The sequence below is a fragment of the Numenius arquata genome, chromosome 10, assembly GCF_964106895.1.
Source record: "Numenius arquata chromosome 10, bNumArq3.hap1.1, whole genome shotgun sequence".
In the NCBI taxonomy this organism is placed as follows: Eukaryota; Metazoa; Chordata; class Aves; order Charadriiformes; family Scolopacidae; genus Numenius; species Numenius arquata.
The window spans coordinates 28,095,453-28,239,631 of record NC_133585.1 but is presented as its reverse complement, the minus strand read 5'-3'; the positions used below and the strand labels follow the sequence as shown (position 1 = coordinate 28,239,631).

The 144,179-nt window shown below is 38.7% G+C and overlaps 1 protein-coding gene across 1 annotated transcript; it reads left to right on the top strand.

Annotated features, from left to right (window-relative positions):
* The first annotated feature begins 35,912 nt into the window (after window positions 1-35,912).
* Window positions 35,913-108,925, top strand: HHIP (hedgehog interacting protein). Its single transcript, XM_074154406.1, has 13 exons — window positions 35,913-36,179; window positions 43,247-43,442; window positions 54,621-54,777; window positions 55,594-55,795; window positions 89,353-89,504; window positions 89,943-90,116; window positions 91,475-91,618; window positions 92,537-92,658; window positions 94,712-94,835; window positions 95,523-95,653; window positions 96,251-96,332; window positions 106,290-106,438; window positions 108,732-108,925. Exons 1-13 carry the CDS (start codon window positions 35,913-35,915, stop codon window positions 108,923-108,925), a joined length of 2,094 nt encoding a protein of 697 aa, XP_074010507.1.
* The last annotated feature ends 35,254 nt before the right edge of the window (window positions 108,926-144,179 follow it).

Sequence of the window (144,179 nt, the reverse complement as noted above, 5' to 3'; positions counted from 1 at the left end):
GTTGTATTTCAATGTTCTAGAAAATAATGGTAAATTTTCAGGGACAGGACTAAAATAGAATTGCAGCATTTACTGATGTCAAAGACATGGTATTATTGGATTATGTCTTGCCACAGTTTGTAGACCAATAAACCCATTTGTTTATAATGTAGCCAAATAAACACTTATCTTAATTTTTGTCAATTGAAATAGTGCCTCCAACTATCTTAAATAATTTGGCTTATCATATAATACTCTCTCTGAAAGCAAATATTAAAGATTTTAACCTTCACACTAATATAGCGTTCTTAGTGAAATGAAAGAAACATAAATTGTAAGTCATTTTCTGTTACTTCAATTTACTTAAAAATCATAACATGAAGATTTAGAGCAAAAGATTAAAAACTCCTGGATGTTGTAATGCTATTGCTTTAGCAGTATTTTACTCAAAATAACCAAATCTGCTAGTCATGAATAGAGAAACAGGCTTACTCTTTGACATGACTATACATCAAGCTCCCGAACACTAGAGAAATGTCTCATCATCTACACCAGTAATTAGTAATTGCATGACATTACAAGCAGTAATTTCCATCAGTTCAATTTCAGCCAAAAGACACAAGAATTACTTTACCGGATAAAAATTAAAACAGTACCAGTGTGTCCTATGATATAAACAGAGAAGCTCCAGGCATATGCCAAAGAATTGAAGACATTACATTCATGCCTCGAAATGAATTCTGAACAAAATAAGCCCTTTACAGTTCTTAGTTCCCATCTCAGAGCCCACCCTAATAGGACTGAAGTTAATTTTGCTAGTCATCAGATTAACTGGGAGAAGTACCATGCCTAAAATATGACTTAAAATACTTTTCATGCCCTAGTTCCAAATAAACCATATGGGATGTTCAATTCTAGGATAAATACATCAGAGGCAGAAAAAACCCCAAACATACTACACATAACTGCAACGAAGGAGAGCAACATTCTTTTGGTACTTTCAGTGAACGTGCCAGAAACACTGGTCAAGCACATCAGCTTTTACTCTAAAGGTGTTTCTGTTCCAACGTTTAACAGGGATGAACCAGTCAGGAACGGCTGTAGTGAGCTTTCTTTTTACTTCAGTTCCTACCAGCATTGCTGCACTGTGTGTTATGAGATATTAGCGGCTGGCAGAGTTACAAGGTCATCTCATCCAGCCTTGTCCACTCAGAATTGTTCCTTCCCTTTCACTTATACTTGGCCATGAGCAGACTAAAGGAATAGGATTTCTTCTAATTCCTACAGAAATTTATTCTGTAGGCTCTGAGAAAGCATTTTGTCTTCTCCTTGTTTTTTTCATCTTTCATGCATTCCATTCTATCAGACGTCACGCTAACTTTCTCTTCATTCTTCTTAAGATTCTGCTTATCGTTACGGTGTTGTGTGTTAAGATTAACTTCTATGTTCACTTGTTAATTTTGCTGAAATCACTACCAAAGATTTTCTCTAAATATGTGTTCACGTTTTAAGACAGTCACTTTGCATGACATGCAAATTCTACTGAATGCATTAGGATTCTTGATGATCAAGGTGTTGGCTGTTAGGGAAGCAGGTAGGCATGACTCTCTATATACCTCTCACTACACTTCACTTGTAAAGCTTAGAAGAAGAATGTTGACCTTATGAACTCTACCAAGTATCTGCCTCATCAATATCCCAGTCCACACCAAATCAGTAAAACTGCTTGTTATACAGGAGAGGTAATGGGCTGTCCTGCGTCTTAGGTCACTTTCCATAAAATACCGTAATTGAAAAGTATCCTGCATTCTAATTGCACAGCTAAGATTTGAGGATTCAAGAAGATTTGAATCAATGGTTTGAACAGAATACTGATTTATGTACTTAAGACGGCTTTTCAAGATAAGACAGTAGGCCATTTCTTAACTGTCCTGTTTTCTCTACCCACAGTTTATTTCTCACTCTTCCAGTTCCAAGATGAATCACCACCAGACTCTGATTCCCGGACTGTTTCACTAGTCATCTCAGAAAGTCACGCTCCTCCACTACTTCTGAGCAGAGCCATGGACACTCTTTCATCTCCGTAGCCCTTCTTATTAATGCTTACAAGTATCTACAGGGTGGGTTGAAGGAGGATAGAGCTGGACTCTTTTCAGTGGTTCCCAGTGACAGGATGAGGGGCAACGGGCACAAGCTGGAACATGGGAAGTTCCATTCAAATATGAGAAGAAACTTCTTTAGGGTCAGGGTGACAGAGCCCTGGAACAGGCTGCCCAGGGAGGTCGTGGAGTCCCCTTCTCCGGAGATTTTCAAGACCTGCCTGGATGCAATCCTGAGTGATGTGCTCTGGGCAATCCTGCTTTAGCAGGGGAGTTGGACTGGATGATCTCTAGAAGTCCCTTCCAACTCTGACAATTCCATGATTCTTTACATCTGTAAAATGCACAGTTCTTACATACATCCTTGTTTAGCTCTGGTTTCTGCTCTTCATTCCCTGTAGTAGTTCCATATGAACTGGGGGATTAGGTAGGGAGCTCTGAGAGGAAAAAAACCAGACCTCTGGTGTACACGGAGACGCTCTCCTAAGAGGTTTCTTGAAATAAACTTCCTAATACACAAACTCCTAAGAACATCCTCCACAACCACCACTGGTAAGATGATCAAAATGAAGGTCTATATGGGAGTCTGTCCAATAAAAACAACAGCAAACTGAGATTAGTCACTTCATAGCCAAAGAAGCCACTTTGCTGGCTACTCCAGGTCACAAAAGCCATGTAGGAGAGCCAAATATTTAGGGCCAGCTGGTCCAGTTAATTGCACACTGTATGGAAATCATCCGAAAGGTCAAGGACTTCAAAAGGTGTCACAGGAACTTAAGCTACTTGGCCAGGTGCCATAGGACATAATACACTAGGAAAGAGTAAATAGCGTAGCCCGACTGGAATGAGGTAACTGCCTTTTGAATCAGAAATTGGCAGCGCTGTGTAAAGACCACTGTGATGACCACACTCCAGAGACAGGACTCTTCACACCACAGAACTGAAGAAGAAAAAGATAAGAAAGAGACTGAGGTTACAATCCGGGGGTTTCCCGTGGTTTATATGCCTTCTCTCTGAGGTAACACCACAAATACCTGCAAAACAACATGGGTGTAGGTAGCAATGTAGTTTGACCTGTTTTATGTAATCCAAAAGATTTAAGTTAACGAATAATGACAGCTTCCCCAGCATGACCATTGCCTCCTCCCATTCATTTCCAGGAAAGCAGGTGTCTAGCAGCTTATTGTGAAGAATAGTTCTGGTGGATGATACGTTCTGACTATGTCCAGAATAAGCCACAGAAGCTACTGTCTATTAAAATGTGCCTAAGAAATGTTACCGCTATGCATAGCATATTTTTGCTACCTGAGAGCAGATAAATAGGGTAGCAGAATAGTTGGAAACGTCTGCTGCTTGGAGAGCACTAACGAAGATGTCAGCTATTAGTGAACTGCCCTTGGCACAAGTGTATCTGAATGCTGGGAGGGACTCAGATTGTACACAGATCCCAGAAACTTAAATAAAGGTTGGTATCAGAGACGGTAATTATAGTCGTACTGTATGTCCGCTATCATTTGATGAAGGCACAGCTGGGATTAAAGGAGTTTTCTAATATTTATTCAGGTACTCCTACATGTCCATACCATCCTCAAAATGCTTCCTTTCCTGAAAATTCTTGTGTGGCCAGTTTTCAGGTTTCTAAATCCCCAAAGAACTTGATTTGTTCCTCCTATTGTTTACTAGCCTTTCAAATTCTCCAAGTATCCTACAGGCCATGGATTGGTCAATGGCCTGATAGGCTGTGCAGTTAAAGAAGCCAGTGGACCAAGGGCAATACTCATCAAAGACTTGGATGGAGGTGGCCAAAGGCATCACAGAACTGAGGGTGGGCCTGTTCCACAACTAAGCGCTGCATAGCCTCAGTCTGCTCAGTAATTCTTTTCAATTCAAGCCTCCCCCATGGGGCTGAGAAAGCTGGAGTAGGTGGCCTGCTGGTCGTCTGCCAAGCTTGTTTCCCCAGCTCCTCCAAATGTCCAGACATAACTAAGGAAAAACATACTGGCTAACTTACCAAGTCTGCTTTGCCCTGCACTGTTCACCCACTGACCCTCCCTGTCCCATATGCCTAAGCTCAGCTTAGCCGCTCTTGTATCCAGCCTTATAGTCAGTCTTGCCACCCCACTTGTCCCTTGCACAGTCCCACTCATGTCCCTGATAAATCTGTCGCTGTTTCCCAGTCTATCCCATCTCTCCTAACACATACCTTCTGTGCTTCTGCTCAAACTGTCTGCTAACCCAAAGGCCTGGATGAGCATGAGGGAATAATGGCTTTTATACTGGTGGGCAAGCCTTGTTCCCAGTTTGGGAGCCTTGGTTCTGATCTTCCTGGGTGGGCTAGTCATGACCCTGTCTTGACAAGAATTAAGGACTTTCCACATGGGTTGGGCAATATTTAGGCACGCGGCATGAGAGAAATGAATCAAAACAGGGATGGGTGGAGGACAGAAGGCTAAGTTGGCAGGAGAGAATCATATGAATGTGAGAAAAGCAACTTAGAAGGCCAGAGAACTTTATAAATCCAATTCTGGATGGCTATCTGACTTAGATGAGTAGTGTATCCTTGGGTTAATGAAAAGAGGAGAAGAGAAGGCAGGTGACACGGACAGCAAGACTTAGATACTGACCTTCACCTCATCAGCTAAATGAGAAAGAGAACCCTAATATTAATTTCAAGAATCTTTTCCAGGAAAAGAAATTACTCACCCAGCTACACCAAAAATACATAAGCTTATCTTTTAAAATATTTCTGTAGCCTAGTCTCTTTATGGCATTCTCAAAGGTTTCTGGAAATTTGGTGCTTAGAAGTAAGCTGCAGTTTTCTGGGATAAATAAATACTATAATCTCCCTACATCCATGAAAATACATTCAATGTAGAAATTAACTATTTGTGATACCATTCATAGTGCATTCATCTCAGCAAGTACTTCCATTATGACCAAGGAGCTAATTTTAAACTTAAGTATCAGTGAAAAGCAAAACATGCATTTGCATCAGAAATTGGAAATGAAGAGAATTACAGCATATATTTGACCAGGACATAGTAGTAATACTGTATAAGTTTTCTGACCATTAGTAGCCAAATAAAACAAACTTTTAAAATATTCTTCCTAAAAGCAAGCCATATTATACTCTATATTTATGAAATGTTTTGTTAATAGTTGCAGTTTCAAATAACTATATTTAAGATCATTTCACTGGTTTACGGATATTCAGTGAGATTTTTTTCCTTGGCAAACTTCTCAATACTATTTTTATTTTAGCCATTCAATTTGAATCTTGTTAGCATCAAACAGGAATTGATCCATCTTACACTGAAAACATGATAGTTTTTCTATGGACTCTTAAGAGAACTGGATTAGACCCACAAAGAAATATTCTCTCTTCACTCCATGATACAGTTTATAAACTTCAAAACTGAATTTTCTGTTTCCTACAAGCACTTCCACTGATCATGCAGTACCCATTTACAACTTGTTAGTTAATTTTTTATTTCTCCATCCTCTCTAGAGCATGCTGTTCATCACAATTCAGGCACAGTTTCACAACTAGTTTATTTCACAATCCACATCCACGTTGCCACCAAAAGGGAAAGTTCTCCCCATTTCCTTAAGCCCTTGGCCCCTCCTTTGTGCCAGGACTGGATTGCTGGGATCAGATGGATTGACCCTATTCAGCTGAAAACTACCAAAATTAATTAATTAGTTTTCAGGCAGATCAGCTCTCTGATCCAACCAATTACACAGCAACATGAGTATTGGTGCCAGCAGAAGAAAGGCTTTATAACCCATTGCCTGGAGCAGAAAAGTGGTGGGACAGTAGCAGAATAGATTTAAACTGGTTTACACCAATTGTGAAACCGCAGCCTTAAAATCACATGTAACTTAACTGAACATACTGATCACCATCTTCTTCAATAAGGGGGATAATAAATAAAGTGGGAGCGAGCACCAATCCAAACAAAAGAGCACTTTGAATACTACATAGGCGATTAAATAGTTTTTAACGTTGCAGGGCAAATCTGTGCAAACTAGACACTAACATATGACTTTATGAAGCACTATATCACTTGTTTATTAAAATGCATACCATTCTATATTCATCTTTACTTTAGGATCTTACTGAAAAAGGGACCTTTCAGATAAATTTTTGGTCCTTGGCTATTTTTTCTGCTTCACAAACATTAATATTTATATCTTCTCATTAATACTTAGCTAACAAAAATGCAAGGATTGGCCTTTCATCACACAATGAAAATGGTAAATAAATTTTATCCTCATCCCATGTCAAGTCAATTCCTTTAAAAATAATTGTGACTGTTACTATACACATATCGGCTGTATCTTTTTTAAAAAAATTGGATACATATTGTTTTGATCAGTCCAACAATAATTCACATATTCATGAACACGTTTCATCTACCTCCTCACTCTTCATATGGTTTGCCTTATATATTTTATTTATTCCATAATATTTAGCCCCATTGAAGATCCTAGCAGGTAAACATAAATGGATGCTGCATATGTGAAACAAGAAAGATGTATCAAGAAATGGAATTGACTAGGATACATGGCAGTAATTTTCCAGAAATGTACTATTCATATCTGTTAAAACTATTTTGCTACTAAAAGGAAAAAAAAAGTTTCAAGCTCTCTTTTTTATCCCTTTCATCTTAACTATATGGTGCTTGACATAGAGCGTTTGCTTGGATTCACTACTGGCTGTAGTTCATGGCCTTCAGCTCAGCTCTGGACCTGATGTGGATCAGTCTCAGCCAGTCAATAATTTTAAGTCAGCACTGCAAAATGTTATTGCAGAGCTCTGCTGAAACAATCAAAGTGAGTTTTCTCAAAGAATACTGAAGACTACTGTCAGCTATTATATACTACCTGGGAGAAGTCTGTCCCAATATACCGACGTGATTAAGAAATCGCTAGCTTCCTTCCATAAAATATCATATTCCTAGCTATTCCAGCAAGAACTTTGTCTCATTTATTTCTCCCATGGACCCTCTAGACCACACTACCTAAAACACTTAAAATCACAAAACTACTTTACTGTAACTGCTATCCTACTCTACCTAATTCTGCTCTACCCATAAAACTTGCACTGATATCAGCATATTGCAATCAGGAATTAAAAACAAACAAACAAAAAAAGCCCCCAAAAAAACAAACCAGAAAAGAGTCAGGTATTCTGGCTCTACTTTTTCCATTTCACCTTAAAATGCCAGAAGTCATTTGTCACACTTACTGAATTACCTCATATATGTTCAAAGTCCGCCAAGTCCTTTTCACTATTATTTCCATCAACCTTTTGATGTGATGACTAATCTGCTGCAGAACTACATGATGTAACACAATGGTTAAAAATAGTAAGGAGTATCTTGCTTCCTTTTTTATTACCAGTCATTTTTAGAGTTCTTCATGCCCTCACATAACTTTCTGTCCTTATAAAATAACATTTTAAGCAGCTTTATGTCCTTCAGTAACACTTATACATCAATTTTTTTGCTCACACTATACTATGTATATATGAATGCATGTGTATAATTATACACATGAAAAATTTAAAAGAATACTACCTTCAAGTTTAAGCACTGGAAAGTTAGGAAATACTGGAATTAGTGTTGTTCCTGCAACCCTACTTAAAATGTTGAAAGGGACAGAGGCTTTACAAAACTCTCTGAAAAAATGAATAATTCTGCTTTTGGACAAGGATTTGAAATGCCTGCAATAAGTATAGCTTGGGGCCATGCATGATAAGGGCAAAGCAATATATTTAATAGCTGCTCATTAAGTGCATCCTGCGTGAGGTAGGAATTCTGTGGAAAAATAGTGTAATCTCATAATTAAATGTAAACATATGAGGGACCAAGTTTACTCCATCAAAACCTCCCAGGCTTTTTCTCCTTCCTTCTCCCTATCTATTATTGCAGCTCTGTTATCCCCACTGTCCATCTCTCTCTTGTTCTTGTCCCAAATCATTCCTTTTATTTATATATATATGCTTTTTTCCCCCCTCTACATTCCACAAAGGCCACTCCTCCTCTAAGTTTCCATGGGGGTAACAAACAGCACTTGCAGAACATATTCCCTGGTCTGTTCCAGTGACTGGACCTAGATCCAATCCAGTTTAAACCAGTGCAGGAACGAGTGTGTGCAGAGCAAGACTTCAGCTCAAGGTTATTATATCTGAAGAAGAACATAACTAAAAACTTGCTTTTGTCATAGGTTGAAGTGAAGAACTTCATAGGTTCAACTGAGCAATGCAATACTATCAGCTTGCCTACAACAGCAAAAGTCATGCCTTAGGATGTGTTTGTCTGTTCTGAGCGCTGTCGTGAGGTCATGTAATTAAACATGGTGCATACATAAAAGCTCAAATCGAGCTGCCCAAGTCTTGCCAATATATTAAGTCATATTATTTGCCTGCTGAACTCGACAACACTAACAATGTTCTTTAACTACAGGTTGTGTGTCTATGTGCCTGTGTTTGTATGTGATTTATTTCACAATAAAATTGAATTTGATCTATGCCCTTGATATAGAGGAGGTTTGATTCTCTTCTCACACTGCTTTACGCTGCAAAACTACTTCGATTTCAGTGAAGTTATTTCTGATGCATATTAATCTGACAGTAAATTATTGCTTTCTTTTCACACAGATAAATGCCCACACAAATACATCAGGTTTTATACACGCAGTCATATATGTACATGTACCTGAATACTAAAACATTATAACAAAGAGAGTGTACAAATCAATTTATGTCTACCATATTTTGTGTATTGCCTTGTTTGACTACATTTGTTCTACTGTGTTTTCTGGAATATTATCCTACTAAGATCCTAGTCAAGCTTGCTGCCAGAAAATTTCAGTTTAGCACTAAACCAAAAGCTAAACTAAGGCAATAAACTAAACTTGCCCCTTACTCCCGGAGGGGGTCCAGCAAAAAAAGAACATAAAAGCTGCTTGTTCAGCTGTGGCACTCCTCTTTTAAAGCTATTGTATGACTGCCTTTATTTCAATGACACATGCTGCCTGTCAGAAGGTGATAGTCTCTGTCATATTTATTAAAAGCCATTTTGGTACTAAGCAGCCTTAAGTAGCTAACTAAAGACTGTGACATAAATCATGTATGACATTATAAGACATGAAAAATGGGTCTCAAAGCACTCACCAACCAGTGACCCTACCGTACGATATTTTTAGCAACACAAAATGAGGAGAAAAATATTGACTTACAGGGCAGGAACTTCAAAACTTTTGAATGTCAAAAGCCATCCTTCCCAGCAGTTGAATTTGATTTTGCCTGTCTGGTAACTGAAAAGGTATAGAATCTTGCAAGTTAGAAGCTTTCTGCTAGCTATGCCTTTTGAGGGACCCATGAGAATTGTTTTATCTAACAGTTTCTGCATCTGATTAACTCTGTTTTTTAAAGTGTTCCCAACTGCTGATCAAAACATGCAATAAATTATGCTTTGTTTCAGAAGTACGTATTTACTTTACCTTTTCTGGAGGTAATCTTCTAATGCATTATTTTTTACACAGCAATAAAGTAACATTTAAGACTGGTATGCCACTGCTAATTTACATCACAGAAAGGTCTATACAAAAGACTGGATGTCCAAGCTCACTTGAAGCCAGCTACAAGAAACCATCCTGCTGTATGGCCACGAAGGAACATAACGGCTTATTTCCTTCAGAAAACTTCAGTGTTTCCCCAGCAAGATTTCTACCAATGGTTCAACTTCCTTATTTATACAAGTATTTGGGTATGTCTACATTGTACTGAATGTGCAGGTTACATTTACACATCTCTAGCCCTGCCTGAATTTAACAAGACTTCTTGATTTGGCAGCACTTGCCATGTGCTGCTACTATAAACTTGGAAAGTGGATTCCTTTTTCCTTTGGAGATACCTAGTATGCAATCCTGATATCTGGATCACATACACAATTAAGGTTTATAAATGTACTAAGCATTCTTTTTCCCCTACTGTACCTAATACCGGTGTGTTACTGGATTATCACCATTAAAAATGGGACAAGTTTCTCATATCTCTTCCTTTGAATAGTAAAATGCAAGGCCATGTCTTTTATTTTGTAGTGTCTCAAAAGTATAATTTGGAATATTTTATGAGGCTAAATATTAAACATGATGGTGTTCATAAGAAAGCTGAACAATTGTAAAGAAAGGAAAAGTTGGTTTTTGCTGCACGAGAAAACAGGTGAAGAAGAGACTCCGTAGAAGTCCTCCTGACAAAATTTACCATAAAGCAAACTCGCAGCCATGTGGCTTGACTGTATGACAGAGGAGAAAGACCTGATCTCTGCTTCGCTAAGGGACGAGGATAAGAAGAAAGTCAAGGAAGGCTGACAGGGGTAGTGCAGAGGTTGAAGTGAAGTCCTAAAACAAGCTGTTGCAGAACTTGAAACAAACCTAAACCGCCAGAATCAAAGGGCTGTGAGACACACTGCTGCTTATTTCTCTCTGCAAGGAGGTAGACAGTAATGTTTGACACATATTGAACTATAGATACATTAGGTCTTCAAATTATGCAGAAAGAAAACAGATGGGTCTAAGGCAAAAAAGAGATGACATCTTCACATGCTGTCTGTACTACCTAACAGTTTTCATGTTAAATTCCATTTCTTATTCCTAAAGACTCCATTATCATTAGACTAAACAGCTCCATTTCTATAAAGTAATCAGAAGCACCCAATTAATAACCGGAGTATTTTGTGGGTAAGAACTTGGAATTTTAAACCTGGAAAAGAAATGACTTAGAATGATTGCTGCTGACAATTGTTTTGCTTCATGTTATTTCTTGACATTGTAGCTGGGTGGTAAATAGCTCCTTTCCTGTGAAACTTTGAAATCTCAAAAATATTTCTTCCCCACATTAGAATTAACCCCAGAAGTTTCAAAGTTTTTTCCACATAAAAGCAAGGATGAGAGACTCCAGAACAGCAAAAAGGCATCATTGTCAGTGCCTTTATTTAAATACAGAGCAGGGATTTGAAACTTAGCCTTCAGCAACTCAGTCACAGTGCCCCCTTCATTTTTTGTATTTTTCATTCATTTTTTCTTTCCTCTTCATTCCTAGCAAAAGTGTTCATGAATTAGCATTTCCAGCCAAAGCAAACAAAAAAATCATTTTATCACTTCCTACAGCTTTTATAGAAACAAAGAGGAAAATTAGCCAGGCATTTTCCTTGTTCTTCCTGCACCAAGCAAGAACAGGTATGTTAAGAAACATAATAATTTGCTTGATATAAATATATTTACTTTAATAAACTTGAGAATATTAATCTAATCAGTTCTACCGTGTGAGTATAAGGATGCAAACCATTCCATTGAATAAGATATTCAAATAGATCAACATACTATTAACAACTATTCCAAATATTCTAGATTAAATTGGAAGTGAAGAAATCAGGCTAACACTATTAGCCAAAGAATTTTCACCACTCATATGAATTTGAATTATTTAAGCCAGTTTCAACATTTGAAGAACTTTCCTACTCTCCAGGGAGATATTAAACGTATACGTCAGTAATTCACAGATTGCTGCTGCTGCTAGTCATCAAAATCTGGCTTTAATTCCATCCAGTTAAAATTTCTCCTCAAATCAAGAGTGTTTAATTCACTCAAAACATCTCAAAATCAAACAGAATAAATAATCTTATTAATGATAGACAATCTAAAATGATACCTTTCCTTTAGGACCGTAGAAAGGGAGGTACCTGATTATCCAAATTATCTGGAGAGCAAACTGTGAGCTAATTTACATGGTACTAATGAGCACATTGCTTTCATATGACTTCCTGAACCACTTGCACACTGAGCTGACTGAACCTGGAGTCCAGAGAGCAAAGAATATGACAGTATGGGGAAAAGGAAATAGTCTAAGCAAAAGGAGGTAATAATAAACATTTGGATGCAATTTACATGGGCGTGAGGAAAAAAACAGGGTCATGCTGTGGCAAAGAGTTCAGTAATCTTCATTTCCCACCCTTCATACATTTTAGGGCTACTGTAATGCTGTACCGTTTCCAGAAGAAACAGAAGATGAGATAGTGGTCTTTCCATTTCAGCCTGTGTTAGGCAGGGCTCTTGGTTGTTGTCTCTCCTTGAATGACAGTTTGGTTTCAGAATGTCCAGCAGAAGATGTCAGATTGTTAATTTGTCCTTTTCATTCTTCCCAGCTATTAATCAGATAGGCAGGGACTTTCCCTCTGAAATTCTTTTGTACCATTCTTCAATAAACCTAGCTATCAAAGATAGCTTTCAGAACAGTTGCCAACCACGGAAGGGCTTAACAAATCATGTAAGTGCTACACGGCTCTCTTGAGGAAAGCGGGGCTTTACACTCAAGATCTAATACATTCTCTGCAGATACTGAAGCTGACCACACTATGAACAGCCAAAGAGTTTTCAAGGAATGCAAAGTGGTCCCATTGCTATGTAAGAATCAACTTACAGTTGTATTTATTGAACAGCAGGGTAAGTCATTCCTTTTCAATGTCTTTCTTGAAATGAGACCAAGTGCCAGCTAGTATTTAGCAGAACTATGTTACTTTTACACCAGACGGAGAGCTGGCCTGAGAACCTTTATTTCATGTATAGAGTCAGACACACATGTTAAAAACTCCCACTGATTTTTTTTTCCCTGAAAAAAGTTTTTTTTTCTAGAAATTCCTGTTCTATGGATGAATCTGGATCTTTCTGTAATGTTAGGCAAATAATGCTGTCTCTAGGAGTCTTCTAAACCTGCATGTGATTACACACTTTTGATTATATGGATTTAACTCCATTTCTGTAAAAGAACCAATAATTAAGCTTAATTATACACTTCTGCTCGTGTTAAAAAATTCTTATAACTGTTTCACTGAGAGGGTCTTCAACCTTCCTTCTTTGAAGAAAGGACTTAGAATTTGGCAGGATGCTTTTCACTGTCCCTTAGCAGTCTCACCCTGTTTGGACAAACTATAAACTTCTAACAAAAATCAAGAGTTTGCACGTGCTCGATGAAAGCTTGTTAGAAGGTATCAGGCAACATTCTTCACGGAGTCTGTTTTCACATTTTGTCTTCCAGAACTGAACAGAGCTTTCCCTTGCAACAGCTCCTCATGGCTGCCAGAAACAATTATGGCACTGGGCACTGGAACAGAAAAGAGGCAAACAGTCTTCCTGTGTTCTCAATGTTCCTCTTGTTATACACGCTGCTCAGAGAAAGAATCACTCGGGTTGGAAGACGCGGTGCTCATTAAAAAAAGTGAGTGAAAAATGGATGGGAAGGCTTAACAGGAGAAAAAGGACTATCAGAAAATATTGCTGGCTGTGTGAGATATGCTAATGGAAAAAGAAGGGGCAAACTGGTGGGAAAACTGCAAAAATTTAATCAGTGCTACTAATTACAACTTAGTGCTACTAAGTACAACTACTTCCCACAAGAACCTGGAATAGGACACACACTTCTCAATTTTCAGCGTTCCTCTGCTGTAGGTATACGTTTGGGAAAGTCACTGCTAAACTGCATTCATCTTCTCTGTGCTGTGGCCAACCCACAAAGGAGATGATAGCTTATGACTGTGGCCAAATACTTCATTTGGAGCCATGCAAGAGTCCGTGCTACAGGTCTGTAAAATCTCTATTTAATATCAATGCAATAGTCCGTGTAGCTCCACCTGATGACAGTTTTGTCTTTCAAGAAGGTCTTACCTTGTTTACTGTACTCTACCTTGTAAGATAGAATGGTCCATTCAAATCTGTATACAGTATGATACCTGCTACAAAGTCTTATTCAAAATTTAGAACATATCAGTGTTAAATTCACCTGTGCAATCTTTTATTGCTTTCTGCATGTACAATGATTGTTTGGTTGTTTTGTTGGTTTTTTTTAACAAATATATTCTGTCCCGGATCCCTACTTCCTTCAACAGTCAGGAAGTACAGCGTTTAAGGAATGACTAAGGCTTAGGCTTTGAATAAAGATGTTGTCATTAGACTTCTGCCTCATTTGCTCCAGAAGGCAGATAGTGCCCAGGAAGGACCAAGCCAAATCAAAGACTGATGTTCTCTTCTGAATGTGAATTTAAAAGTCTGTGTTGAGATGAACAGGAGAACATCCAGAGGGAAGGATGAGCGCTATTCCCACTGAGGGAGCAGACTGTGTCAAGAGAAAGGTGAGGGAAGAGAAAATGAGGTCTCGCTAATGCAATGGAAGGCTGCTTTATTGTATCTGTGTTCTGCCTCTGAAGTCTGCCAAAAGACCTGAACTCTTACGACAGTAGCATAAGTCAAGAAAAGCTCTCTTTTTCACGCTTCAAGCTCTATAAGCAGCTCCAAACCATATGAGCAATCAGGCCAAAAGTCTCCTACATTCTGAGGATTAGACATTTTTGACAAAACAATATTTGCTCTCAGTGTTTCAAGTACGCGGATATTTCTGTGGGGACATAGAAAGTAGCTCATTTTACAAAATAAATTATTTCTTCCTTGCAGGGAATTCATTTAATATAGCAATAATTGTATAGAAAATCCCACATGGAAATTAGTTCCTCAAAGCAGGGTTTGGCTAGAGGTCACAAACAAAGCAAAAGGGGAAAACATTGATTATGCAACCACGAAGCTATGCTGTGTTGTCAACTCAATTGAGGTATATTTAACTGGAGCGACACAGTACCATATACGGATAGACAAGCTTGCTCGGAATGACAGACACTGCTCCCTCGGGGCCAAAACACCCTACTACTTAATAGGGCTATGAAGATAAAAGATTCCTGAATTAATTAAAATTAACTTATTGTCCAGAATTTATTGATACCCCTGTAAATAACAGGTGCATGCTAGGAACAAGGATGTAGGGCTACAGGAGCCCAAAAGGCCTAACGCATTCCCAGCTCCCATGTCTATTGCTGGGACTATCAGCTCAGAAGTAGCCAAGAGAATAGTGTCCTCAAATACTATTGCTTTTCTGCACATTTACTTGGGAAGCAGATGAACCCTTAACTCTTTGCTCTTCATTATAATCTGCTGCACCAGAACATAAAACCGCAACGTGTTTTACTTACACCTTGAACAACTTTGGGGGAACAGTATGGATTACAATTTTGTCTCTTTTGGAGAGCTGCAATTACGTGTCATTTCCTCACAGGAGTTACACCTGAAAAGCACAACCAGGAACTGATTTAGTAACTGACGTTACTCGGACAGGAGTAAATTCTGCTTATTGCAAAGAGTCCTGACTTCTCAGAATGTTAAACTTATGAAGGACTGTCTTCATGTCTGAGGATCAGACTCTTAAGGTCCAGTCTGCGTAGAAGTTGCTTACATTGCTCTTGGCTCAACTGAGGGACCACAAACATTGTATACTATGGAGCCACTCAACATAATCTGAAGAGAATATTTCCTTCAGTGCAGCTGCAAAATACCATAAATAGGCATTGCCTCTGCTTCCTTACAAAGAACAAAATCTCAGACTTGGCTCAGTAAAACATCTGCTTCACTTGGGGGAGAGAATCCCCTTAATTTCTTTCCTAGAACTATGGCTATGTAATAGAAGCAATACAAATGAAAAGGCAAATCTAAAGGATGAGTCTACATTTTGCTCATCTTCTCTGTCTTCAATTATATCTGAAAAAAAAGTTTACTATGCCATGCTGGAGTTATTTTCCCTCATAGAAAAGTTAATGCATCACAAGGAAGGGGACAGAATAGCACAGAAATCCACGAGCTGTTGTAACCATTCTCTGTCCTGCTTGCCCCAATCACTTTATGGTTTGGAAGCTATGGAAGGTTTTCTTTTCTGTCAAGTGGCTAGTGACTTGAACAGATTAACTTGTCATGAAAATTGTTCAACATATACATTATAGTAACAGGGGACATACATGCATAGTTCAATCAGATACTGAGACAATTCATGCCTACTGCAACTGTCAAAACTGGAGATTGAATGCCCATAACCATTCAAAGTACAGTACTGCCTGTTCTTATGCCTTTATTGTCTCTAAATGGCTATAAAAATTAATCATTCACATGTTAAAATAACACTACTGTAATGAACCTGTAATATGCAATCTTTTCCCAGATAACATTTTCCTTTGTTTTTTAATCAAGGAAACATTTTTATCTATTTTATTTTTCTCTTCCTTGAGACAATAGTTGAAAACAATTACCATATAAAACATGTCTTAATCTTCATTCTTTATTTGTAACCTCATGGACACAAAGAACACAGGCTACAGTCTTTTGTGCTGTCTTCCCTTCTATCTGTCTTTCTCTGCAAGTTGGGTTTTCATAGAATCATAGAATGGTTTGTGTTTGAAGGGATCTTTTAAAGAGCATATAGTCCAACCTCCCTGCCTTACGCAGGGACATCTTTTACTAGATCAAGTTGCTCAAAGTTCTCACCAACCTAACCTTGAACACTTCCAGGGATGGGGCATCCACAACTTCTCTGGGCAACCCGTCCCAGTGACTCACCACAGAAAAGAATTTCTTCCTTATGCCCAATCTAAATCTACCCTCTTTCAGCTTAAAACCATCACTCCTCATCCTATCACTACACTCCCTGATAAACAGTCCCTCCCCATCTTTCCTGTAGGCCCTCTTGTGCTGGGGACCCCAGAACTGGATGCAGTACTCCAGCTGGGGTCTTGTGAGAGTGGAGTAGAGGGAAAGGATCACCTTCCAGTGACAGGACGAGGGGCAACGGGCACAAGCTGGAACATAGGAAGCTCCACTCAAGTATGAGGAAGAACTTCTTTCCGGTGAGGGTGCCAGAGCCCTGGAACAGGCTGCCCAGGGAGGTCGTGGAGTCCCCTTCTCTGGAGATTTTCAAGACCTGCCTGGATGCAGTCCTGAGTAACGTGCTACAGGCAATCCTGCTTTAGGAGGGGAGTTGGACTAGATGATCTCTAGAAGGTCCCTTCCAACTCCAACAATTCCGTGATTCCGTGATTCTTGTATGCAGCCCAGGATACAATTGGCTTTCTGGGCTGCAAGCGCACATTGCTGGCTCATATCTAATTTTTCATCTACCAGTATCCCCAAGTCCTTCTCTGCAGGGCTGCTCTCAACCAGTTCATCATCCAGTTTGTACTCATACCGGGGACTGCCCCTACCTAAGTGCAGGACCCTGCACTTGGTTTTGTTGAACTTCATGAGGCTCATACGGGCCCAACCCTCAAGTACGACAAGGTCCCTCTGGAGAGCATCCTTTCCCTCCAAGCATATCAGCTGCATCACTCAGCTTGTTGTCATCCACAAACATGCTGAAGGCGCACTCAATCCCCCTATCTATGTCATTAATGAAGATGGTATTGGTCCCAGTGCAGACCCTTAAGGGACACCACTCGTTGCTGGTTTCCATCTGGATATTCAGCCTGTACATCTGTCTGTAACTTGCTGGATGCAGCCAACCAATTCCTTATCCATCTAATAGTCCATCCATAAAATCCTTCTCTCTCCAACTTAGAGGCAAGAATGTTGTGGGAGACCACATCAAAAGCCTTACAGAAGTCCAGACAGATGACACTGATAGCTCTTCCTTGATGCAGCTCTTCCCTAATGCAGCACATCCGCTGATGAAATTACTCCACCATTAAAGACTGTGAAATCAGTCATGCACAATTTGCCCTTGGTGAAGATCTGCCCTTGGTGAAGCCACGTTGGCCATCTCTAATTTCTGTAAAATGTTGCATACCTTGTTGATGTTTTAGTTAAGGATATGCTTCCTTCACCTTAGTTTAACACAACTCATGGTACTCAGGTGTATGATACCATTTCCTAGCATAAACTTCTAGGAAAAGTGACTTTCAAACTGAAAAATGTTCTGGCACAAAGGTTATGCTCTCCAATTATTCACTGTGCTGGGATTCATTGGTATTACTGTCAGGTTTTCAGCAAGCAAAATACTGTTATAATACACATCACCTAATCATGATCTTTGACAGCCAATGAGGGGTGAATAGCATTTTAGAAATGCTGACAAAGGTACTAAAATGATCTTTCCAAAATAGGAAATTGAGTCCTTGCACATATTGCAATTGAAAAGCTTGTGACATTTTTATAGGACTGTTACTCCAGTTAATGCCAGTGACTGGCTAGATTCTGCCTCTGGCTGTCATTTCACTAAATCAGAGTAGCAACTCTGAGAATAAACTTCTGCTAGAAAATATGAATAAAAGTAGTGAAATCTAGACAAAAACTTTGGACAATACCACCGACAATATGCAAAAATTTTGACAAACCCCTGTCCAATGGGAATCTATGATATAAATTCCTCTAGTTGAGCACTTTCTGTCATTCAAACAAGGAAGAATTTAATCAGTATGAACCATATCCTCTTTCAAACCCATTGGCTTCCTAGCACTTCATTGTCTTACCCAGAGAGTTTTGCATCCTGCTTGAAATTACTTTAATGAACAGTGTGTGTCTGGTACCCTCAGTAAGCTGGTTCTGCTGCCTTTTTCACTGCTCCTGTTTCTTTCCGTCCAGAATAATCACTGCTTCTTCTCAGTTCTGTGCTACTTTTTCAACCTGCTCCAAATACTTGATGCAGGTCTTTATTGCCCCTGATTCACCATCTTTTCATACTTCATGTAAGACTGCATAATTTCCTCACCTTATTCCTGTATATATTTCTTTCACTAGCCTCCCCTTACCCTCCAGTGTCATTTCTTTCTCCATGAACATTTCCAGAGACACGCACACTACAACTGTTTACTAACCATATTTAATAACTACTTAAGCTTTATCTATTTTTATGTATGCTGTTACATAGTCCTTCTACAACACTGTTGACTGTAATTTTCAGGTAAAATTCAGTTTCACTAATGAATAATTAGCCATAAATAATTGGGGGGGTTTTGTTGCTATTCCTGTTTGATGCTTCCATTCAATTATTTATTCCTGAACAAAAGTTTTCTCTGAGGATTAGCCTATGTCTTAATTCCTCCAGCTGTTGTCTTCTCTTCCTCTTTTCTGTCATCATCAGTCATCTCCCAGATGTAAGACAACATTAGAGAACGGAAAAGAAAACGAAGAGGGGTGAAGTTAGCGCAGTAAAGCGAACAGACAGAAAGAAAAGGGAAATGACAGACTGAAGGATATGGGGAGAAAACTGGGATGGGGAAAGAACACCAAAGGAAGACAGAGGCAAATCAGTTGAAAAACGGCTGAGCATGAAAGGGGAAAAAAAGGAACAGGAAAGAAAGACTTGGGGAAAACACCATAGCTATAGATACCAAAAGGAGTAGACAATAAGAAAGAACAGACAAAGAGGAGACAGAAAACAAAGGAGATTAATCAAGACCCAAAAAAAGCCTCGGGGAGATGATCTGTATCAGAAATAAGGGGTGTTTTTAACCAAAACTGGAGATGCACAGTATAATGGGGAATGCTACAGACCAGTATAGAGGGCCTAGGTCAATAAACAGAAGAAATATTTTAAAATAAATAAGCACAGAGTGAATAGAGCAGTTGTGCTGCTCTACACTCTAAACAGGACAGGGGTTATAAGTTATGAAAATTAATCTGGTATTTCTCTACAATTTAAAAGGTAAGCAAGATGCTAAATGGCGTTAGCATTACTACAATGTTGTATTATGGTGGGGGTTTCTTTCTACTATATCCTCTTTGATAACTCTACGTGCTACAGCATATTGAATAAGGATACTAAAACTAGCAGAGCTCTGCTGTCATCACACAATGATATATGGTAACAGTAAATGTACACTTGGGTATATTGCTCCTGATTGCTTATTTCAGCTTTTTGCCAAGCTGCAGTCTGCCCCATTCCTGCTAAACATTATAAATACTTTTAATGGAAGTGGAATACACATCAAAAGACGTGATATTATTGCTTTATGAGGCACTGGTTAGACCTCATGCTTAGTTGGGCTCATTTTGCTAGAGAAAGGCTATTATTGTACAACATAGTGGAGTACATGGGATCAATTCAGCTTTTGAGATAATTTCTTATGAAGAACTGCATGTTGGCAGATGCGCTGATTTCAAGTGAGGCACCCATGTGCATCTGAAGGTAGAATATTCTCCAACAAAAAGAAAAGTGCAAAGTAGCCAAATGAAATCCTTTGAAATTATATTGTTGATTTGACAAAATATACTTGGTTCTTATTGTGCTTTCAATGCATGGTGCTTGGTTATTATCATTATGCTCATCTTGCATAAAGGCTAAAAGATATAATCACTTGACAGAGGGCACTTATGGAAGTTAGATGCAAAGCCAGCAACGATACCATGAACTAATAACATCAGCTTTGTTGAAGTTGATGTTAAAATTCTAATTAGTTCCAACTGTCCTGGGGCTTAAGCAGTGTCCCTATCACTCTGTCTATTAATTTATCAGTCTAACCAGGAAAAACAACAGTGGCCTAGCTTTTTTAGGGACAGGTGCTACCTTCTTCCACTTGTAGCATCCACTTTGAAGATTGTTTTGAAAGGACAACTAGCCCCTTTAGACACCTGGCTGTGCTCAGGAAAAGCGATGTCTAGTGCCAATCTCTTTTTCTGGGTGGACATGGCACAACAGTTCAGCTTTAAGCATGGTTATATATCTGAGCAATAGGTAACATTTGCTTGCGAGGGCCCTGCATGCCCTTACAGGCATTTCCTAGCTCCTCCTTGGCAAATGCAGCAGGCCAGATGGAACTGTTCCTTGGGCTGCCAGTTGGACCACCCTGGTTTGTACCAAACAGGATTTTAAAAAACCCAAGGGGATGGAAAAAGTCTGAAAATTAGCAACTAAAAATAAACAGGAAATGAAGGCAAAACTGTTTCACATGAAATGCCATAAGTACATGAAATAGAATTGTCCAGTTAAAATTATCAAAATGATGAATTTAAGTAAAACCACTGTCAATAGTGAAAATAATGCCAGGGCAGAAGGGAAAGGAAGACTTAAACAAAAAAGCCCTAAACAACCTCAGCTACAACAACACTATCACTAGAACCACACATGGATATCTTCAATGTGAGGTAAAGGAATGTGTCCAGAAGAATGGGATTTTGAAGGTCTGAAACCTGTGAAGTTTAACAAGGTTCCTGTAACCTCCTTTGGAATTCCTTATTTGTCACAGCAGCTACGGTCTGCAGCTTGAAATATTTTTTTCCTTTAAGTAATAGCTTTGAGATATTAAGACTCAGTCCAAGTACACGATGGAAGTTCGTATTCTATCATTTGTACTGCATAAACATGAGCAATTAGATAGGAGAAAGTTACTGCACAATAATAACTACAAGAACACCATCACTTTACTAGTTATCCGGGATCAGTTCTTCAGATGTAATGCAGATTTGTTTTCCAGATGCTGTCAGTCTGTGAGATGCTGTGAGTCTGTGTCAATATACATTATTTAATGGAAACATAACGCCAAAGAGAAATAGCACCACCTACAATTTGATAGTACTGTTTAAAGCTGGAAAAGTCAGAAGAATCTCTCAAAACTTACAGAGCACAATCCCTTATTGCCCAGATAAAACCAATCTACACGCGACCTCTTCCTTCTGCAGGTTCTGTTACTGCAAAGAGCTACGGAACTGCTTTCTCACCATTCCATTTAACACTCACGCCAACAAAACGTAATCTAGAAAATAAAGTATAAACACACATTATTTACACAAAGTATCATGTATGCTAATGTTGGGATATGGAGTAAAATACTGCAACATGCAATTCCTTTCGGTGTTTCACTCATCTGAGACCCTGAGACACTAAAGGCTGTGTTTTCTAATTTTGGAGTTTTACACAAATGCGGGCACTGGAGCACTTTCGTTATCTAAACAGTTCCCCCAAAAATTTAAACACAGTGAAGCACAATCAAGCCTTATTAGATAGATTATTAAGTAGGACTTGCTAGGATACTTGAACTGCTAACCAAAACAATATACGCAGCACATGTTTGTGCAGCAGACTGGGAGCCCTAAAAAGTCTTCCTGTTCTGCAAGGTGAATTCCACTGAATAACACTTGGTTCGGGGGGGGGGGGGGGCGGGCAGGAGAGGGAAACACCACCACCATAAAAACAACAAAAAGATATTCCTTGCCTGCAGGACATGTGGAATGTGAAGCATCCAGGACAGCAAACTGCAGAAGCACCACTTCAGAGATCTTTGGATTTGGTGAACTCTCCCTACAGTTAAGGCCCGCAACACAGTCAAAATCTTAGGTATTTCCATAGCGTCTCTAAGTCAGCAATTTTTGAGGCAGCTGCCTCTGAAGTGGCACCATAGAAACGATCTCTCAGAGGTCATGCTTATGTACCAAAGCTCTTAAGTTTGCAGGTGAAACAGCACTGTTTCTTTTTTTTTTTTTTTTTTTTTAATTCCCAGTGCTACAAGTATAATCTGAAAATGATACTATATTTTTCTGTTTCACTCTGCCTTACTAGTAGTAACAATATTTCTATATTTGGGATTTAAAGTAATGAGAAGAAGACACTAATTCAATACCAGAGAAGCTGGTTAACAAAGAGGGCATCATAAGACCATCGAAGGTGGTGGGTAGAAGCTGCATCCTGCTCTAGTTGGCAGGCCACCTTCCTTTCTTTTGCTACTAAAGTGACACTACCCTTTAATATTCTAAAGCAATAACGCATAACCACAAGCCATTTTGTTGTTGTTTCATGGGTATGGTTTTTTGCCTTTCAAACAGAAGGGTCTTTGCAGAAAGACCTTGGAGCACATTCTGAGGTAGTAGAAATTATCATAACTGAAATCAAGAGAGACATGACAGTTTCAAACAGCTGATGAGCTGCCTCTTTTACAAGTGGGTCTTGAATGTGGCCAGAAAAGGATTACAGAAAGTCCCATTACAGAATTTCCAAGCCTCAGACATCAAGGACAAAAATCTGCCTCTGCTACAGGTTTTAGCAAATGTACTACTGGTTTTAATGAAGCTCAGCTATTTTTTCCTTCTTTAATTGTTAGAGCACAGACACTTCAAAAGCTTAGAATTTTTAAATTTTTCCATAACTTAGAAACTTTCAATCTCTTAGAGAAGTAATGGGCTATGTTTCCGTTTCCCAGATTTAAAATTTACATTAAGACCTAGACAACGAATAAATGAATCAACCTATTAATTTAACATTTCCTTCTTTTTTTTTTCATAACATGCAATCCTTACTCATTTACTTAGAATTATTCATAGGACAAAACGAGAAAATCACCATTCTGACTATTCTCTATAGCTCAGACTTCACACTAGAGTTCAACAAGTCCCAATTGCTACTGACAGATATGTCATGTAATAATAGAAAGAAGCATGCATTTTCTCCATATACAACACTACTCCAATAAACGTTCCTTCTACAATCTCTATACTTCCGTAGTTTCTTTATAATTTACTCTAATATTACTCTATAGACTACTGTAATATAAATTAGATGACAAAATCAAATGTAGATTGCCTCTGTGCAGGACGACGTATAAATACAGATAAAATACACATGGAAAATTTACTTCCAAGGGGCTTAAAACAAAAGGCTAGAGATATATTAAACTAACTTAGATAGATAATAAAGGTTCTTCAAAGAATTGTATTCACCCTTCTATTTCATTATGTGTCTCGTTCCAGCATCATCACAGTAGTCAGTGAATTTCCAAAAGCTAGGTGATTCAGACACTATTTTACCCGTGCCACCACGTGAATATAAAATTAATTTTGATGCACATTGTACCAGAAATTCAATATAGGTCCTGCAAATAGTGTTCTGTATCAATACCCATATTTTTTAGTGTCAACTAAAGTTTTTTAGCAAAAACTAATTACCCATTCTCAGTATGAAACATAGATGGAGTTGGCGGTGGAATCATACTTGGGTTGCAGCACTCCTCACCATCTCAGCCAAAATTCACGCGGCCAAGGGTGTTGGCTACCTGTAAAACAGTGATATCATCATTTCCAATTGTCTCCTTTCTAAAGCTATGTAAACAAAATCATAGTATCAACCAGCTCTTTGCAAAGCTGTATTTCCACAAGCAAAGCAAATTCAAGAAATTGCAACTCCAGAGTATTTTACATGTTTTTAAAATGTAAAACTATAGCTATGAAAAAGAAAGAATTTTTATCATTCACTTGAACAGGGACACTGGAGTGTTCATGCACTTCTGACACATATTGATCCACCAGAACCTCAGTTCTTTTCCATCAAGTCCATAATAAATATTCCACAATGTTTATGAATATGAAGACACACAAAGCATTAAATCTATACGACATAGCATAAGATCTCTCAATTTTTGTTGCTTTATGTTAAACCAGTTATTCAGAGCACTTGATACCAATGAAAAAAGCACAATTATGACATAAAATAATTTAATAGTATAAACTGCAGTGCTGCAGTTCTTTTCTAGTTTGTGGACTGCCATACACAATGACTGTATCTTATGTGCCAAATGAAGCACTGAAACATTATTCTCACCAAAACACTACAGAAAGCTCCAGCACAGCCTGGTTAAATAATTTACTGAGAAGATCTTATGTAGTTTGGGAATGCAAGAAATATTTCCTGTTATAAACAGTACTTAGCATTAGGAAGTGCTTTGCATTTTCACAATACTCCTCAAACAAGCACATAAGTATTGTGTGCATTGTACAAGTAAGGTCACTGAAACGGACTTCTTACTCTAGGAAAGATTTAACAATAAGTGTTTTCTCAAATAAGAATCAGAATACATTCAATGGTTTCTGTTTCAGAGCTATCCAGAAATCACGACTTCCCTGATTGTTCAAAAGTTAAGTGGTACATGAACCAATTTTATTGTCCTATCAACGCATGACTGAAAAGAATCCTTATTACTGTAATATTAATAACATAAGTATAAAAATAAATGTAAATATGTAAGTAAACAGAAATTGTACATGTGGCTAGCTAACAACTTTGAACTCGTAAGAAATAAAGTATCAAGGTGGTGTAATACCGAAGTTTTGGCCCAGGCTAGAAGGATATGCATAATAAGGGGACAATCAAGAGAGAACTGATAAACTTAGGGGAACCTGTTCAATGGGATCTAGATCAAGCCACAACAGAGAGAATATCTGAAAGAACCTTGATTTCATTATTCACTTTTCCTCCTCTATCATTAATTGTTATCCCTTTTTTTTTCTATTTTTCAGTGCTAGACTAATTTTCCTTTAATTCATAAATTTTTATTTCCTTCAAATACAAGGATCTTTACTTGGCTCTACCCATCAAGGGGGTGAAATGCTGCCTACTTTGAGAAAGGATGTAAAAAACCAAAATTAACTCATTTAAATGTTACATCTTTTCAGAACTCCATCTCATCCTACCGGCTGTAGGCAGGTGGATCTCAAGATACAGTGTGGAATCCTATTTGAGAAATCTCTAAATTAAAGATCAGTAAGAAAGAAGAGAAGCACAGGACTGTTTCCCCATCAAGTTCTTTTTCTAGAAGTGTCCTATTTGTGTCCTATATGACTTCCTCCTTGTAGGAAACCAGAAAGATTAATAACTCGTAATTACTGTTATCTGCTTGAAACTACATTTTTAACACCACATTAAAAATTATTACTAAAACTTTTAAAAACTCTGTCTCCTGGCCAAAACTACTGGAAACTTTAGAGTTATTACCTGTCCCCTCAGCTCTGTCAAAACCATTTAATTATGCAGACTTCCAGACTAGTTCATTGATTTCTTGGTACAACAGCACTCTCAGGGAACATACAGCTGTCACTTAGAAGTGCGTTTCCCGAAGTTTTATCTGTACAGATTACCTACTCCTGAGACATACAAGTGCCCTTGATGTTAAAGTTCAAACCCTTTGGAAAGCCACGCTTGGTGGAGCGATACACAAGCCTCCCAGAAGAATGGAACATTCGGTGTGAGGTTATATGAAAACCCCATTGGTCCAGAGAGAACAGCCCACGCAGTCCCTCTGCTCCTTCAAGCTGCCAGAGGAACAAGATTCTAATGTCTTCAGGGCTTTCCTCCATTACATATATTCAGATAAGTTTATCATGAACGCTTCCACTGAAAGTACAGTGCTAACATTTCAGACTTTATATTAGAAAAAAAAAAGACTGCTGGAACAAAGTATTCCCTCGTGAACAACCAACTGATCCTTCAGTTTCCAAAAATGTTGAATGGCAGAAGAAACTCATTTGACTCCCACCCATACTTGACTGATTTGCTAGTAAAATTCAACGACCAGTCCATGATACACACATTGTCCTGCAAACAATGTATTTCCATATTAAAAATCATTAAATATCATTATTCCAGTGGATGGGTCTGAAAAAATTAATCCTGATTATCGCCCTTTATGGAAGTCAACACTTAATACGTTGGTTGCTATATCATATCCGAGTGGTGACATATACCTACTGATCTTGTCCCAGACATAAAAAGTAGTGTGTAACTTTGTATCACCCCTGGAATGCTATGGTTTCTGTTTTAAATAACCATTTAGGCCCAACTCTAAAAAATTACTGGGGGAGTAGGAAAGGTTAAAATGCTGGAATCATGACCGCTTTAAATCATGTTTTTGCCAGAATCAGAACCGAACCTCTGCAGTAAGAGTTAAGTGCAGTCTGTTTACCTCATTCAAACAACATCTAGTCTGCAGTGACCATTCCTTGGGAAATTAGGGATTCCCTCACATCTGTAACAAATTACGTGGAGCAGTACAGCTCATCCTTAAAGTTCATTTGATAGTGATTGTAATACATGCCTTAAGGTTAGGATGGAGTGCTTAACTCAATCACTTGATTATAGACAGAATTTCAAATAGTGTAGAAACCAGGCTGCATATAAAAGTTCTGGGATTGAGGACAACTCACCTGGAGATCAGCGTGGTTATTTGAACAATAACGTAATTTGAACAATGTATCTCACCAGAGGCAGACCACATTCATACAGAGAACACTACTACCTAACGGGGAAACACACAATAGACTAGAAGAAGTTTTCTATTAGAGCTGTCCAGAAACAGATGGTTCCAGCATCCGCTATTGTGTCTCCTTATCCTGGGTTATTTATTTATTTTTTTAAATGTGGTTCGGCCTTAAGTTCAGTCAAAGTTCATCTGGCATCCACATCAGTTTACATCTTTATCCAAGGATCTTCTTTGTTCATACATCTTACAGTCAAATGAAAGACATGGTTCACACATTGCCACCTGCATGTGAACCTACCACCTACTTCGATTTATTTCTCACCAAAGTTAATGGACTCTTCACCTCAAGGTTTAGAAGAACATACATGGTCCAATCTGTCTTTGAAAACCACATTCCTGGCAAAACAGTATCAGCCTGCAGAACCAGGGAGTCCCGAAACTTGACAGTTCGATAGTGCTCCATGTGGATAAAGAAGCTTTATGACCACATCCTAAGCTCCTAGCCAAACCGGTGTCTACATTCCATTTTAATTATAGTGAAATTGAGCACTGCTTTTTAGTTAAATGTCGACTATTGTAAATAACCTAAGATACACATGCTTGAAATTTGCTGTGCATCACGGGAGTGTGAGGGAGGGCGAGCAGGCCAAACTCAGTCACTTCAATGATGGGTTCCCAAAAAACAGCCTCAGTAAGAACTAGCTGTTTACAAAATCACCTGCTGCTTCCAGCTTTTTCTTTGCATGACTGAGACTCAGACTATAGCTTTAATCCTCTCCAGACTGATCTCATTCGGTCAGGATTTAGGCTGCTAACGCAACGCTCCCTATGCCCCTTCAGGGGAGCAAGAGAGAAAAAATTACTAAGGGCAGAATTTTGTAGCTGCAGGTCAGTGCAGGCTAAACGGGCACATCAAAAAGATGCGCCATGTAGGCATTACGCTGGCAGAGAGAAGACAGATTGTTAGGTACACTGGTACTTCCCTCCATATGCCAGGGCACTTGGTAGTTCTGAGAATGATGTGTCGAGCAGTGCGTATATTTGAGATGAACCCCCGGCTTTCTGAAAGTTAAATTCTGGCACTGAATTAGATACAGCTTTCTGAAAGCTACATTGCAGACATGAATCAGACACGTGCTGTTCTAGGAAAATACATAACAATGGTTGCTGACTCCATCGTTATTTTCCACCTGTGGGAGAAAAGTTTTTCTACTGTTTCGAAAATAGCCTCGAATAGCACAGTTAATATGGCATATATAGAATCATAGAATCTTCTAGGATGGAAGGGACCTTCAAGATCATCTAGTCCAATCATCAACCTAACTCTGACAAAAAAAAAAACCTCACATCACTAAACCATGTCCCCCAGCACCATGTCAACCTGTCTTTTGAATACCTCCAGGGATGGTGCCTCAACCACTTCCCTGGGCAGCCTGTTCCAATGCTTAATAACCCTTTCAGTTGAAAAATTCTTCCTAATATCCAATCTGAACCTCCCCCGGTGCGACTTGAGGCCATTTCCTCTTGTCCTATCACCTGTGACTTGGGAGAAGAGACCAATTCCCCCCCCGGCTACACCCTCCTTTCAGGGAGTTGTAGGGAGCAAGAAGGTCTCCCCTCAGCCTCCTTTTCTCCAGGCTGAACAACCCCAGCTCCCTCAGCCTCTCCTCATAAGACTTACTCTCCAGACCCCTCACCAGCTTCGTTGCCCTCCTCTGGACCCGCTCCAGCACCTCAATGTATTTTTTGTGGTAAGGGGCCCAAAACTGGACACAGCACTCGAGGTGGGGCCTCACCAGTGCCCAGGACAGGGGGACCATCACCTCTTGAATCCTACTCACCACGCTGTTCCTGGTACAGGCCAAGATACTGTTGGCCTTCTTGGCCACCTGGGCACACTGCTGGCTCATGTTCAGCCCACAGTCCACCAACACCCCCAGGTCCTTTTCTGCCAGGCGGCTCCAGCCACTCTGCCCCAAGCCTGTAGCGCTGCAGGGGGTTGGTGTGACCCAAGTGCAGGACCCGGCACTTGGCCTTGTTGAACCTCATCCCCTTGGCCTCGGCCCATTGATCCAGTCTGTCCAGATCCCTCTGCAAAGCCTTTCTACCCTCCAGCAGGTCAACACTCCCACCCAACCTGGTGTCGTCTGCGAACTGACTGAGGGTGCACTCAATCCCCTCATCCAGATCATTGATAAAGATGTTAAAGAGAACCGGCCCCAGTACTCATATATACTCTATATGCAGCAATGCCGTACGTGGTGCCTTAGCAAGTATTGTAGGAAAGCTACTATGAAGAATTTCCCGAAGCCCCCATATGAAATATGAATCGCCTCACACTGATTTATGTAACGGAGTGAAACGCACAGGGACTGCATCAACACAGAGAAAATCTGTGGAATCCTATCTGACATCCCAGTCATTGAGTGGCTCAGAGCAGAGCTTCAGGATTGCTTAGTTTTAACACTGTCAGGCCACGATTTCCACCCCTACACTTAGCAGGCCACAAAGAACACTAGGCACAAACATTTAGCCCCATTATTTAGTTCTGGAATGCACAATATCACTTATTGTGAAAGACCTTTATTCCTTTGATAACTATTACAAGCATTTCAGAGTTTCCTCGATGGCACCTTTTCCAAATTGTTCAGACAGCAAGGTAAGGACCCTTCAAGCACTGGAGCAAGGGGCAGCGTACACGCGGCTGGTAAACTGCAGCAGGCAGTGGGATTACTACAGTCCCTGGTAAGAAAGAGAGATTTTCCCACAGCAGCTTCCTTTGTCTCTTTGTAACGCACATAAATAGAGGCACGCTGTTGAGGTGAATTACAGCAGGTAGTGAAAGTATGCAGCCCATAGGCAACAGGGCCTCTTGAGTCTTCATTCCCCCACAAAATGGTCTGCTTTATCTGCCTTCTAGTTAAGCCCAGCCTGTGTTGCAAAACTGAACACACGTAATTGAAGGTTTGTGTTAGCAGCTGACGTGATGTGCTAAAATAATCTGTAGTTCATATTCCCTGATGGGCCAATCAAGTGGAGTTAACATCAGCCCAATACTGCTTTTGTACCCAGACGGGACTCGGGGTTTTTTTGAAGTCATGTTTAGAGAGTAGACGCATTAGTTTACAGTCCCAAATGGTCCAGGTGGCTTCAGCTGGTTTAGAGGATTTCTAAGAGCCATGGGGAACTCTGTGGTAAAGACATACCCTAAAAACCTGTCTGTGACTGTCTGGGCACCTATTTTCCCATAAAAAATATCCTAACAAGTCCTGTTCATTCATGTTATACCAGCTTTCACACCTCGTATTTGTGGTATGCAAAGACAAGCAACATGTTATTCTCAACCCCATGAAATGATGTGGGCTATAGTATATGGTGGATAGAACCAACCAGAAATGTTCTGACCAAACTGAAAAAATCTGTTACATCACAAACAGAAATATAAGCAAAAATATAATGGTTTTATAAAATTCTCACTAACCACAAGATGCTTTAACTCCTTTCCAGTACTTTTCATTTTTCATTACCAGAGGAGCTGCTATGGCAAATGGAGTTGCGGAGTTCACAGCTGTGGGGAACTCCTGCCATGAAGACTGTCCCGGAGTCAGGGTTTCCTGATATTCCAGTTCTCTGCCTTGAAGCCACAGGAACCCTCACCCCAGTGATGCAGCAGAGAGCCAGAAAAAACTCTCAACTTCACTTCTAATAGGACTCTCAGGACAGTTGGGCTTTCACCCAATAAAAGCCAGAAGCACAGGAGCTCAGACTGCCAAACCTTGAGATTCCTGCCCAAGTCCTCATTCCAAATTTCCAGATTCCTGGGTCTCTGTCCATCTAGCTGACAGAAAACAGGGAGATGGGACCCTTTAAGTTACAGGAGCAACAGCTGAGGCAGAAGCCTCAAAGCTTGGACTCTCAAGCTCAGTTTTGTTTCAAAGTAATTTAAATAAACTACCTGACTACTTTAGAAAGATTTTTCTACTTTCCTTTCTAAATGAAACAAACAACATTCAAAATTAAAGGCTTGCTGTCAGAATTGAATCTGGAAATGGAACTCTAATTTTAAGCATCTACAGCAGAGAATCCATGACTGAGTATTTCTTGCTGGTCTACAACATAAAGTGATCCCAAAAAGAACACAGAATCATAGAATATCTCAAGTTGGAAGGGACCCGTAAGGATCACCGAGTCAAACTTCCTGTTCCTCACAGGACTACCTAAAACTAAGAAATAAAGTAGAATCCTTGGCTTCACAACACATCCCACAGTTTTGGGAGAGTGCTTGAAATAACAAGTATAATGCTACAATGGACTCAGTGAAAAGTGCAATGGAGATATGGAGAGATTCAATCCTCACTTCATCTGATAATGAAGTGGCTCTGAAAAAAAAGCTTTTTTCTCTTAATAAATTGCAAGACAAAAGTGTGTTTGAGAAGTTCCACTTAAATGCCAGCTAAGACAAAAGCAGAGCCACTCTACGACAGCTGAAGTCTACCTGCTTCACCTAGTGAAGTGTCCCTGATACAGAGTGGTGATCTTGCTGTACTAGTATCTTAAATACAGTAATTTCTCAGATGCAGACCAAGGCAAGCATTGATCTGTCTCCCAGCCTGCTGCAACACTGCAACATTCCTCCTCATGGCATGCTGCATATTTGCCACCTCTGTTGGAAGGAAGGAATTTAGCTCTGATATCACTGCTGGGAAGACACATCTCATACTGCACAGGCTTAGCTGCAAAAGAGAGGTGACCGCATGTGAAGTTCTTCTGTGAATCACAAGAATATGTAAAGTTGTTCCATCAGACATCATCTGTTGGGAGTTCAGGAATAACTCCATGCCTTTGTCTGCTTCCATCAAACCTGATGTCATGAGATCACTTTGCCCAGCTTCTGCTCCTATCTTCAGGCTCGTGATAACTGTATTTCCCAAAACTGACACTAGCTGCTACACGTAACTACACATTTCCTCTTCTGTTCAAACTACTGAGGAATTCAGTAACTTTAAACCCTAAAGCTGCTTCTTGATGCAATTAAATTCCCTTGCAAAATACGTATGACTGTCTGAGAACAAACACAAAATAAGCTGAGAAATAGTAAGTTCAAGCGCATGCCACAACCAGCCTTACACTCTTAGGAGGGTATTCTGACACACTTAATTCACACAATACAGGTACCGTGATATATCATGATATAGATAATGAAGGTAATGGCATTAATAAGCACAGTCTGCTTATCTCCTAGGCAAAACTAGAAGAAAAATCTATCTATGCTCAAACACTGTAGCAGCAATAGCTTCCTTTTTTGAAACTTTCTAACCCTTTCACACATAATTGCATTGTAACCCAAAGATTTCCATCTACATCCTACATACTCTGAACAAATTACAGAATTTATTCAGCTCACTTATGGCATTACCATATTTAATAATTTCTAGTGATGAGCTTCATATGACAGAATCCAGGTTGCCTTAAAAAAACTGATTTTTTTATTAACCGTATTTCCTACATACATGTTTTTACTTCATAAATATTCTCTTATCTCTGTTTATCAGAGGCTGGGAGTCACCTGAAGTTGACACCCAGAACTGGCACACACCAATACTGACCTTTGCTTTGCATTATTAAAAAGGTTTATCAATAAAATCCTGTATCGACCAGCTTGAAAAAAATACTTTATTAAAGAAGTTGTCATGTACTTTTAAAGTGTGGAAAGGAACATAAGATTAAATCAGCTCTTCTTGCTCAAGACCCTGAGAATCAGCAATTTCTATTCAGAGGTTTTAAAGAACATCCAACCTTCTTCAAGACTGGTTTATACATCTTTATATCACTCTATCACTACAGAGCTTGAAGTTTTCAGCACTTTATATTGTACAAGGTCAACAGTACATTCCACAGAATTTCTGGGAAATGTCTCCATTATAGATCTGGGTAAAATTTCTATGGAGAAACTGACCTTCACAAACTGTCAGCTCTCTCTCAGTTTGGCAACTTGATCTAAATCCCGTTTCGGGAAATCATTCTCTATTTAATTAATACACCTCAAACTCACCTCCTCTGAGAACTAGTACAGGTGTACATAGAAATGGATATTTATGCAGGCAGCACTTGAAGGGGGAAGAAAGGTTATTTACTAATAGCTGCATTACTTTGATCATATAGATTTATATTCCTCACTTCCTCTCTCCTTCAGTGAGACAGGAACTGCGAGGACCAGGCCACAACTGCTCAACAGAAATTTTCACTGAACGTCTGTTTTTTTAAGAGGGTATCTGCCCCACAGTCACTTCTTTCCACTGAGTTCCCGTTTCCCACTGCAGTTAAGGGAGATGCGGGGCAGAAGTATGCAATCTACTTGAAGAGTATGAGCACCTGCCTACACAGGGAATGAGACACACAGACCTCCAGCTGCATCCTTTTGCCACTACCATTCTGTCAGTGGTAACCCTCTGTAAGGAGTCTGCTTGGCCAGAGAAGGGACTTTATTCCGATACCGTTATTTTGCTTTATACCAGAATCACTTTTATTTCAGAATCATCTACGTAATAATCCAGAGTAATAAAAATGGCATAGTTGTGGTAGTACAACTGCATTGCTACGGTTCTGCCCATGGAATAAGTTCACGATTGCAAAGCGGTACCTTTTTTTTCCTAAAACTACAAAGCAAGAATGCTGCATCAACACCAGTCTGTTGACATCCTAAGGGTGCCATCCTTACTTCACTCATCAACATGAGTCCCGGGGCCCATGCTGTACCAGAGGCCCCCCGCATTCACACTGACGTAGCTCCAGCCTTGGTTGGGAACATTTTCAGCTCAATGAGAGTCAGTGGTAAGAAGGACAAGTGGTGGTCATGAGTTTAGGAACCGCTAGCCTTCAAGAAATGCACTTAAAGGGAAACAGTCTTCATGTACACTCAATGATTTATCTGATGTACTATTTGTCCATGCCAAATTCCTATTTAGTTCAGTGTGGACTGCTTAAGGATGAGTTCAAATGTAAATCCACGAGACTCTTCTTTTGTGGTCAAAAATACACGTGAGGAGAACAGCAACAGGCCCTAGCTGCTTTAGAAACAACGCTACTGTGCATCGGGAACTCCGTGCTACTACTTCTCCTTTCTCCCTCCTAAGGGGGGCTCCTTGGGTGCAAGCCATTTTTTCCCCTATTTCAGGGATTGGTGCAAATCCCTGGAAAACAGACCTCGGGGCTCTGTTTGTCCAGCTGCCCTTCAGCCCCAGGTCAGTGGCTGTGGCTGCACCCGTGCTACAGCTGCCTCTGAGGGCTTCCACACCTTCCTCTCCCTTCCACACAGGAGGAAGCCAGCACCCCCTCCTGGCTCTGCTCTAGCTCCCTCTTCCCACCTTCGGGGTTCTGTGCCACCTCCTCCCCGGGGAACCTCGGCCTCGCATCCCCTGGGGCTGGCATCCTTCTCCTTCCCAAATTCCCTTCGCCCTTCTTCACACTGGGTCGCCCTTTCCTTCTCTGGCCGGTTCCTGGTCTCCCGAGTGCCCGGACACTCGGTTGGTCCCACTCTTCCCACACACGGGTTCTCCCGCTCTCAGCGCACCAGGAGGACGCTCACCCCTCCACACCCCACTCCCTCCGACCGTTACCGACGGCAGCCGCCATGCTGTCTGCCGCCAGCTGACCAACCGGTCGTTCACGGTTGGCGCCGTCAGAGCGAAGGGGCCAGCGTGGCTTCGCCGACAGACACCACGGAGCCCATGAAGGCCACCGTGCTGGAGCTCGGCTAAAAAGCCACCGGGAGCTGGCGGCGCCTCCCGCCGCTCTCCCCTGCGCCCCTCGACGCCTGCCCCGCGCCTCTGGAACCTTCCCTGGCACCGGGCGATGAGCCCGGAGATGCCCGCGGCGGGCAGGGCCCAGCAGGCCCGGGAGCACCCGCTCCGCCGGGCCGGCCCGGTGTGTGTGTGTGTGTGCGGGGGGGGGTGGGGGTGCTCCGCCGCCGGGCCCGCGGGGCGGCCGCCTCAGCCCTCAGGGCGGCGGGACCCACCTACAGCGCTCGACCTTCCGCCGGGCACCGACGCGGCTCCACCGGTTCCCGCCGAGACAAGGGGGGGGCGGGCAGCCGGGAGTGGGAAGGCTCCTTTCCGCCGACGGGGTGGGGGGGCGACCCCCGGGGGGCGACCGCTACAGGGCGGGGGCGCCGCCGCCTGCCTCCCGCCCGAACGCGTGAGGGGAGCGGAGGGGGAGGGGGGAGTTGGGGAGGGGGGGGGGGCGAGGCCGGGCGCGTCGCCGACGCTTCCCGCCGGGCCGGCGCGCGCGGCCGGTGGCGGCGGGTGACGTGCAGGGCGCGCGGTGGCAGCACCTCCCCGCGCGCGGCTTAAAAAGAAGAAGAAAAGAGGGAGCGAAACATGAGAGCCCGAGCGAGACCCAGCCGCCGCCGCCGCCGGCAGCAGCGGAGGGGACACCGACCGGCCCGGCCGCCGCCGCCGCCGTCCCACCTCGGGGACACCCTTCCTATGGGACGACAAGTGAAGGGCTGCCGCCGCCGCCACCCGCTGCCCGGCCCGCCCCGAGCCCCGGCGCCTCGGCGCGGCAGCGGCAGCTGCTAAACCTGTGCGGCTTTTGCACAACTTCGCCGGCTTCCCGAGCATCCTCCCCCCGGGGCGCGGGGGGTTCGTTCCCCCGCTCCTGCCCTTCTCCCGTCCGCCTTTTCGGAAGCGGGAGGGGGGGGGTGGGGGTGTGTGTGGTGGCGGTGGCCGAAAGTGCTTTCCCTCCGCCGGCTTTTTTAATTGCTACCGTTATTATTATCCTCCAGACTTTCCCCTTCTGGGGGAGGGAGGTGGTTTCCTGATCCGAAGTGCAAAGAAAAGTCAGTGGGATTCCCCTCCTTCTCCACCCCCACCCCCCCACCGCCCCCAACCTCCCCCCCCTTTTTTTTTTTTTTTTTTTTTTTTTTTGGGTGCATTCACACGCTCCCTCAGGCATGATGCTCAAGATGCTGCCCTTTAAGCTGCTGCTGGTGGCCGTGGTTCTGTGCTTCTTCGAGGGGGATGCCAAGTTTGGGGAGAGCGGCGCCCGGAGGAGAAGGTGCCTCAACGGGACCCCGCCGAGGCGGCTGAAGAAGCGGGACCGGCGGGTGCTGTCCCCGGAGGCCCCGGGCGGCGGGGAGGCGATGTGCCGCGGCCTCTACCCCCGCCTGTCCTGCTGCTCCCGCACTGACGTGCAGGGGCTGCTGCACGCCGAGGCCAAGGTAAGGCACCCCCTTAAAGGCTGCTTTGGGGGGAGCGCTTTTTTAATATTCTTTTTTTTTTTTTTTTGGCTTATTTATTTATTTCTTTCTTGCGCGGAGCCCGCGCACCAGCCGCTAACCTGCCGCTTTGCCGGGCGGGGAAGGTGGGGGGGCTACGGAGGGGTGGATGCATCGGCGGGGGAGGGGGGGCTACGGTTTCTGCCCGGGAGGTGAGGGCGAAGCAGAAACACGACGCCGGTGCTGATTTATTTCCTCGGGAGCCGCTGTCCTGGAGGGGACGGGCGCTCGGCGGGGAGAGCGCTTTGCGAGCCGACGGGCGGGCGCGGAAGTTACTTTTTTATTTTATTTTATTTTATTTTTTGTCGCCAGAGTTGGTGGCGGTGGCTCCGGGCTCGTCTCCGCCACCGAGGTGGGCCGGCCGGGCCGCCCCCTCAGGTACCGCCGCCCCGGGGAGAGGTGGAGAAGCCGGAGGGGCTTCGGCCGCCGCCCGGTGGGGCTGGTACCTTCGCTTGGCGGTGCTTTTCCAGTTGTTTTTCTTATATTTGCCTGTGGGGTGAAAAGGCTTGTCCAATTCGCTCCGCGTGCCTAGTCAGGAAGGTTTTTTGGATAGTAGACGGTGCCGGTGTACCGAAACTTTATGATGTCCAGCCTCCTCGGGGCCCGCGTGTCTCTCGGGATTAGGTGTATCGGCTGCAAAAGACCCCCGAAGTTTCCGCTTTAGGACCCTGCTCTAACAGTTCTCGCTCACCACCGGGTTTCTCACACGAGGTGCCGTGAGATAAGTCTTCCTTTTCGCATCACCTGGCAGCCTCTCTGCCCAGCTTCAAGCTGCGGTCATGTGAAGGGAAGCGCCTCCTCCGCTCACCCAATTTCTTAAAATTATCACTCGTCCGCATCCTTTAGCGAGTTAAATTCTCTTTATCAGCCTGTTGCTCGGCTTTGCGTTGGTACCTAACCCTACAGGACCCTGTCTGATCCGCTCTGCTGTGATGACCAGTGTTGCGTCCGGGGGTACGCACAAGGGAGGGAACTTGCTGAATAATGTCATTAAGAATCGCTGCACGTGAAATAAACAATCAGGTGTCTTTTTTTTTTTTTCTTTCCTTTTCTTCCCCCCCCCCCCCCCATCCTGGTTTAGGTTTAATTAAGAATTCCTCTGTTACAACTCTGTAGTTGTCAAGGTCTGAGAGTCTCTTGGAAAACTTGTGTTTCAGTCTTGCTGGCCCAAGCATAATAAAAAAAAAATACCCAGCCTGAATCGAATTTTTATGCTCAGTTCACGGTAGATTTCACTCCATTCTCATGTAAACAGCTTCTACGAATCAACATATGTGTCTGGGTGGTATCTCTCACTTTGTTTTGTAACAAAAAGCCATATTGCATCATTTAATTTGCTCAAGTCATGCAAATAGGAAAAAATCAATAGGACAAAAAGGGGTCGACTTATCCTCCTCCCCACTAAACTGCTGCCCACACACAGAGTCCTGTTGCTTATGGCAAAAGAATAACAACAACACCATTGTGTTTGTTAGTTGGTTCACTAATGGGTGAAACTGGAGAACATCATTCTCCTTCAGTCCCCAGCTCTGTCCAAATGTTCATGCCTTTTGAGGGAGCATTTGTCCTACCCCCCTCTATTCCCAGATGAGTGAGAACTGTCTTACTGCAGGTTTTCAGCTGCAGATCTCTCTTTATTCATACCATATGCAGCAGCAGTTTGAGATTCAAGGCAGATAATATTTCTTCATGTTGTCTAGAGACAGTGTCATTAAGCTCCTGTGTGATAATTGAATTCAACTATAAAGTAACCACACACAGATAACCTGAAAGATCTAGCAGGGGCGGGGGGGGGGAGGAATAATAGAAAAAAGAATAAGGACTGGAAAATATGTCCTTAATTCACCCTGTTTGCAATGTCTCGGTGGCATATATGCTACCGAGGTTATTCAGTGCTTGGAGACTCTTGTAGTAATTGGCTGAATGCAGTAAACTGGAAGTTGAATTTTGGTTAGTTTGCAATCTCCAGGCAGTTGAAGGGTTTATTCTCTTCTTACTATTCCTTGAAAATATCTTTTAATTCCCTTTGTTTTGTTCTGTTGCTTGTTTTTTTTTTTTTTTTTTACTAACGGTGGTAAAAACCTGATATAAATGTGAGGAATTGACCATACCAACTACCACAGTAGCTATTTCTGAGCTGCTGAACCTGTTTTTTTTAGATACAAATTACACTTTCTAAGGAATATTATTTTACAGGGTTTTAAAATCAGGCTGGTTTTCACCAAAGATTTATGAAACTCACAAACCTGCTTTATCATATCAATATATGTTTAGAAAAAATGTCCAAATATGTGTCATGTATACTTGACAGAAGTAGGTGGTCATTCCATAAAAGACATGCCGCAAACTATTATGGAATACATTTGAAGGGAACTTTTCTAAAAGCACACTTTTTAAACTCTGTTCTACTACAGTTCCCAAACCAGCTTTTTAAAACTCCATCATATATCAACACGATGGAGTGGCTAGGACATTAACAGAAATCTGAACACTAGTTTCTTCAGAAAAAAAAAAAAAAAAAGAATTGAGCATGCTCATTTGACATTTTCATCAGAGCTTCTTGGTTAAGATGCCAGGTTTTTGAGAATTTTTGACCAAATTATTGATCTGTGTTTATAATGAAAACACTGCCATTGCCTGTGGTTTTGGAAACAGAAATGGAGCTACCATAATGAGCAGATACAGGGTTGCACTGGCTCAAGTAAGATTTTTGCATCTTGTTGTTGACATTTAACTCTTCGTCTTCTACTTTTCTGCAGTATCCCCTTGTTTATGAAGGGCTACTATGTCCCAATATCAGTTTTTCTAAAAGTTTGCTTACAGCCTGACAGGCAAAGAAGTCCTCTCTACCTTGGATGGTTTCACAGCCAAGGCTGTCAAGGAATGGGTGAAAAGTAATTGTTTTCAAGTGTGCCCTTTTACAATCATTTGTTTGCTCTGGCTCTTTCACGAACAAAGGCTATTGTTGAACACATCCAACTAAACAAATAACTCATCTTGGGGTCCCTTTAACAGCTGCCTTAGTACAATGATCTATTTACATATTACCCTAAAATTGAAACCGAACTCTTTAATGACATAATCCAGCACTATAATACAGAAGAAGCATATGTTCAACCCAACAGCTGAACGATCTCGTAAGCATATGATTTTTAGACATAAATGCTTGTATATCAAATACAGCTTAATGCAGTGACTTATTTCACTGGGGTTTTGTTTCTGTTAACATCAAAATTATACTGCCATTCTCAAACTAGATATGACAGAGCACACAAGACAGATGACAATATTCAACATAAAGAATTTCTGTCTATTGTATCGTCTTCTGTTTCTTCTTCTTTGCACCATCCTTTTTGTTGATAAACCAGTTTAGTATGCTATGCCTTCCCGTGCATTCCAGGATTTATCTTACCTTTAGTCTACCCGTTTTACTTTCATGTGGCTAGAGATTAAAGGATGATCTTACAGATGTTGTAAATTAGTCAGCAGCAGGCATAATCATTATTAGGCATGTTGCAATAAATGTTTGGAAGTTTTACATATTTTCCAGAGCACAGTTAGTTTAAACCACTGCAGTTTGATGGTTTCACATACGACTTTAAAAATTGAAGCAGGAAATTAGTTTACATTTCTTCAAAAGACCAAAGCCATTGTCAACTTTAAGGTCATTTTCAAAGTAAAGATCCAATAGAAGAAGCTTCATTCAAGTAAGTTTTTCAGCTTTTGCTTAAAACTGGCTTAATATACTCCAGGATAAATACATTATCGATTTACTGAAATTCAGAATAGAACGGTTGTCCTATCTCCCAGCCAGGACAGAGTTATACATCAGACCTCACACAGAGCAAATGTTACCACCCTGTTTTCCTTGAGCATTCTAAAAGTTAAATAACATCGTACTTGATTTTCAGATAATTGATTGACTCTCATTCCTTAATCTTCCGATTAGCTATTATATGACCAAGATTCATTCCAGAAATGACATGAGGGGGTGAATTCCTGTGGTTAATTCCTGGATAGCAGCTGCTCAGGGGGATTAGGATCCTTTTGTCTTAACTTTGAGGACTGAAATGTTGGCAAGCATTACTTCTCCTGTATCACCAGGCAACGTCAATTACGTTTTCCACAAGTAACCGTAAATTAGCTTTGCTATCCTGTAATTTTTTTATTTTTTTTCCCCTATTCACAATGCATTCTGGAGTCTTCCAGTAGAAGTACCGCTTTCTATCTGCATCACTGGAGTTAATTCAATAAACACTCTGAATATTTACCTAGAAATACCTCATGTTTACTTGTACTTCTAAACACACCGTGATACTGCTACCACAAGAAAGCCTGCTGCCTGAGATCAACTCCCTGATGAAAAAAATCCCAAATTTTTGCAAAGCAGGTGGTACGATTGAATGTAAGCAAGTACTCTGAAGAGTCTGTAGTCATGGTGCCCTTTCCTTCTTTCCTTTGGTGACAACACCAAAAATAGGTCATTTCATCCTTACTTTAGGAGAGTTCCCAGCTTCTTGGTGACATAGTGTTCTTAAAAAGTAGTATTTATGGCTAGTGCTTTCAATGATCCCCTATTGGCTTCAGACTTTCTTCTATTTGGCAGACAATGACTTGACTGAATTATACAGGCCACTTCCCATCAGAACCACAACAGCGCAAGGTACCAAGGTCAGGATGTCACCAGCCCTTAAGAAAGTCCAGCTAATGCAGAAGATTGCTTCGGCAGTGTGGATTACTGCACGCATATGAAGTCTGCTCTCTACTACCTGGATTGCAATCCTAGGTGGTATTATGTCAAGTTCAAAGTTTTAGTTATTATGTATTTTGGTTATAGTTTATTGTAGTTTTCATTATATTTTTAGTTCTTGTCTTCAAGGCATTTCCCCCTAGATCTACCATATCTAGAACAACATCTGAAACTCAAGAAAGAAGGCTAAGGTTAACAGTTCTACTGCTATGGCCCAAATGAGCAATCTAGCAAAAAAAACCCCCAACTTTTTCAGGAGGGAAGGGGCTGAGGCTGTGGAAACAATTCCCCAAAGAATTCTGGGCCAATGCAAGCCTTTTGCCATGCATGCAACATGCAATTAATAGACTACTGTCTTCAAGACAGTAAAAAGAAAAAGAAAAAAAAAAAAGACAAACCCTTTCTAAAAGAAGATGTGAGACAATTATATTCCCAAGAAGGGTTTGAAGAGAGATAATAAACCATACATGGCAGATGTTACTCACATTACCTAATTGCGGGTGCTGTGAAGCCAAGGGTAGTCTGAGAACAGATAGTTTAAAGAACAGAACATTTAATGCATTCAATGGTCCTGGCAAATCTGGAGGAATTCTTTTTGAAGCCAATGGCAGCTCTTCCAGAATAAGGTAGAAGCCAAATGATCTTCTTCTAATCAGTGGTCCAACTTCTGCCGCTAAACTTTAGTACACATTTCAGATGGTCTTTTGACAATACATGTTATGGTAAGACTAAATTTTCCAGGAAAGAGTTCGTTTTCTAAATTAAGGTTCCTTTAAGTAGGATTTTGTGTAACTGTACAGGCCATATATTATGTAATATTTTGAATATGTATCTGTTTAAAAACAATGGAGAATGCATTTGTCTCAACTGTTTGAGGTTTATGCAACTATGATCCATAAATGAAAAGCTGAGTTCAGAACTGTGTTATCAAAGTACTGCATCCTAGAAGACAGCCAAGCTAAGAGACAGCGTTCTGAAACACATAAAGAGTCTTCATGCACTGAAAAACTTATGTTATCAAAGTAATTTTGATAATTCCCTTCGATGTTGTGTTGCAAGGGAATGACATTGGAAAGTCCTTCTACAAATCAACTCAGAGATATGAACTGTAGCAAAACTGTGCCAATATTTTCAAATGTGCTATTTACAAATATTTACAAATTTTACAGAGTACAAATATTTACCGCATTAATATTTCTTAATATAAGTGTCTTACAGTCTTTGTTTATAACTGCATTAAACAAATAGCAGAAGAAACCTGAACTTTGTTTTTGCCTTGGATCAGATTCAGTCCCTCTCAACTGAGAACACATTTCCCACTACCCACTATTGGGATGAATGATCAAAAAACAATCCATGTGGTTAACAATAGATTAACAAAGTGCACTGCATTCAAAGACTAATAAAGACGACTATGCTGTTTTCCATTATTTTTCACGATTTGATGACATTGCGCTCCTTAGGCTCCTGTGTTTACTTAAACACATCATCAATCGTGGTTTCGTGCTTCTTCAAGTACTACGCATAATATATGCTCTTTTTTCAGGACAGAGTTACAGTTTCAATAATGAGACAAACAAGATGTTATGAACAAATTCTACCTGTTCACTTGTAAAAAGGCATGTCTGCAAATGTACAGCTTGTCCCACCTCCAAGTAGTTTGCATTAGAGAGAACAAAGAGCAGAGCAGCATTTAAAGCATGAAAAATCCAAGGCACCTGCTGAACTCCACAGCAGTGGTTTCAGTACCCGGACTGCGGTAGCATTCAAAATATTTAATAGATACCTAGATGTGATTTTACTGATGTGTTTTGATGGTAGAATGTTAAATTTTAGTCTTGAAACACTTGAATAGGTCACCTTACAAGTTAGTTTTTTAAGTATTTCTCGTAAGAGAAGTGGGTGGGCGGCCTGCTGGAGTAGCTCCTCTTCGTATAAATGATCTCTCTAGTTCAGAGATTCTACGTGATTAAGAGATAGCGGGCGTGAGTCCATAAAATAACTTGAGTACTATTATTCTTATCTGAGAAAGAGAAGCAAGTGCTTAAAAATTCACTGTACTAATGACATATTGCACATTACATAGTAATAATTTTTGCACTTCTGAAGCAGTGACATGAAACATGATGCGTTTATACTAACCGTGTTGGTTCCGCCAGCATTATTTATTACATAAGATCATGCAATCTTTTTTCTTTGTGTGTGTGTAAGATGGGGAAACAGGTCATATATTTATTTGTCTCTGGTTTGTGGCTTGCAGATACTTTCTGTTACCAACAACACAGAATGTGCGAAGCTACTGGAGGAAATCAAATGTGCACACTGCTCACCTCACGCTCAGAATCTATTCCACTCACCTGAGAAAGGGGAAACACCTGAAAGAGAACTAACTCTTCCCTACCTGTGCAAAGACTATTGTAAAGAATTCTATTACACTTGCAGAGGTCACATACCAGGTAAAAACTACAACAAAATACGGGGCTAAAGGATGTCCGGTTTGAAATGTTGATACTGCCTGAGTGGTCATAGCTCTTCACTAGGTAAAATCCCCATGGATATCCAGGGGATTTTGCCCAAGCTAAGACGGAATATCTCAGGGTCTTCCCAGCAGATCTTATGTAGTGAGGTAAATGCTTTGCGCGCTTTCTTGCCAGCCTCCTATTAGATTCTCCATGAAACACAGGATTGTTTATTGTCAAAGGCACCTGAAGCTATTACCTTCGCTGAATATCAGCATGTTCATTCAAATAATGTAAATAAGTAGTTTGCCATCCAAAAGGCTATTCTAAATCACAGATAGCTTTAAAATGCAAGTAATAAAGGATGCTGGCTATTTGTGGTAGACTCTAAAAGCTAATGAGTAAAGTGTTTTTTCTGGTTTTGTTACCCTAGAAACTGACGTTTTTTCCACAGGGTTTGAAGCCCATTGAACTCAAAGGGAGCTATTCCATAGACTTCTGTGATCTTTGAATCACTTCCAACATGCTGTTAACAACCAAATTCTTAACTAGCCTAACACTTCCTCAGCGTAGTCAGTAGAGTTAGCTGGACATCACCAAAACCAGAATTTGACCTGTGTTGTCTAAGACAGTCACCAAATGTGTGCTATCACTTGTAACTATATCAACAAAAATAACCACAGAAGATGGTTCTTTTAGAGATACTGTCTTAATACACTATTGTATTAAATAACATCTTTGGTATTCTCAGTAGTAAATTATTTATATGTTTAAGGCTGTCATTTTTAAACTATGCTTTTTTCCCTGTCCAAACACTACTTATAAATAATGCCACACAGAAGAAAATAATTAAACTGGTTAAGATTATTTTTTTTACTAGCAACACAGACTGGAAAAAAAGAGTTGATAACAATATGAAAAATGAATTTGTGAATAGTTATATTTGACATACGAACACAGCTTTGTAATATAATATAAACATATTTGACTAAAGGGGATAGTTTAAGTGGATGAGATTTGGAGGAGGGTTTTTAATTGCGTCTGTACAGTGTGTACTTGTTTTCTCTGAAATCCCAAGAGTGCGGGGATTTTTTTGCAGCGTTCTTTTATTGACTTGAGAAAACATTTTGAATTTACTTACTTTTTCCCTTTACTGTGGTTTAACATGTATCTCAACCCATTCAAATATGAAAATATTATTATTGTCTTTATAAACTAAGAGATGTTTCTAAGGCTTTCTTAAACCAGCTGTTTCTTGCTCTTTATCACATTCCCCAAAGCAAAGCCGAATAGATCACAGTTGCCAAGACTGCCTGCTGAACAGCGATAACAGATTAGATATTCTAAATGTTTGGCCCATATAAGAAGTCAGCACAAAGACTTTTTTTTGACATGAGTTTGTAGCTAGCGCAAACGATTAGCATTTTCCGCAGAGCAAGTCCCTCAGAGTTGTTTTATGAAATTCTGTGTTTCTGAGGAAACAATTTGTTTAATTGGAAAAAGTGAAAGAGGGAGAAAAGAGAAAGAAGGAGGAGGCAGAGGGAGGGAGAGAGAATGAGAAAGGGCTGAGCAGCACAGGAGCTATAGCCACAGGAACCTCACTCCTCAGATCAACATATGTGGTGACGAATGACAAATTTATTTTTCTACAAAGTTTGTGTATATGTAAAACTGCTGAAGTGCATCAAGATGTCAAGTGCTTTTTCTGACCACCCAGGTTGCCTTGAAAGATAACCAGATGAAAGCATAACTGTAGCACTGGACAGAGCACTGTGCTTTGCAGGAAAAGAGCTTACATACTTTAGCGTCAGTTAAAATAAGATTTTTCCTACATCAATCAGATGCTAATAATCTTTCTAAACACTTGTTCTGAAAGTGGGTTGTGCTAACAAAAAGTTGTCGCCTACTTACATCCAACAACAGGGTTAATTTGGTGACTTGACTGGTACGTACGGTTGTTGAAACCTATACTAGTATTGCCTGAAGGTATTATTTCAGTAAGATTCGGGTCCCTCTTTTTGAGGGATGGCTTACAGGATTTTAATATAGTTTAATAGTCTCGTACATTCTAAAATAGAAATAATTACAATAACAACTTATTTGGGTTTTCTGTTTTACTTGTGAGACCTGTCTATCCATAATAATATTTATTGCAAAAGAAAGGAAAAAATAGAAAATATGGAAGCTAAGTTTTCAGTTTAGCTTGGAGGATTAAACAAAGAGTTGGAAATTAACAGGCCTGCAAACCCAAGGTCGCTGGGAATGATTCACTGCACAAAGTCAAATAATTACTCTTCCTCCATTAGGGAGTGCTAATTGTTTCTGAACACCAATACAAAGGAGTTTAAGGAAATTGCTGACTACAAAAATAATTTTATCCCTTAAGTCCTGCACAAGTGAGAAATATGAATAGCAACTGAAGATAGCAAGCATCTTTTATGGAACTGAAATTTTAGCAGTACATATTAACCAAGATGACTGAGTAATTATACATCAGGTTTTTTGATGAGTTAGCTCCAGAAATTCATTTATTGTTCTGTCTCTTTTTACAAAGACGAAAACTCTAGCTGATCCTTGGTTAACTCTTTTGAAGACAGCAGTTTGCCCACCAGTTATGACTGTATCAGAACTTCCACTAATTTCTTCGGGTATATCCAAAGAAAAAGTGGACCCAATTCTTTATTCAAACAGAATAATGACAATAGCTGTTAGGATTGTATGGATATGTCACTGCAGGATGGTGTAATGTGTCACAAAGTCTATGAGAAGAACTTCCCTGCTTCATCCCAGGTGACCGTTCTCATTATTTCTCATCTATCTTTACTATGAGCCTCAGTTTAAATGATTACTGATGGGGACACTGGAGTTAAGTGACTTAATGAAGTATCTTCAAGCAGTATCAACTTTAAGGTTTCCCGAGGTCATAGAATCAGAATCATTTAGGTTGGAAAAGACCTTTAAATCATCGAGTCCAACCATAAACCTAACACTGCCAAGTCCACCACTAAACCAGGTCCCTAAACGCCACATCTACGCATCTTTTAAATACCACCAGGGATGGTGACTCAACCACTTCCCTTGGCAGCCTGTTCCAATGCTTGACAACTCTTTCAGTGAAGAAATTTTTCCTAATATCCAATCTAAACCTCCTCTGGCACAACTTGAGGCCATTTCCTCTTGTCCTGTCGCTTGTTCCTTGGGAGAAGAGACGAACCCCCCAACTCGCAACAACATCTTTTCAGGGAGTTGTAGAGAGCGATAAAGTCTCCCCTCAGCCTCTTTTTCTCTAAGCCAAACAACCCCAGTTCCCTCAGCCCCTCCTCATAAGACTTGTTCTCTAGACCTTCCCACCAGCTTCATTGCTCTTCTCTGGACACCCTCCAGCACGTCAACGTCTTTCTTGTAGTGAGGGGCCCAAAACTGGACACAGCACTCGAGGTGCAGTCTCACTAATGCCGAGTATAGGGGGACAATCACTTCCCTAGTCCTGCTGGCCACACTGTTCCTGATACATGCTGTTGGCCTTCTTGGCCACCTGGGCACACTGTTGACACGTATTCAGCCAGCTGTCGACCAAAATGCCCAGATCCTTTTCTGCCGGGCAGCTCTCCAGCCACTCTTCTCCAAGCTGGTAGCACTACTTGGAGTTGTTGTGACCCAGGTGCAGGACTTGGCACTTGGCCTTGTTGAACCTCATACCGTTGGCATTGGCCCATTGATCCAGCTTGTCGAGATCCCTCTGTAGAGCCTGCCTACCTTCAAGCAGATCCATGCTCCCGCCTAACTTGATGTCGTCTGCAAATTGACTGAGGGTGCACTCAATCCACTCGTCCAGATCATTGATAAAGATACTAAACAAAACTGGCCCCAATACTGAGTCCTGGGGAGCGAACACCACTTGTGACCGGCCACCAACTGGATTTAACTCCATTCACCACCACTCTCTGGGCCTGGCCCTCCAGCCATTTTTTCACCCAGCAAAGCATATGCCCATCCAAGCCATGAGCAGCCAGTTTCTCCAGGAGAATGCTGTGGGAAACAGTGTCAAAGGCTTTACTAAAGTCCAGGTAAACAACATCCACAGCCTTTCCCTCGTGCACCAAGCAGGTCACTTGTCATAGAAGGAGATCAAGTTAATCAAGCAGGACCTGCCTTTCATAAACACATGCTGACTGGGCCTGATCACCTGGTTGTCCTGTACATGCTGTGTGATGGCACTCAAGATGATCTGTTCCATAACCTTCCTTAGCACTGAGTTCAGACTGGCAGGCCTGTAGTCCTCCGGATCCTCCTTCTGGCCCTTCTTGTAGATGGGCATCGCATTTGCCATCTTTCAGTCAACTGGCACCTCCCCGGTTAGCCAGGACTGCTGACAGATGATGGAAAGTGGCTTGGTGAGCACTTCTGTCAGCTTCCTCAGTACTCTTGCCATCCAGCCACATAGACTTGTGTGTGTCTCAGTGGTGTAGCAACTCACTAACCATCTCCCCTTGGATTATGGGGGCTTTGTTCTGCTCCCCATCCCTGTCTTCTGGCTCAGGGGGCTGGGTACCCAGAGAACAACTGGTCTTATTATTAAAGACTGAGGCAAAGGCAGCATTAAGTACCTCAGCCTTTTCCTCATCCTTTGTCACTATGTTTCCCCTCGCATCCAATTAAAGGTGGAGATCATCCTTAGCCCTCCTTTTGTTGCTAATGTATTTATAGAAGCGTTTTTTAGGGTTTTTTTACGGCAGTAGACATATTAAGTTCTAGTTGGGCTTTGGCCCTTCTAATTTTCTCCCTGCATAACCTCACTACCCTCTTGTAGTCCTCCTGAGTTGCCTGCTCCTTCTTCCAAAAGTCATAAACAACTTTTTTTTTTTTCCTGAGTCCCAGACAAAGCTCTCTGTTCAGCCAGGCTGGTCTTCTTCCCCACTGGCTTGTCTTTCAGTACATGGGGATGGCTTGCTCCTGCACCTTTGAGATTTCCTTCTTGAAGAATGTCCAGCCCTCCTGGACTCCTTTGCCCTTCTGGACTGCCTCCCAAGGGACTCTGTCAACTAGGCTCTTAAACAGGCCGAAGTCTTCCCTCCAGAAGTCCAAGGCGACATTTCTGTTAACCTCCCTCCTTACTTTTCTAAGAACCGAGAACTATCATTTTGTGATCGCTATGCCCAAGACGGCCTCCAACCATCACATCACCCACAAGTCCTTCTATGTTCGCAAACAACAGGTCCAGCAGAGCGTCTTCCTTAGTTGGCTCACTCACTAACTATGTCAGGAAGTTATCTTCCACACACTCCAGGAACCTCCTAGACTGTTTCCTCTCCACTGTATTGTATTTCCAGCAGACGTCTGGTAAGTTGAAGTCCCCCACAAGAACAAGGGCTAGTGATTGTGAGACTTCTCCCAGCTGCTTATAGCATATTTAATCTGCCTCTTCATCCTGATTAGGCGGTCTATAACAGACTCCCAACATGATATCTGCCTTGTTGGCTTTCCCCCTGATTTTTAGCCATAAACACTCAACCCTTTCGTCACCATCATCAAGCTCTAGACAGTCGAAACACTCCCTAACAGGGCTACCCCACCACTTCTCCTTTGTTGCCTATCCCTTCTGAAGACTTTATAGCCATCCATTGCAGCACTCCAGTTGTGCGTGTCATCCCACCATGTTTCCATGATTGCAACTAGATCATAGGTTTCCAGCTGCACAATGGCTGCTCCTGTTTGTTGCCCATGCTGCATGCATTGGTGTAGATGCACTTCAGTTGGGCTATTGATCCCACCATCTTTGTCAGGGGAGAAGCTCTAATTCTTATATGACTGTTCTCAGATGCTTCCGTGGTTTCTAACACATCAATAACTCTTGCATCTTTGCTGCTGCATGGATCTCCATCCCCTACCTCCACTGAGACAGCAGACTGTAGGACCTTGCTAGCATACCATCCCTCAAACATTGGCATGCTGCCCCTAGGCTTATCTCTAGCATGCCTGGGTTTACCCCTTTCCCCTTTCAAATCTAGTTTAAAGCTCTTTCAATAAGCCCTGCTAACTCCTGTGCAAAGAGTCTTTTCCCCATTTGAGACGGGTGTACCCTGTCTGCCACCCGGTGTCGTGTAGATTGACCCATGATCAAAAAACCCAAAATGTTGCCTGTGACACCAGGCTTGCAGCAAGGTATTGATCTGCTGGCTCTTCCCATTTCTTCCCTCATCATTCCCTGCAACTGGAAGGATAGAGGAGAACACTACTTGTGTTCCTGATCCCTTAACTGGTCCTCCCAAGGCCCTGAAGTCTGTCTTGATTGCCTTTGGACTTCTTGTTGCAACTTTATCACTGCCTACTTGAAAAATCAATAACGGATAATAATCTGAGGGCCGTAGCAGGCTAGGAAGCTTGCTCTTCACATCTTTAACCTGGGCCCCAGGGAGACAGCAGACTTCCCTAAGAAGTGGGTCCAGTCTTCATATTAGGCCTTCTGTTCCCCTCGGGAGAGAGTCTCCTATGACAACGACCTGTCTTTTTTTCTTTATGGAAGCGGTTTTGATGCAAGGGGTAGACCGACTTAACCTTGGCAACACCTCCAAGCTGGATGAACCATCCTCGTGATTGTTTGGTTCCCCTTGCAAAGCTTCGTACCTATTCTGCAAGGGCACTTGGGAAGGTTTGCTACTCACAGAGGAGATGTGCCTGCTGCGCCAGCCAGGAACTTGTCATCACTGCCTCCTTGCCTTCAAGTCACCAAATTCAGCCAGGTGGGGAGAGGACAGGGAATCCTCTGTATCATGTGTCCTGTCTGCCTGTTGGCCTGTCCCAGGGATGGTAGAGAAGACTGTCTAATATTCATTGTTAACATAGCTAGTAAAGAAAGGCACGGCTGATTCTCCCTTTAGGCATGAGCAGAAACTTGATCCATGCCAGTCGAAGTGACATATTCTGAGGAACAAACCTGTGCCACAGCCATGGTGCATTCTGCCATCCGAGGACATCGGACAGATTTTGAACTATATGCTTTCCCTTATTTTCATTTGAAGCAATCAGTTCCAGGTGATTGTGGGTGAATTCAGACCCAGGCCCAAATCTGAACTCAGGCATTACCAGAAGGGAAGCTTGCTATTAATTTTTTAACTCCAAATGGGGGCACCCCATTCCCAAAATGCTGGAAATCAAAGAAATTCTGCAACCAGAACAACACTTCCAGAAGTTCTAACATAGTCAACTAATAGTCACAGCCAACATAGCCAACCTGCAGAAAAACAGTAGTGGCTCATAATGTTGCTACCGCTAAGAAGAGCATCGAGGGGATTAACCCTGGCACTGCCTGCGTGCAGGTAGATTCAATGTGCGAGTATGAGAAGGGGGCCACCAGTCACTTGAAAACCAGTAGGAAGTGAGGTGAGCTACCACCGAACTTATGGCATTTTGAAAGAAGCAATCTGGAATCACCTCTTTGATTTAGTTTTCACTGAGAGTTGAGAAGAGAGAGGAGAATGTGGGTTTTGTGAACAAATTCACATGCAGCTGTGAAAAGTGCAAATCAGAAAAGGAAAAGAAAAACAAAAAAAAACCCAAACCAGGAAAATGCTTTTTTTTTACACAATATTGAACTGTGTGCTCAAAGCCAATACTAGCAGGAATAAAGCAGGTGAGCCTGATTCCCACTGATTTCTAGATGGTGTCTAAGCCAGTGTAGGTCTACTTAGATGAGTGGATGGTGTGTGCAGTGCAAACAAGAAAGGGAAACAGGAACTGGGCTTGCTGTAAAGACGGGGACAAAGGCTACCACGAGGTTTGAGTCGTATAGCAAAGAGAAGAGGCAGGGGGATGAGGAAGCAGGGAATCCAGCAAAGTGGAATTTGGTGAAGGTAGGATAGGAGGGAAGATACAGTGTGAGGAATAACTGACTGTAAATACGAGTGGAGAGAGGAGGTGAGGATCAGCTGAGAGCAGACGTTTGCCTTCGAAAAGGCTTGAAATCACGCAGCTTATTGCACAGTTTTTTATAAAGGCGAACACAGAAAGCCTTCACTGTAACTGCCCTAACTGAAAAGTCTGTAGTTTGATTCTTGTTTGCAAGACAGAAAGTTTTAAAAGCATAGAAATGCAAGCCTGTGCAAAATCTGAACATCTACAACACTTAAAAACATTATGTTTAATCGTCCGTTGTGATTTCAGTTTTCTTTGTTAACGAGGGCACTGCTGTATCAACACATACACAACTGGTAGGGAACTTGTAATGATATGTACGACTCTTTCAAAATAGTAACTACAGGAATTCACACAGGGCCAAATGTAGCCGTCCCTATTAGGGATAGTTCTCACAGAGGACAGTGACAGAGCTGGATTTGAATAAACTCAGACCGAGCAAAATGATCTTTTTTTTTTTTTTTCCTCCAAACAATTCTAGTGCTTAGGGGCACTTGTCAGGGACCATTCTTCTGGACACTTCACAAACACTGAACAAAATGGCAAATTCTACACTAAAGACCTTAAATTCTAAGCACAATAAAGAAAACATTAAATGGCTAGAAGCAGATAGGGAAGGGGAAGCAAATGTTTTTCTAACTGTCTTCAGTGAAGCTGTTACTATGTTGAGTCTAACCTATATAACACAAGCAGATTATTATTTTTTTTTGCAAATTACTATGTTTTTTATAGAACCAAATTCCATCCCTAATACACAGGTGAAACTGTATTTACAGAGGTTACATTCCTTCCAGTAACGCAACATTTTAGCAATTTATTGACTGATTTTCATAGTTTAATTCAAACCGCATTTTTTTATGAGCGTTTCTAACAAAAATGGAACATAAGCCTTATCCTTTTGTTGGAAGCTGCTGATGGGTTTGTTAAATAGCAAAAGGCAATGGCAGTGCAACGTGCACTTAAGTGCATGATAAAATATTTCATAAGGAAAAGGGATTAGTCTTACATATAAGAAAAGGCATTGCAGGAGGCATTAGTCAAGTGAGTTTACATCTGATTGTTATTTGAGATGAACATGTACCGAGTAAACAGTATGATCATAATATGCTCTCAGTTTTTCTGACTAAAGATAACATTCAAGCCAAGAGTAGTTTAGTAAATAATAGATGGTGTATATATATATATCTCTCTACTTGGAAAATTCTAGAAATTCTTAGAAATTATGCACCTCTAATTTGCTATTGCCTTTTCTCAAATGACCCACTGTGCCTAGAGGAATAAATTATTAAAGACAAAACTGTGTATTCTTAAATCAAATAATTCAACAGCAAGATTTTAGATTACCTTTGATTTTGGCATTATATCTACAAGACTTGGAATAGTACTCCATGATTATATCAGAATTCCTCTTCAGTTGTTCCACTTGAAATCATATCTCCCATTTTCTCCAAATAACTACTATAAATTAAAACCAGCTCCTCAGAGATGATATTTACTGAAGCTCCAAATCATGGTAATTAAACTTTTACACCACAACATACTACCATGTGTTTCCAGAGATTATTTTATAGAAACCAAAGGCAGGCTTTGTCGTGTTATTTTTCCAATATTTTTAAAGGAAGATGCATATGAAAAGAAGTATAGTTGGGCGGGAAGGGCTTTCCACTCCACAAAAATTCTGGGATCTAAAAAATTTTCCTATTCCACATAAGGAAGAAATTGAACTCTTTCGAAATTTTCCATGAAGAAAGCCACAGAGAGACCACCCCGGGATAGCTAATAAAGTCGTTCTTAGGACATTTACTTGGGAAATGGGAGACTTAGGGTCAAACTGTTGCCTGACAGATGAGAGGCATTGACCTGAATATTCCTCTTCCTAATGAAACACCCTAATTACAAGACATTGGAGTATAATGATATGAGGTTTGCTGTCTGTTTCTCTCTTTTTCATTTAGACCAGCAGTTTGAGTTTGGACCAGAAACTTCATGTTAACCAAAATTTTGTCAAAACTGATAATGTTTCTGAAAAAGCTTTGCTTTTAAGAAATTGGCATTTTCCAATGAAACACAGCTGTCCCTGATCAGCTCTTACTGTATGTTGTAAGCCAGAGGTTTTATGGCCAAGTTCTATGGATTACTGCATTATTCACAAGTGGTAAAGCCATGCATAAATTAGGCCTCTAATTCCAATTAAGTGCTAATTCTGTATATCCTATGAGTTATGTCCTGGACTGTAATACATCCTAATGCAGTACGCCAATAAGGCAAAGAGGAATGAAGGTAACTTAAGACATATTATCTTAACGTCTGTTTTAGTAAAATAGTACATGTATAACTAGCCAGATTCTATCTTCTTAGATTTAATACTAATGATTAAAAACTGGATAGAAATGACTAGAATTAGGTTTGTGGACAGAAACAGATATTTTTGCTGTCATTAAACGTAGTGTAATATTAGTACTGGCAGGGTTTTACCTCAAAGGCTCTTATTTTACCAACTTCTTGTTGGTAAAACTCCTTCCCATTTGAACCTAAAACCTAAAGACCACCTTCCATCCAAGCCAGCTGAAAGCCAGCCACAGTACGGTACGAGCCGTATCCCCCCCTTTTGCCGGGGATCGGGGCTGAGGAAGCAGACCTTGCAACAGGACGCTGCGTTCACCAGCTCTAACGCTGGGAGTCAACCAGAGGCCAACCGCATGTCACCACGGGGCAGTTTTCAGCTGTACTTCTCACTTTCTGAGGCAACCAGTTACTCACCTCGCCGACTGATGTCCTTTGCTGCCAGCATTCCACAAAGTCTTGACTGCATGTCTTTTACCCAAGTCTTTACTGAAATTTTTACTACAACAAGCCACTACAAAAAGAAAAAAAAAGTTAAATGAAAGCCCCTCAAGCTATTTTACAGCTGATATTATACTTGATTAATGGGGTCAGAAACAGGGAAAAGTGTATCGCAGCCTCAACTCTGAACTTTGTCTCTTGATTTTTTAATGAGTGAACGGTAGTGACATTTTGAATGAATTGGTATTTTTATTTAAGGACACTGAAAATAAGGCTTAGTACAAATACAGATGAATAAACTATAAAAGGTAATGCTTGGTTTGTATTTATTCAGAGCAGGCCTTTTTTGCAGATAGCACTTTGTTTAAAATTACTTCTTTTTCCGCTCAATATATAATCTATTTAAAGATTAGTTTGACGGCACAGAACTCCAGACATGACAACACGCTAAATATTTGTATGCTCTTTTGCATTTTTAAGGTTTTCTCCAAACTACAGCTGATGAGTTTTGCTTTTACTATGCAAGAAAAGACGGTGGTGTCTGCTTTCCAGATTTTCCAAGAAAACAAGTGCGAGGGCCAGCGTCTAACTCCCTGGACCACATGGAAGAGTATGACAAAGAGGAAGAGATCAGCAGGTTCATAAAGATAAATGCTGTTTAATCTGAAAAAAAAACCCGAGCAAAGCCTGTGGTTTTCACAGTGAAACAGCTCTGTGTGTGCTTATGCTCAGCAGCTGTCTTTTCCAGATGTTACTTTCTTTTGCTGCTGCTAGTGTACGTCAAAAGAGAAAGTTCCGTTAGCTTCAATATTTCAGTGCCATTCAGTATTTGCCTTGCTGAAAAGGTGTCAGAATCCTGGTTTGATCCACCCTGTGGATCTTGGTTATGGTCCACCCTGCGGATCAAACATAGTTCTAGGAAGTCATTTCTACCTGAATTTAATATTCCTAAAGAACTACAATAAGTTTATTAGTAAAGTATTTACTTCATGATTTTCAATTCGTTTCATTCATGTATTTTTCGTTGTGAAAATAACTAACTTAGATTGTCCCATCGTGTCATTATTTTTAAATGGGTTTTAAAAGGCAGATTTTGTCACATTGCTGGAATTTACTGTGTTTTACAGTAAATTTACAGTATATTTATCTATGGAATTATATTTATAAATTGTTTTCTTTTTTTAAATACCAATTTTTTTACGTCCTATTCCTCTACATTTCAGATCTAAGACTAATTTTCTCTTTGTTGTATACCTACTAAATTTTGCTCAAGTCACATTCAAATTAATTTCATTATCTGCATGCGTACATTCAAGGAAACAATTTATTCTGGATTGTATAACTGTGTTTTTAATATCACTTTAGAAAACTAATTTTATCTTTTAGGGACTTTATTGTGTCATGGTTATTAGAAAAAAAGAAATTTCTCACGATTATTTAAAAATTTTTTTAGAAAACACAAGCACAACTGCTTCTGTATTCAGGAGGTTGTAAGTGGACTAAGGCAGCCTGTTGGAGCAGTACATTGTGGGGATGGATCCCATCGCCTCTTTATTCTTGAGAAAGAAGGATATGTGAAGATTTTCAGTCCTGAAGGAGACATACTCAAGGAACCTTTTTTGGACATACACAAGCTTGTTCAAAGTGGAATAAAGGTTGGATTTTTTTACTTATCTCTATCTGTTTATACGTTAGCCTGTATATGGGGGAAAAAGGGAAGAAACTTTTTTCACAAATTATTGTAATTTAAATAATAAAAAACGAGTAATGAGCACAGACACTATAGTTCTAGCTGGCAAAAAAGTAAAAACTTCCTTGTTTCAGGAAGGTAAAATGTAGCATCTTATAACTGTCATCACATTTTTTCTCTTTTCTCATTGTTCCCTCGCTTTAAATTCAGAAGAAACTCTCCAGCACCAGCAACCCGCAGCATTATCTTTGTATTTTCATCTTTCGGGCTCATTTCCATCCCACTGAATTCAGCCGGGTTTTGCTCTGATTCCAGTGGGAGCAAGGTTGGCTTGGGGCCTCCCCTGACCTGTGGGTGCTCAGTGATGTCCCGGGAGCTGGATACATGAGTGGTGTCCGGGGGACAGGAGTGCTCGGGGACCCCAGGGAGAGGGACAGTGGTGCTCACTCCCTCTTGGCTCAACATCAGAGGTGGCACGAGCTGCCCTTGTTAGGAGGCTACTTTGAAGCGGCATGTGTTTGAGGTGCATGTAAGAAGTGACTGACCCTCTAAATTCAGACGTGCGGGTGGGTTGGTGCAACAGCTTCCATCATGTTCAATGGGAAAACTTTCATGGTCAGGGGAGGGAACGGTGAACGGGCAATGATGGGGATACATTGCAGGGTGGAGGTAAAAAATTACATCTCGGTATGAGGTAAGTACTACTGGAAAACTCGTAAGTCTGTTGGGGGGATATCTTACTTTGGAAATGTTGTAAGTGTTATTCCATGTTGATTTCTTGTCGCATTTTAGAGTGGTAATGCAAGTAAAATCCAGATATATAAAGCAAATTTAAATTGTAATCAGGTTTTGCCTGGAACATTCAGGACTGTGTATCATAAAGCCTTCATGGATGAAAGGTATTTTGACATACTATTGACAGAGTAATCGTAAATAATAATTGTGTCAAACTATATTGATTTAAAATGCGTAGCACATGCTAACTTATTATTTTGTGTTTCAGCTATAAGGGCGATAAGCCAATTTCAGATAGTCTTTTCTGAGAGGATATCTCAGAGATTTTTGGGTTGTGTTGAAAGAGAGCGAGAAATGAAATATATGACACCTTTTACAGGAAAAGAACCAATTTATATGATTCTGTGATTTCCTGAACACTTCCCTTTCTGCCTCTGTAGGTAACCATTATGTTCAAGATACCAAAACAGAAGAGATTTACCAGGGGTATTTTTGAACATCAATATCAGGCTGTTTCATGTTTCTTAACTGAAGATTCTGATAGTTTGTACTTGTGAAAAACTGACACTGAAACTTTCCACAGAACTGCTATCGGTCCCAAACAAACTTTTACAGCTGGAACTTAGAGGCAAAGCTGAATGGAAAACTGATTTTCCATGCTTCTGAATAAGCAGTGGCTTGGTTGATAAGACTCTCAACAGCTGCCCTCAGACTCAGATTCAGCTTTTAGTTCTGTTTTAAATCAGTGACCTGATCTTTTTAGTCTTTACTACCCTAACCATCATATAGTACTGTAAATTCTGTTTCAACTATAACATTTTCTGTAAATAATTTGAAGTTCTCTAAGCTAGAAAGCCTAATTCAATTCCCTAAGGTAACAGTTCAGTGACTGAGGATAACTGTATTGCAGTGTTTAATACGGGCTGGCAAGAACGGAGGCTTTATGTACTTCACAGGTAAGGAGAAAGGGAATGTCCCTAGAAGCAGTACTCCAACTCTTAAACAGAAAGGGGAAAGTACAAGAATTTGATGAATGAGTACATTATTTAAAATAACAAATAAATAGAATAAAACAAACCCCACATAATCCAAATGGTTGTTTTAAAACAAGGGTTCTTAAACAGTTTTATATTTCTCCCCCGCAGTTTGATTCTTGTAATCGTTGCCCGTGATCTTTTACCCGCAAGACTGCAAGGTCACTGTGACAATGGTAGCAATTATTCCATCAAAATACTACTTGAAGGGTATTTGATTTTACTCTACCTCTTATACACTTTAAAACTAGAAATCAGTAATGGAGAATACTATGTGGACAGACAATTTCCCGGCAGGCAGTGCAGGTAGTGTACAAGCCAGCAACTAAAAAAACGCATCTAAAACACACTAAAAAAGTGTGAGAATCACTGAATGTGTCCTCAGTGCCTACTCAAGAAATGCTTGCAGTGTAAGGTAGATGAATTTGTATAAATATATTTTGCTTGACATGCCTGATTCTTCTCATATAGTGGTGTAAGTAAAAAAGTAAAATGAAATCAATGAATTTTTAGTTGTCCCTGACCAAACTTAGGCCCATATATTCCAGTGAAGTGTTTTGCCTCGGTAACATGTTGCCTTTTTTGAGTTCCCTGTTCATTTATGCTGATTCATAGATGTTAACCCAAATACCTAGTCAATTCCTCTATAGCATCATCCATATAATGTTATTCTTGAATTAAGGTAGAGACTCTTCATTGAAGTAAACAAAAGCTGTTCAACTCTTTTCCAGCCTTGAAGCAATGGTAGCAAGAAAAGGCAAATGATTTTTTCCCTAAAAATAAGTGTGAAAAATTTCTCCCTTATATCCAAGTGTCTGAAAATAGTTTTTCTTAATTTTTTGTCTGTATCTGAAATACAAACAAATACTTAACTCTAATGACAACAGTAAAAATATTTTTTCAAACTTTTATCTATAAAAGTTGTGTCTGGTAAATGACAATAATAACGATTATGCAGCTGTGATTGAATGAAAGGTAATTTAAATTGATGCCTCTGAAAAGAATTTTGGACATCTATCCCTGTAAGGTATTTTTAATGTTGATAGATGGAGTAAAATAGTGGTGGTTGATCTTCTCTTCGTTTTCTAATGTAAACAGGAAATGTAGGAGTGATAAAATCATTATATTGTCACAAAGCAGCAAGTCTGTTGCATGATGATTTTCCAAAGAATATACTTATAAGTATCTTGAGGCTGATATAATAACGAAGAAACAGAAGTATTTCCTTCACTAAAATAGTCCTGGACTTTAGTTCTGATCTCACTAATACCATGTTGCTTATCACAGCACTGGCAGTCAGATAAGGAGGAAAACAGAGGAAGAGAGGTGACTGCAGTGTATAGCAATCAGCTGTGGTACCCTCCTGAAAGGATGCTGGTTTGTTCCTCTGAACTAATGGTCCTTGTATTGATGAAATTCAGCCCCTAACATTACTGTGAGTGAGCTTGTAGGGCTTATTCACTGGTCCCGCTAACCTGAGGACATAAATAGCATTATCTGGAGTTGCTTCTTGTCAGTCACCCCATGAAGGTCTGTGGATATAAATGGAAATTGAGTAAGAAGAGTGCTACAACCTGGTGCATACGTTTTATTGGTCCGTTGGCTTTTAGTGTTCATTGAAGTCATTGAGGTCTCTGCTTGAATATTGTTCCTGCAGTAAAATCTGCTGACATTTATTTGATTTAATTTTAAGGAGTTCAAATGAAAGAGAAGAAGTGATAATTTTATATGCTGCCAGTATCTCAGAAGGAATTAGCACAAGCATGTAGAAGTATTTCATAACAGAGAGAGATGCCCTGAATGGATGATGGTAGCTTGTGCTTCCTAGAGGCCCTACTCAAGAGAAAATTAGATGCAGGATTTCTGAAGGTTTAAAAAAAGAAAAAAAAAGCTCTGAAAAGCTTAAGAAACAATTTTTCTCTGCACATCTCCCAGTTTTTAATCCTCTTTGACAGCACAGTTAGCAGGAATGCTTTTCTGATCTTCTATTTTTCAATGTAGTCGTTGGAAGCCATGAATGCATCTTAAGGAAGAAGTTGCTAATTCAACATCTATGGCCCTCTCCAATGTATTTGATGTCAGGCTGGCTGCATAAATATTGTAGTATGTGTGGATGGATTGGGGACTTGGCCAAGTCCCTCCTGGCACCCTTAGCCTTTTCTTCCCTATCTCAGGAATGTGGTGAAAAGAAGGAAGCTGTGCACCTCAGTCTTGCCCCAAAGTTGAGTAAGGACATGAGCGAGATATGAACCTTTAACTCGAATCTAGGACACACACCTGGGCTCAACTATTTAAGAATATATAGCCCCGTGTAGTGGAGAAAATACTTGTTCCGTCACCTGTGCCCATTAATACTACAAAGTACGCTGAGTATGTGGCATGTACAGAGAAGAAAAGAATAAGCATTTACCAGACAAAAACCCTGAAAGTCTGCTTCCCTGTTCTGGTGCTTTACTGCTCCATTATGTTGTGGTGAAGAGAGTTGTTAGCTACAGAGCAACATTTTACAGTTCTTCCTTCAAAGTTATGTAGCAAAGACAATTTTTTAATGAAAACGTTAGTACCTGTTTTTTCTTTCAGATCGATTTTCACTACTCTTATTTTCTTTTTGTTTTAAACTATTGCCAAGTAGAAGAGAGGCAGAAAGTTTGAATGAGAAGTGATTGAACTAATAATGGCAATACTTTAATTGCAGTGGTGTTTAAGGAGACCTTAGTCAATTATCATTATAAAATGGTGATGATGTATCTGAATCTAGTGTAAAAAAGTTAGGCAAAGTAATTAAGTGCTTTAAAAGTATCAGGCAAATATGATTTTATCCCATAATTCACTCAGCAGGAAAAAAAAGGATCAAAACATGATAAATACTTAAATTCAACTATTTCTTGAGATGTAGCACTGCTGAATATCTTATTATAACAAGATAAGTCACCTTGTACTCAAGACTGTATGTAACTTACAGAAAAATGCTGAATGCTGTAGCAGTTCTCCAAATTCCTTACTCCTGTGGCTATTTTTTATCTTATTAACGGTATTATTTCCTAAGATCTGGAAACCTTTGGATTAGTAGCAGCCACCATAAAATGTAACCCAACCTATTACATCAATTTTCACTCACTCTCTTGCCTCCTGAGTCCAATAACATGTATTAGTCTAAAATATATTGGTCTAAAATGTATTGTTCAGAAGGGAAGGAATCAAGGTATGATCTGGCAACAACAAGAAAGGAAGAGCCTACCACTTATCTTGGGAGTTAAATGCTATAATCACCTTTCAAAATACTTTCAGAAAAGTTAAATAGCTCTAGGCCTGCAATTGTTAGTCCTTAAATCATTTTTGTGGTCCTTCCCTACAATCATTCAAATTTCCCAACATCCTTTTAAAATGAAGGGCCTCAGAACTGTATGAAGTAGCCAAGTTTACATCTTACTACTGCCAATGGTAAAATCAAGTCCCTGTAGCTACATGGTAGTTTTCTACTTATAAATCCACCGACTGAATTAGCTCTTTAGGTATGGAATTGCAGTTGGCCTTCACGTTCAGTTGTTTGTCACCTCTGGTCCTTAAGTTATTTTCAGTTTACTGCTACTTTTTTTGACTTTGAGCAAGCTCTGGTGTAGCTCTGCTGTATCTGCTGACTACAGGGTCATAAATTGCACAGTCAGCAAGAATGACTGCATTCCGTTGCACTTTGCCTCACACAGTGCCTTGAGTAGAAACCCCTACAAAATGCATATCCTTAAGACTGCTGTTATGGACTTACCACTTGTACTTGTGTAGAGATCTTTTTCTTTTTTATTCTTTTTTTTTTCTTTTTTTTTTCTCTTTTTTTGAGCCACGAATAAAATAGTTGTAGTACATCTCACGGGAATACTGTGATAAAGGGCAAAGCCTCTGAGGAAGGGAAGGGCAGGGCACGGGAGGGAAAGGAAGGAAAAAAGGGATAGAATATCTCAATGAAATGGTATTGGAGATCACCATTAAGAATATATGAGTTAGACTCCTTGACCTCCTTCTGTACTCTAAGACTATGATTTTCCTTGTCAGATACAATTTTTAACAAAAACTTCCCCTAGATCCTAAGCCATAATCACCTTTTTACCATCTTACTTTCAAATTAATCAGTAAGATTAGTTTTTTTTTAATTCCCAATGTTTTTTAAGTGCTATATTCCTATATAATCCCTTGTAAATATTTTAACAGTCGATTTCTTGACCGTCTTGCTCTTGTACTTCTAACTAATTAAATGGTAAGGCCATTTAAGATATGTGCACAGGCCCAGACAGAGTGGCAAGGGAAATAAAATTATTGGCATATAACAGTGATATGTTTTGGGGTATTCTTTGGTGTCCTGGAGCTCCTCTTTCAGAGTACGAAAGGGGAGACTCTAGGATGTCTTTGGTGAGAAGCTGAAATGCTATGTTGTCTATGTGGTCGCAAAAACGATGAGGCAGCTAATGTACACCTCAGCTTTTCACTGGAGACTGCAGAGAGGGAAGTGATGAAGACTATTCTTCAGCAGAGGACTTGCATGTGAAGTCATGTGGGGTCAAAGGACATGGGGGTTTCTCATTCAAGAGATCAGAAGAGCCGCAGTCAGGCCTGTAGCACAACGGTCATCATTTCTGAGGTCACATCTCACCTGTGACGTGCCCACTAGGAATCAATAAATTGGTTTTAAATGTCTTGACACAATTGGGGCAGAAAATTAGGAAAGACATAATGGTTATGGTGTGCAAAAGGCCAAATGTGAAAGTACAGAACATTTTAAAGTTAAACCAAGTAGAATGCCCTTGCTTATAATGACCTTAGACATTAATGAAATAGACACAATCCACACAGCACAACAGCCTGCATGAGAATTCAGCCTTCTTCATGAAAAGGAAGGTATGTTTTCTTTATTAGTGATAAGTTCTTTATGATTTTTGAGAGGGTGATAATACTTTTGTGAGGACTTAATACAGAAATGGTAAAATACAATCAGTGTTATAGCCGAGGACTGCATAACGACAGTGAAATGTGCCTGGATTTCCCATTAACCATTTCCAGGTTTTGGTTCTAATCCTAAAAGGGGCACAACAGTCCTTTGAAAGAGATTATATCTTACCACCGTATAGCTCTGCTGCTTGCACAGAAAAGAAAAGATTCTTACAATTCCGAAAAGCACGTGCCAAAAAGCTTGAGAGACCTCTATTTTTGTGTGAGAGACTGCACTAGATAACCATACCCAAGCTAGCAATTGTGGAACAGTGCAGTGACTTTCAGGTTGTAAGCTGACCAGATGAAGAATTGCCAGTTTATTCTAAGGAAATTCGAATCAACAAAACATAATGGTTTCTGTTGATTTTGGGTAGCGTGCCTTAGATTTGAGGAGCTGAGACGGGAAAGAAGATAATACTTTATCATTTTACATGCACATGTGTAGATTTTAATGTTCTGTGTTTCCTTGAGAGGAATCCCATGGTGCCAATTAACCTCACTTATTCCAAAACAATTCTCTGTTTGGAAAGAATAATTTTCATTGTGGGTGTTCCATGAAATTGTATGCCTCTTACCCTGTTATTACTGAGATGTGTGCAGTGCAATTGAGAATGCCAGTTTCTTTTCCATGCGCTGTATAGATTATAGCTGTATCCCACACACAGTGCTAGATAATCCCTACTTTAATTTTGTTATGTGTACAAATCCTTTTTGAACATTCAGCTGTTTTAAAAATGTAAAAATCCATCATCTTCTGAAACTGCATTTGTTAAAACCAAAAGCTGAATTTAGAAGTGATCAAGACCAATGAATAACATGGTAATTAACTAATTAAAAGGAAATTATTGTGTTTGCTGAAATATAACAGGCAGATCATGATATCCAACAGAAAATGGCAAAGAAGGAATAAAGTTACGCAGAAAATTCCATGGTTTTTAGCCAACACAGTTTCAACCACATGTTTTTCTTTAATGGGAGGAGGTTTAACAGTCCACTAAGGCTCCAAGATTCATCATCCCTTCAAGCTCTTGGACACCCCAAAATCTGTAATGAGATCCTAGAATACTTCAGGGAACCTATGAAGGACTGGAGCTCTCAGAAACAGCACCGTGTTCTTGAGGCTTCTGTGTACTTTCCTGTCCGTCAGAGCTATATGATTTCCTTCGGTGTTATATCCCTTGTACTATGCCTTATCTGGGTCATATCTTTGTCTTGAAAGAGGTTAAAAATCGAATAACATATATACTTTCATGGTTAATACAGCCCAACTGCTATGCCTATATATACTTCCCCCCAGATGCCACAGAACAATTTTCCTCTATATCCTCTTACACACATTTTCTCACAAGCTCTTAAGTCCTATTCCTTAGGCAGGATCAGCAAGTTGGATTGTGGGAGGAACACTTCCTCCAACGGAGCACTGCTATATTATCATGTTTTCCACCCATTTTATTCCCTTTGCAGTTAAAATTGGACAAATGATCTGTCCCTAATTTAATGTTTTACATATAATTTTAGTTTTATAAACCAGTCAGAATTAATTTTTCCCATTACCGAAAAAAAACCAAACCCAAACTCCAAAAGATGAAACCACTTAGTAGCTGACACATTTTTATTCGCTGTCGGTGTCTGCCTGCATTCTCATATTGCTGGAATTTTTAAAGAAATTATTCCATAAATCTCAATAAAGTAATATTCTCTCTTAGATTTAATTTGGAAAATGGAATATACAATCTGTGGGAGAGAGGTCTGCAAAATACTTTCAACCATTTGTTTTTAATTTACAGCAGATACTTTTTAAAACCTTGATCTATCTTCACTGGCATTGAATCGCAATCCCTACAGCTGAATTGCAACAGCTTTAATTTATGTAATAATCATCATTTTAATGCTAACTGAATGCCTTGAAAAGAAATAAAAGAGGGAGTAAATCACCAAAAACTTTTATATTTTTGACATTCCTAAAAGTTCTGTGAATCTGTATCAGCTAGATGCTCAATCACTCCAACAGCCCAGAGACAACAAACCAGAAGTGCTAGATGAATGGATCTGAGTCACACTGTAGTGTGAAGAAGAAGAGATTTTTTTAATATATCGAACTACTACTATAAGAAAAGTACTTAAACTTGAAGTACCTGTATCATTTTTTGGAAGTGTGATCAGTTTTCACGAGGAACCGCTTTAGAAGGAAGTTAGCTCCTCTCAGGACATTATTTCAAGCTCTTCCTTAAAGAAAACACATACCTTTCCATTACAATTTGAATGCTTAATTATGACTAATGAATGTAAAATAATATTGTACACCTCATAGGAGCCTAGTTGAAGATGTGACTAAGCACTATTGACTCTTATCAAGTATCAGACCTCAATGTTTAGGTATGTTAAATCATGCACTAAGCCTTGAACACTTTACAGATCTCGTCAAATAAATAGAATTTCAGATGAGAAGAAAGGCAATGCAAAATGTCAGCAGCTTCCATTGCTGCTATTTTCCTCCTCCGTAATTGCCTTACAGGATATGACAGGACAATATTATCAGGACACTACGGCTACAGTGACTTTTTGAGGGAAAGAGTAAGAAGTCAGTGGTCTCATCTAACAAGCGTGTGTCTGCGTGTGTAAATAAGTTGGCAAGATCAAATAAAACTTAACAAGCCCCCTCTGAGGTTACTCAAAGTTGCCCCTACAGTTACTTACAGATCACAGCCCTGCCAAATACAGTGAAATTCCAAATGTCATATCAAACGTTCGAAGCAACAGACAAATCCAAAAGTAGAGAATATTAGGGAACTGCCTAATAGGAAGTAGTCTCTGTCGGGTTTTGCCCCCTCCGCTAGTTTGCCCCTCACTGGGACAAATCAAAACTGTTTCACAGCCAGTATCCGTGTTTCTCCAGTCTGCAAGGCTGAGGAGGCCACAGATAAAACGGGATCAAACCCTTTCTTTACAAATGCCTGGTAAAAAAATGTGTAATCAATTACTTAATTTAAAAGTAATTTCAGTTCTTGAAGCAGGAGCATTCAAAACTGTGTTTTTGCTGTAGTTTAATGAGCCGATATTTTGCAACTTGCAACATTTTGCACTTCTTGTAGAGATCCATTCTCCTTACAAATTAGACGGACCTTCTAATAATTTTGGTTTTGAAACAGTATGCTAAATATGTATAAGGTACAAATAAAAGAACAAAAGGAACACAGTTCAATACAATTCATGTAATCCTCTATTTTTTATAAAATTTATACACATTTTATCAATGTGTATGAATTTTATTATATTTTACTATCTGCACAAATATTTCAACTTCAAGTATTCTAAGGGAAAAACATGGCAATGACTAAGGGAAAATAACTTAATTAGCTACTTAGTAACTTCTGAAATCACTCTATATGAATGGTCAATAAAAGCCCCAAACAAAATGCATATGAAAGAAACTACTACTCTAGTCTCAAGCTGAGCACTGCTAAAATTATCTTGAAATAAGGCCTGAGAATTCCTACCTTCCTTCAAGAAAACAAGAATGTACCTTCAACAACCAGTGAACAATTTAGAAGGTGAAATGAAACGCAATGAGCTAGAATCCTTAGTGCTGAATTGGATTTCTTTGATTTTCTTAAGTGTTGTAATTCATCAAAATACCGATCACAGATGTTTTCATAGAAAACTAAGAGAATATCTTATTCATGTATTCGAGGTGCTAGAGATGCAGTGAAGGAGAGGTTTTTGGAAAAAACAGCTTCAAAAATGAAGCATCGGATTTCAAAACAGACTCTGCACTGTGCCAATTTGGTTAGCAAATGTGTCTCATCACTTGGCAGTAACCACTGATAAAATAGAAAGTGCGAAGGGCATTGCTTGCATTATAGTATCACTCTGTCTGGAGTATTTAGAGAAGCTCCCGAGGCTGGACTCCATAAAACTTACACTTCTTCCACGATGTTCCCTTGTTTTCTGTGTTAAATGTTCTGCCAAAGGTAGAATAGTGTTTTCTTAATGCTCTCCTCAACTAGACAATTCTTCATTTGATCAAAAACTAGCGGAATTAGGATTTGTGTTTCACTGATTAAAGGTCTGAGTCCATGATACCCTGTGTTTCAGTTCTAGCTGGTTGAAACTTTATCGTCTTAATTTTGAGACCAAACGTACACTGTGTTGTTCTAATTGCGCTGGCTTTTTGAAAAGAACTTTGTGCTGGATTCAGCCAAGTTAAAGGGTGTTCAAGATCATGGTCTTGGCTCAGGATAAATGGAGCCAATGAGCTAAACAAATTCCTGCTTTCTTGGTTCTTATAGTACGAGAAAAATGGAAAGGGCAGAATACTTTTACTGCTTTATACAAGTGAAACAATCCTGGAAGCTGCAAAAATATAAGTTAACTCTGTTTATGTCAGCGAGACACACTATTTCAGACATTATTTTTAGCTTTCTTTTGAAAATGTGAACCATCAATTATAATGTTAATGAAGCAAACATTTCTCACGTGGCAAATTTAAGAAAAAGTTAGATTTAAGAATAATCACTTCGGGATTTAAAATTATAAAGAAATTTAGTCTCGTACAGATAAATATTAGTGTTCTTCTAACATGTACTAGTAATAGCTGTTTTGCACTGTGCTGAGCGACGATACACATGTCTATATTTGTTTCAGCTTCTGTTACTGAGAATGCTTTTCTAATGAGCTACATTTTAAAAGTGGGATTGAAATAAATGAGTAATGGAAAAAAAAAAGAAAAGGGACTTCTAATCAGGAAAACAGTGTACATTCTTTCAAAGTCATGTTTATAAGTTCAGAGAAGCAGTGGATCTAGTTCAAAGACAAAGCATATTTCAATCTGCTTTTCAAAACTACCCTATAGCTCATTACTAAAGTTTGTTTTCAGCTGAATCTTAGCCTAACAACAACTCATTACTTGAGATACATTACTGTACATCATAATGTGCTTTCACTTGTAAGGTGTCACAATTTCTATTTACTACAGGTCACAAAGTCATTAATTTACAGTTTGGGTATCAGGTGTGGGGTTTTTTTTTAATAATGGAAGGAACCAACTGCTGTTACAGTGGGCTTAGGCTCTGAAACCATGGGAGAACCAGTAATTTGCATTTGCTGATTTTAAATAACCATAGGATATTTAATCTGCAAGAATTCATGCTGCACAAACACTAATTTCAGCACACGCAGGGTTAGATGTGTAACTGACTTCCAAAACCATACAGTTTGATTCATGCACAGAGAAGGAATATTTGAATTTAGAAAACTCCATGTGGTTTCACCAACAATTAAGCCCTTTAGACTTCAGGCACTCATAAAAGTGCATTGAATAAACAAGTATTTCCTGGTGACTTTTTCATGTATATCACAGGCACCTATTTTTAAGCCCTGTCGGTGTACTGCTGGAATAGTGAGTACTCACCAAAGACAATCATTTGTTACAAAGATTCTGGAATATTGAAAGGGCGAATCTAGTCTCGATGCAGGTATTGAGTGAAATATATGAGTTGATTCAGGAAGTTAACGTGGTTGAGCCACTAAATAAAAGCGACCATAATATAATTAAGTTCAACATCCTCCCATGGGATCGTACCATGAGGTAATAATATTACAGTACTTTTCAAAAAAGGAAGATTTTTATATTGAGGAAGTTAGAAATAGCCTGAAGGGGAAAGTTAGGAAATTAAAATCTGCAGAAGCAGCATGGAGGTTCTTTAAAAGTACCTTATTAGACTCAGAGAAAATATGTATATACTGGAACAATTAGCAATCAAGAAGGTGAGAAATATAGCAAGGTACAAGAGAATGTTCGGGCCCCCAAAAAATAATAATCCTATAATAAAATGGAAATCCAACTCAAGTGACACTAATAGAGCAGAATATAAATTCAGAACACCAGAGTAAGGGTTATATCCTGCCATTGTTTCACTGGCAAAGTAAGTAGGAGTTTCCCATAAACATTTATGGTAGAACAACATTCTGAAGTTTGAGAGGAAATTTAAAGAACAAATAGGGAAAAATACAGAGACGTTGTTAATACATTGTGATAAAAGAACTTCCTCAAGCTAGGTGATGGTCTTTGGCAGAGGCTGGTTACCTAGACCACTAAAGTAGAAAAGCAAAAGATACAGCTTGATTTCTTTGCGTAAGAGAGACCGGGAAACATACACCCTGTAGTTGGTGTTTAACATTTTCCACTTCTCCACCTTTAGGCTGAGAAAAAAAAAAAAGAGATGGAGAAGAGAAATAATGGAAAGCACCAGAATAATTGCCCTAAAATTAAGTGCTCTAAAGGAAGTGAAAATTGGAGTAGCTGAGATAATGAAGTTGTACTATTTATTTTTATAAAATTTAACTGTTATCTGTGAGGCTGGCTATAAAAGGGCTCTGAAGGTCAACTTGCAAATTAAAGAGAAGTGAGAACCTAGAAAAATCCTAGGTGAGAAAAATTAAGAGAATTGTGAAATTAGCTTAAAAAAAAAAGCATCCTGTATAAGTGTTAATTTGCTGCCACATACAGAATTCTGTCAAAGAATTCGTAAGATATTGAAGAAAAAATAGTTACATTTCTAGAAGCTTTTATATAGTGTCTCTGAAGAAAGTAGTGTGAGAGATTGCTAGTCATAAAATCAAAAAAAAAACTGTTGTGGTTCAGATTGCACTCAGGGAAGAACTGTTCTATACCAGTGCCTCTGGACATACCTCCAGTACAGTGCTAAATTAGGAGGTGGACAAACAAATAGAAGAAATAAATAACCAGTATCTTGAAAACAATTTAAAAATGTGTAATCTAGTATTGCCTCTAGAAAATCCGCTGTTACTAGGAAGAATTCATGATAACTAAGTGGCAGAATTTGCTGGTGGTAGAAGATCAGAGTTAGAGTTACTACAGTGGTAGTAAGTCTAAGTGGTAATAAGTCTACTAAGTGGTAGTAAGTCTAGAGAAGTTTTCTAAATCTAGGTAATGGAATGGCACACTAAATTCATTATAACATACCTCAGGAAGAATCTTTAGACACACAAAGAGCTCTCACCTTATTCTATTTTGTCCTGAAAAATATTTAAGAAGCATCAGTGAGAGCTTTGGGTAGCTACCCGACTATAAAAAGCAGGTATTGCGCAGTATCTAAAAGAGGGTTTGAAGTACTTTGGTGAACAAACACTGTCACCCAGCAGCATCCTCAGGAGTTCAGCAAGACACAATTGGAATAAATAATGTTGAAAAGGGTGTTTGTTTGGTGGCATCTAAAAATATATTTAATTTGGAAAAAAAAATAAGATCTAGCAGAAGTAGGTGAAGTAATAACTTTCAGAGAAGGCAATATTGCCTTTTCATTCCCTTTTTTCTTTAATGAAAAAGTTTAACAAAGTGAATCGTCACACATAAAAAGAATGACATTTGAGCAACATAATCACTTGTCTGTTACATGCCGCTGCTTTGGTAGTTCTGATTCAATACCAATTAATGAAGTACTCACCTGTAGCTTTCCTACTACTGTAATTTATTATCCAGTTGTTTACAAAAATTACAGCAGCCATGTAGCTTTTCTGATAGGGAATCGGGTCATATGTCAATAAAACTGGGGACGGGTAGGTCCTAGCTCTGCTGATGTTGTAGTCTATCCAACTGCCACCTTTAATCTTTGCTTCACATTCCTTGTCCAGAAATATCCTAGGGTTAACTTTTTTTCTTTCTTTTCTGTGTGGAGCAGAACCAAGACATCTCAAAATTAGCTTATATGTGAAACTCGCAATATACTGCAAAACTAGGTGACTTGGAAGCTCATTTAGGCTATCAGACTCACATGTAAAGTCTGCTGTTTATTAGGGCAAGATGCAGTAATAAGCATTTCCAAGGCTATCATCATTGACTAAGGGTTGTCAAGCTATACTTCCAGGGACAGTTATAAAATTGTAAAATATTTGACACAATATACAGTAAGACAGAAGAAATTCAGAGAAGCAATTCCAAAGGCACATATAAAGTCAATGGTCTTGCTCATAAAGAGACCTGCTGTGCTCCTGTGTGTAATTAACTATTGTTTGGCAAAAGAGATTCATTGCTCTATACAGATGATCAGGGAAGTTATTCAGGATGTGCAAGTTACAGATCATAGTCCCTGCCATGAATCAAGTGCAGAATTCCTCTTCCAATTTTAAGGAAATTGTTGTTTGGAAACCTTCTCAGGTCAAGACTAGAAATTCTAGTAAAAGCAGAAAAAGAAAATGAGAGAAAGTCCGTAACAGCATAGCCAATAGCTCGATAAGTTAGACCTTTACATGGGATGTGTGAACTGATTTTTTTACTGGTCAGGTCTTTCCAACAATAACTGCCACAGGAATTTTTGCCAAAAATGCTAGACTGGCATTCCTGATGTACTTCTGTGTATTCATTGCCACACTTAACTGCCCCGCTTGCTGAACGAGCTCCCAAAGCCTTCTCTTCTCCAGTCTGAACAAGCCCCACTCTCTTGGTGTCTCCACACAAGGCAAGTGCTCCAGTCCCCAACCACCCTCACCTGAATTCACTCTGGTGTATCCATACCCTTCTGGTACTGAGGGGCCAGTAAAACCAGGAGCAGTATTCCTGACGCAGCCTCGTCAGTGCACGGTAAAGGGAGGATGTTCACTTGCTCTGCTGGCTGTGCTCTCATTAAACCAGCCCAGGATGCTGTTGGTCTTCTCTGCTGCCAGGGCACGCTGCTGGCTCACCTTCAGTTTGCTGTCCTCCGAGACCCCAAAGCCCCTTTCAGCAGAGCTGTCCCCAGCCAGTTGGTCCCCTGCCTGTATTGTTCAAATGGAATAGGATTTGAAGTCAACAAAGTCTGCAGTAATCTGCATCTGTAGTTCCAGTTCGTTCCTTGTGACTGTGGCTATCCAGTCAGGGGTAGTTCTTCCCCAGCTCAATGAAGATCAAATTTTCTCATTAAAACCTTAGTGTAGAGATAGCCTCCCCCAAGATATTTTTCTTATCCTTCTGTCCCTCTTCCCACCATAAAACCCATCCAGTTGCTTTAACCACTGTAAGGTACAGAACTTCCTATCAGGCTGGCTCCTCTCTCTCTCTTAAGAATTTTTTTAATTTCTCAAAAACCAATTAGATTCCAATTAGATTTCCAAGTGTATAGATGCGCACAACACTTCAGAAGTAACAGATACTGCCACACGGTTGACTTAATGGCTGTGAACTGTACACGTGCATAGAAGGGTGTGAAAGAAGCCTCACCACTAACAGCGGTGCCACTGAAGAGCCTCTTTTAAGGGGTTGATTTTCAGAACTCTTAATCACTGCTGTAACCAGATACTTAGACTTGAATATTTATTATATACATAAGGCATTAAATACTTATCGTGATTTATAGCTTGGGTTAGGATGTTATTTTTAAATAAGCCATATAAAGTACCTTCAATCCTGTCCATTCAGATACTCATGAGGCAGACTCCAAAATCATGGCCTTAAAGGCCATGTGCTTAAAAAATCCATTTGGAAACAGGGGGAGTGGAAATTCACTGCCTCCTTACTTTTTAGCTTGATTTGTGTTCTCAAACTTCTTCCTGCAATCATGAAGTCTAAAGGTTTCAAATTAAGAAGCTGAACACCTACTCCAGCGTTTTATTCTACTAATTTCAGCTTTCAATACACCTCTGATACTTCACAAGGCTTGTAATATCGTCGCAAGCTTTGCCTACGCTACATACTAGGATTTATGCACACTATATGTATGTCTATTTTCAGTCTATGTAGCTGAAAATTCCACAGCGTAATGAAAAGTTAGTTGTAATTAACAGGCGACTGGATTGCTGAGGTTCTGTGGCATGCCTTCGAATGTTTGAGTCCACATTCCTTCCATACAGTCAGCTCTGACGAAGTTCCTAAGGCCTTCGTGCAGTGAGACTGTGGGAAGAGCCCGTATGAGCAGACAGCAGGGGAACCTGCTGGTTTTCTGGAGAATATATGTGTTGTTTTAATCTTCATATGAGAAAGAGCAATTTTCATATTACACTTATTAAATTTTGTGTGTCCCTGGGAGATTTTCCTCTATCGGTTCCAAGAGCAATGGCAAGGAAACATTTGTGAGTTTATGAATTTGTAGAGGAAGTGAATTTACCACTTTTTAAATATGCTTAAGCAGTTGTATTTGTATTCTTCAGATAGAACAAATTGAGTCTAGCCTGCCACTTTTTGCAGTAGTTATTGTTGGTTTTTTCCTAGGGGAATATGGTTTTCATAGTTCAGTGAGGCTCTGCTAATTACTACATACCTTTTATTTCTAAAGAAGAAGATATGTTTATGTATGTTAGCTATTTTTCTTTCAGTACTTAAGTATAGATTGTAAATGGGTGAATTCCTTATTCCTGTTTTTGGGAGGGAGGGTAATAGAAAATTTTGGCATTTATCAAGGAATGAATCAGTGTATCACAACATTCTGACAACTCTAGTCATTTTTTCTACTTTGAACTTGAATAACCGTCACATTTAGCTGATGTGCATTCAAATGCAGAAGTCACCACATGTAAATAATGACACCATTTAAACCAGATGCCCTAGTCTTCCAACAACAACTACAAAAATCAGGAATAATAAACAATATGTACTTAAATTTCAAGTTTATATTAAGTAATACGATGTATTATCTGAAAAAGTTATCACGGGTAGGATTAAATTGGTCCAAATAATCTGTGTATTGCATATCTTTGAAAGATGACTAGAAATGAGAGATATAAATCCAGGCGATAATTTCATTAAAAAAGAACTCGATTGGTACATATTTGTCTTGGTCTAAAGTATGTTAAGGACAAAGATGCTGATGAGCCAGTCATGCCGTGGGGCAGAACAGCACAGACGGTTTGGGGAAGGCGATGGGGATCACGTCTCACCACCGTTTCTCCTGCTCCTTTGCTCCTTTCTGGGAGTGGAGAGATGGCTCAGACATCTGGGAAAGGACACAGTGGGCAAGAGACAGGAAAAGGAAGTCTGTGTATTCCACAACTGGAACAAGACTTGTTTCATGTGGAACACGACTTTCGCGTCTCCGACATATTATTAGCACATGCTATTGCATAGAATTGCGATGATATTGTGGTACTGACATATCTCCTGTCACTAATAGAGAGCAATAACGAAATGAAATTACCTTGTAAAAAGTAGTAGAAAACTTCAGAATGAATAGAAAAAGGAAGACGAAAGGCAGGGGCTGGCCATTCCATATGCATAAATTATCACCTAACAGACAGTATTCTAATTAATGTAAATATAAGACTAAGATTTTCAAATGTGAGTTAGTGCTTGTGGTCAGCCTGAGACTAATTTTGAGGAAATACTGAACACTCTTTCTGTGATTCCTGTACACTTTTTAGCTGGTTTAAGTTAAACTTTAAAAACAAGGAATCACCTTTAGAAATGTCCTTTAATGCTTAACATCTCAAAGCAAAAGCAACAAAAAATTGAGTTCATGGCTATTCTGAAACATCTTTTAAAGTCTGTGTGATTCTAAGAAGCCTTTGCAGGTTAAACTATGATAAATGGGCATGAATCACATGGAAGGGAATCTTGTTTCCTGAGTAAAACAATTATGATGATGCTTAGTTCTTTTTTTTTTTTTTAAAAGCATCACTGAAAACCACGGTTCCTTTTTTCATCTGAGCACTCACACTCAGGACTGAAACTTGGTTCTTACGGATGATCACATTTTTTACAAATTGCTGTATCCTATCATTCCTGGCCTGTTTGGGTTCTGTTTTGTTTTGTTTCAAACAAGTTACAAAGATGGCTTAACTTCAGAGAGATTTTCTTAATGGAATCCATTCCACCCAGAAGGTGTTCTCCCTAACAAATGGGAAACATCACTAAATTTAACCCAAAGTCTGAGCAATGGAAAGCTACATAGATGATGTCAGACATTACAAATATTATTTGTACTCGCTAGTTTACTTCAAGGGAAATTATGAGAATGACATCATAATGATGACTGACTAATTTTTATTAGTGTTTTCTCTCTGAAACTCTAGACTTAACAGTTACAAAGAAAAAACAGCTTTTAAAATGCCATACCTGTTATTCTTTTATAACACTTTGGGATTTTCTTATTTGTAAAAGATACTCATATTTAAAAATAACATAGACGCTATCAGCTCTTATTCTAGTCATTTGACATGTCAAATATTTTTTGCCCAAAAGAAAAAAAGATTTATTATTTAATGCTCATAAAAGATAGGAAATGATCACATCTTTTAAATTAATTGCTGCTTGGGTTGGCCTATGAACCTATAAACTCTGCTGGAACAGTTGCAGCCAAATTTCTTTACAACAGTTTCTTACTATGGAAATGAATTATGCTGATGAAGGGGTGATGACCAGCTTAGGAATAGCGAGATGTTTCTTCAGTCAGCAAAGGCAAATCACAGGGTGCCACAACTTTAGAAACATCCAAAATCCTCAGAACCAGTATACCTCTATTTTACAGCAAAAAACCACAGTAATCCAGAGCTGCACAAGGCCTTTTTGCAAAAGTCTATTGGCTAATTTTGCCTAGGACCTCTTACCGAGAAGAACTGTATCAGGTCCAGCTCTGAAGGGTCGCTCAGGCCTTGTATGTTACCTTCAGAGCTGGAGAGGGCGGTAGCCATGCAGACCAACAGAACGGTGTCTCCCACAGCAAGGCAAGAAGCATTTTTCAAGGCCAGACAAAGGGCGTACCTGTAGGAATACTGAGAGCCATCAGGGGACTAGGTATGACAATTCAAGTAGAAACTCCGTAACTAAAACCTGGTGGGTGGCACAGCAACCCAAAGACTGTCTCTTGTGGAGAATTCCCCTCCCTATTTTTAGGAACTTCTGAACACCACCAGACGGCATTCTTAGGTTCTTTACTAAGGACAAGATTAGGCCACAATACCAGGTGGAGACAAATCTCCACGACCATATTATTATCTTTCTCCAAATGCAATTGTCCCATTCAGCACTGTGTTTATAGTGGACCTCAAAGGCAATGGAACGATCAAAGTGTTTATGGTTGAGTATGTTCATAGGCGTTTCTTGTACTAGGACTTTTGTTTATCTATGAAGACTTGTTTTCATGAAAAATGAATATTTATGGTATTGAAGTGCTTACATTAAGGTACTTAAATACTGTGCTCTAATGGAGCCTTTATATTGATGCATTATTTTAATATGCAACATCCAGGGATGAATCAATAATCACTGCCAGACCCGCGTATACAGCTCTGACTTCTGGCATAAAATGATGCATCTGCGGTCTCAACTCCCACGTAAATATACATAAGTATATGCGTTAAGTGTGCGAAGGCAAGGCTGAAAATGTGACTCCTATGGCTGAGTTCAAACCATATAAATAAGCAAATAACTAAGGGGTGGTACCTTCATATAGCACTACAAATTTTTACTTCCAGAGAATCCAACAACATCCTGGGTAAATTACATGTATTTGAGTTCAAAGATACTCCAAAACAAGAAGTCTAGATAGTATCAATGGCATCATTTATCTCAACGCTGAAAGAATGTTAGTTCTGAGACTGATTTGCAGAGCTCTTCTGAAGAGAGTTACACCACCATGTAACAGGCCTCCGCGACAAAGAATGCTCCCCTAGTCAACCCCATTTGCAAATGATTTTCAAGATAAAAATGAAAAAATGATCTGTAATAGATAATAAACAGCTAATCATTACATCACACATACCACATCAATTAATACAGATACATTTATTAAAACTCTTTTATATATAACATATTAGAGCATTCTATTTTATCATCGATTCAAAAGGATTAGACTTTAATTTGTTATTTTAGTATACTATACCTTTAAATTGTTGACATATAAGTTGTATAAATAGAAACACCATAAATCTCTTAAAAAATGTACCATAAATTTTTTATGTATGACCTTTAAGCAACAGCAGTCTGTTGCATAACTCTGCGGGGGAAGTCACATGGTGGAAACCTCATATTTCCTTAAATTTATGGTTGTTTCTTGGTGGTCTAAAAGACTTTTTCTTTTTTTTTTTTAAGTTCCCTTTCAAAGTTGTAATCTTAGTAAATTGTTTAATGTTTGGTCTAATGCAGGTCAGTGTAAGTTCTTATTTAGATTTATAATAGGAAATATATAACATCAGATACCAATGAAGCCTGGCTAATAAAGTCAAGGATACCAGTGTTATGTTTCATTATAATGACGTGAAGATAATGCCTTTAGCTGCATAACCACCACATTAGCTACAGACCATAAAAAAATCTTTATGAAATCTCAGGGTCAGATTCATTAAGAGAAAAGTCTCCATTTTTTCCAGTAATTTTTTTCCTCTCAATCGGAAACATTTTTGATTAATAAATTCCCCCATCATCGTTATATCAAATCTCATTTACTGACACCAAAAGCCATGTAAACTCTGAAGTGGAGAGAATCAGCTGCCTCATGGTTTGCTGTTTTGCACTATCACTGGAGTTTGGGCATGTGCCTAAATACTTGCTGAATTAGGGTCTTATGAAACAAAATTTTATATTAAGGTAATTATCATTGCCATTACTGTAAGGAAATTTTACTCTTTCCTACTCCAAAAGAGTTTGGTTTATACTCAGAACAGTGTTATCAGCATTAACAGAAAAGATCTGCTTCAAGTTAAAACATGCAAGTGAATACAAGTTGGGTGAACAAGAAGAAATTATTAGTGGTTTTCCACCTCCACCAAAATGCTCAGGATCCAAAACAGGAATTTACAACGCTTGGCAGAATAAAAATTAAACCCCACTCAGAAATGTCAATATTTAAAATACGTAGTACAACCATAATTTAATGAGATCTTTAAAAAACACGGGCACATACACAAAATGCACATTTTTTAAAACCCTTTTTCCCCAACATTGGAATTGAATGTTGTAGGCATAACAATATTAACTTATGCTATACTATAAAATAAATTCTTTTAGGTAATTCAGACACCATTTTTGTAAGCCTTAAGATATGCAAATCAAGCATGTGTGCACTGTTTATATCCACCCATGTTCCGCTTTTGGGACTACAGAAAAGAATTAAATTTGTTGAGAATTTAAATCACAGGGACAAGGAAAACTGTGTTCGCCTAAATGCTGGATGCATGCAGATGTTTATAAGTGTACGTAGTGAGCATATGCGTAACACATAAGCATAAACAGCTTGGAAAATTCAAGCCTTGTACAGTGATAAATTCTCACCTGAAAGGCAGATGTGCACCTTCCAAAGGAGATGCAAATGAAAGCAATGCTTTGTGCGCAGTGTAGCAAAGGATGAACTAATATAACACAATTCTATAATGAAGCTGAAGGAGGTATTAATAGTTCATTTTCAAAGAACAAGGAAGGGATTTACCGTCAAGTCATATATTCATTAGATAGCAAGCACAGAATTCGACCCTGATGATCTGCTCAAACCTGCAGTTGCAATGGACTCTGTAAAGGGCTGCTCTTCATATCCCTAGCCCACCTGCTTCTTCAGATAGCCCCTGTCAACCTGAATGTAATCCGTCCATCAAAGGTATGCGATGGTGTGCCATGAGTGTATTAATCGCATTTGATTCAATGGACTTTGATCATCCTGTCCAAAGATCTCAGGTGCTATGCACGTTCAATGCGTTCTAAAAAAAGAACGGAAAATAAAAGAATCAAAATGGCCACTTTAATTTTCCATCTTTTTTTTTTTTTTTTTGCATTGTGCCTTCTGGATAAGCACTAAAACAATTAATACATGTTAAATAAATGTCTCCAGCAGTGTTTGGCAGTGATAAGAATAATCCTGTTCGGGTATGTCAAAAATCTGCTGAAAAACAAATGAAGACAAACATACAATAACAGACAGTTTACTGTCATCGTATGAGCATTGCTCAGCTAAGGAACAGGTAATTTGTATAATGAGTGTCTTTGAACCTGGAACAGGGTTAATCCAGGATCTTGACGGACATGAAAGACTAGCAAACCTTTTATCTTCCCAATAATTTTCTTTTAAAAGAGCATTTAGAGCCTGAACTCAGAGAAAGGACGATAGTACTAAAGGCTAGTCTGGAGAAAAAGTCAAATGTGCACCAAAAAGAGAGCCTGGAACTTTTTCCTGTCCATGCAAGGCATTCATTAGCCTCACAAATAACAGAAAAATCAGCACTGCCGGGGCTTTCACAAGTAGATGAGGGTGTCAAGGGAGAGGCAAAAATCCATCCCGCAGGCAGCGAGTCTCAGGAACCTCAGAATGCTGGCAATGGCTTCGTTAGAAACCAGAGAGCCTTCCTATGCCAAGAACAGACACTAAAATCTCAGACAGTTAATGCAAGAACAGGATAGAGAGGAGTGAGAATATTTTGAGATTTTGAAAACATACTCTTACCAAGTGTGGACTGAAAGGTTCTCAGGAAGGGCCAAATGAAATATTCCATTTCAGTGTTGACATTCTTTTAACTAAAACTAATTTCTAAACTGAAAACAACTCATTGAAATAACCCAAATTCCCAATTTTACAAATATTAGAACTGGGTGTTTCAGCCATTTCAAAACTGTGTTACTTTTTTTCCCCAAAATACAACATGTGCCACAAGTAAACCTCCCTTTCTATCAGGGAGCACAGTGGCTCAGACAAATCAGCGTTTTCAAATGCTATCTTTATTCAGAAAGATCCTGGCCATTTATACTGAAGGCATTTTTCATAGTAATTTACTGGTTGTCTTAGGACAAATGAATTCTGAAGTTCTAAGTCTGCATCAGCTATTGACGCACACAAACATATTCCTCTAATTATTCCATATGCATGCAATGCCTCACCCTATTTCATTTTTATAACTGTGCATGCTTAACGCATTCCTTCTTTGCAATGTCCAAAACTATCTTTGCATTCTCAACAAGAAACATATTTCTCATTCACACATCTTGGGCCAAACCCAGATGGTATTAGTTTCCTACAAGGGTATTTCCTGTATGTCTGAATTGTCAACACGGCTGTGGATTGCCATCATTCTCCTCTTATATACAGATTCTAGTCATGAGGAGCAAACCGTATATCCTCCACCACCCTGGTTTTTCCACTTGGCACATTTCATAAAAATATTCATGCCTCTCTTCAAATTATTAATATTTTTTCACGATTTGAGTTGAGAGGTAAAGATGAGATCAAGCACAAAAATGCCCGATTCTTTTAGCTTCCTTTGGTGTTTGCAAAATGTCTGCGGAAAAATCTGGATTTTGTTGGATTTATTTACTCCATGTTTTCAGGTAGCTGGCAAATTACATCTATTTTTTGAGACTCAGTGAAAGAACTCAAATTGTTCGATTACTTGAGTCAGTATTTGAAATCCAAGCTGTTAACTTAACTGCAGCAGTGCAGGTGAGTTGCCCGCCAGCCTTTCTGCCCTCGGGCTGCACAGCTCCCCGAGGCACCGGGAAGCTGAAGGCGTTGGCAAAGCACCAGTGAGAAAACCGTTTGGGCGGTATCAGAGAATTCAAACGCTTTTTTCATCCCAGCTCTCATTCACTGCTTTTTCAGGAATGTGAAGGTGCTGGTGCTTAAATGTATTTCTGACCCAGGTACAAAACATGACGCTCATGGACAGGTTTTGTTGAAAAAAACTGCAATGATAGTATTTTGTGTTTTTTCTAGCTGCCTTTGTATCAGGACTGCAACAAGTGCAGGGCTTGTATTTCAAACGGTTTGATTTTGGATAACAAACACACTTCCAATGCTCATGCTCACATGTGGGAGCTTAAAACTCAGTAGCAGATGCTGAACCTCTAAGTTGATTTTCTGTTTGCATTTGTGCCAATGAGACAAGACTGGTTACTGTTTGGAACAACTGAACGGACAAAGAACGTAGGTATAAACAATTTTAATATTGGAGTAAATAGACATAACATAGTTGTCTAGCCTTCATCCAGTAGGTCTGTTGTATATCTACTGGTACAATGTTGAAGAATACTTACAGAGCTTCTAAGAATACAAATTCTGATTTTGCCTATTATGTTTAGCATAATCATCTACTGAGAAAACCAGCAACATATGCAACCAGCATTTGCTTTGAAGATATGACACATCATTATCAAAACTATGCTGAATGCTGATGCTAAATATAGGCCGAAATATGCCTCTGCCACGCATCCAGATTTCAGAGTCCGAAAGTTCTTTGGATGTTAGGGAACAGAATAGCATTTGCTTTATCTCTAGAATTTGCACACACATACTTTGGCAACTGAAAAATGATGACGTGTTCCCATCTTTCGGTGCCTGCAGGCAAACCTCACGCTCTACATGGCGGCTCTGCCTTCAGGAGAGAATCTGAGACGACGATAGGGGAATATAAGCACCAATTACACTTAACCTTTCATATGCTTCTAGTCTCTGTCCTGTGTTTTTATGTCACCTGAACTAATGTTCTTCAAATTGTCTCCTAAAAAACCCATTCAGATAATGCAATTTTCCAGTTTCTTAAAATAAGAAGAAAAGGCGAATTGAAATATCTTGCGGAAAACTCTTTACGACCTTTGCTACTTACCTTCAGAGCCTTAATGACTAAAGCTAGAGATCTGCTAAAGAAATAACCTGCAGTGAAGAAGGTACCTTTATATTTTACAGTGAGGATTAGTGTCATTTTGATAAGCCACTGAACTCACTCTTCTCTTAAAACAGTGACAGAGGCAGGTTCATAAAGCCCACAGTTTAATCTAGGTTATGTTGCAAATATGAATGATTACCATAGTAATGCTTGGGGAAAAAACACAACCGGCGTGGACTGCACGAAGTGCCTCTAGTCCTTTATTACCCTCTGGCAAAAGGTATCATCTTTAAGGTGTGCTATTTTTGGCCTTTTTTCAGTTGGGTTTTTGTTGGTTTTTTTTTCAAGATGCAGATTGCTGGCAAATTACTTTTAGCACACGCTGAGCAAGTTTTGCTATTCATTAGCATAAAGACATGGGGACCGATCTGAGTGGAAATCTGTAGGTTTTTTTCCTTCAAGCTGGATGTGGTTTGCTGCTCTCTCCCCCCTGCCCCACGATATTTAAATACATCGGTCATGCGAATGTAACATTCCCCTTGCAACCAGAAAAAGCAAGTATCTGCTTTAATAGACACCAGTTCACTACTGAGAGCCAAAGGAGAAAGGCAGAATTGTGGGTAAGACAAGAGTAATGTCATCAGGGCATCTTTCCATTTGCATCTCTCTTTTTTGAAACTAGTTATTTTTTAATGCCTACAATTAGACAGATCAACATTTCTGGTTTTAATTTAATGCAGAGAGTATGATAATTACTGTTATTCTGTTCTGAATTATATCCCTAAATTTCCATATAAAGTGGTCACGGTAAAACAGCATGAATTTGTTTTCAATTATCGGAGTATAGAATTTGTTGTAGGTTGGTTCATTTTACATAAGCACTGTCAAATTTGCTATGTGTCACCATACATCCTCTTTTTTTTCCCTCTCTCAGCAGAAAAAAGTCTTACAGCTCATTTTAAAGTGCTGTAGACTTTCTTGTGGACATTTATGAAAAGTCTTAATTTAGCAGCCCAAGGAGATCTTTGCACCATAGTAAGATTTTTATTTTTCCATAGCGTATTTTTATCTTTCGCAATGACTAAAGGAGCAGTGATTGGCTGAAATGTCATTATAAATGTCATATAAAAGCAACTTATATATTGAATTATAATTCTTAAACTCTTTTGACAAGTCTCTGCGTTAGATCTGTATTTTAACGAAAAAGGAACATTTTATGAAAAATGCTACTGAAAAGTAAAGATGAGTTTTATATACATAGTCAAGGTATAAGAAAACCAGAGTAGCTGTCTGAGAGGACCACGGTCAAATTAAAGGATCGGTAGAAGAGTAAATCCCTAATAAGTTATCGTAACGTCATGTATTATAATCATCGTGTCACGTATTTGCGAATGTTAATGTAATGTAGTCTGTTCTCTTTGGGGTATCATCTGAGCCAATGTTGTTGGCTACCCACTGAAAGAGAGCTGTAAAATTTGCCTTTATCACAGAAGTGGCCTGGAAAGGTGGGTAAAGCTTAAAAGCAACCGAAAGAAGGAGAAAAAATACAAAGGTCATCAAGTCTATTCTCCCTATTAATGAAAGGTTTCCATGGTCAGTAAATTTCTTAGCACTTAGCACTGCATTCTCGCTCACTTGAAGGAAGCTTTCTCGCTTTACTAGAAGGCTAATTCTGCCACACAATAGACCTCAAACCGATGCAGCTGAAAAGCTGTCAGGAGAAGACAGTCTATAGTGGAAGAGTGCTGAAGAGGAAAAGTATAGGATATGCCAAATAAATAAATAAATAAATAAATAAATACCAGAAAGTGGAGGCGTGCCAGGGAAATAAGAAGGAGCATGCTTATTTTTTACCTTCCCTTAGTGGCCTCCGCTGGTGAACCACTCACTGAATTGCTTGTGGAATGTAAAGCTTCCTTGAAAATAAATCCAGCTGGGGACAGAGGTGGAATCACCACCTGTGTTCCCAGAGGATGAATGCTGCTTACAGCTCAAGAGGCCTCTGTGGTGCAGGAAAGTGTGTAATTCACACCTCCTTGAGCCAGCTTTGCTGAATGCAATAATCATCTGGTCTTTATTTGAATCTCCCTCTTCCGGGACTGATTTCCACTGTCTTCTGTTATTCCAATTCTCCTAAAGTAGTGCAGTACATAAAGTTTCTCAGTCCAGATGCAGACCTCACATGGGCTCATGGCCACCTCCTTGCAAGCACACTCACAGTCATATGTCACTCTGCCCAGAACCTCTCAATTATTGGCTGACTCTTGGCAGTCTCAAAGCTTTTAGCTGCTTCTAACCAATAACTGGGAGAGTTGTCAAAGCAGGATTCATGTCTTAACTAGAAGAGTGTGAAGGAGGCAAGCTGTGGGTTTGTGTTGGGTTGGTATCTGCATTTATAAGTTTCATATACTTTCTTTAGGAGGATGGGAAGAAAGAATTGTATTATCAGGGGACGAGGATTGTCATTTGGATTAAACTAAAGACTTGCCCAGCAGAACAGCAAAATGTGGAGTTGAGGAATTAAAAAAAATAAATACAGAGGACTAGGACTAGAAGTGAAAGGTCCTGCATTTAGTGACTGGTATCTTCAAAGGACTATGAAGGTAAGGAAAAGAAAAAATGATGGAGGCCATGTCAAAATTTTCTTTGCTGCAACAGAAGTAAGAAGAAAAAAAGAATTAGGTTTTAAGTTCCAGTGCTCTCTTTAGATCTCAAACGTTTTTTCATTTATTTCTGCTCAAGTTATGACCACTCCAGAGTTCTTTTGCTGGAAAATTATGCTGCATAATAAATATGTATGTGTATAGGTACTCTGACTTTTCCCCAAGTGCAGAGAAGTCCCATTCAAAATCCATGCAGAGCTGGTCCTATGAATCACCTTCTTACTACCTTTTGATAGATCTGACTTTTGGACCCACCGGACACTAAAGGAGCAGGACATCATTATTTTACTGTGAGATCAGTTGTCCTGTAAAAAAAATGAGCATTTGAATATCACTGCAAACACCAGAGCAGACAACTTTGTGATGGGTACACTCTGGCCATCAATGGTTTTCAGCCAAATCCTGCCCTGGATGTAACTGAACAAAAACCACCTCTAACTTCAGTAGGATTTGTGCTTAAATCCCAAGTAAGAGTGTGTGCCCTTTAAGTATTTTTCCTGTACAAATTTAATTGTAAAGCATTCCTGTATCTAACAGTATTTTTAAGTGAAGTATTAAAATAGGGTGTTTGTTAAAATCAGTGAAAAATATTGAAAATGTTTTTAAAAAATCCTTAGATAACTGCAAAGCTCTTTATAAATGAGAAAAAAAAATAATGAAGCTTTGCAGCAGAACAGCAAAAAGGAAATACTTTGGAGATAGGGTCTAGTATGCCTACTATACTGAGCCATGACATCAGTGTAATTATTTTTCCCTAAGGTAAATGTCTTATGTTACAAATTCTTCCCTTGCCAGGGGCCCCAGGCCCCACAGATGTTCAGATAGCAAAGCACTTGAGTTCTCAACACCCAAGAGGTCTATAGGAGCTGTGTTCCTATCCCATACCTACAGCCCCAATCAATTTCTGGTTTTCTCGTTCGGTATTTGTTGTCCCCTTTCACCTGTCAGAGGCTCTTTCCCCCTTGTGTTTCTCAAAATTGTCAATGCGGCTTTGAGAGGCAAGGTGTGCCCTTGCAGCAGACCTTTTGCTGGTTTCTACTTCTGCTGTAGTCAAGTTTCTCTCCTGTGCTGGGGCCAGATTTCCAAAACATGTCGATTAAGCAAACGCTTCCTGCTGAGAAAAATACCTGACATTGATCTGCAGCCCTACAGTAAGATCCGGTAAAGGAAGGTTCAAATAATCAGAGATTCTTTTGGGGTCTGCTAATTAGAAATCCCTTTCTGAAGCCTTCATATGGTACTGCCTGATAAGAAATTTTAGATGTTTCGTGACCCCTTCCCCCATGTTTTTTACAAGTAAAACTCCTTAAGTTCAAACACGTGGTAATGCATATTAGTTATGGTATTTATTACATAGGAAATAAACTAAATTAGGAGTGATCATACTACGTCAACATGTTACCCAGCATTTGCTCTATAATAATAGATGAAAACAAATTATATAAAGACAATACATTAGAGTTAATATTTTAAGTCGCAAATGACCACTGAATATACCTATTTTAAGCACAGCCGCTTTTAATAAAGGTTGCTACTCATTTCCAATATGAGAGTGGGATTGTCCAGATGAAAAAGCTGTTAAGTATAAATACCACCATTTTATATGAGTAAGTGAATTGTGAAATCAATTTTAAAGAAAAACTCGGAATCTGCTACCTATATTGTTTACTATTAAACCACAGAGAGTAATGGAAATAAATGGTCATGTCTGGTTTTGCTTACAAAAATTAATTACTACTAAGGTGACATAATTATGGGTCATGCTTACAATATTATTTATTTAAAATGAAATAGTTAACAATATTAGTTAAGGCATTCCTGTGTATTTCTCTATATTTACTATAGGAAATAATACACATGTATTGACGTAATGAAATGGCAGTATGTCTTGAAAATAACTGCAGCAGCATATGTTTCTGTATTATAGAAAAAGTGTAATACCTTAATAATATAATGATACTTCTGTATATAATATCAGAGATATACCAGAGTACATTTGGAAACACAGAGATTGAAAGTAGAGCCCACTTCTGAGTGCTTATGTGAAAATACTACCTTTCTATAAAAATCTAGTATTCACATGCAATAATTATTCCTTTTGGTGTTAGTCAAACTACAAAGTGGACCACATTGTGCAGTTGTTTCAGATTTTTACAAGTGTAAATATATTACAACAGAAACTACAATGCAAAAAGAAATATTAAAAATACACTTCAGTTGAGAACACTTAAAGGTGTAATATACTTTTAGAACTGACAGAATGTACCTAACCAACCATTTAAAAATGGAAAGTAAAGAAACACTTTAAGTTTAATGCATACGATTAATCTTTACTTGGCTTTGTACCGACTTCAGGTAATATAATTCTGATTAAATTATTTTCACGCTTGTGGTCCTCAACTAGATGAAACCGTTTTTAAAGGAATCTTTTTTTTTTCATGGAACTCCTTAGCTGAAGCCTATGACCTGGCCCAAGGAAAATCAGTTTTGAACCAAGTGTAGTATTAGTGCAAAACATGCAATTACTCTGAGTAGAAGATGGAAGCATTCAAACTAAAAAGCTGCACAGGCAGACATGGGAAGCATGAGCTTCCAGGTTTAGTTAAAATAGACATTTCACATCGGCCCCTGTCCACAGTATGTTTAGGTAATTAACACTCATTTCAGCCAACCATCATTCTTTGTCTTCAACAGATATCCCAAAGGAATACAAAGATTTGTCTCATTCTTCTCGCCCTTCCTTATCCAACTGACAAATGTTAATGGTTATTCCATCAAATTGTGTAGTGCAGAATGTCATACAAGCCCCTATGTCATCTACAGTTTGTTGGTGCTGGTTTCATCTAAGGGGAAGCTCAAAAAGAAAAGGATGTCAAGAAGTTATTAAGCTGCCAAGAGAAAGATATAGCTATTTGACACATGGTATCCACAAGACAAGACTATAAAGCCTGGAATGCAGGTTTCATGTTAGACCTCAAAAGTCTGTTGATAAAAAATAAAAGTGAGGATTATTCCACAGGGAAAATCTGAAATTTTGAAATTTGGTACATAATTATTCAGTTTGACAGTACCAAAATGACTGCTTGTAAGAGATTTTGCTGGATATCTCTCCATTTATCCCACAACATAAAAGAGATAACACAACAGAAAACTATATACTTTCTGGCACCACAGAGATCATTTGAAAAGCTATGGAAGTTGTGGCAGTGGTTTAATTGGAAACAACAGGTTTGCCAGTTAGCGATAATGCTGAAAGTACACATGAACGATTGTTTTGCAAAACCAGAAAAAGTAAGTATGGGAAAACTCAGTTGGATTTCTAGTTGACCACAAGCCAACTAATGGCTTGATTTTCAGTATCTTAGAGGGATATTTCCAAAGTTTTTATTAAATGCAAAAGTAATAAACTTTTTAGAACACAGTGTGGCTGGCTCTCTTTGAAAAACAGAAAGCAGCGTGACTTTTCAGGAAGTAATAGATGAATTCTACAAACAAAGTAAGTAATATATTGCAGTCTAATAGAATCACGCAAGATAGCAATTAGTAGAAATACTGGCCTGATCCTATTAATACAATTTGCCTCACTCATTACCTTGAAGATCCCGTGTTTCATTCATTTGTCAAATTCTTACTTCGTGTGTACTTCCTTAAAAGCTCTTAATTTAATTTTCACCTGTTTATGCTTTCAACAACTTCACTTTCACACTAAGACTGCTCCCATGACATCAAGTGCTAAATAAAATCTTCAGCTTAGTAACAAAAAAAAGATCTTTTCTTACTAATACTTTCAATAACTCACCTTGAATGGCAGGCCTAGTGTGATTCATTGACATTCCTGGGCCCTTAAATGAGTTGAACTCATCTCTCAGGAGAAGAAATAGGACTGTCTTTGTCTGGGCACAACAGACAGAATCATTCATCAGGAATCTTTGAAATATGCCTTACTGTTCCCAAAGCAACTGATTTTCCTCCCTTTGCTTCAGACTTTTATCAGAGCAACTTGGTCAAAACTCTTAGAAACTCATACCATAATATCTACAATCAGTTCAGACTTGGCTGCGGAATTATTTTTGGCTTGTAAAGGAGAAGGAGCGAGATTACCAGTCCCTTCATCCGTGATGACTGCAACTGATTTGGCAGCTCTAACTAGACTTTCAAAACTAACCTCTCTGATAAACCCCTGAAACTAAATTTTTCTAGCAAACAAACTAGCAAATTTTGGCTGCCTCTAAATTAGCAGGATCCAGATTTCATTGTGCTTATCTCTTTGTATGGAAATCTCTTGACCTATTTACATCTCCAGTTCTGACTCAGGTTTCTCTTTGGTGGTTGTGATTAAAAAGGAAGTATGGCAATCACATTGAATTAAAATAAATTAAAGCTGTGCACTTTCCCAATTAGGCCTTTTGTGGGACGTCTTTCAACAGGAAGAGAGACCCATCCATCACTCTGAATTGCAAATACACTTTAAAAGCTTATAATTTAAAATTTCATAATTAGTTATCATGGGTGTGGTTAGAGTTGCAAAACGTTGTCTCCTTATGGGTGCAGAGCTGGAGCACTTGAATCTACAGCAGTCACTTAGTTTTGAAAGGCTGGCAAACCCTGAGTTAAACTCCAAAACAACTATCAGCTTGTGAATAATCATATATATGAATTGAATTTGAATTGTTAATTATGTACTCTGTTTATTGCTATGCCTCAGCTTCTCTCCTTTGTATTACCTCAAGAGCAACAAATGAATCTATGTTTTATTCTTCATTTATACAAATACAATTTTAGGCATAGTAATATTACATACATTTTTAGAAGCCGAAAATTGCTTTCTATTTAAGTGCACAGGGTATGTGCATTGTCACAGTACATTACATGGATTTGATGCTTAACGTATAACTGTACTAATCTTTGTGGCAAACATAGTAACAAAAGAAAGTTGTTCAGAAATTTTTCTATTTTTATTTTAAAAAATAACAAAACCTTTTCCATTGAAGGACCACATGTAAAACTATGGTTTCTCTGCACACAGGCCAAGGCTGCTTATTACCTACAGTATACTAGCTATGATGAACAGACCACCATAGTTGTGACAACTGATGTTGCTGCCTCCAGGGTAAAACAAAGGTTTACATATTACACAAGCAATTTAACTGTTTTCTAAACATATTGCCAAGACAGTGGGAGTTGGCAGCCAGCACTGTGTTTTAGGTTTTGGATACTTGGATTAGAAGTGACTGCTGATTATAGACCTTTTTATTTGTCTTCTACGAATTACAAGCAACCTAGTAACCCAGCAAAGAATCCTTCACAGCACTTAAACTTGTCTTCATGGCTTCCCAAAGATTACATACACAAATCACTCCACAAAAGTGGCGTAAGAGACTTGTGCATAGATAACTACATAAGACAATTGTCTTCTTCTAACTCTTAAAGAGTTCCCCAAAGTGAAATGTTTTATAATCCTTTTTGTGCAGTAGTCAGGAAAGAAATAAAAGAGTTTGGGCAAAGATTATCCACAAGAAAGAAACTTTTTTTTTTGGGTTCCAGCTGAAACACAATAAAGAACATAATTAACTTCACAATTCTTTGTGTTTTTCATTTGACTGCAGGGAGGAGATGAAAGAGGACTGTTAAGCCTTGCATTCCATCCCAATTACAAGAAAAATGGAAAGCTGTATGTGTCTTATACCACCAACCAAGAACGGTGGGCTATTGGACCTCATGACCACATCCTTAGGGTTGTAGAATACACAGTATCCAGGTATCAGTAGAAGTCTAAAATTCACAAATTCTCTATTTCTTAGCAATCCTTTCATTATAACACTTCCCATTTCTAAAATGAACTATCAGATTTACAATGTGTATACTTGGGCACTTGCAGAAAAAATATTGCTGATTTTATTTCAAACAGTAGTTCTGGAACGCCAGTAAGTATACTGGTTTATTCTTTTTAAGACTTTTTTTATTTATTCTGTCATTTTTTAATTATAGTTGTTTCCTACTTATTGTGCATAGGCAGCAAGATATTTTTTGTGAACGCTGGAAAATTGAAATTTCTCAGAAATAATCGTTTGACATTTTTCCACCAAGTTACAACATCCACGTCTTAAAGTAAAATTTGAATGACTCAATCTTATTTTTAGAAAGAAGAGCAATGATAATGAACTGTGAAAACTGTGATCACATCTTTATATTGCAGGAAAAATCCGCACCAAGTTGATATGAGAACAGCAAGAGTCTTTTTAGAAGTAGCAGAACTACATCGAAAACACCTAGGAGGACAGCTTCTGTTTGGCCCAGACGGTTTCCTGTACATTTTTCTTGGAGATGGCATGATCACTCTAGATGACATGGAGGAGATGGACGGTTTAAGGTACAAAAACTACCAATGGATAGACTTCTATTATTGTCTTCTGGTATTAGAGGTCACAATCAAAAATGACCAGCAGCTGTCAGGACAAATGTTACTCCCCCTTCCTTTACTACCTAATTCCCCTAGTTTCAGTGCCTGGGTTTAGCAAACTGCTGATTTTCAGAACAGTCTTACTGCTTAAATGCATTTTCTTGTAATTGTGTGCTATCAAACCATTTAAATATTGGAGCCCTCACCAATAGTAGATGCAATTGTATTTAAGCACAGGTTAGACTTCTTTGTTCCAAACTATTATTCCATGAACAAGGCAATTTATTGAGCAAACATCCTAAAAAAGTGTCTACGCAGACCAGAGTCAGTAACACCACTGTATCACTTGGGAAAATGCCTAGAGAACATATGAAGCAATCCTGCTTTGGTTCTACCTGTACAATTTTCTCAACCTGCTTTTTCTCTCTGTTTCATTATGCTCGGTTAAAGTTGCAACGTTTACCTTAATTTAGAGAAAGTGTGGTACTGAGCTTTTACAGACCTAAAAGGAGTTTCTCTGCTCAAAGGCCTCTTTGGCTCAGCGGAGCCGCAGGTGCTCCTGCCCTTTGCAGTGAGGATATATGTGAAACCCAGACCAGAGAGCAATTCTAATACTTGATTTTAAATTAACGTAAAACAAGGGGAAACTGGAACAGATTCATGATGAAGAAAGACAGAAAGGAATCAATTTAAAATATCACATCTATTCATGTTTGTAAAAAGAGTTTTGATGCTCCTCTTCTACATTCTTGTCCTTCTCCCTTCCTCCATCACAATCATCAATGTAAGGCAAAACATTTTACTAATACCAACATCTCCACTCAACCAAGACAATTACTTTCTTTTCTTTTTTTTTTTTTTCTTTTAATTAATGTACAATTAATCTTTGTATGGTACTATGACTAGATACCATTGAATTTAAGAGCAGGATTCAAAGTGTTACCAAAAAGCATCTTGTAACTACATGGTGATTATATCCATAGTTACCCTAGAGGAGGTACAGTATAAAAGAGTTAATAACCTTATATTTGAAGCCATAGAACAATGACGATTTATGGAAAGTCGCTCTTATTTTCAAGTTGCTTCCCAACAGCGTTGTCAGAGGTGTTCTAGTATGCACATAACAAGGCAACACAATGGCCAAACTGAATCTCAGATAGGTTCTGCTACTATTCTTTGGACTTGCATGTACCATAAAACCTAATTTAGACGTGATTATTCAGTAAAGTGGGTGGTTTATTTTGCTGGTTCACTGCAGTATTATATGGATTAAATCTACCAGTAAAATACTTTTAAAAACCAATTATTTTATCTTCCAACTTTCTCAGTGATTTTACAGGTTCTGTATTGCGTCTCGACGTAAATACTGACCTGTGCAATGTCCCCTATTCCATACCACGGAGCAATCCACATTTTAATAGCACAAACCAACCTCCTGAGATTTTTGCACATGGACTCCACAATCCAGGCCGGTAAGTAAGTTACAAATAAACTGAATTACTCTGGAGCAGATACTGTTTTCAACCGGATATCTTCTATACAGTCAGGAAACAAAATTTTAATAATAAAGGCACTAGTGGACTTTTTAAAACTTCCACTCCTCCACCTGCACAAATGTGTCCCAGTCAGAAACAAACACACATTGGCAAAGGGGAAGGAGAAGAGAATTCACGACTATTGCAAGTCAAGACTGAAGTGACAGAAAAAAAGTACAGGACTTCTGGTTTTAAGGAAATATAAAATTATTACCTTTATGAAAGAAAAGAACTTAAAGCAGAGAGTGGGTAAAATGCAGCTTAGATGGGAATCTGAGAAATTAGAGCAGTAGAATCTTGATTGAGAAAAAAAAAAGGCACATGGAAAACAAATGAGAACATCTGGTGATATCTAAACAATAACAAGGAGGAGAACAATGCTTTAACTAAACAAAACATAATTCAGCAAATTAGGTGGGTGGTAGTACTGAAGTGACATTTAAAGTCATGGTTTGAAAAAATTCAAAGTCAAGTTGTTCAGATAAGGAGCTGATTCTCAAGACTTTTTAACAGGCCAAATTCTTACACCATATAAGTCAACTCTCTTAGCTTGGTTAAAGCACTATTCATTTCAGGAGCTCTTGAGCAGAGTACATTTTATCACTAGGAGAAAATAGTTTTACTTCACATTACATAAAAAATGGTGCAGGGATGGGAAAGGTATATTACCTCTTATATACAAATCTGACACACTTCTCAGATGTTTTGGCTCAGTATGAAATAGGTCCCTCAAATGAGTAGGCACCACAAAGAAACAATAATCCTGCAAAATATGATGCTTCATACTATTGATAGAGAATCATTCACTATGAGCTCATCTATCTCACGGGTTTTCTTATATTTTTTGTTTTACAGGTGTGCTGTGGACCGCCACCCCACAGATGTAAACATCAATTTAACTATACTTTGCTCAGATTCTAATGGAAAGAACAGATCTTCAGCAAGAATCTTACAAATAATAAAGGGTAAAGACTATGGTAAGTTCCAGTGAGGGTAAAGCTACTGGGAACAGTCGGGGTTTATGCCCATGGAATAATAACTAGAAAGCAGAAAAAAATAGATAAGGGACTGACTGTATACGCATGATAGGTAACTTACTGCATAGATAGGATTAGTAACCTACAAAAGACAGAACTTATGAAAAGTATGGTACAAGCAGATAAAAGATACAAGACAAAACAAAACTTAAATGACTCAACTTTGTTCTTGTTGTTGTAGAATATCGTGTAAATAAGATTTAAGAAATATGCCAGTTGCTAGTCTCTCAAAGATCTCACTGTTGCTGCATTTGATGGCTCATAAAGAAAAGATTTTGGAATATCAGGAAGTGATGAAAACGTATTCTTAGTCATTCACAAATAACCTTTTAAGATACAGAATGGAAACCTCATGTAATGTGCTTCCTATAATGGAAAAAGTGAGACAGACAACAACAGACCACAACCAAACAGGGAAATGACTGAGCTCTGTTTAAATTTTACTGAAAATTAAAAACTTAGAAAAATGCACTATGCTACTACTTCATAATAAACAGCTAGTTTAGATGAGATTGCAAAAAGATAAACATACTTAATTAGGGATTTAAAATTTTGAATGTTTCATGTGCTCTCTGAATCGGTATGATTGTCAATCACAATTTTAGTTTTATGTTTAACTCTGATGCTCACCAAGATCTCTTCCTAGTTCAGGCAAGCTGGGTGACAGTTACTCTGAGCTATCATCTGCCTTGGTCGACCATTTAGCAGCTTGTAAATTCATGGTGGTAAAAGGTGATAAATGCCAAAGGTGTGTAAAGACATCAAAAACTGGTCCATCTCCTGGAACGTGGCGTTTTCTGATTTTATTCACAACCCTACTTCTCCAACCTGTACTTTACTTAAAAGCAAAGCAGCTGTTCTGGCTAGTACAATAGTGTAATGCAATTGTTCTACTTTAGTTATTGCACGTATTTTCTGTGTTCATTTTACAAAAGCCAAACCAAAGAATAATATTTGGTAAACCACCGCTCCAATGGAATTTTGACTGCATCTTTATTGCAGAGTAAACTAAGCAATATTGTGTCTATCCAGAACATCTTGCCAATATTAATACTAGGCTATGGGTCAATTGCTTCAATAAAAAGAGCTCATCGTCCTTTTCTCCCACATAAATTTTCAGCTCTTACTCTTGTAGGATAATCTGGGAAATTCATTTATCAAAGACTTGCAGATAGCCCTCTGACTTAAAAAAAACCCGACTTCCTATAAAATAAAGGTCTATTGACGGTGGCTTTAATTTAAAATTATGCAGTTAGCATCTCAAGTTGAGCCTTTTTTTACACTAAGCAGTATTTGATTGCACGAATAGGAACATTTACACTGAAACTTCCTTGAAGACATTATTTGATATGGCTACTCTGCAGTTTTGTAAAAAAAAAAAAAAAAAAGGGAAAAAAAAATATGTGTAGGAACTGCAACTACAACAGCAGCACGAAATAAATTACCACAAGAATCTATGGCTAGCAATATGGGGTTTATGGGACATGACACATATACAATGTTTAAAACTCTGATTTTGAAATAGTTTCTCAAACCACTGAAAAGCTTTGAAAACAAGTTCTGCTGAAAATCACTGGAATTTCTGCTCTTAGATACAGGAAGGACTTTACAGTGAAGGGGGTTTAACTGTATTCCTGAAGTTCAGGAGGGCCATCCTGCAGACTGTATTGGCACGTAAAAGTTAATAGCAGTAATCACATCAACTTCAATGAAAGTCCGACCTAATCCTTACAGAGTTTTATTCTTCCAGCCTGTGCACAGGGAAGAAAGCAATTATAGCCTCTCCTGTCGAAATCCCTAACCGATTGTTTCACAAACAGCTTTTGTTGTAATTTTTTGATTTTTTTAGTGTTTCATTTCCAGCAACACATCTTGAATTTTGAGGAATGTTTAAATGGAGTTAACCTCTTTTCTTGAAGTAATAACATTTTCATAACTGTGAATCAAAATATGGAACTGCATATGATCTAATGCTACGGTAGTTCCTTTTTAGAAAGTGAGCCTTCACTTTTAGAATTCAAACCATTCAGCAGTGGATCCTTGGTTGGTGGATTTGTCTATCGAGGCTGCCAGTCTGAACGACTCTATGGAAGTTATGTGTTTGGAGACCGCAATGGGTAGGTTTCTTATAACTCACTCTTAAACAAAAATGAATATAAGGTATATTTAGTCATTGAGCTTCCTGTATAAAGGAACACCAACAGTCTTGTATATTGTGTCGCTTTGCCGATTTAGCGGTGTGACAACACAGATTAAATTCTAGATTTGGAAATAAAATAGCACAGCATTCTAATGAATGGCAACGTGTAACATATCTGATCCTTGGAATAAAGTACAGACGGAGACACATCACGGCACTCTTAAGATTTTAGTTCTACAAACACTTGCACGCGGCATTTACATTATAATGGGAATAATGTTAATTGTGGAACTGTTTCCCAAACAGGTCTAACTGGTGAGGTTTTTACAACTTTTGGGGTTTTATGGAAACATCACTGACGGAGCAAAATGATTTTTTTTATTAATGAATGGGTATAGTTTTCCCGTGCCAAATAGCTCAGTATTCACAAATGGCTATATAATAATAGCTTGAACCCAATTTTGCAATACTTGAATGACAGGAAGGGAAATGCTGTTCTTTCTAAGCACCTGAAAAATAACAGGCAGGAAATCATAAGATGATGAACTGCACAGAGGTATCTATGGAGCTACTTGCAGCAAGTGTTTACTTATTTATCTGGACAGTGAAAACTCTCTATTCAAAATGTAATATAACAATTTGCTTTATGTGTTTTTGGATATAGAAATTTTTTAACACTGCAACAGAGTCCTGCAACCAAACAGTGGCAAGAGAAACCCCTCTGTCTTGGCAACACTGGTTCATGTAGAGGTTTCTTTTCAGGCCCTGTCTTGGGATTTGGTGAAGACGAATTAGGTAAATAGAAAAAAAATTATGTTATTAAATCATAAGCCTTATCGGTAATGTCTGCTGAACTATTCAAAATTACAGTAAATGTTTAAAAAGAAGAAATCTAAAACCTGTCTTTCCTTTGCCAAAGCTTTCTACACTGCTCTCAGCTACACCTTATCAGTCTTGTAAGAACCAAGAAGAGAATGGGTTGTTGGAAGGGCAAAGGTCCTTACTGTCTTTCACATTCTGTGAACTGTGTCACTCACTGTGACACGTTGTGTCATGTACTTGCTTTTATCCCCAGCATTACAGACCCAAGATACTGCATGAGCAGACCAATCCCCCTCTTCTCCCTCCCCAATTTTATTGGTTTTAACCAATTCTATACAATATGAAACAAAAACCATTCATGATAAAGTGTATTTCTCATTTTAGCATCAATTTGGGGAAAGTGCTTATTTAAATTTTCAAATAGCAACGATTCTGTTAGATATTTCAGTGATGAGTGTTTCTTCTGAAGTTTTTTTAACCTCATCCTGCAAATACAGCTAGATCACAAAAGTCACGTTTTTGACACCTTAGAAAAGGAAAACTAATTTATTGCACTGGTTTCTTTAACAGGTGAGATTTACATACTATCAAGCAGTAAAAGTATGACACAGCCTCACAGCGGAAAACTCTACAAGATCATTGACCCAAAAAGGTGAGCATGGCATTTCTCACTAAGATCAGTCTTCCCTTCAACAGGTTATTAAAAAACAACAGATAAATGTAGTTCTTTCCAGGTAGCTGAATTACACAATACTGACATTCAGTAAGAAGGGAAATTCTCAATACAGAGGTCTTCCTAAAAGCAAATGTACATCAGCAGCAAGCAGAATAGATTCACTAAAAGTAACCACTGTCTCATAGAAAACGAACGTCAGAACAACAGAGGTGTAACCAACACTGACTTCTGGAAATCTTTACTCTTTGACATTATGCTAAGTGCTGCCCACTTTCCCACCCAGATTCACATTCTTGCATGTTTCCATAGAAGTGTAGACATACTTAATGTGGCACCATATGGACCAGCACAGGTAAAAGATGCTCCTCATTGTTCTGAAGCCAAATGACTTGTAGGTACCACAGAGGTTACGCAGCATCAAGGGAAGGCAGATGCTGGAATTCTCCCCAATGTTACTGCTTCCTTACCTGCCCCTGCGGTGGGACAGTGCACCCAGTGGGACAGTGGGACAGGAGCTGGCTCAAAAGGTTAGTACTGGCTGACGATACCTACTCTGTGCACTGAAAAGCTACTACAGAAAATAATTTGACAGTACTAGCCAGTGGACAAGCCATCCTGGGTCAGTTCCAGTCTCACTTCCTCAATTTCGGTTTTGCCATAAGTAAGCTCCGAGGGACACATTCAATCTTTCCCACACATCTCTTCTGTTGTACAGGATATACCACAAACGGACAATAATACAGAGGACTGAATCCTCAGTGAGTGAGTGTCACCGTTTACTAGTTCTCAACATCCTTCCATACCCCTGCATTTACCTGTCTCTCCCTGGGGAGGTTTGGAGCACCAGGAAAGGAAACCTTCTGTCCTTGGACTGTGTGCCAAAAATACACTGAATTCTTTTACAGTTCTTAAAGTACTGTTTCCAAAACGCTTATAAATCCCACTCAAACGCACAGAATTAATGTGATTGATTTAATTATTTAGACTAAATTACGAGTTGTAAAATGAGGATAAATGAAAATTATCAAACCCAGAGTTTCTTGAGATGTGATCACTTTCAGTTCTCTGCAAAGCAGCTAGAGCTATGAAAATATTAGGGAATCTGGAAGGACTGCAAAAATCATGACCCAGGGGCCCCAGCAACAGTAAGAGAAGATGACTAGCAAGTACTCACCTCAGCCAGAGAAATAGCATTTTCTTCATGACGGATCTTGCTGCTTTATCAGACCAAGTCTGTGGCGTGTAAAGGTACCACATCCACCCTGCAAAAGCATCAGCAATTAACACAAAACGAAAAGGCCAACAGAAATGAAGTTTGTCGTAGTAATTACTTTGACCCCATCATACCCTGCAAGAGCAACTGCCTGTTTGTTCAGCATCTACTTCAGCATGTTTCCCCATCAGCATCACATACAGTCAGGCTTACATTTTTGGTTTTGCTGTCGGCTATTTAAGAGAGGAATTTATTTTCTTGTCAGAATTTAAATTCTAAAAATTGTTATTAGGACAACAAGTTAATTCAATAATAAATTCATTAAATTGGATGCACACTGTACTGTAAGTTACAGTAGAGTTTCAGTGTTTTATAATTATACTATCCCAAACCTATAGCAAATAATTTGGAAGCAGATGTTACTGCAGGTTAGTGCACTCTGTCAGTCAAGGTTATTAGGTATGTTTTATTTATGCTTTCTGGTATTAAAAACATTTTTTTTAGAACAAAACTTTCCATTCTTACTGGGATTGTTTAGTCTGTTGGTGTATGGTTTTAAGTGAATTTTACACCCTAAATCCACTATTAGTATCTAATTACATGGGTCTGCCTTGTTTGACCTCGGCTTTTTGTTCTTGTTGCCTCTTCCAGTAGGGTGGTCTTCAGCTGACATACCTGAAAGGCCAGACCTCCCATTGCTGCGCTCACGGTTGGCTGTTTTCAAGTATGGAAAAGGGTCAAGACTGCATTTGGTTACTGGTGAAAGTAACCAGAAAACTATAAAATACTTTTGTAAATTGGCACGCAGTTGAAATTAAACAGACTGTGGCGAAGGGATATAGTTTTTTGGTAACGCTTTCTAGAAACGTGGGATAATTTTCATCCAGGCAAAGTTTTGAGTTTTGTTGTTTTTCAGTCTCACACCATTGCAGGCTTTTAAGTTAAAGATAATGAGTTACTTCCACAAAGGAGCATTGCAGCTTTTGTTACCATTTCATGTGAATTTCACATTACACATGTAAACAATTTTATAATTCCATGGATTTGGCAAACGTTCATGTAAAGCTTTATTAAGGAAATATTAGCTGTTATTCACATGCCAATTTTTTTGCATACTAATATTTTGTTGCTTTTAATATCTCCCCCTTGGTATGTGCCATAGAAATACATCAGTTACAGGTGTAAACCCTAGCACAATAAGCTTTCTAGAACACAAAATAAAGATCCTACAGGTGGGCTATGAGCATTAGATATAAATAAAGTCATCAAAGTATTGATTTGTCACATCTTAGAAATTAATTACTTAGTAACAAAACCCTGTGAGAGGTGGCCCCTGGCAGACTAATCAATTTGCAGAGAGCCTTCCAATCATGGGGCAGTGTAAAAGAACAAAATTATCATCCCTTGTGGCAGCCCCTTGCTGGAAATAAATAACTTCATGCAAAAACCAGTCGTCTTCTGCTAGTGGTCATTTGAACTGCTGCAAGCTTAGGAAATTATTCTTTTATTCTAAATAACAAATGTTAAATTAAGATGGCAGGATTTTAATTCTTTTGATCTTTCTAGAAAACTACTGCATAATCAAAGTGCTCTCAAACATAATCATGACCCTTATTTCCTCGTCTCAAATATAGCTTAAGAAAGAAACCTTCTACTTGGCTATTGCTAGCAGTAGAAGAAAATTCAAAAGAAGTGGGCGGGTTAAAACATTAGAAGCTCAGAGGATCAGGGTAATCCAGAGAACCCTTTGTCTTACTCCTCAATACTCAGCAATGGGAAAGTCCTATCCTAAACCAATCTTTTATATGCAATAAAAATGAGGTGTTAAACTGAGGTGATAGACGATGAATTGATAAATATGATCAACACAGAGGTTCTGAATCCCTCCATCATCAAGGCAGTTTGAAACACAGAACTCAGGGTACCGCAGGCAACTTTTGTTCAGTTCCTCCAAATACTTCTGTCAATAGCTAAATAGCGTCCCATTAAAGCCCAGAATAAAGTAATCCTTCTCTTTGTAACAAGGTTGGTATAAAGATACAGTAGTAGTTGGGAGCTCTTAGACAATGAAGTGATAAATTAGAAACAGAAAAGTTAAAAATGAATGTAAATACCAAGTGTGCAAGGTGCTGCAAATACACATATCTGCCTTTTCCCAAAATCAAGTAGAGTGGAGAGTATAGGTAATAGCATGTTTAGCTTCAAGATTGGAGGGGATGTGGAAAACCCTAAGAATTACAAACACATAAAACCAGCACTAGGTAAATTAGTTAAACTAGCAGACAAAAGAAGAATTTCTTAAGTTAAAGCTGTGTCTCTGAAAAATATATCCAAAATATAATATATATTAAAAAAATATATAATCCAAAAAATGTTATCACAAGTAAACTACTTTCCAGGGTTAGGAATGAATGAGAAAGTATAGGGAGAAAGATTTACGTACTTCTCAAATAAAAGGTAGAGTTAGTCAGATGTCCTGAAGACCAGTGCAAATATTAGCATTTTATAAATTGTCTTTGTGACCAAAAAAGAGAACATTTTCTTTTTCTATTTTTCTACTTTCTATTTTTTCAGTCTTGCTTTCTGTTCCTACAAATATATACTAGTATCAGCCACAAAAACATTGATGAGCGCACAGGAAAAATAGCTAGATAAACAGTGATATAGAAAATGTGTATAGGTCCAAATATTCTCATTAGTCAATAATAGAGAAAATATGAGACAAATCCATTAGAAAAGAAAAAGTAATCATTTTCAAGCATGATGAGAGGAGAAAATCAGCTGTGGACAGTATTAAAAATGTGTATTTAAATAAGAAAGATCTGTTGATAAGTCCGTATCAGCTGTAATTTAAACATTATTACCAGCTGCTCTTTGAAAACTATAGACAGGGACTGACCGAGAAGTAAGAAAATAAACGTTGGAAAGTGGCAGAACAGCCATAACAGGGCTTTGTAAGTCTTCTTTTAGAATATTTCTATTGTGATCATTTCTATCTCTAAGCAAAATATAGATAAAATGAGATTCAAGGAGATTACTCAAACTGACGGACAATGCAAAAGATTTCCATTTAAAAGATAAGACTAAACCCAGAAAAGTTTATAGGGCAGTCATACAGTGCTGTATCCCCTATGAAGTTTTAAGCGTTTGCCACTGTGGATGCCATGATTCCGAAGGGGATGAATAATTCTTTTGCCCAGGATGGCTCACCGGAGCCAGCAGGTGATTTGTATGGAAGAGGGCAGAGCTTAAGTGTCCTTGCACACGTAAGAAGACTTCCTCTTCCTCTCCTTTTAACACCTTATAGATCTGGATTTCAATATGTTTCATATCAACAGCCAGAATAGCTGCTTTCCGTTGGATTGAAACTTGAACTTGATTCAAACCATCTCACTCCTCTTTCATGCCCCTCCAGGGTATGCAATTCCGCTTATCATCCTTTCCATCATCACCTTCTGGGATTTCCACTATCGGAGAGTATTTCCAACGGACTGATTTCAAACACTAAGGGACAATATCTAGGTCATACCTCATTTTGACTTTTGTTCAGGCTCTTTACATTGCCGATTTGATTTTTTAATATGAGTCAAGAGTGCTTGATGGGATGAAAGAACAGCATTTATGAATGTGTAGTGCTCTTGGAGACTTTAATTACTATGTAAATAGAAACTCGGAAACCTACGGTATTAGACTAATCTGCATCAAGATACTCAGTTCTGATGGGCTATAGAAATACTCTGAAGCTACTACTGGAAACTCTGTGTAGAATGAGCCAATTTTGGTAGTGAATGCTCCCACCAACCCAGGTGGGCCATATGATTTCTTTCTGTTCAGAAAGTTACTATCCCTTAAGTCATTTGAGGGAATGGAAAGCCAGAATTAATGTCTAATTATGTTTAGTTTAGCCGGAGCATGCAAAATTCTTATCTCATTTACCAACCCACATGCAGTTACTATTCCCATAAGAGACACTAAAGAGAAATTAGAGCTTTTTGCGAATACCAGTCTAGAGAGTTTCACTTTACAGAAGTACTTCACAAAAACTCCTTTGTAACCACGGTGGAAAAACTTAAGGATTTTTTTCAATCACATCACAGCTCACTGACTGTAAAAGTTTTTGTTTTGGTTTGGGATTTTTTTCCCTTTTTTTCAGTCTTTCTAACGTTGGCTATTAAGGACTTCTCACTTTTTATCGCTTTATAAGGAAAAAACAGCTCAGTTTATCTTTTGCTTATTTTCTGGAGCCTGCAGGAAGCCTCTGCCATCCTAAAGAAAGTCATACATAATAGAGCAGCTTTAGCCCAGTAAGCCAGTCTTTCCCAATTCATCAGTCAAAGTGTTATGCAAGTGGCCCCCTAAATTGATAAATTCCCACAGTGCCTGTTGACCCAGCTGCCAAGTGCTCATGCAGCAGGTGTTGTTTTCATGACCACCCTGACAGTAATACAAACTGTTTAGCAGTTGCATTGACCTCTTAGCTATTAACATCGATACAGGCTTCACTAGGGACTAGTTTTCAAACATGACAGAATTTCTTAAGACTAGAGGTCATGAACAAGTATACCATATAAGAATAAATTTGATATGCTGCTGAGTTTAAATCTTAAAAGCCGTGAGTTTTTTCCACATTATTCCCATGTAGTAAATCTGGAGACAACTAACGAGCTTTTGGCATCTCTCCCAGGACTAAAGGTATACTTTTTAATTTTAGAAGCTGTACCTGAAGAGATGTTATATTTATTCTATGACAACTAGTAAATTTACTCTATGACAAGTATGAAACAAAATTATATTTTCTTGACATTTTCCCTTATAAAGGAAAAAAAGCCAAACAACTACTGCATAAGTTTTGGTGATATACTTAGCCATCATTCTAATATCTCATATCTTGTGTGCAGTAAATTGAAGTGTAACATTCTTTCTGTATATTTTGTACCACAATCAGGATTTCTACGGCCACGTCTCTTGCTTGAATTTGAACATCCAGGAATTTTGTCTGGTTTTTTTTCTCACTTTAGTGGGAAAGTAGAGATTTTTGATATTGTGTCAAAGGCACGAGGGAGTAATTGTTTTCGGTTCAGTACCATTGTACTACTGCTGAATTTGACCCTCCATTTGCATTGATCTATGCATGTCTGAGTTACAGGCTAGCGCATATAGCAACTAAATCACTCTGTGCGTTTAGTGGAATGGTGAAGAGATGCACTAAAGCGAGCATGAAATCCTAAGCAATTCCAGGATGAGTTTTAATCTATTAAAGCATGCTAGACTGTTATATGCCTCTAAACTAACCGCAGAGGCTACTTTCTTGTACTAGCTACAATAATGCAGCAAAAATGATTTTGCACATCATAGAGTCAAGAATTCCCAACTCACTGCACACGTCAGCGACGGGACCCAGCGAGGGCCCCAGCCCCCAGTACAACTTTTCCTCCATGTTCCATACATTTAGAGTTGTTACACAGTTTCATGAAAGCATGTTTTAACAAGCAAGATATACTGTACTGTACTGTATATATGAACAGCTCTTTAAGATAACTAGAATTGTACAGTCCATATAAATAGTCATTATCAGCTACATTTTTGGCTGACTTTCTGCGGACCAAGTAGTGCTTACTGTAAGAGTAAGCAAGCTGTACCCTTTAGAGTTTTATAGATTGAGGGAGACAAGGAAAAAAAATTCTCTCCAGCCCGCAGTGGGGCTCCATCTATTCCCCTCCATTTTCCACGTCAAGAGACACAGCGAAGCACTAGTTCTATAAACAAAATCAGAGGCTTGTCTAAGTGCTGGAAAGATCAAGTCCCAACAGTCAGTTTCAAGACTTATGTTATCTTTGTGAGATTCCGTCCAACTTACGCTGAGCCTGAAAATTTCCACCCCTTTAAAGCCTTAAGGATGCATTGTGCTTTAAGTATTGTGGGGCAGAGACTTTCCCTTGATATGTGTTGGCCCCGTAACGGCATTCAAGCCCTGAGAAAGAAGCGTGGCTTTTCCCGTAGTACGACTCAGGAAAACCAGTAATTCTTCTCACACACAAGAAGAATTCTGCTGCAGCTGCATTTGTATTCCTCTTCTCCTAAGGCACTCTGCCAGCCAGAATTTTTTCCATCTTTGTTTCTACTCCACCCCACCATTAATAAATATTATCCGAGGCTGATGAGTGCAAGTTATTGATTGATGGTAGAATAAAGGGCAAGGTTATATTCACAAGTACCAAGAGCACTAGAAAACTTGAAATCATAAAGTGACCGGCCATGCTTTGCTGGATACAAAAAAGTACGATTTCTGCCTCCCCAATTAAATGCAAATAAAAAAAAAAGACCTATATACTCCAGGACTATCATAGGTAAATAATTTATATCTACGAATAAAATAAACCATTATCTTCACAAATAAAATACCTCTGTGACTTATGAGGTCATTCTTTGCTAAAGATATGCCACTGGAGCTCTTTTCCAAGAGATGCTTCAGAAGCCTGATGTTAGGCTTCCCGCTAAACAGAGTACTCTACTTGTGTTTGAGCAAGAAAAAGAGGATACTCCCACTTAAAGTAACTTGAAAGAAATGGGCTTTAACAGATGAAGAAAGAATGTTGTCTTCTATGGAGCTGGCTATAGAGAAATCAACTCAAATTTAGATTATGTTTTTTTTCCCAGAGGTAGGAATTAGAACACAGACCTTCTTACTTTAAATCTGAACAAGCCTCAAATGAAAATCATATAATTTGGTAGAACTGTTTCCAAACCAGCATTGCCTTTGAATCTTGCATATAATTTTTAGATGTAGGAACTTTCTTAACCAGATCATATGTAATGCACTCAATACTACAGAACTGGAATTCCTTACAGGTCAAAAAAATAATGCATTATATTTAAAAGACAGCTGTGGAAATACATAAACAGAAAACCTGAAAGGGTTTCACATATGCTGCACAAAAGGTGTCAAAACATGTTTCAAACCCCTTAAATAATGCAGGACCTTAAGTCTGATTCTCAGAAGAGCTTTGGAAATCAGAACTTGGTGCTACACTAGAGATGCGTCTACACATTCTTTCTGTCCTTAACGTCTTTGGGGAACCAGTTCTTCTGTATGGATGTTTAAATAATCATGGTAGCAATTAAGACTGAGCAGAGAAAGTGCTACGGTGAAACAAACCAGTGAGCCTGTACTCTATTACTCTGTTTCAAAGAAAAATGCAAGAAAGCCTGTAACGTACCATTAACAAGCTGCATGCCAAAATGTGGGGGGTGGGGGGGAAATGTAAGCCTAGTCAGCTAGTGAGGGACTTCTGTGACATTAGGTATGAGTGCTTATTTTTCTTAAAAATTATTTTTACCCTATCTAATATTACTTTGAATAGCTCCATTGTGCATAGAAATATCTTTTAAAAATCCTACTAGAACATGGGCTTCATTGATATCTTAGAAGCCATGAGTTCAGCTGGTTAATTTTATTTTCTTTACTTAATTTTTTCCCTCGATATTTCTTCTGGTGTTGAAATGGGAGACAAACAAGAATGCCCAATTTTGCTCCTCTTTTTTTCTGCTCCTGCTTTCCGCACCTCCATCATACCCCTTCTTTCTCAGACTCCAAAGACTATGCTTTTCTCCACATAGGAGTATCAATCTAGGATTTTAATATTTGACAGGGCAATCAGTGTACAAGTTACTATTCCAGCTATTTGCATATTATTGGGGTTTTAATACTGATGTCAGTATAATGAACAAGGTTATTTTCTTTTCTATTCTATTCTATTCTATTCTATTCTATTCTATTCTATTCTATTCCATTCCATTCCATTCCATTCCATTCCATTCCATTCCATTCCATCTCACACGATTTTGTTTTGGTTTCTTTGGATTGTAGCTGGACACTTAGCCAAGGTTTCCACAAAACTATTAGAATCTTTGTCCTGCAAATTTCAAGCTTAGGAATGTATGGCAGTAGTTCAAATTATTTCCTTGAGAATAAATAATTTTGTATTTGCCACTAATTAACTTAATGTGCCATTACGCTCCCATTCAATTACTTGTTTAGATCTCCTGGAAAATCCTGACATTCTTTTCTCAAGTTATTCCTGTGCAATCAAACCCACAGCAAAAACAAGACATGGTAGCTGTAGTGGGAACCTGTAGCCTTGTAATGATCCTGTCAGTCTCTAGCTGCTGAACTCAGACAGCAAATAAAATAAGTAGTCAGCATGAAGACATACAGCTAAATTAAAAAAAAAAAACAAAAACAAAACAACTAATGAACATCTAAAAAAGTGTTGGAAGTCATATCAACAGTTAGGGCACGATTAAGTGAAATGCTTAAGTAAAACACCTAAGTGTTTTACATATTTAACTCTACAGAAGGAACACTACAGTTCCTTCTTTGTTAAGGAAGATAACGTTGTGCTTTTGTAAATTAAAAAGGCTACTGGACATGCAAAATATTTTGTAGAGACTGACAGAAAAAATTGCATTACATAAGACTTGACACCAAGAAACCCAATAAAAAAGCAGTATCAGAAATATTTTAAGTCAGCTGAACTAGAATTTCCTCCATGCATACATTTCACAGAATCAACCACAGAATGCCCAGGTTGGAAGGGACCTCTGGTTGTCATCTGGTCCAAACCCCCTGCTCAAGCAAGGCCACCTACAGCCAGTTGCCAAGGTTTTTCTCCTTGACCCCAACTTTTAACTGTCTGCTTGGTTTGTATATTTTTATTCAGGCCTTTAGTCCCTGAAGAATGCAAAAGAACAGCCCAGTCTGCACAGACACTGACGTCTGAATGCTCAAGGCATTGTCGGAACGGGCACTGCACTCCCACAGGAAAATGCTGCTGTAATCAAGGCTGGGAAGGAGAGTTCTGCAGAACTGGTTTGTATATAGTTTCATACCAACAAGTGAAAAAAGCATGTTGTAATTTGCTTTTAATTATTTTCTAAGAGAAATTTTCAATATATGTCATTGACCATCACTTCTAGGGAAAGATTGAAAAAGTATTGATCTCCTAATTTGTAGGAGAACAATAAGTCTTTAGATAAGTGCAACAGTTAAAACATCTAATATGAACCATTACAGAATGCAATTAGTAGCATAAATATGACAGACAATAGCATTCTTTTTTTTTTTTTTCCCCACCAAGATTGTATAATGAAAGGAAACACAATCAATACATGTTCCATCTTTGGACATTCAGTATCCACCTGCAGTGGAAAGCGCATTGTCAGTGTCAAATAGAAGTACCTTGTCAGGAAAGATGATAAATCAGACCTGCAAATCATTATTGCAGATTTTGCACTTCACTAATTTAATGCAAATACTTCAGGTTTGCTACACACTTAGTTTTGATCCTACAAAATAAAATGGCTCTAGTTTGTTAAAGAGAATTCTATGTACAACTTATCACAAAGCAGCTAATAATCAGAACGTTATTGTAATCCATTATTAATCGCAGTGCTTTTATCAGTCCTATCTTGTTGCCGTCGCATATCTTTTAAAAGTCACTTGAAAAAGTGACTGTGCTCTAACTAGATATTGGGTATGCCACCAAAGGGGTGAGACAAATGAACCTGGAGTGCCCCAGCTGTGCTATCACTGTCTCACAGAGGCTGTGGTTATGCCTGAGCAGGGCAGCTCTGGCCTATGCAGATCTTCAGAGCAAGCCTGGGTACCAGGAGGTGCTATTCAAGCATCAGCACAGTCTTCCGACTGAGTCTATCTTCTCAGCGAGTTTGACCAGATGCCTATACAAAGAGATAAGGTTAATGTAATGGCAGTAGAACTCAAAAGAGGAAAAGAGTCATAGAGTAAGACAAAGCCAGTATCACCCAATGGACCAGGGGTAATTCAGGTTGGAAGGGCACTCAGGAGGACCCTATGTGGTCCTGATAGTCTGGAGTGTAAATTTCAGTGGGTTCCAGCTTTTTAGTGATGAGCAGGAGTGACTTAGTTTCGAATGAAATGAAAGAAATTACTGATATATCTTACTTGCAACATTCACGAGCTGACCATCATACAGCCGTCAACACAAGCAGGTTGGAGAAACGGATGAGGTAATCTGGCCAAATAGCCCAACTCCAATTGTCAGTCGAGATTTCCTACATTTAGAGAATGAGGCCCATTCTACAGCCCTTGTCCAAGTGGAACTTAAAGTAAAAAACATCTCCATTGTGAACATAAATGGGTCTTGAATAATCTGTTTTGTTTAAAAAATGATAGATAATTTGGTAGATGCAATGTACAAGAAAGCTGCAGAAAATATGTAAACTGAGGATCTTTCTTCCCTGTATCCCACTCAGCACTTAACAGAGATGTTTTATGTTGGACCTCAAGCTACGATTACAATTTAAATAAGAAAAATTACCTTACAAGGCATCCGTTTCCTCCTAGGGTAATTAAGAAACTCATGAATAAAATCAAGAAACCTGGTTTTATATAATGAATTATAAATCTCTGTAAATCAATATTACAGCTTTATTGCAATAGATAACATTAAACAGCAAAATGTCTGCAAAAAGAAAGATACATTTAATTTATCACAGTGCTGTGACTTTACCCCAGCAGAAAAAACTTCCACAGCTAAAATTATCAATTGTTAGCCTTGCTAACACTGGCTACAATTTAAAATAGCATTTATGGTCGAAAAACTTAAGCAAGCTGATTAACCTAGAACTTTATGGGTAAAGTGTCAGGCAGCTGCTAAAGAGAGAGCGAAAACTTTGACCAACTTCAGGGCTCTGTTGGGTTGCCAGCATGAGAAATGGGATGAGGCAGGCCACCACTGTTTAAAGATCTAGATGTGCTGTATGTCTTGTTTTCAAATGGTAAGCCATTTGGAGCCTGAAAATCTTTTGAGATGGGTCTTCTATGCACTCCAAAATCAAGCATGAGTATGGGAATTGGACATTTTCAAAAATCTGCTTTTTGAGTTTCAGTCTGTCCTGGGTGATGCCCTCTCAGGCACACAAAATTACTTCCTCCCCCTAATATTCTAAAACTTAAAAAAATATGGTTTCAAAACTTCTAATATTTCGTCCTTTCTATTTTGTTTTTCATTTATGTGCTTTCTCATTGTAAGTTTAGAGAAGCTCTTAATGAATGCGTACTGTATCTTTTTGGTTTGTGATGTTCTAAACAAATTAGAAAATCGCTGTTTTTTTACCCACAGCAAAATGTGACCCAGCCTGCCGACATGGAGGTGTCTGTGTAAGGCCTAATAAATGCTTATGTAAAAAAGGCTATCTCGGCCCCCAGTGCGAACAAGTGGATAGAAACATCCGAAGAGTGACAAGGGCAGGTATTCTTGATCAGATCCTAGACATGACATCCTATTTGCTGGATCTAACCAGCTATATTGTATAGTTTCTGGGACTATTTGGAAACTACACTTTCAACGGGCATTTGTTTTGAATCCTGTCATTTTTAAAAGACTGTTATCCTGCAACAAATACCGGTGATTTGATTTACTTTATTAATTTAAGTATAATATCCACAAATGTGCAGATCATTTCTTTGTATGTGTGTAAATATTTCTGTACGTCCCCACAGACGTACCGATACCCAATATGTGCACACATACACACGCACGCACTATCACAAACACAGTTTTACAGCTAGTGGAATTTTTTTTTAATATTTATTTCTTCATGAGAAATAGTTTACAAAGTAATTCCACTGTAAATCACATTTTGGTCAAAGGACTTTCGTGTTGTCTTAATGGATTCTTTGACATCCCAGAAATCTCGTGTCTGTACCTATCCGATTATAGCAATAAGAGCGCAGCTTTCAAACATCGCTGTACAAACTGCTGGACTTAATAAAATCCAGTTGTAACAGTTTCTAAGGTGAACCGAACTGAACTACATCATCAGACAATATTTCAGAACTCCTTAATGCATTCCTATCTAGGCAATCCATTGTAAGACTGTAACCTTCACCTTCATCAATGTAACTCTATTACAGAATGTTACGCATTTCTTTATCTAGCATAGATGCAAAAATCTGGTTATCGCAGCTTAATATCAAGATTGTTTCAAGTGTTTAATAATTAAATTATATTCGCATATTTCAAAACCAGTCATCCTAGAAGGTCTGCTTTTTATCATATATTTTATTTAACGATGGGCACTGGGTTCATGTTACATATTTATATTATTTTATTTTATTTTTATAATATAGACATCACCTAGATGAGACAGCTTTACCATGTCCTGTAAAATACTAAAGTTACATTTTTCACCTACTTAATTGGAAAGACGGGGAAAGAGAGAGCAAACACACTCTTTAATGTGTTGTGGATCTAATCTAGAAATGTATCCTTGTGTCAACTTGTATTCATTTACGACGGATGAAAAAAAAAAAAAACAACCGCCAACCAAACATAATAAAATTCCAGCATATGTTAAAAGTGTTCATAAAGTGATCTTCACTGTAACAGGACGGGCCAGATTATACAGGAGTAGACTGCTGCCGGTTTCCCCCTGAACGGAACATCCCTGGATGAAAGCTCACACGAGCGCGTGTTGGCTGTGTAAGATGTCACTTGTACAAAACATATAACCATTCTCACCAAACGCGGTTCTAAATGTAAATGTTCCTCGAAGAGCTAACAGAAAACTGAGTCTTTTGTAAATGTATTAATAAATATGGTGTATATGCTATAGTCAGGTTTTCTAAAGTATTAATAGTCTAATTAAATTTATCTTCAGAACTGGTGCCCTCTTATCTCCAGCTCTAGGGCGTTATTGGCAGTTTTCGTTGCTCGCTACTTACCCACTATCAGATTGCCTTTGCACTACCTGGCTTTTATGAAATCTTGCCTATGAAGAGAAAGCAGAGTAGCCCCAGTATGCACGTCCTATGGTTCTTGTAAGCAGCTGCTCATGCGTCAATGATTTACAACACTTTAGGCAATAAGATCTAAAAGACTTTAGCCATACTACTCTCCAATTATCAATTATTAGCAAAATTACCTCTCCAGGGCAGTGACATGCAACAAATTTTCCTTTATAGAAAGTTGTCAGTCCTCATTTCGTAAGTATTAAATCCGAAAGTACAGCATGACTGATAACTTGCATTTTTCTGTCTTACACATTCCAGCTCAGAGGAAGAGACAATTACATTTGCCTTCCATATATGTTTGCTTGGGTTTCGAGTGACCTCATGCCAAATGGAAACTGGTTGAGAAATCTTGGTTAAGTGCTCAGCGAACAATGGTCTGCATTAAAAAGTGCATGCATAATTTTGCACAATGTAGATTCAACTGACAGTCCATTGAAAGACGTCTCGGGATTAAATGAGCATGAAGACCAAATTGCCCTCTCACCCCAGAAAAGGGTGGTCCCTTATAGTCACACGAACACTTCATTGGCTAAGCAGTGTGACCAATCTTAAAATGAAGCCTGCGGTAGCATCTGTAGGTTAATAGCAGCTCTTTGTCTCCGCTGCTTTCTGCCTTTAGTCTTTTCCCTGAATTCCATCACAAAAAGTTTTACAATTAAAAAATGTCCTGACAACCATTTTTGTAAATTGACCTTAGCATCTAATCTTTCCTTATTCAACGTGGGTGACAAAAATGTGAACTTCTCATGAATGAGCCAGCTGTCTAAATCTGTCAAATAGCACGGTTTTATTACACTCTTCATAATCGGCAAAGCAAGAAAGTCACTGAAGTATTATAGCAACATTAAAATATCTGACAGAGATAACAACTTTAACACTTTCTTTAAGGAAATATATTTAAAAATAAACCCAACTTTAACTCCACTGTGACACATTATTTTCAACAACCAGCTGGGGAGTTGTGATAGTTCTTTTCTCACAGCTTAGTTCCTGGAGACTCAAAAAATACCATGGATGGTACTTAAATTGAAGATCCCCAGTAACATATATGCCAGAGTCATGTAGAGAAGGGATAAGAATGATCTTAGAGCTTTGGTCTTAATAATAAAGACAATTTAGTTTTCTAGTGAAATCAGAAAATAAAACTTCAGTAAAAGCTAAGAATTAGATCAATTCCTTATTGAAATCAATGGCAAAAAACTCACATCGGCTGTGCTGCACCCAGAAAATCGCTTTCAAAATTTAAGCAAAATACTTCAGTTTAGTTTAGGTTAGTTTAGAAAAATACTAATTCCATCAAAACTTCAAAATGAAGAAGTAATCTAAGTGAACATTAGAGGGAGAGGGAAGACAGTTTGCGGAAAGTGTTTTGCTTCATTTTAAAATCATCTTTTCTATTATGTAAAAGCAAGCGTCTGCATTAAGCCCACATGGGTACATAGGAAGTCCCAGTGGAAAAGAAGCATTCTCAAAAAAAAAAAAAAAGACACACAAAATCCTAGCTGCTTATTTATCAAAAGAAATTATACTATTAAAAAGAGTGAGTAAACCCCAGGCCTAGCCACCCAAGATGCTAATATAAAAAGGGCAACTGCAGTAATTGCCCTGAGAATTGGCATACAAAAAAAAAAAAAAAAGAAAAAAAAAGTCTGTAGAAAGCCCGTTGCCAGTTAGGTCATTCTGCAGCCATTCTCACACAACCTCCGAGAGAGCCCCAGAATAAAACTGAGCTTATAAATGAAACTAGATAAATGAGGCAATTAGATAAGGGCCTCCAGAAGGGATTTTATGTATGTGTTCAAGTTGTCTCTGTCTCTCTCTCTCCTAATCTTTTATTCCATTCATTTCTTTCTTTATTTGGAGATACTGCCTCTCTGTTCCCAACACATTGTACATTTCAAGCATTCTTTGAGGCTTTCTACTGTTAAAAGAGAACAAACATACCTGTTGCAAGAAATGTAACTCCATTCCTGATGTCTGCTAGTTTTCAACCCTCGTTTTATTATTTTTGGACAGAAAACCTTCATCTTTCTCTTTTTAAATGCCACTGATCAGAAAGAAGGCGTATTGTTGGAATATAAGGAGAAACTTTTTTACTCCATAGATAAGTAGGGATACAAACAGATGTCACGTAAAATCAGCTCCAAACTTTTTCACTCCATTTCAGGAAAACAGAAAACTCCTTTTTCTAATTCCTCCAATAAGAAATATTAACTCAAACTCTCCCCATCAAGGAAATAAATTTCTTCCGTTAACAGTCAGGAACGCAGATGCAAACCCTTTGTACCTTTAAATCCACACAGGTAATTCTATTTCATGCAAACAAAGTGTAAATTAGGGATAAATAAGAGGAGAAATCCTGTATTGCCAACATGACACCTCTGTTTATCTCCTTTTATTCACTTCTCCACATTTTGGATTTGCAGCTCCTTCCTTTCTAGAACCACAGCAAAGGTCAGTAAACCCTGCTTGCTGCAGGCGATGCTGATTATTTTTGAAACTGCTTAATAGAGGCTTCCCAGCAGGCTGAGGTTTTTATCTTTCTTTCATTCATTCCACAGAACTTTGTTATTTTATAGTGACTTCTAATACTGTATCTTAGCTGGACGTTTACAGGTCAGGAGTACCAGCCCCAAGCAGCTCAGGCTGCGAAGCTCAGCCCCAGGCAGACTGAAGCTGGAGGAAGGGAGAAAGCAGTGGGTCACTCTACAGTCACTGTGCTTATCAGAAAGTTACCCATTTCAAGCCAATAATCAGATGCCTCAAGTGAAAAGCAGAGTGATATTCCTGGGATGATGAAAGGTTGCTTTGCAGTAGATTTTGCTTTTCTCGAATTTGGGGTTAGAAATGAGGACCTTTTCATGTACAAATATGCAAAGTGGAGATTCTGAAAACACTAACAAATAATTTTTCACAGGTGTAAAGTCCCACTGGGGTGAAAATAAATATTCATATATGTAATTCTACTTGCATCCATGAAATAGGCATTTATAAGATTGGGTATACATGGAAAAACAACTCCAAGGACATCCTGCTCTGCTTATTTTTCCTTAATTATGTAAATCCTTTAAAAAACATTAATGCATTTTAGTTTACAATGCTTTCGTTTAACTGTGCATCAGTTTCATTAGGAATGATACCATTTTGATCTTGTCTCCAACTTAAAAGGTGATCTTTGTCTCAGAAAAAAACAGAAGGGAGTCATGAAATAAGTAAAAACTAATTTTTCCCGTTTTGCAATATTAAAAATTGACCAATATTTTATTTTTATCATTTTTAAAAAATTAACTAAGAATCTCACCAAAAAGGCAACCAATCCTTTATATTTATTCTAATCCAAATTTGCAGAAAACGTGTACCAAATTATCTGGGTTCTGGCTCCAAAAAACTGCTAAATATTTCCATAAGTAGTTTCAGGGCAAAACATTGTAGAAACATTCAAAAAAAGTTTAGACCATTTTGCTAAAACGTTGATTCGTTACAGCAGAGTAATTCAGTGAAATAAGACACGTGTACTTTTTAGGATATAGGTGTGAAACAGCAGAAAGCACCTGAAAGCTTAGCACAGGATTACTTTAATCTTTGAGGGCCTGACTCAAAGTCCATTGATGTCAACCGAAAATCTCCTATTGACTTCATTAGTTATAGGATTAAGTCCTTAAAAGATATCCACTTAGCTGGCAGAAGATCTTAACTTCAGACATCAGTGCACACATGACCTCTCTGTGTCTGCATCTGCGGTCATTAGGCACACCAAGGTTTTCTGGCATAAGACTGCAGAGTCAGCCCTGCATGAAGCCGTACGGAGCACATCCTACTTAAAAGACATAAGGAGCGTATCCAGTCCTCCTGGCTTTCCTTATAGGGATTGCCAACAGTTATGCACGGGGGCTATTAAATCTGCCAGACTTCTTGGTGCTTCTTTTAAAATGTCGATCAACTAGCTCTTATTTTTTCTCTTTCACATACATGTATGCTTATTTCAAATATATAAGCATATGCCTGTAAGCAGGAAAGTAATTAAAATACCAAGTCAGTGGCCCCATTTTATGAAATAGCCATATTACGACAGGGCCCAAAGTTGCGCCCACAGATGTTCACAAAGATCCACGGGAGAGTTCCCTCAACTGTTTTGAGTCCAGTATTGCAAAGGCTGTAGTGAGCGGCGTTAGGCACATTTTCAAACTTCTCTTTCTGTATTTAATAGGGACAGTGTAATATTTCAATTAAGACTAGATCCGCTTGCCTTTGTACTCATTGATTTCAATTTCGACTCTGCACACAGAATTTATTCTGCTATAAAAATACACAACATCCAAACAATCTCAGCACAGCAATTAACTCTGCATAGATTTACACTGGGCAGACTGACTAATCGGATAGTATCACTAATGCCTTATCCGGGAAAAGAGAAACATTACTATTTTATAGCACCGTACAAGTGGTTCAACTGACACATCAACCTTTTTCCTTCAGTTCATTTATGAGTTATTAATAATTACTAATTTGGTCTATATATTAGCAAAGGATTATCATGTTGTCCCATAACCCAAAGAAAACTCCCATAGGCTTCCACAGGAAATTTTTCTTCACATTACACGGTACATTTTGCTTTCAAAGCCAAGTGACACACCTGCTTACCAGAGCTCTCAGTACTAAAAATATATCATTCTAGTGATTATTTCATGCTATAGGAATTCACACAAAAAAAAAATATTCTGTGTTACGTACATTTAACGTGTGTCTTTACCTGTTGTCCACTGTACACGCATTGGTTTCCACAGTCAAAAATGCCAGAACTTATTGCTAAGAATGTGCACAAACAGCAAGTCGCATTATTGGAGAAGAGTTCTATTTCTACTGATAAAAACCAACTTTCCATCTGTTATAAGTGATCAATAGGGTCCACATGTATCATATAGTTAAATTCCTTTTACAGTCTATGAGATTTTCCCATTTATTTTCATTTGGCAATAAAAACCAAAGTGAAAAAAATATTTAAATGAAAAATTGCTTAAATTCCCAGGAAACTTCAGAAAGGCGGTGCCAGCTAAAGCATGTGAATATACGCGGTGCCTGTGTTCACGGTATTCATCTTGGGTGGAAAGGTGGCAGAGAGAGGTGGCTGTTTTGGAGGGGTTTTTTTTAAAGTAGGATGCATTTTGCTGTAGAACAAAAAGGTGGTTTGCATCACAAGGCAGTAGCAAACCAATCCCATTTTCCAAATATTCCTAGAAGGAGCCGCTGAAAGGAAAAATGTTATAGGCAGAGTCAAAACTTAGAATGCAGAATGAACTTAATTCATATCAAGATATACTGAGACCAGAAACCATCTGGTATTAAGTCCCCAGATGTATCTTGTAGCGATCCCCATTAATACCAGAAGCAGTAACCTGACCCTGTGAATTATCCAGAAATGCTATTAGCTGTCTCCCACAAAACATACTGCGGAATTAAAACTTCAATTCCCTTTTGAGAACAATTAGATTGTAATGGGAGCCAAGCAGGAAAGGAAAAGGAAATAACAAAATTCTGTCACTTGAGAACATTACTGTTGTGATATTTCTCTGTTCAATTAGTTTTATTTTATAGTAGCTGTCAGGTACTGTATGTACATTTGAAATGTGGAAAAATAGCTTAGAAACTATCATTCAAACTATGTTTAAGTATCTTCTATAAACTGTATTATACTACTAAGCATATACAAGCACCCATCTAGCAGAGCACTGGAGCACACAAGTAATTTTAAGCATATGAGTCTCACTGAAGTCATGTGCTTAACGTTATTAATTATATTAAAGTGCTTTCTTGGTTTGAGACCTTACAAGTCTTTGCAAGTCTACCTACATAGACTACGTATGCTGTATGTGTATTTCTTTTTAGGGAGACAGCATGGCTGAAGTTCACAACAAGAGAATTAATTCAGTTACTGTCTGTCACAAACTCTACATAACCTGAATTATTTGCATCTTTGTGCCTCCACTTTCCATCTGAAAATTAGTGAAATCAATCCTTGTAAAGCGCTTTGAGCTCTTCAAATGAAAAGTGCTATAAAAAGTACAAATTATTATTATATTATTGAACACCATGTATGTATACACACTATTATGTAATATATAATATATGTATAATGCATATAAATTCTAACAAATGTATTTGTGTAATATCTGAGAAATGGAACAGTTGTATCTGGAAGTGATAAATGCATAGAGTTGGATTTATTGTTAATCTGTGGATTTAATGTTTTTTTTTAGACAAAAGGATGTTTAAGTGTATAATTGCTTTTCTTAATTTAATATATTTATGTAAATGCATGCCTGAAGTTCTGGATAGATAGTTATTCTGTGTCCCTTAAGCTAATAAAATATATTAAACTTTATCTTACTATATAAGGTACACCTGCTGCTTTAAATCTTTTTTTTTTGTTTTTAATATTTTTGTTATGACCAAATGCATAATTTAAAATTCATGACATTTTAATCTTAATCGGCTCTTTGATCTTTGCAGTAAAAGCAAAACGCCAGCATTTTATATATTCTTTGAAATGTACACTAGTTTTATTTATATAAATTCTAAGATGCTTTCATAAAATGTGACTGAACACTGCTATTATTTTTGGAATGGGAAGTTTGGAATGGGGTTTCCTGTTTGCTTCTGGATAAATGAGAGTGAAAATTAAGACCTCCCTACTGAAAAGATACCTATTTCATTGCAAGCAATACATTAATGCACACACAGCCCGAACAAGGGGATTTCATGTACAGGCTTTTCACGTATAGATACCTTGGAGAATTAGTTCAGTGATGGTGGGAGAAATGTTGGGGGTCATTTCTTTGGTTTGTTTATTTAATATCTTCAGAGAAGCGTGTCATCAAATCAAGGTGTGTTAAATTCAGATGTACCACTCATTTCCAGAGTTTTAAATAAGGGCTATTAAAAATGGATGCAGTGTGGAATTCTTTCCATTTCTCCCCACCTTAAGTAACAGGTTCTGTTCCATTGAAATCAACACCTAAGTGCATATGTGGGAGTAGGGCCAACTCAATATATCCAACTCACTATATTTTTTTGATACAAAGAACATTTAATCGCTACCCTTAAATGCGAACTACACTTGCAGCTTACATCTGTGAGAGGAAAAACCAGTTTGGACAGGGAGCACTAAAGAGTCAAGGGCTTCTTCACACACTAAGTTTACCTTCGTGGTAATTTTGAAATGCTGTTGAATTACTCTTACACATTTAACTAACCTAAAGTATTGAGCCCATCCTGCTTTTATTTTTTAGACTAAAGAATGAAGCATTACTGACACGACGATATTGATGCTATCTCTACATTTCAGGTCTAAGCCAAAACAATCTTGAAATTTTCATGGAATTGTTTTTCCATTTTTCAGCTAGTTATACCATTAGTGATATGGGCTTGTGGCCAGCCAGGGAACTAGGATCCAAGGAAAATTTGAGCTTCACCCAAATTTGAAGATATTTGAAAACCGTATTTTACTTCAGCTTTTCAATGAATAAATATAGCAGTTGTAGCAATGTTCTTTTAAATACATTTTCTTAAAAATTTTCTTCATTTGAAGAAGGGCTCAGAACAAGAAAACGGCTGAAAAATGGCAAATAAAAAAGAATGAAGAAATCAACAAGGATTGTTTTGAATTTTAGTGGGACCTATATATTCATATAGAACATAAAAGAATTCTGTGAGGTATAGTACATAATTACAATAAATACAGTGCAGCATGTAGTTCTGGTGACATCATGAGTTATTGAGTTTGTTCTTGTAATTTATTAAGACATTATGAAAACCCACTGACATATTTATAAGCCTTGGAATTAACAGTTACCTTCCATTTCTTTTACAACACATAAGACATGAATTTTACTTAAAGAATTAAATACACTCAGCTGTGTACAGCAGGACTGTAATTCTATCTAGAGTTTCTGATGGCATCCTGATCCCGAGGGGCCAAATTCTACTCTGCCTTTAGATGAATCAAAGAAGGTATCCTTGGCCTCTTGAAAGAGGCTTGTGTGGTTTGTCAGTCATCAGAACTTTCAAAAGGAATTCAAAGCCTAAATGCACAAATTTGGAGCATTTTGTCTTAGTAATAGAGTTACTAATAATATCTTTGCTTCAGTTTTTAATCACTATTCCCAAAATATATACTTCAAATAAGCTTCTGTCCTTTTATTGCCTTCTCTTTACTTCCACATGTAGCTCTGTTCTTTAAGTCTTTTATTGGTTTTTGTTTCTTTTCTTACAGAGATGCTGCCTCTCCGTTCTATTGCACTAAATTTACTACATATTTAAAAGCTTTTCACTAGACTGATTACAGCACAAGTGCTTTTTTTTTCTAGTTTATTTTAACAAAGACATTAAGTAACAGATAAGCCCCTGGTTTAACTCTAAATTAAAAATGCACCACAAGTAAGTAGGGTAGAATCTTTAAAATGCCAAAGAATCATTTAGGTCAATGTGGTTGCATTTATTTATTTTGGGGGAAGGGTTGGTTTGAGTCATATTTGATGACATGTCTACGGATGACATACATCTCTGGCAGAATTGGACAAAGTGGGACATAGCTTTGGTTTTGAAAAACCTCACTGAACAGTGGCTTTCTTGTTTGCTTGGTTTGGGGTGGTTTCTGGATTTTTTAAAGGGTTTTTTTTTGATTTTTTTTTTGTCTTTCAAAGCTAGGACTACTCCTGGATTTTGTGTGTCTTCCAAAATTTTGGTCTGAAACAGTTGAATGAATGGCTCTTATACTGGTTCAACATTCAATATTTGAAATGTATCACTTATTACTTAGGCTACTGCCAATATCACAGTCTTCTTCAACTGTTGCTTCCCTTACATTAATACAAATTCACTGATACCAGTGTTGTCTCACTTATTACTTAGGCTATTGCCAATATCACAGCCTTCTTCAACTGTTGTTTACCTTACATTAGTACAAATTCACCGATACCAGTGTTGTCAGGAGGTCAATCAGGTTAAGTAGCTGCTTTTCCTTCTCACTCAGTTTATATCACTTTAAATACATTACACTCAGAAGCGCTTGTCGTATCGTTCCACAATGAAGCCAGTGTCATCATGCTAGCAGAGTTTGCTCCAGTTACACACACAGTTCTACGTGTTTCATCCTTCACTATGTAGGGTTGATTACTCAGAGGCGGGTGGACGGAGGGAGGGAATGCAGGAGGTGTATGCTGGTCTTCCATTAGATCACAGAGCGTGTTCTCCCTTCAATATTAGAAAATTGAAATTTGGTGATATATATATGCAAGCTATTTCCACTTTAGGGAAAGGGAACATACATGTGAATCAAAGGGCTTCATTTGGTTCAGGAGATTTATAAAGAAGAAAACCAAACTCCACAAACTCTCATGCAGTGGAATTAGTGCTTTCCTGGTCAGATGAATAGAACAGGTGCAGAAATAGCTTTCAGGTCTTTAAACTACACCAGCCCAAATAAATTACAGCTATGGAGCATGTTTAGCAATTTCAAGCAAAACATTAGAAATGCAATGCCCATGGTGCAGATAAAGTGCTTATGAAAAAGGTGGACGCAACATCTGTACTGGCACAGAATGCCTGTTCTAAAGTAATAGCTGCAAAATGCCTCCTATAAAGCATAAGACTGTTAGTACAGCTGCAGCTTTTAATAGCTATTGAATTTCTTGATCAGGGAGGCAGATCCAGAGCAAGGGAAATGGACAAGTGAAACTATAAACTGCTATTTTACACCTATGAATGTAATATCAAATAAATGTGGTCAAACCCACTTCTTTTTTTTAAGAAATTCATCCCCGGAGAGCCTCATGCTAGATCTTACCTAGCAAGTCATCAGAAGGCACTTATGTCAGCCTAACCCTGAGGTTTCCAAGATGTGTAACTGTATGGTCTACATATACCTGTTGCTTATTATATCTGTAACAGAAACCTGCAGCTACGCACACGTGTGTAATACCTCATGCATCATTTGTGCACTTACTCATAGCTATTTGGTTCTAGATCAATGCAAACAAGGAATGAAAAGGTACACAACAGATTAGATAGTTTTCAAGATGGTTATGCAAGAGAAAAATTATAGCGAAGTGACTGAGTTGCACAGAGACTTGAATACAGGCAACAGGGTACAACCAGTAAACTCCTTACCATGTTATCTTATTAAAATTATTCCAAAGAATACAGCTGTCTGGTATTTTCTGGGTTTTCTTATTGAAATACCTTAGTAGTGAGATGAATTTCTGTCTAAGAGGCCCCCCGTGAAGTACTAGAATCATATTTACTTTGCATTTATAATTACAGCTTTTTGTTTATGACGGAACTTCTATGGAATGATCAGATTTTCAGTATGCAACTGCCATTTTAATCTTTTCTAAAAACTTATTATAGTCTTGCAAATTCTTCACTTTTATTAGTTTGGAAATAAAATACATCACATAATACTCAGGTAGCAGTGACTGCTGAGACTGCAGATTGAGCTGCTATGGAATTCACCTGAAATTACCCCAGATGGAACACTAAATATCATTTTTAATGTCTGTCATACACAGATTAGACTGGATTTGTTTTGGTTTGGACCACTTTTTTCTTCCAAGAAGACAGCAGGTTTCAAACTACATGTTGTTGATGTCTACCCAAAGTGTGTCCCAGGCATGTAAACTCTTCTGAGATCCAAACAACAGTCCTGTCTACTTAATTTCCAGCACTACTTAAATTTCCTGGCACCTGAACTCACTACGTACCTTTTAATCTGGCTAGAATTTTTTCTGGCTGGCATACACCCTCAGAACTACCCGAACAATGTGGAGATAGATACTTATCTCCTTCTAAAAGCAATCCAGGGTAAGACATACCACTGCCAAAGCTTGCTTGAGACCTTACAGAATCCTGAAAAGTTAGTCATAGTCAGCACCTCAATTAACTTCATGGGTGGTGGTGCCAGTTTAATGATAAGAACACTACTACAATTCAGGAAGAGGTGGATCTAACTCTCCTGGTTACTTCCCAAGAAACTGCTTTGACTGCAGTCCTTCTGGTAGAATCCAAGTTACGATGCAGCCAGAAATGATAAAAATCAGTGGGTCAAAAGAAGAGAGAGAAGAATGGAGTCAGAATCTTCTAGCCTACAAAGCGTATTTGAAAGTGGAAAGGCCCACTAAATTAGTTCTGCTTTACAATTTAGTTATACCCACTCCAGGAAGCAGGACCCAGTGCCTCGTTTCTTCCTCCTTCCAGGGGAGTCCAATGCCCTTTTCTGCCTCTATGCTCCGCCTTTCTTTCAGATCTGTTTTCAACAGGCAGCACTGAGAATGCCTCTTCTTCTGCACTTCTTCATTTACCCCTCACTGTGGCAGAACATCTCTGAAATCTCCAAGAAATTTTGTAAAAGAATTTAGGGACAAGGCCCGGAGTGTTTGTTTATAGGGAACAGTCAGGGATGTTTTTTTTTTATTTACAACTGTTCTACAAATGATAAAAGCCTCAGTTCATATCAGAAGCACAGATTTACAAGAGAAGGCTAAGCAGAAAAAGCAAAAAGCCATAACACAAACTGGTAAGAAAACAGCCCCAGCATAAAAATTACCACCTGAGATCTAGAAGTTATTTCTTCTATTTTTCAAAATCCACCTGCCAAAAAAGATTAGAGTAAACTCAGATCTGTTGATGTCCATAGGAGCTCTGCCTGTGATTTCAGTGGTGCCAGCATACCAACCCACAGAGAGATTAAAATCTGAAGAAGTTTAACATAAGAGTCTTTAGGAAGGCAAGTTCAGACGGCAATGGGCTTCAGTGGAGCGTGTGGCTATCTATCATTGTTTGTTTCGACGTTCAGCTCCCTGACAAATGAGTACCCCTACAAAAAGCTCAAAATGAAAGATTTCTCAAATTATGGCAATAAGACATTAAACCCCCACAAGATTAAATGAATCCTTTCATGCGTCTTTTGAACCGGTAACAGAAAGCGCTGAGGTGTTTTCTATCTTATAAAAGGAAATGAAAGCGAAGACAAGTCTTTGCTGAAGATTTTTAGTGACTAGTGAGTTGTAGAGAGATCTGGGAGAGAGCTTTAAGTCAGCTTGAGTATGAGCAGCAGTCTAGCAGTGCCATCAGGAAGTCTAGGGATCATGGAAGCCTGTGAAGCTCCACATCACCATTTTTAGTATTCTTTAGCATCATTACTGACTTAGGTAAAACTTTCCACAGATCAGAAAACGACCACTCAAATTAACAGGGATAAATTAACAATTAATGCTAACCCTTTTGTAAAGAGTAAATTCATGCAAATCAGATTCCTTCCTCTGCCTATTTTGAAAGCTACCTGCTCAGGAAGAGCTTTCTATCAATTATCTGTAATGGGATTATTAGCACATTTTCCCCATTAAGTTTCTCCTCAGAAATAGGTAAGGCTGATAAACTTTGCACAACAACTATAAGAGACAAAAGATGTTGAACAAATGAATATTCACTGGATTGCAAACATTGAGATTAACATAATCAGTGCAGTAATTAACACTCCTGTAAAATGACATTACAATATATGATAATGCATAAAGTAAATAAACTGGATTTTGCTTATGTACAATATTTTCACTGATTTCAATGAAACAAAATCTTCCTGCATTTTCTGCCTTAACAACTATCCTATATTTCCTATGGGTACAAAACAACCACGACTGCGCATTTCAACCACACAGATAAGTTAGCTATTATTACTTACCTCACGCTTTTTAATGTGGTCAAAAAAGCATGAGGTTTGACCTTCTTTCTGTTGATTCATGGTGATCAAATATTTCAAATATTATTTTGGCTACGGCACCGATTTGCACACACAGCATGTAAACTGCTTAGGACAAAAGAGCAAAGGGATCTGCAGGCCCATTTCCTGCCACTAACAAGCGAAAAGAAACATAAAGTTTAATCCAAAAAATCAAACAATTAACTGAACTGTATCAGATGTGCACACTTGTGTACACAAGTGTTATTAACTCTTAAAATTTTGCATCCATAAAAACTGTACTTGTTTGTAATCTAGAAAATCGTTCAGCATCAGCTATATAAAACATACATTTATTAAAATACACCAAAGAAATGGCTCACTTGAATACAGATGGATCAACATATTCAGTCTAAGAATGTATCTGCAGAGGGTAGTCACCTCTATCCAAAATTCTCCATATCAACAGGGATGGAAACATCTGGGAGGTGCTATCCAAACTGAAAAGTTATATGGCACATTGCAGAAGATGCTACCTACAATATCCCATTCTTAAGATCAAATGGCCATTACATCACAGATATGAAATGAAAGAACACATCCTGGGTGGTTTTTGCATCAGAAAAAAATTAAGGGTCAAATTAATTTTTTCAGTTTTCTTCTACCAAGGAACGACCATAAGAATTTCCAAGCAATATGCAGAGGAATATTTTAATAACAGGAATGGAATAAAACTCTGAGAAAAGGAATTAGAACCTGATTTCTAAAATCATTTGCATGGAAAATTGATGTCTGAACAACGTTGAAAGTCTGGCTTTTATTTCCTGATCCTGCAAATTGCCCTATTTGCCAGCTTTAGAAGTATAAGAAGTTGGAATGAACACATAGCGTCTGCTTATGGATTTAAAAGTTTCACATATATATCATTTTCAGAATCATATCTTGACAACAAAAAGCTCCTTTTCACTCATTATTTCCTACTGTAATATGATAATCTATCCAATGTTCAAGATAAAAGATGTAACTTTAAAAGCCACGCAGCACAAAAGGTGTTTACATTTTTTTAGATGTATTGGTCACTTACAGTATTTTTTTCTTCCTCTCTTTTGATTAGTATGAATTGAAATGCCTCAGCAGCCCAATCATGGATGTGAATAGACAAGCTAAAATCTGAGAATTTCAGGAGTGGTGATGTGCATGCTTTCACCCCCCCCTTTTAAAAGTGTCAAATGCTTCCTGACACGCTTAGGTCCATGGAAATGGAACATATTTTCTCATTACGTTAATTAATGGGTCTGCTTGGGTGGTATAATTCAGTATAAATTTCCTTTAGTATTCTGTCATACCTAAAAAGGATCTTATTTTTGTGATGTCTTTAAATTTTTATGACTTCTACTCTGTTTAGTCTGTGTGTAATCCTTCTTTTGAAACCTAATGTCCTAGAAAATCTGCAGGTTTTTCTCAAAACTGGCACGCTCGCTAGTTTATAGTCATTTCTTTTTCTTGCCTTCTTAGAACTCCACGCGAGTCCTTAAGGTGTAGTTCACAGCTCAGGGAATTTATGATTACATCGTCAATGTAAACTTAAGCACTGCGATATATTAAAACTGACAAGATGCTGTTCATTAATCTCTGAAATACGGCCAGGTGTGATGTAATGAAGAGAGGCTTCCAACTCAGAGAAGCCGAACACAGCTCCTAGCTCAGCTTGATGGTGGCTTCCTTTACCTCATCTGGGAGAAGGACTGCCTGGGTGGGGACTCTCGCTGGAAGCGTAATGTCAGAAAAATGTGGTTTGGGGAAAATGAGACAGGGTAATCCCTTGCTGTGCCAATGTTTCTCAAACAGCTCAGCTTCTGCTTTCCTTTCATTTCCAGGTTAGAACACTAACTTGGTCGTGCTGTAGCGAACCACAACTTCCCAAGGAAATAGCTTGATGGGCTGAAGGTACGGTTTTATGTACAAAAAAGAAGAGCATTTTAAGTACCGGAGTTTCAACCAGTGGAGAGAGCAATGGCAGGCTCAGAACACAGAAGAGCAAGTGTTGCAATTTACACGGGTGTTAAAACTTGATTGAAACAAGACTTCAACTTGGTTGTGACAATTTCAGTCTGTTTGTTTGTTTGTTTTTTAATGAGTAGTTCTACTGCTTCAACAGAAACAAGGGCAAAAATCAGAAGAGACCAAATATAAGGAAAAGCTCAACCCTTCCACATCATTAATTCAAATCTCAACATAAACTGATAAATGTTATTGTCTAATTTTACTTCATTAACAGTGTAGCTGGAATATCTATTGAATAAAAACAAGACTTGGAAACTCATCCGTGCCACAGTAACAGAAGAAACTTTGTAAACGAGACTTGTGTTCCTGAGTTGTAAAAGAAACAGACATGGAAATAAAATGTGAAAATAAGTTTTTATACGCTCCATGATTCATCATTTTGTGTCCATGCAACATTGAGGTCCACATCCTAAAACAAGTTATGGCCAGTAAATAGCTTTGCTCTCTGCCACACCGGCTATTGCAGCAGCGCAAAACTGAGTGATTTTTACAGATTACTTGATTCGATCCATTTTATCCAGCTACAAATGATAGCTTTTGAGAATAATAGCTTTTTTCCTACGCTACATTCCAACCTGGGAACAAAAGACAGCTCTTCTTGGATAAATAGGGTTTGGGTAACCTTTCTGCTACCTTCCAGAATTTCTAGGAAAGAGTACAGAGCAAGACTAGCCTTTGCATTTTCTTCTGACCATGAACAGTAACAAGGAGAAGGCTCCTCTCTATAACTTCTATTTTTTATTACTGTTGTTGTTATCATATTAAAATCTCCCCTGTTTACTCCAGAGAAGAGTACTTCTAACTCCTCCCGAGTTCCTCATCCATGGAAAAAGTGAAAAAGACAGGACAGAATAGTAAAAAGGCTGTGGAACTGGAAGCAGACAGACTGATGGGAAAAGATTAGGGGCCTGAAAAATGACAAAGAAAAGTGAAATGGAATGAAGAAAAGGAAAGAAATGGAATAAAGAAAGAAGGACTGGCAGGATGACTGTGAGCCCTGAAAAGAAAGCCAGTGATATGAACAATAACAGTCTTCTTCGTATTTCATTGCTGTGAATTATTTGTGAATATGATAAATGTAAATGCTTTTAAATACCTATCTGTGTCCAGGCATCTTAAAGACTTTTTTTGCTGATATCACTACTGGACATGGCATTGGGTAGTATCAGTGACAGAACAGCAGCCAGGGTCACTGGTAGTGGCAGTTTCCACCTCTACGTCAAACTATGTACTACTTGAAGCCACTTAGTACACTCCTGCGGTGTAGTAGCAGCAATTGGGAGGCCCTTATCTAGTTTGCGCAGACTTATCCAGGCCCTTAGATAAGCCTATTTATTCCCTCTTATCAGAATCCAAATCTTAGTAAAATATGGCACTTCTGTGTCAATGATTAGAATGTATGCCTTCCTCTCTCGACTGCTCCTATCCTACCATGCACGCCCCCAGTCATTGAATACTATCTTTAAAAGTGAAATTACGTAAGTAAATAGATATGAATATACAGGAATTAGTCTGCAGAAGAATATTAAACCTAAAATCTTAAATGTCTAATGGATTTACTGTACCTATGCTCAGGACTTTGAACTATTTTTGCAAATATTCTGGCATTTTACTTGTAGAAGTGATTTAGTAAAAAAAAAAATTAAGCTGATACTGATGAACATTCCCAGAATCTGAATCGTGTATTTAACAAGAAGCCAGATTCTCAGAATTGTATTCATCCATGAGATTAGAAATTTCTCATATTGGCTATATTAGCTATCAGAACTAAGTTTGAATATGGTATCAAATAAGTACTGCACTGATTTGTTAGTTGGTTATCTTTAATTTAACCATATATCTCTTATTTAACTACATTAATTGAATTAAGTGTATAAAAAATATTAAATTACTCACTTTAGTCACTAAGCTTGAGAACACCTTAAGTCTTGAGAATTACTTTGAACTCATTCACAAATAGACAAAAAGGTGATGGATATCAATTAAAATATCCCCTAATAAGAAACCACTCAGCAATGGTCAAGGTACTGTTGCAACTTCCTGAGTTAACATTAAATTCTTGCCCTAAGTTAATACTACATCCATCCTGGACCAATTCCCCCTTTGTAAGATAGTATGGCACAAGAGTTCTTGCTTTTGCTCGGTTGTACCGCTCATGTGCACTTATCCCACAACACTTTATGCAGAGACATCTCAGTCTTTCACCAGCGTGTTTTCTGTTGCAGAAAAGCATTTGGCAAAGAAAGAAATATTTCTTAGCTAAATATTTGAGAAAGCCGTAATTGTGTAACAAAAGCACTGCAAAACTGACACAGTATTCACCATATTTTGACACAGCGTTTTTTTGCAGCATTAGTCAGATTTATCATACTTCAAGACTAAGGATGAAATTCAAATTCTCTCGCTGACTAGCTAACAATCTTCATTTCTGTAAAATGACAGTGCAATATATGATAATGCATAGTTCAAACTACTGAACCTTGTGGGGCTTTTGCCTATATTAATGCTACATTCATTAAAAAACTCATTACACCAAAGCATAACAATAAATACGTGGTCAATGATTTCAGGTAAAGGTGGACCCAAAACCATTAGTGAATTAGGTAATTAATCCCAGGTGCTGTAGAAACTTGGATCACACATGAAAGTAACTGGTAGAACAAATCTCTAGATTCAAAGATACATACTCATACTCTCCACCAGGAAAATATTAAACTGAAAATTTTGTCCAGGAGAATGAAAACTATAGAAACTGGCTGTAACCTTAGTTGCGATTATCAGGAATCACTTATTCCATTTCATTCAGTTTTATCTAGATTGTAGAAATTTTTAAGCTAATATGAGTCTGTTATCCTTCAAATATTAACCTAATTTCCAATAGAATGATAACAGAAGGCTATGAAGTTCATGTTAATTGCATACAAGGTTTTTTAAATTGTTCATAGACATTCATATCTATTAGAAGGGATTTAGTACAATTCCATTTACTTTAAATCACCATTATCAAATGATACTGCTGGAATTTGAAAGCTTAGATATTACTATTTAAAGTCTTTTTAATATTTTTAAAACATTAAGATTTGTTTTTTCAAGCCACTAATTGAATATCAAATTGCACACATAAGAACAAGAGTGCTTCTGAGCTAAGCTTTACACTCTGAAGTGCACTGATTCATGGTAAATGAAATCTACCTCTTGTATTATGTATATATTTCCACAGTCTTTATGCCTCCCCTGCAGCAAAATGATGTTCTGATGATTGTGTATTTAACATCAACTATCTAAAAATAAAGCATTAGGCAATAACTCAGAATACAACAGATAATTGTAACATTTTTGCTAGTAGTCAGGAAAGCGTTTCACTCTTGATGGTCATGAAGACTGTCAGAAATACCCTTCATCTCTTAAAAATGTGATTGCTGCCCCAGATCCCAGATGGAAAAAGACAAAACCCCTATGAATTTCCAGCCTCTTGCAAAAGCGAATGACAGAGATCTGCCCAAGTCTTTTCAAGACTACAGTGTTTTCAGCATCGTTGGCCAACAAACCCAAGTCTCAGCCACAGGCAGAAATGAAGATTTATCTAATTACCCCTCAATAGCTACTACAGCTATTGCACAGATGCTTTATTCAGATAAATTAATAGCAAGTCAACACTGCCTCCTGCACATAAAACCTACTGTTAATACCAGAAATAAACAATATTCCTCAAGAGTATGGCCATTAAGACTAGACTGTCTCTCTTCTGTTTCTCCTTTGAATTTGGCTGCCAAAAAAGTTCTGGGCCAATTTTTATGTTCTAAAATGAAATATTCACATTTGTCATTTGTATCTCTGTATTACCTTCCACCCAAAGTTTCAGATAACTTTGAAAGGGCTAATTAATTCTCTAAATACATAATAAATATTAGTCACATCTTACAGAAAAGGAACCAAAAGAAAGCTGGCACAACCAATTTGAACCTGATTTTCAATGCAGACTATTCTAACATCTGAAAACACATAATTTCTGTTACCGGAAGAACATTAATATAGATACTGAATAACAACATCTAGGTTTGAAAAGTATACACTAAAATAGTGTTCAATAGATGATTGGCACAATTGGCATTATATAATAACATTTTCGTTCTCTGTGTTATCTTATGTCTATACTCAGTTCTGTATGAGCTTCCACCACTGTCAGATTTTGTGGTACAACCCCTTTTTATCTGAAAAGAATCCATTTTCTCTGCAGAAGCCTCTCCCACTCCACTCTGAAGGTTCCCCGGAGCACAGCTGCACGATTTATGGAAAAAGGTTTGAGATATTTATTCATTTGTGCCTGCACTCCTCACTACTCTTCACAATAAGCTTAGTAGGAAACCTCAGGTAAAGCAGAAGGCTTTTCTAAACATGTGGAAGTTTCACTGAATTTCACTGAATTTTTTAGAGGTGGAAGGGACCATAAAGACCATCTAGTCCAACTCCCCTGCCGAAGCAGGATTGCCCAGAGCATGTCAGAGCATGTTACTCAGGACTGCATCCAGGCGGGTCTTGAAAATCTCCAAAGAAGGGGACTCCACAACCTCCCTGGGCAGCCTGTTCCAGTGCTCTGTCACCCTCACCGGAAAGAAGTTTCTTCTCATATTTGAGTGGAACCTCCTATGTTCCAGCTTGTGCCCGTTGCCCCTCGTCCTCTCACTGGCAACCACTGAAAAGAGTCTGGCTCCCTCCTCCTTCAACCCACCCTTTAGATACTTATAAGCATAAGTTTGTCATACCTATGCCCACAAACTATTTGCCTGTTGAGATATCTAAAAGCTGTCATGGAAAAAAGCTCACTTCTACTGAAACAGAACACTTCTCTAAACAAAGTGGGAGGTTAACCAGTTTCATTCTATCTGCTTCTATTCTTTGATTTTATCTTTTAATATTAATATTCTTAAGACCACCCATCAGCTAAGCTGTTTAACAAAACTTACTCCCCGATTATCTGATCAACAACTGCAGTGAGGTATAACTTCCTAAAAAGATGCATGTATTTAAAGGTAATTATTTAATTACATTCTTATATCATGAATATGCTTATATTTGCCTTTTTAATATAAATAATCAAAATTGTATAGTGGATATAAGTTCATCATAATCAAAACAATATAGTGGATATAAGTTCATGTTTAAGATGGTGTGACACTTTAGCACCAATTCTTGGTTCAACAAGACACTTAATACCAAGTAGTTCTATTCAGATTAATTTGCAAATAGTAATCCTCAAATTTCTTACCTTTAGAACTAATTAAAAAAAAACACCCTCTCTAAAATTTGAAAACTTAACTTGGTGCAATTAAAAATATAATTTCTATGCAATATACAAGATTTACTGAATTATCTAAAGCTAAAGGAGTGTGAGAGGACTATTTGTGGTGGACTTAGTAGTGTTAGATTAATGGCTGAACTCGATCTTAAGGGCCTTTTCCACTCTAAGTGATTCTATGATTCTATTTTTTAGAATTCTGAGGGGAAAAATAACCAAGAACAAGTGATGTATCTCTTTATCCTATATTGCATATGCTATTTGTATCATACAAATTCCAAATGAAGGAAAGCTAAAATGAACAATTGCTAAAGTTATATCGAGCCTCAGAAGACTGTAAAGAAAAGACCGTTCAGATTAAAGATCAGATATTAAAATAGTTGACATTTCAATCTGGATAGTGTACTACAGCCTACAGGTGGGTCCCAGGGAGGAATAATCCCATACACTGGTTCAAGTTAGGGGCTGACCTGCTGGAAAGTAACTCTGTAGAGAGAGACCTGGAGTTCTGGTGGACAACAAGTTGACCATGAGGCAGCAATGTGTCCTTATGGCCAAGAATGCCAATGGTCTCCCAGGGTGCATAAAAAGCAGCGTGGCCAGCAGGTCGAACAAGGTCATCCTCCCCCTCTACTCTGCCCTGGTGAGGCTGTATGTGGAATACTGTGTCCAGTTCTGGGGCCCCCAGTTCAAGAAGGACAGGGGACTACTGGAGAGGGTCCAGCAGAGGGCTACAAAGATCATCAAGGGAATGGAGCATCTCTCTTATGAGGAAAGGCTGAGACCTGTGACTGTTTAGCCTGAAGAAGAGAAGACTGAGAGGGGATCTCATCAATGCTTATAAATATCAAAAGGGCAGGTGTCAAGAAGATGGGGTCAGGTTCTTCTCAGTGGTACCTGGTGACAAGACAAGAGGCAATGAACACAAGCTGTAATACAGGAAGTTCCATCTGACCTTACAGAGAAACTTTACTTTGAGGGTGACAGAGCACTGGAACAGGCTGCCCAGAGAGGTTGTGGAGTTTCCTTATCTGGAGATACTCAAAACCTGCCAGGATGCAGTCCTGTGCAAACTGCTTGAGGTGAACCTGTTTTGGCAGGGGGGTTGGACTAGGTGATCTCCAAAGGTCCCTTCCAACCCAACCCCTACCATTCTGTCATTCTGTAAAGCATACGAACACATTCTGAATGTATTACTGCTCCAAAAACGTAGCCTCCATTGCACGGAAGGAAATACAGGATTAATGTAGCTCCCAGAGAAAAAATTATGATTGGTAAAAGCATACCATGTATGCTATACATTGATTAAAGAAGAATTTTTCCGTACAATTTTATCGATGTATTGACAACACCACGTCACCAGGTCTCCTAAAACGTGCCACCTAGTGGAGCATATGAATAAGTTCTACAATATAGAAGCAACCATCTCTGTACTGGCACAGGCTCTGTCATCTAGTAGCCTTCTGCTAACTTTCCAGCTCTCATCTGGAAGAACAGTTTTGCATTTACCATTTCTCATACTGCACATCACCCATTCTCCTTAGCCCACCCTGCAAACTTTGCTCTGCTTAGAATTAGAATTTAACCCAAAAACTTCAAAAATACCTAGTAGTCATTACTAAAAACATGTACCCTAAACCAAGACCAAAATTAGTTGTGATTTTTTGGGATTCTAGTCCAACACATTACTGTTACAATTTTGTCTTTTCAGAAGATGTGTAGGTATGTAGAAATGTAAGTGTGGGATGTGCATTCTCACATGCATCTATACATTTACGTAAGTACAGACATTTGCTTTACCAGCCAGAGATTTATGGTGGTGCACAGGTTTTTAACACAGATCCAAGAGAGGCCCCATCAGTGCTGTTAAATTCTTGTTTATGCTTCAAGGAGTAGTTTGTCCAGAGAAACCAGACTAGGTTTCATGATAACATGGAAAAACAGGCGTTTGAGAAAACATTTCTGTGTTAGGATCACAGGGATGAATATTAAGCATCTGCTGAGGAAAATTAACATAAGTTAGATTTTTATCATCATGCCACCTATACTATGGTAGAGCCCAAAAAGTCCATTTCATTTGCAGCCGCATTATTCCAAACAGAAAAAAAAAAAAAAAAAAATCCTTGCCATGCAGACAGATAGTCTAAAAGACTCCATTGGGTGAAAAGCTGGGGAATGCCTTCACACTCTGAAGTGAAGAGAAAACCCCGGCAAAAGAACGTTGGGTTTGTTTGGTGACGTTCCCCACCCACCCCCAATACAGCATGTTCTGGGGAACAAAAATAGTCTTTGTCATTTCTTGCAAAAAATAAATTCAGATGTTGGGTTGGTTTTTTTTTCCCCTCCTTTCTTCAAAAGCCTGTGCCCTTTTGTTGCCAGGACCCTCACTTGTAGATTGGAAAGGCAAAATGCTTTCACCTTAGACAGATGCAAATCTGAATTCTATAATATCATGGCAGTTGCAAAACTCCCCAACTAGTCTCATGAAGATTAATTTCCTTTGCTTCTGGGTTGTCAAATGGTGATTTCCTCTTCTTATAAGAAAATTGTATAAGCAGATTCACAGTATTTTGGAACTTCATACATCCCAATTTTCTCCCATGAGAAGTGACACATTCCTTAAGTTTGGGAGAACTGGGAAAAACTCCTAATCTAAAACGAAGAGCCAATTTTAATGAGAAATAATCACCAAATTAATCACCACATCTCCAACGGTTTCCCCATACACATTTGCCCTGCGTTGTCCAGTACTGTTACCCCCCACAGTCAGCACGTGCTTTGAGAGAGACATGCACGTACATTGCAGTAAACGTGGACCAGAGCATTCATTAGTAATTAACGAGGGATGAGCAAAGCAACTGGTAACAGTTAAAGCAAGCGTTGGCGGACCGCTTTGAATGGGTTGCTCTGCATTCTTTTGCAATGAACAGGGAAAGCTGTGATTGGCTCCATATGACCAGCAAAGGTGATGATAACATGACTTATGAGCAACCTGCCAAAAAAAGTATTTATCTAGCGATATATTATGTGTACACAACCAAAGATGCTCCTCTAGAGGCACATCACACGGTAGTTAAACGCATAGTTTAGTAAGGCGATTATAAAATCACCTCGATACTCATGTAAGGAAAGAACTTTTACAGCCACAAGGCAATCGCAGATAGCAGAACTTTGAAGAAAGTAGTGGAGTTTACTCACTTCCCACCTTTGAAAACAAATTTCTGTTCATCTCAGACTGTGCAACCAGCGCAACATGTCAAACTAATTACACAGGTATCATACTTAAAGAAAGTGACAGAACACTCCAAGTCAAAAGGAACAGTCGCATTCATGTCCCGCTGCGTGCCACGTTACCACAAAGCTCTCCTCTTGGCTACTTTTGATCTTTTCCAATCTATTGTAGTCTGGATTCTCTCTTACTAGTTGCACTTTGGTTGTTTCCTCTTTCAAGCTAGTTTCCAGATGTTGCTTACCCATGTTTTCCCTGCCACACTGCATCCTTGGCCTGAACTTCTACATCATTCCCTTCTCTGTTTCCCCCCACTATTCAACTCACAATCGAAGTCAAGATTTTTAAACCTGTTGTAAATTACATTAATTGGCAGTTCTTTCCTGCAGCTGTGTGCATTTCTTAAGACCACATACTTACAGGGCTTGGGGGTGTGTCTTTTTTACCGTTTTTGGACAAATTTTATACTGAACCAAATTGCATCTGGTTCCAACACCAGCTGAAGAGTCATGCTGGTACCTTTCAGGGGTCCTAGCAGGGTCAGCTTTATAATTATTTTGAACAGTATTCAAGCAGAAGAGAGATCCACTGGAAACTTAAAAGGAAAACTGGTTTGCGCATAACATGCCTGAATACTTCATGCTATCATGGGTAACTCACCAATTATTTCTTACTTGGTAAATGCAAAAATACATTAACAAATAAAAGAGCTTTAAAAAAATTTGAGTCATGAGGCTTCTGGAAAAAAAGTGAGGCTGCATGAGCATGGGCAAAGGGTTTTATTAGCTCTGCAGGAAAGTTTTCTCTTTTTATTTAGAATCAACTCAACCTACATAGTTTAGAAAATAATTTAGGTTACCTTACAACTACAGGATTAATTTCCACACTCCCCCTTTTAATATAGCCTCATAAATTTAAAAAAAAAAAATCCTGAAAATATTCAAAGAAAATATGATTAAAACCTAGAAATCAGACCACAGCATTGTAGCAAGCCAAAAGAAAACCCTGAATCTGTCAAATACCTTTGAGTTCTAATAAAATCATTCAAGAAAAGATACTCTGTTTCTTTATATTTGCCCTAAAAAATCCATAACAAAGTAACTAGGAAGAGAAAATTAGAGGATAACACTTTTAAGCTTAGATATTTATAGTGATGTTTTCCATTTAAAACTAAAAAAAAAAAAAAACCAGCTTCCTCGGAAAATGATAAAGTACCATCAAAAGATTTTAATTTATACATATATTTGAACAAGTAAGCTCAAAAACACTGTGGCAGTATGTCTGACTGGCAGTAAGGTTGACTGTAGAATGCACGTTTATTCTGAACTCTAATTAATTTTCCCATTAAAGCTGACCAGTCTAAAATCTAGATTGCAAGTCCAAGAGACATCTATAGTCAATGCAGGGAAACTAGAATTGCCTCCACCTGCTGTTTATGCCCTACATCTTTTCCAAGATATCTTCTCAGTGCAAAAATCATTGCAGGCTTCTCCCATCCTATATCCCCAAACCTGAAATAGCTGAAGACAAGGAAGTAGAAGATACAGAGAAGCTAAGGGTCATACAGATAGAAGCACAGAATAAACCCAGAATGAACTTCTTATTCCCCTAGACATTTCAGACTTTTCATAGCATTTTAAAAATTTTCTCTCCTATCCCTCTCACCTGCATTGCTGGAGATAAGGCACACCTCCCATGCCAACTTCCATTAGCAGCTGGTTGAACAGCAGCACGTGCTACGGTTGGCTTGGAGGTACAGATGTGCTGCCTGGCCAGTCAGGATATGTTTGCTGACCCATCAACCACTGCATCAAATACAACAAATGACCGTTGAGCTCAAATAAATGCTCTGCCTTCAATGAGAGCACTAATGGTGGTCTCCATCCAGTTATCAATTTTCATTGGGAAACTAATTTCCATTGTAGGAACATGCTCTTCTTCAAAGCTTTATCCTTCTGCCAAACTGATTTTAAATTAGTTAGTGTTTAAAAAAAGTATCATATTTGTAGAATTGTGGAAACCGTGAAAAATGTAGTAAGTAAAAATGGTTGTCTCCATGCATAGAAAAATACTTTTCGTATACACTCTGGCTGCATTTCACATTTTGTTGGTCTTTCACAGAATCACAGAATCTTCATGGTTGGAAGGGACCTTTGAGATCATCGAGTCCAACCACAAAAAAAACCCAGAAAAACAAAAAAACACCAAACAGACACAAACCAACAATCTCGGGCACTAGAGCATGCCCTGAAGTGCCATGTCTACATGGTTCTTAAATACCTCCAGGGATGGCGACTCCACCACCTCCCTGGGCAGGCTGTTCCAGTGCCTGACCACCCTCTCAGGAAAGTCATTCTTCCCAATATCTAATCTAAACCTCCCCTGCCCCAACTTCAGACCATTTCCTCTGCTCCTGTCATTATTCCCCTGGGAGAAGAGGCCAACACCCACCTCTCTACAACCTCCTTTCAGGGAGTTGTAGAGGGCAATGAGGTCCCCCCTCAGCCTCCTCTTCTCCAAACTAAACATGCCCAGTTCCCTCAGCCTCTCCTCGTATGACTTGTTCTCTAGACCCCTCACCAGCTTGGTGGCTCTCCTCTGGATTCTCCTCAAATTCCTACGCATTTGAAGGTAAACAGGCTGACAAGTAGCTTTCCTTTCACATCCAGTAGAAGAATGATGCTGCTTACTCCAATTCTTACAGCTCTTTGAACTGTGAGACTCCATTGGCAACCTTTTCAAAACTTTCAAATGACAGCATACTAACCAATTTATAATTGAATACTAAAATGTGTCCAAAATAAAAATAAGTTAATCTCAATTTTTTTCATCTGTTTTAACAACAGATTTTATTAACATTTGCTCCAAGAATATATATTATAAAATTAGGCCAACCAATGCACTATCAAAATGAGTACATGTGTCATTGATTTAAATTTTCCTACACACTTTTTCTTTCACTTGCTGTGTTACCAGGTTTCTGGAACAATATTCCTGAGAACAAGGAGCTTGGACGGGGGCTTCAGTTTAAATTTACAAATGCTTGAATGCAATGAAGCTCCACTGGTTTACACCAGCAGATCTAAGAGATGTTGTGCACAAAACACTGTGCTTTAAAAAGTAACATTGTTACAATTAAATTAACATGTAATAATATAGAAATTACATTTTTTAGGATTACATACAAAACCCTGACAAGTGCAACTTATCTGAGGCTTGTCATTGCCCCAACGTGGCTTAACAGTGACTCACCAGCCTGCTAGCCAATCTATAATAAATTAGAGAGCTTCGGTTGCATCCAGTGTTCAAAAATACTTGGGTTCAATTATCATAAAATCAACTAATAAAAAAAGGTACATTTATTTTTTAAGAGAACTTACATTATTGATTAGACTGTGTGGTTTAAATCAGCTTTGGATTTGGACAAACAAATAAGAAGCGTTTTACACCGCCAGCTGCACATCAAAAGTAATTTTGCAACACAAAAATTTTCTGGCCAGACCTGCCTTTTAGACAGTTATAGATCCCAGTGGAGGCATGGGAAGACCAGAGTTCAAATTCAGTTTACTATGGCAGTTCTCCCAGCTCTGAATCTTAGCCATGTGACTGGCAATGCTTACTGTCACCACAGGGGAGTCTTAAAAGGGAAAAGTGGTAGCTCCGACATTCAAAGAAAAAGCAAACACTCCCATACATAACTCACATAGCAGAATGTTTCTCAGTAGAATTTCAAGTTATTTCTTAGCATTGTGCAGGTATCTCATCGTTGCCTGAGAATGATAGCAGATATAGAGTAAATATTATCACATGGGAAAGTGCATTTGTCAGTTTATCTGCCTCACTGAGCATACCCTGAACAAACTAGATACCCCATGAGGAAAAGGCAAGAGATACTACAACTACATCTGCACTAGCAAGCAGTGTGGCACAACAGAAGCGGGTCCACTGAAGTAATTAACATTGAAGTACCTATTGAAGTAGCAGTTACTATACTGACAGCATTGAGGACGGGATACACCTGCATATACATGCCTTTTGAGGGTTTCTGATTCAGAATTGCTCTAGTTTGGGGTTGTAGATGGAATAGTAGAGTCTGGAGTGTATCAGGTGCACTCCTGGAGCACAAGTTTCACTTGAAAGGAATTCAGATTTCATCCTCTGGGACTTCACTGTGACACAAACCAAAAATGAAGCAAGTGGAGACCACTGTGAGCTTTGTTTCAAAAGCATACTCATGGTCTGAACTGTAACATACATGTACCTGAGCTTGAAAAGCATTAAAAAGTGTTCCAGGGTAAACAAACAAGCAGCTGTTACAATAACTCTCAAATCATGGATGTATGTCATCACATGCAATGGGCTGAATACTGCTGTGCCTATCTTAATGCCAATGCAATATTTGGCATTTGCTTGAATAAGTGGCATTTTAAATACTTTTTTGGTGAATTTTTCAAGTCTTTCTGTCCCAAATTCAACATTATTCAACTTGTTCCACCAATTGCTGTTGTTTTGGTTGTTTTTTTTTTTTTACACTAATTATAATTTAGGGAGACTTCTTTTTCCTGTTAGCTTCTTTCAGCAACTTCTTTGCGCTGTATCCAGCATCATGAACTTAAACATACAGACTACATGTTTATATCAATATAACTTAAATATTGTTAACTGATCTGGAGTCAAATAAGAAAAGGGAGCCCTGGCACTGCAACCTACTATGGGTCAGATTTACCCCGTAATCCATTTCTTATATACCTATGTACCAATAAGCAACTGTAATGCAGAAGTTAGCTATAGAGGACTTTAAGGGACGAGGCAAAGAGGTAGCACCTCTCCCTAACTGGGGAGTATTACAGACGAGGAGTGACAATAAATTTAAATTCAGGATACTGCCATGATACTGCGCTGGCTGTTTCTGAGATCAGCCAGTCTATACTAAATAAAGGAAGAGTGTCTAAATCTGGCCAGTGCACAATAAAAGCCAAGATGAGTATAAAAGCTATTGTCATAGAAGCTTGTTGAGAAATCAAAATACAGCATAGTAATGCAAATGGGGCGGTGTGATTTGTGAGGAAAAACTGCACAATTCCCTAGCTGATTTCCATTTAAATTTTTGAGGGAGCTAAGTATACAGCTTTCTATGCCAAGAACACACCAAATATAAGCAGATTGACAAGATACTTATTTTGCAGCAGTTTTTTGGGAGCAGTCACCAGTGCTGACCCAAACAACCTCTATTTAGATTCCTTGGTTTTACTCATTCATACAACTGGAAGTAATGATCTCTTCTCAGCTTTAGCATAATGGTGGTTAAGCACTTAATCCAAACCTCTGGCAAGCTAGTAAGCATAGCTAGTCACAAACTGGAGGAACTGACGTATTCACAGGCTGACCTTGCAATACGAAACATCATACGCTACCTCTTCTTTCACTTTTGAAACTCTACAAACTCACAAATGCAAAATCATAAATTGTCATAGAAGATTACTGTTAATGAAAAAGACAGACGCTTTCCATCCAACAAATAATTATTGAGATTTTGTACAGGTCTTTTCTTAGCCAAATTTATCTAGATCCTTGAAAAATAAATGGAAATAATGTCGTACAGCAGCCAATTTATACAGCACACAAACAGACTTGGAAAACTCTCCCTGCAACAATCTTCAGCTTTGTAATTTTTTAATAATTCAACATCCTTCTCAACAACAATACAAATGCTATCCACACGTCTCCTTTTAAGAAACTGTCTCCAGCTCTCTATCGTAGAGTCAGTGACAGCTATGACAATACCACTTTGGTATTTAAAGGTGTTTTCACGATCATGAGAAAAAAGTGTGAAGCTGAACAGAATGTTTCAAGAGTCTCAGAGAATATAGAAATTTTTCATCTTTAGGTCACCCTTCACACCTCCAGCCAGGCCATCACCAGCTGGTATGACAGTGACTCCCATACAACAGATTGGTATTTTAACAGTAACTAGCAGATAATTGACCATATCAATAAAATTATTGCTAGAGTTGCCAGCATTTGTGAAAAAAAACAGCCAAGACTGCATGGGCATAAAAACCCTCCAGAGATTGTATTTCTTCAAATGACTTTTATAATATATTTTAAATCTACACTGCTGACGGCACTACAGTTTAAGTCTAAGAACATTTAAACTTGTTTCAACAAGCTAACTCCAGGACGAGAAACGATTCTGCTGAGGTATTAGTGAGCATGGTATTTGGTTAATTATCCTGCCAAAAAGCAGAGTGATTAACCTAGCTAAGTGCCAAGTATGGGGAACATTGTACAAACACTGCTACGTGTATTGAACCTGTTCTGTACAATCACCAGGTTACAGGGCTGTCAGTCTGCTACGTGCAGAGCCTAAATTCAAATGCAATACGATGGAAAAGCTGGTCTACACAAGATACGTGCACAGAATAAAATCATGAATTTTGGCAGGACATAATTGTAATTGCTGAGTTAAAACTGTAGTCATATTTCTTAAAACAATTTAAGAGACATATTTCTGACATATAACATACATAAAATCATAACTAGGCTTATTGCTGCCTATGCACTACTGTCACTTATTTTTAAAACCGTTGCAAAATTTCTTCTCAAAGAGAAAAGTAGTGTGCCATTTTTACCCCTCAGATCAAGAAAGTCCACAAATCCTGAAGTTCTGTAAAAATATTAGAAACGTTTCAAATTGCATGTTTTTCATCTAAATGAAATTTTCAACATTCCTAAACTGTAAGAGTTTCGTAGGTTCGTAAGCAAGGCTACTTCAAGTGCTTCACAGCTCTAGCTATTTGGGTTGCATGCAGTACAAATTTTTATCTGTGGCAAGGTTATATTTCAGTGATACAGCTTGGCAACTGCACTAGAAAAAGCTATAATGATGAGAAGTTATGTCACAACATCATAGTCCTTAGAAAGAATAGGGCTATTACTTCACCACAGGTAGTCACCTACCAATCTGATGGCAAAATAAAGCATTTCTATTATTTTTAACAAATCAAAAATGTCCCATTACGGAAAATGCAACTGATTTTTAATTTTTTTTTTTTCATTTCTTGTTAAGGTATTTTCTATAAAGAAAACTTTACTGATTAGAGAAATCAAATTTTCCATTCAGAAGACATAAAAAGAAGAGTAAGTGATTCTCCACGTATTTTTAAATTCTATTTTCAGTGGGCAAAATATAGCTTACCTATAGTGTACTTAATATTCTTTAGATTAGGAAAACCCCTACATGGAATCAGCTTTTCATAGTTCAATGGTAACAGTCAAACTGAGCCTCCATGTGAGCAATCAGGCTCACCGAGGTATTCATAAAGGAAGGAAAGACAAACTCGTTAGAAAGTTAACAAAGTTAAAAGGAGGAGAACATATTTTTATTCATTCCCCTGGTTGCACCACGGCCAAAGGGACGGCTGTCCTCATGGGGAGAGTGAAAAGACACCAGTTTTATAACAGCCCAGAGGGCTAGAAGTGGATAACAACCAAAAGTGATGGCTTGAAGCCATCAGTACATTTCCTTCATTTACAAAAAGAACTTCAATATGTGCTTGAAATGCTTTGTTTTAATTTGTTAGCTGTTCTGCAAAGATCTCTTGATAATACAGAATGTTTCCACAATAAATGTTGGCCAGAACAAGTTTACTCTAGAGTTTTACTCTATCATTGAGCGTTTACAAAATAAAATAAATTTAAATAAGTAAGGTTGGCCAAATTCAAGCCACAAATCAGAAAACCACCAAGTAGGACCATCCTCCCTGCCAAAGCTTAATGTGACCTAATGGGAGAGCTGTAAGAGGTTAGAGTTGGTTTTTATGTAGCTTCATGTAATATTTGGCAAACCAAAGGGGGGTGGACCAGGACTCCTGATCCTTAAACAAACATTTGACGTAATTTTTTTTCACTTTTTCATCATAATAATACTCTGCATTCTGCCCTCCTATGACCTCAGCCCCTTTTCCCCAGGGTGGGTCGGATTTAGAACCTCCTTCTTCACTTACGAGTGCCATTTGAATCAGCCCCTTCCAGATGTGTTTCACCTCCACCCACAACAGGCCCTGCAGGTCCAGCAAAGTGCAGAGAGGGAAAGGACCGCAGGGAGAAGGAGCCGTGCCCTGGCAGCACATCAGTTGGCTTGCAGCTCCTCACTGAGTTTATTATTCATAGCGCTGGTGGGAGGGCAAGGGGCAGGGTGACTCACACAACATCTTGTCTAAATTGAAAACCAATACCAATCCACACCCCCGCAACCGAGAAGCAGAGCTGTGGTGGGTCACTGTGGTCAGTTTTGCTTCCAGTGGATGCCTGGGCCCCAGGGACAGCAGCAGCTCCAGGCAAAGCAGGTCACTCGCTATCATTAAAAGGAGACAGAACGACAAGTTTATCTTTTCCCCCAACCCGCTTCAAAGAAGCAATCTCCAACTGCCTGCTCTCTCTGAAGGAAGCTGTAAATAGTGAGAGTCAATGTGAAGCCCCTCAAATTATCTTCTAATTTGTATGAAACACATAGAGAACATTTTTTTATACAGTTCTCCAGCATTCCAATTTAGTGCTACTCTAATAATATGTAAAATTAAATAACTACTTTACCAGCTTTGATCCAACTAGAAAAAGGAATGTTATATAGCCTGAACTCCACAGTATTTCAAATGCCAATGACCAAGAAAATTATGGTCTTGACTACAGATTGAAAGTGTAATATAGTAAGGCAGAAACAAAGCAATACCTTCTTTCAGGTACTGCTGTAGAAGAAACAATAGTTTAACTGCATTGAATTTAACAGTAAAGCTCTTGCCTAACAAAGTAAGAGTTAACACGCTGTTCCAATCATATTTTAAATTACAAACTCCAGTGGTTTTTCCACCATCAGAAAACTTTACTACCTCAAGATATGTGTGTATCTTCAACAATAACTATATGACTTTTTAAATTTGTCACCGTCTTGGCTTTCTTTCACTGTATAATCTTGCCTTCAGTTTGCCCCCCAATGAAATTCTTGATGACCGAATACCTAATCCTGTTGCCAGCACACCCTACCCTGAAGAGGGGCAAGGGCAAAGTAATGAACTATGCAACCCCAGCACCTGGAGTAGGTGCTCCCAGCTGGATGGGGAACTGGGATGGGGGTCCATCAGCGTTTAGTCCAGGGCTGCCCGGGAACCTGCTGAGTTGAGGAGTGATAGGAAGTTCCTGGGATGCTCAGCGTTGTTTCAGTCACCTGGAGCGAAGCAAAGGCAATGAGGACAATAGGAAACGGTCCTGCCTATATGCTGCTGCAGCTTCCACCTCCCAAGAGTTCCTTCCCGCCTGGGATCCAACAGGGGGGAGATGCTCCACGCTTCCTGCTCGAGAGTGCCACAGTGGCCCCAAGCGGTAAATAAGGAAAACTTCAAGCAGAAACCTGCAAGTCTTCCTGCGGGAGAGCCAAATCCTAAAATTAAAGGAATGTGTGACAAAGCTGCCGAAAGTGTGACACTCGGCAGCTCTCCCAGATGCCTTCTACTACTTCCCTTCTAGCCCCCAAAGTATCTCAGATGTGAGTAAGGGGCACCATTAAGTAGCTGCTGGCCCTTTCCCACTGCAACCGCTTGGAAGAGGACTCTTGGCTTCTTCAGGCGTCACTGGGTTAAGGTAGAGAATGTGGCTCCTGGGCCCTCTGCCCAATTCCTATTCAGACGGTGGAAAGCAGCACAGGAGATGGCTGGCTCTTTCTGTATTGAGGAAAGCTTCTAACAAAATTAGGCTCCTTTCTTCACAAAGCTACACAGAAGAAAATAAAGCGCCAGCCAAAAATCTCCTGCCCTTGCTTTCTCCCAACCCTTATGTCAATTGCAGTTAACTCCTACTGAACTATATACCAGCTAAGGACAGGGGTATCTCACTCCCTTCACATCTGTTTTACAAACCAGCGTCCACCTCGAGAGACTGACTCTGCCTTCACAACCTTCTTTCAGTACCTTTAATCCCAACACCTTGGAAGTGAGATACGTAGGCTTTAGCCGTGTTCCCTGTAGGTAGAACACTCGCTCTTCACCCAAGTCACAAAAGCCATAATTAGAGAAAAATCTCTCCCACCTCAGCCTTGCTTATAAACTGTTTCCATCTGGCTAAAATTAAGTTAAAATTCTTTCTTCTCAGTTTAGATTGATATTTCTAATATTTCATTTCCAGAGGGGGGAAAAAACAGCAAATTACGAAAGTGTTTCATATTATGTTACACTCTCCATTGAACTGAACATCTCACTGATTCCTTTCCACGTAAGGATAATTGTGTTTTATCCACTAACATTAAAAAAGTGTAAGTATATGCCATCTTTTACCCCCAAAGTAGAGAGCACTGTACCAATATGTAGATACCCAATCAACACAGCTAGCAACAAACCAATGGAAAATGACTGTTTACAAAAGACACCTCAGAGAGGAGCAAAATAAAAATGGAAATATATCGTAC

Bases quoted from the DNA above. Each gene is read 5' to 3' on its own strand.
- HHIP (XM_074154406.1), top strand. From the start codon at position 35,913: ATGATGCTCAAGATGCTGCCCTTTAAGCTGCTGCTGGTGGCCGTGGTT. The intron at 54,778-55,593 runs GTTCATAAAGAT...AAATTTTTTTAG, and splicing joins AAAGAGGAAGAGATCAGCAG to AAAACACAAGCACAACTGCT. The intron at 55,796-89,352 runs GTTGGATTTTTT...ATTTGACTGCAG, and splicing joins TTGTTCAAAGTGGAATAAAG to GGAGGAGATGAAAGAGGACT.